The sequence below is a fragment of the Triticum aestivum genome, chromosome 1A, assembly GCF_018294505.1.
Source record: "Triticum aestivum cultivar Chinese Spring chromosome 1A, IWGSC CS RefSeq v2.1, whole genome shotgun sequence".
In the NCBI taxonomy this organism is placed as follows: domain Eukaryota; kingdom Viridiplantae; phylum Streptophyta; class Magnoliopsida; order Poales; family Poaceae; genus Triticum; species Triticum aestivum.
Window position 1 is genome coordinate 382,038,788 of NC_057794.1, and position 144,179 is coordinate 382,182,966.

Sequence of the window (144,179 nt, forward strand, 5' to 3'; positions counted from 1 at the left end):
CCGAGGACACATGGGAATATCGTCAAGCTAGTTTTCATCACGCTCATATGATTCGCGTTCGGTACTTTGATAATTTGGTATGTGGGTGGACCGGTGCTTGGGTGCTGCCCTTACTTGGACAAACATCCCACTTATGATTAACCTCTATTGCAAGCATCCGCAAATACAACAAAAGTATTAAGGTAAACCTAACCATAGCATGAAATGTATGGATCCAAATCAACCCCTTACGAAGCAACGCATAAACTAGGGTTTAAGCTTCTGTCACTCTAGCAACCCATCATCTACTTATTACTTCCCAATGCCTTCCTCTAGGAACAAACAATGGTGAAGTGTCATGTAGTCGACGTTCACATAAAACCACTAGAGGAGAGACAACATACATCTCATCAAAATATCGAACGAATGCCAAATTCACATGACTACTAATAGCAAGACTTCTCCCATGTCCCCAGGAACAAAAGTAACTACTCACAAAGCATAAACATGTTCATAATCAGAGGGGTATTCATATGCATATAGGATCTGAACATATGATCTTCCACCAATTAAACCAACTAGCATCAACTACAAGGAGTAATTAACACTACTAGCAACCTACTAGCACCAATCCCGGACTTGGAGACAAGAATTGGATACAAGAGATGAACTAGGGTTTTGAGATGAGATGGTGCTGATGAAAATGTTGATGGAGATTGCCCTCTCCCGATGAGAGGAGCGTTGGTGTTGATGATGGCGATGATTTCCCCCTCCGGGAGGGAAGTTTCCCTAGCAGAACAACCCTGCTAGAACCCTAGATTGGCTCCGCCAAGGTTCCGCCTCGTGGCGGCGGAGTTTCGTCCGAGAAGATGGCTTATGATTTTTTTCCCATCGAAAGAGTCCATATAGCAGAAGATGGTCACCGGAGGGCCACCAGGGGGCCCACGAGGTAGAGGGCGCGCCCCCCACTCTCGTGGGCAGGGTATGCCCCCACTGGTGAAGTTCTTGCGCTCAATGTTTTTTATATATTTGGGAAACATCATCCGTGAAGTTTCAAGACTTTTGGAGCTGTGCAGAATAGGTCTCTGATATTTGCTCCTTTTCCAGCCAGAATCCCAGCTGTCGGCATTCTCCCTCTTTATGTAAACCTTGTAAAATAAGAGAGAATAGGCATAACTATTGTGACATAATGTGTAATAACAGCCCATAATGCAATAAATATTTGATATAAAAGCATGATGCAAAATGGACGTATCAACTCCCCCAAGCTTATACCTCGCTTGTCCTCAAGCGAAAAGCTGAAATCGAAAAATATGTCCACAAGTTTAGAGATGAAGGTTTCGATAAAAATAAAATACGGACATGAGGGCACCATGATCATTCTTAGAACAGCAACTTATATAATTTTTATCATATGATTTCTTATGCTAGAGTAATAATTCAATCACAATATCAAGTATGAATCGTAAACTTCATTGAAAACTAACAAACTATAATCTCAGTCATTGAAGCAATTGCAATTTATCATAACATAGGAAAGAGTCAATGTATAAGAGCTTTTCAGCAAGTCCACATACTCAACTATCATATAATCTTTCACAATTGCTGACACTCACACAATACTTATGGGTATGGAGTTTTAATCGGACACAGAGAAAGATGGGGGCTTATAGTTTTTGCCTCCCAACATTTTACCTCAAGGGTAATGTCAACAGTAATAGTTCATGAAAACCCACATCCAATTAGCCATATATACCAGGATCCTTCCAACATATTGTGCTTGCCAAAGGATAAAATGTAAAAAGGAAGGGTGAAGATCACCATGACTCTTATGCAATGTAGGAGATAAAAGTAAAAGATAGGCCCTTCACAGAGGGAAGCAGAGGTTGTCATGCGCTTTTGTGGGTAAATGCACAAAATCCTAATGCGAAAGAACATCACTTTATATTGCCACTTGTGATATGGACCTTTATTATGCAGTCTGTCGCTTTTATTACTTCCATATCGCACGATTGTATAAAGCTTATTTCTACCACACCAATCAATCATACATATTTAGAGAGCAATTTTTATTGCTTGCACCGATGACAACTTACTTGATGGGTCTTACTCAATCCATAGGTAGGTATGGTGGACTCTCATGGCAAAACTGGTTTAAGGGTATTTGAAAGCACACGTAGTATCTCTACTTGGTGCAATGAATTTGGCTAGCATGAGGGAGAAAGGCAAGCTCAACATGTTGGAGGATCCAAGACAATATAATTTATCTCAGATGTAAGAAAACATAATCCATTATGTTGTCTTCCTTGTCCAATATCAACTCTTTAGCATGTCATATCTTAATGAGTGCTCACAATCATAAAAGATGTCCAAGATAGTATATTTATATGTGAATACCTCTCTTTCTTTATTACTTCCTATTAATTGCAATGATGACCAAAACTATGTTTGTCAACCCTCAACATCTTTTATTCATCATACTCTTTCTATGTGAGCTCATTACTCTCCATAAGACTCACATGATCTCTTTGTTTCTTTTTATTTCTTTCTCTTTTCTTTTATTCACTTGGGATCATGGCAAAAATAAGCAAGCCCTTGACTCAAAACTAATCTTTGTTATATAGCTCAAGGACTCGATTACATAGAAGTATCATAAAGCAAAACTCACAACTAGATCATACTAAGAACTTTTATTCTACTAGATCAAAATATTACCAAAAGGATCGAACTAAGAAAAACGGTAAAGATAAAAGTGATGGTGATACGATACCGGGGCACTCCCCCAAGCTTGGTAGTTGCCAAGTGGAGTGCCCATACCAGATACTCAATTATTCTTTGTTGGAGGAGACGGTGGTGATGTTGTTGATGGCTTAGGCTTGTCATCCTTCTTCCAAGGCATAGGCTCACCATCATAGAAGGATGACTGAGTCTCCGGGATCCTCAAATCTGTAGCCAAACTCATCCTTTTGAATCTATATTTATACTCACAGTTTTGGTTTTGCAGGTCATAGATTTGAGCTTGGAGGTGCTCAATTTTCTCGTGAAGCTTGAAGATGGTCTCCGTGATGTTGTCGGCATCCAGCTTGTGTTTGTTGGTGAACTCTGCGGTCATCATGTAGTTCGAGTTGAGTCCACGCTCCACCATCCCCTGACACTTGAAAACTTGTTGCTCCATTGCTTCGAGCCTCGTCTCCATGCTTCCGGTCCCCTTCGGTCCCTCGGCATCACGGATGTGTAGCAACCCATCACGCATATCAATGGTTTGAGGGTGTCGCCGCACCTCCGCTAGGTAAGGGTTGTAGACCTTCTCGAAGAACTTGTCCTTGGGTGCACTTGGAGACGTCATGATAATCTAGATCTGTCAGAAAAACAACTCGAAACAAAGACAAGAGATTTTTGCGTGATACGGGAGTCAAAACCCCCAGGAGGTTATATAATGAATTTTTACCGACCAAAATACGTGTTCTGTAAGAAAACGGAGTCCGGAGAGCACACGAGGTGCCCATGAGGTAGGGGGCGCGCCCAGGGGGTAGTGCGCGCCCTCCACCCTCGTGGAGCCCTCATGTCCTTTCCGGACTACTGCTTATTTTTCTATTTTTCTAAATGTTCCAAAATGGAGAAATATTGCCTTAAAATTGTTTTGGAGTCGGTTTACTTACCGTACCACATACCTATTCCTTTTCGGAGTCTGAAATGTTCCGGAAACTGTCCCTTATGTATTCCTCAGGGGTTACGGTTTCAATAACATTGGTTTCAACATTTATGGGATTACCTGAGATATAATGTTTGATTCTTTAACCATTTACCACCTTCGCATTTGTGCCTTCGAAGTTGTTGATTTTTATGGCACCGGAACGGTAGACCTCCTCGATAACGTAAGGACCTTCCCATTTAGAGAGAAGCTTTCCTGCAAAAAATCTTAAACGAGAGTTGTATAGCAATACATAATCACCTATATTAAACTCGCGCTTTTGTATCCTTTTGTCATGCCATCTTTTAACTTTTTCTTTAAACAACTTGGCATTTTCGTAGGCTTGGGTTCTCCATTCATCAAGTGAGCTAATATCAAATAACCTCTTCTCACCGGCAAGTTTAAAATCATAATTTAGTTCTTTAATAGCCCAATAAGCCTTGTGTTCTAGTTTGAGAGGTAAGTGACATGCTTTTCCGTAGACCATTTTACACGGATACATGCCCATAGGATTTTTATATGCAGTTCTATAGGCCCATAATGCATCATCAAGTTTCTTGGACCAATTCTTTCTGGACCTATTAACAGTCTTTTGCAAAATTAATTTGAGTTCTCTATTACTCAATTCTACTTGACCACTAGAATGAGGGTGATAAGGGGATGCAATTCTATGATTAACATCATATTTAGCAAGCATTTTACGGAAAGCACCATGAATAAAATGTGAACCACCATCAGTCATTAAATATCTAGGGACTCCAAACCTTGGAAAGATAACTTCTTTAAGCATTTTAATAGAAGTGTTATGATCAGCACTACTAGTTGGAATAGCTTCTACCCACTTAGTAACATAATCAACAGCAACTAAAATATGTGTATAACCATTAGAGGAAGGAAAAGGTCCCATATAGTCAAAGCCCCAAACATCAAATGGTTCAATAACAAGTGCATAATTCATAGGCATTTCTTGACGTCTACTAATATTACCAATTCTTTGACATTGATCACAAGATAAAACAAACTTACGGGCATCCTTGAAGAGAGTAGGCCAATAAAAACCAGATTGTAGTACCTTATGTGCAGTTCTATCTCCAGCATGGTGCCCTCCATAAGCTTCGGAGTGACACTTGCGTAGGATCTGTTCTTGTTCTTGCTCAGGTACACAACGTCTAATAACACCATCTAGTCCTTTATAAAGATGTGGGTCATCCCAAAAGTAATGCCTCAAATCATAGAAGAACTTTTTCTTTTGCTGGTATGTGAAACTAGGTGGTATAAACTTAGCAACAATGTAATTAGCATAATCAGCATACCATGGAGAAGTATGAGAAGCATTTATGACATTTAATTGCTCATCAGGAAAGCTATCATCAATAGGTAGTGGGTCATCAAGCACATTTTCTAACCTAGACAAGTTGTCTGCAATGGGGTTCTCGGCTCCTTTTCTATCAACAATATGTAAATCAAATTCTTGAAGCAAAAGAACCCATCTAATAAGTCTAGGTTTAGCATCTTTCTTTTCCATAAGATATTTAATAGCAACATGATCAGTGTGAATAGTTACTTTAGAATCAACAATATAAGGTCTAAACTTATCACAAGCAAATACAACTGCTAAGAATTCTTTTTCAGTAGTAGCATAATTTCTTTGAGCAATGTCTAGAGTTTACTAGCATATTGAATAACATTTAGTTTCTTATCAACTCTTTGTCCTAGAACAGCACCTACAGCATAATCACTAGCATCACACATAATTTCAAAGCGTAAATTCCAATCAGGTAGCTGGACAATAGGTGCAGAGATCAATGCTTTCTTAAGTATTTCAAATGCTTCTACACAATAATCATCAAAGACAAATGGTATATCTTTTTGTAATAAATTAGTCAGAGGCCGAGAGATTTTTGAGAAGTCCTTAATGAACCTCTTATAAAAACCGGCATGACCAAGGAAACTTCTTATACCTTTGATGTCCTTGGGACATGGCATCTTTTCAATAGCATCAACCTTGGCTTTATCAACTTCAATACCTCTTTCAGAAACTTTATGCCCCAAGACAATACCTTCATTAACCATAAAGTGGCACTTTTCCCAATTCAGGATAAGATTAGTTTCTTCACATCTCTGCAAAACTCGACCAAGGTTGCTCAAGCAATCATCAAAAGAAGATCCATAGACGGAAAAGTCATCCATGAAAACCTCACAAATCTTTTCACAAAAGTCAGAGAATATAGCCATCATGCATCTTTGAAAGTTAGCAGGTGCATTACATAAACCAAAAGGCATACATCTATAAGCAAAAGTACCAAAAGGGCATGTAAAAGTAGTCTTTGATTGATCTTTGGCTGACACGGGTATTTGAGCGAAACCAGAATAACCATCTAGAAAGCAAAAATGTGTATGTTTGGATAATCTTTCTAGCATTTGATCGATAAAAGGTAAGGGGTAATGATCCTTTTTAGTAGCGTTATTTAATTTGCGGAAATCAATTACCATCCTATGACCAGTAATAATTCTTTGAGGAATCAATTCATCTTTGTCATTAGGAACAACAGTAATACCTCCCTTCTTAGGGACACAATGGACAGGGCTTACCCACTGACTATCAGCAACGGGGTAAATTATACATGTCTCAAGGAGCTTTAGTATCTCCTTTCTTACCACCTCTTTCATTTTAGGATTCACACAGCGTTGATGATCACGAACTGGTTTAGCATCTTCTTCCAAATTAATTTTATGTTGGCATGGAGTGGGACTAATGCCCTTAAGATCATCAAGAGTATACCCAATAGCAGCACGGTGCTTCTTCAGAATTTTCAATGATCTCTCTTCTTCATGTTCTGAAAGGTTAGCACTAATAATAAGAGGATATATCTTTTGCTCATCAAGATAAGCATATTTAAGAGTATCCGGTAAAGTTTTAAGCTCAAACACGGGATCACCCTTGGGTGGAGGAGGATCTCCTAGGATTTCAATAGGTAAATTGTGTTTCAGAATAGGTTCCTGTTTAAAGAATACTTCATCTAATTCCCTTCTTTCATTCATAAACATATCATTTTCATGGTCTAGCAAATATTGTTCTAAAGGATCACTAGGAGGTACGGCAATAGAAGCAAGACCAATAATTTCATCTTTACTAGGTAATTCTTCTTCACGGTGTTGTCTACTAAATTTAGAAAAATTAAATTCATGAGTCATATCATCTAAACCGACAGTAACATCTCTTTTGCAATCTATGGTAGCATTAACAGTATTTAAGAAGGGTCTACCAAATATAATGGGAGAGAAGCTATCTTGTGGGGAACCAAGAATAAGAAAATCAGCAGGATATTTAGTTTTCCCACACAAGACTTCAACATCTCTAACAATTCCCATTGGTGAAATAGTATCTCTATTAGCAAGTTTAATTGTGACATCAATATCTTCTAACTCAACAGGTGCAATGTCATGCATAGTTTCTTTGTATAAGTCAATAGGTATTGCACTTGCACTAGCACTAGCACCCATATCACATAAGTGATGATAACAATGATCTCCTATTTTAACAGAAATAACAGGCATACCTACCACATGTCTAGGTTTATCTCTATCACGGGGTTTAGCAATTCTAGTAGTTTCATCATAGAAATAAATAACATGCCCATCTATATTATCAGACAAGATATCTTTAACAATAGCAATATTAGGTTCAAATTTAACTTGCTCAGGAGGTGTATATGTTTTAATATTGCTTTTACGAACCATAGTTGAAGCCTTAGCATGGTCCTTTATCCTAACAGGGAAAGGTGGTTTCTCAACATAAGAAGTAGGGACAATAGGATCATTATAAGTGATAGTCGTTTCTTCAACTTTAATAGGTGCAGCTATTTTTACTTCTATGGGAGGATGATATTTAAACCACTTCTCCTTGGGGAGATCAACATAAGCAGCAAAAGATTCACAGAAAGAAGCTACTATCTCTGAGTCAAGTCCATATTTAGTGCTAAATTTACGGAAAATATCGGTATCCATAAAAGATTTAACACAATCAAAACTAGGTGTCATACCTGACTCCTTACCATTGTCGAGGTCCCAATCTTCGGAGTTGCGTTTAATTCTTTCCAATAAATCCCATTTGAATTCAATAGTCCACATCATAAAAGTGCTAGCACAAGAAGTATCAAGCATGGTGCGATTGTTATCAGAAAGCCGAGCATAAAAATTTTGAATAATCATTTCTCTTGAGAGCTCATGATTGGGGCATGGATATAACATTAATTTAAGCCTCCCCCAATCTTGAGCGATGCTTTCTCCTTCGCGAGGCCAAAAATTATATATATTATTGCGATCACGATGAACAAGATGCATAGGATAAAACTTTTGATGAAATTCCAATTTCAATCGTTTGTAGTTCCAAGACTCCATATCATCACATAGCCTATGCCATGTCGATGCATCTCCCCTCAAAGATAAAGAGAAGACCTTCTTCTTAACAACATCTCCGGGTACACCTGCAAGCTTAAATAATCCACAAACTTCATCCGCATATATTAGATGCTCATCAGGATGTTTTGTTCCATCTCCCAAAAAAGGATTAGCTAGCAGTTTTTCTACCATACCCAAAGGAATTTCGAAGCAAGCATTTTCATTTTCAATAGATTCAGTAGGTTGAGGAGCAACTCTTTGCTCTACTGGTCAGGGTGAAGATACCCCGAACAAGCCCCTCAGAGGATTACTTTCCATAGTAACAAGTGACAGTAAATTTCAGCACACTATATAAATTTTTCCTTACCAAATTCCACCTACCAAAGGCGCTTCACTCCCCGGCAACGGCGCCAGAAAATAGTCTTGATGACCCATGAGTATAGGGGATCTATCGCAGTCCTTTCGATAAGTAAGAGTGTCGAACCCAACGAGGAGCAGAAGGAAATGATAAGCGGTTTCCAGCAAGGTATTCTCTGCAAGTACTGAAATAAGTGGTAACAGATAGTTTTGTGATAAGAAAATTGTAACGAGCAACAAGTAACAAAAGTAAATAAGGTGTAGCAAGGTGGCTCAATCCTTTTTGTAGCAAAGGACAAGCCTGGACAAACTCTTATATGATGTAAAGCGCTCCCGAGGACACATGGGAATATCCTCAAGCTAGTTTTCATCACGCTCATATGATTCGCGTTCGGTACTTTGATAATTTGGTATGTGGGTGGACCGGTGCTTGGGTGCTTCCATTACTTGGACAAACATCCCACTTATGATTAACCTCTATTGCAAGCATCCGCAAATACAACAAAAGTATTAAGGTAAACCTAACCATAGCATGAAACGTATGGATCCAAATTAGCCCCTTACGAAGCAACGCATAAACTAGGATTTAAGCTTATGTCACTCTAGCAACCCATCATCTACTTATTACTTCCCAGTGCCTTCCTCTAGGCCCAAACGATGGTGAAGTGTCATGTAGTCGACGTTCACATAACACCACTAGAGGAGAGACAACATACATCTCATCAAAATATCGAACGAATGCCAAATTCACATGACTACTAATAGCAAGACTTCTCCCATGTCCTCAGGAACAAAAGTAACTACTCACAAAGCATAAACATGTTCATAATCAGAGGGGTATTAATATGCATATAGGATCTGAACATATGATCTTCCACCAATTAAACCAACTAGCATCAACTACAAGGAGTAATTAACACTACTAGCAACCTACTAGCACCAATCCCGGACTTGGAGACAAGAATTGGATACAAGAGATGAACTAGGGTTTTGAGATGAGATGGTGCTGATGAAGATGTTGATGGAGATTGCCCTCTCCCGATGAGAGGAGCATTGGTGATGACGATGGCGATGATTTCCCCCTCCGGGAGGGAAGTTTACCCGGCAGAACAGCCCCGCCAGAACCCTAGATTGGCTCCGCCAAGGTTCCGCCTAGTGGCGGCGGAGTTTCGTCTGAGAAGATGGCTTATGATTTTTTTTCCCATCGAAAGAGTCCATATAGCAGAAGATGGTCACCGGAGGTCCACCAGGGGGCCCATGAGGTAGGGGCGCCCAGGGGGGTAGGGCGCGCCCCCCACCCTTGTGGGTAGGGTGTGGCCCCCTGGTGAAGTTCTTGCGCTCAATGTTTTTTATATATTTGGAAAACATCATCCGTGAAGTTTCAAGACTTTTGGAGCTGTGCAGAATAGGTCTCTAATATTTGCTCCTTTTCCAGCCAGAATTCCAGCTGCCGGCATTCTCCCTCTTTATGTAAACCTTGTAAAATAAGAGAGAATAGGCATAAGTATTGTGACATAATGTGTAATAATAGCCCATAATGCAATAAATATTGATATAAAAGCATGATGCGAAATGGATGTATCACCATGTAAGTAATTCTGCAGCCGAACACGTCGTCTTTTCATTTGTCATAACATCAGTCTGAAAAATTGATCTTGGCCAGGACTGGATAAGAAAGGCGAAGATGATCAGGTGTTCGCCCCCCCCCCCTTCCCGAAGGCTCACCGGATCCTGTACTAGCCAGGAGCTTGAGCTCGCGCCTTACCAAGTGCCATCAGGGGAAGATAAAGGTAGGGATAAGGAAGCCTAAAGCGGGCCTCACGCATTACCCATCCAAATCTTGGGAATTAGTGTCTCCGCGAAGGAGGATAACCGGGGAGAAGAATCTAAAGTTCCCTCTCCCCAAGCAAAGAAGAGGACCGCCTCTGAGGACTTGGAAACGAGGGAAGAATCTTTTGCCAGGGGCCCTGCCCTGGAGGGCATCCTTGCCGCACAGTGCCCGCAAGGGGATCATCCCTCCACCGAGTTGTATGTGAACCAGAGTACTTTTGATAAATATATCCTGCTTCATCTCCGAGGACAATAACCGAGACATATGTCTTGTAGTCCGGATCGTAGCCCTTCTCGACAGAGTTCATCTTCGGGGGATCTTCTTCTAGAGATGATGGAGAGCGAAACGCCTCCCCCTGTCTCCCAGTCTCCTGGGGCGGACGACCCCGAGGTGTCATCACGGAGGATTTCTCCTGATCCGCCAGGGCCAGAAGGTAACCCTTCGGCCACCCGAAGTCCGGAGTATTCGGCTCCTAAGGAGAGCAGCAGAAAGAGTCTGGGATTGTCCGGTGCACAACCGGACGTACTGATGGGTCTTCTGGAGCAAGCATCTATCTCGGAGGAGCATCGTACTTTAATGGGTACGGTGGTTGAGAGGATCTCATCCGCCAAAAGTGGGTTGCATCAAGCTTTTACGAGCCTGCTTAGAGGCTTTGAGGTACGCAAAGTAATATATAAAATTTTTTGACGGTACCACACACGCTAGGTGTGCTCTATACAGATAGTAGCCCTGAGACTCTGGTTGCTGCCCAGAGGCGGCAAACAGAGGATCATAGTCCCAGGTAATGTTCATGCGGCTCACATGTGCAGGCGGCTGAGTGTCCGGTGGCTGGCCGGACTGGTGAATTTGTCGAACTGAGGTGGTATCTTGATACGACAGATGCTGACATCGTGCTTGTGAACAAGCGGCTTGACGAGGCGCAGGGTATGTATTTTCCGGTGGTCAACAGATATTAAGAGGAGCATGATGCTAGTATCTATAACATATTGTGACTGCAGGTGGAGCTGCCGCCATGGAGACCCTTCGGGCAGAGCTTGCCCGAGCCAAGGAACAAGCCAGGAGAAGTGATGCGGCCGCCCTAAAGGCGGCCGAAGAGTTAAGAGCCGAACGTGCCGCTCATCGCCAGAGCGAAGATAAAATAGCCAAGATGGCCGTTGAGCTGAAGGATGCCGCCGACCGGTATGAGCTTGTTGAAAAGGAAAGCCAAGCGAAAGCGGCAGACCTGGAGAAAGCCATGGTAGCAGCCAAGGAGACCCGCTCTAAAATCAGAGCGGCGAAGGAGGCGCTTCGTCAAGCCGGAGATATCACGTCTGGGAACCCCTTCTTGTTGCGGACGAAGTTCAGAGATCCGAAGTATGCCCCTCTGGATCAATTATGGAGTGCTGCAGACGCGTATTCGGACCTGGCAATGAGTGCTACTGATGCGACTGCATTTTTCAAAGATCAAAAAGATCACAAAGTGGAGAAGTTGTTCTGGTCGCCGTTCAATGCTCCAACGCGTTCGCTGCTGTTAAAGGAGCAAATGGCCGAGTGGGCTGAGCTCCATAGGTTTTCCGGGCTTGCCATGAGGTCTGTCGTGGATCATCTTTGGCCGGAAGGACCAAGGCCGAATAGTTATTTTGGTTTAGTGCAACGATTCCTTGGTGCTGCGCCGCATATTGACGCTGTAAAGAGGTCGGCGTGCATAGAGGGTGCGCGGATGGCTCTTGCCCGTGTTAAGACATACTGGGCAGAGATGGAGGCCACCGCTATTGCAAGCCGAGGTCCGGCTGTAGGCTAGGTCTCGTCCGAGCACTATTTTGAAGAAGTCCTAGAAGGCGCTCGTCTAATAGAGGCTCAGTGCTCGAAGAGTATTATGTTCGAGTGACATGTATCCCAATTTGTAAAAACAATGCTATTTGGCTTATAAAAGGTTGTGTTTATACTTTTGCCTGAAAGTATTATGATGCCTCCTGTGCGGCCGTTTTATGTATGTATATAACTTGAAAGTTTGCAGTCGTCGGCTTCAGCCCCCACGCATATAATGGGGGGTGTTTGGAAAAGCGTGTATTCACACTTGATCCAACGTTTTGGTCCATTAAGGAGGTGATTGCGTGGCGAACAAGTCAATCGGACTATATTGCTTTAACACTTCCACTTAGCTATAGGAGTTTGACAGTGGGGCTACTATATAGCCCCTGGTACTTCCGCGCTTATCCGAATACAGTGCGCGTACATACATGACCGGGAAACCGGTCCTTCGTTAATGCGGAACAATCGCGAAGATTCCACTGAGTCCTCGAGTGGTTGACCAGTCTCGCGCTTTATCATGACAGTCAGTTTTCGGCTTTCTCTACTGAGGTGCTCATCCAGATGGACCAGGGCACAATTGCAGTAGTTCTCCCGGTGCCACCTTAGCCGATAGAGCGGAACGTAAGGTAGCAAAACACGGGAGCCTGGCAAACCCAACTATTGACCAAAGACATGATTCGGAGCTGATGCATATAAGGCCAAACTCGCGACGCTGAACACTCCCTAAGGTATTCGGTCTTTACAATGTATACTGGGCTGAGTAACGCCCTCGGTAATAAGCCCTGAATTTCCAGGTACTTGCATTAGTCTGACGTGACGAAATGTCAATAACGCCAGCATCCCTCTTGGTTATGTTGAGTATCCTGAGGGTGTGAAGCAACAAGAGACAGTAAAAAAAGGTTTACACAGGGTCTTAATCTAAAAAGAAACCTTTGGACGGGGCCCTGCTGCACGTCTGCGCTTGTGTCTCCATTGTGCCGTATCCTGGAAGGGTGTAGCACGATGATCATCTGTAAGAGAGAAATGCCCAGGTGAAAGTTTTCGTGCGAAAAATTGGTTATTCTTAATAAACCATTAAAATTCAATCAAAATAAGATCAAGCTGAATTGTAGTCCTTTTTACATGTGGGAAGCCCCTAGCACCACCTATGGGGGTATATCCATCAAACCAGTCTTAGGTTTATCTGAGCTGTTACAACTAGTGATGTGCCGGACTCATCTAGTCGTGTCCACGGTCTTGACGACCGATCATTTATTCTGGTTGGAGAGGGCATTCAGTGTTCGGCTGCTAAAGCCGCCACACGTTCTTCCACACGTAAGGAACATTCTGTGTTTCCGCTAACTGTGATGATGCCACGTGGACCGGGCATCTTAAGCTTAAGGTAAGCGTAATGTGGTATTGCATTAAAATGGGCGAAGGTTGTTCTTCCGAGTAGTGCTTGATAGCCGCTTCGGAATGGATGTTGGGTAACGTTGCAGAAAACAAAAAAATTTCCTACGGTTTCACCAAGATCCATCTAGGAGTTCGTCTAGCAACGAGTGATTGGATTGCATCTACATACCTTTGTAGATCACGCGCGGAAGCGTTCAAAGAACGGGGATGAGGAAGTCGTACTCGACGTGATCCAAATCACCGGAGATCCTAGCGCCGAACGGACGGCACCTCCGTGTTCAACACACGTACGGTGAGCGTAACGTCTCCTCCTTCTTGATCCAGCAAGGGGAAGGAGAGGTTGAGGAAGATGGCTCCAGCAGCAGCACGACGGCGTGGTGGTGATGGAGCTGCAGTACTCCGGCAGGGCTTCGCCAAGCTCTATGGAGGAGGAGGATGTGTTGGAGAGGGAGAGGGAGGCACCAAAGGCAAAGGTAAGAGGCCCTCCCTTCCCCCACTATATATAGGGTCAAGGGAGAGGGGGGGCGCAGCCTTGGCCCTTCCTCCAAGGAAGGGTGCGGCCAGGGAGGAGTCCATCCTCCCCAAGGCACCTAGGAGGTGCCTTCCCCCTTTAGGACTCTTCCTTTCCCTTATCTCTTGGCGCATGGGCCTCTTGGGGCTGGTGCCCTTGGCCCACATAGGCCAAGGCGCACACCCCTACAGCCCATGTGGCCCCCCGGGGCAGGCGGACCCCCTTGGTGGACCCCTGGACCCCTTTCGGCACTCCCGGTACAATACCGATAATGCGCGAAACTTTTCCGGCGACCAAAACAAGACTTCCCATATATAATTCTTTACCTCTGGACCATTCCGAAACTCCTCGTGACGTCCGGGATCTCATCCGGGACTCCGAACAACATTCGGGTTACTGCATATACATATCCCTACAACCCAAGCATCACCGAACCTTAAGTGTGTAGACCCTACGGGTTCGGGAGACACGTAGACATGACCGAGATCGCTCTCCGGTCAATAACCAACAGCGGGATCTGTATACCCATGTTGGCTCCCACATGCTCCTTGATGATCTCATCGGATGAACCACGATGTCGAGGATTCAAGGAACCCCGTACACAATTCCCTTCGTCAATCGGTATGTTACTTGCCCGAGATTCGATCGTCGGTATCCCAATACCTCGTTCAATCTCGTTACCGGCAAGTCACTTTACTCGTACCGTAATGCATGATCCCGTGACCAGACACTTGGTCACTTTGAGCTCATAATGATGATGCATTACCGAGTGGGCCCAGTGATACCTCTCCGTCATACGGAGTGACAAATCCCAGTCTTGATCCGTGTCAACCCAACAGACACTTTCGGAGATACTCGAAGTATACCTTTATAGTCACCCAGTTACGTTGTGACGTTTGGTATACCCAAAGCACTCCTGCGGTACCCGGGAGTTACGCGATCTCATGGTCTAAGGAAAAGATACTTGACATTGGAAAACTCTAGCAAACGAACTATACGATCTTGTGCTATGTTTAGGATTGGGTCTTGTCCATCACATCATTCTCCTAATGATGTGATCTCGTTATCAATGACATCCAATATCCATAGTCAGGAAACCATGACTATCTGTTGATCAACGAGCTAGTCAACTAGAGGCTTACTAGGGACATGTTGGTGTCTATTATTCACACATGTATTACGATTTCCGGATAACACAATTATAGCATGAATAAAGACAATTATCATGAACAAGGAAATATAATAATAATGCTTTTATTATTGCCTCTAGGGCATATTTCCAACAGTCTCCCACTTGCACTAGAGTCAATAATCTAGTTATATTGTGATGAATCGAACACCCATGGAATTCTGGTGTTGATCATGTTTTGCTCTAGGGAGAGGTTTAGTCAACGTATCTGCTACATTCAGGTCCGTATGTACTTTACAAATATCTATGTCTCCATCTTGAACATTTTCACGAATGGAGTTGAAGCGACGCTTGATGTGCCTTGGTCTTCTTGTGAAACCTGGGCTCCTTGGCAAGTGCAATAGCTCCAGTGTTGTCACAGAAGAGTTTGATTGGCCCCGACGCATTGGGTATGACTCCTAGGTCGGTGATGAACTCCTTCACCCAAATTGCTTCATGCGCTGCCTCCGAGGCTGCCATGTACTCCGCTTCACATGTAGATCCCGCCACGACGCTCTGCTTGCAACTGCACCAACTTACTGCCCCACCATTCAAAATATACACGTATCCGGTTTGTGACTTGGAGTCATCCAGATCTGTGTCGAAGCTAGCGTCGACGTAACCTTTTACGACGAGCTCTTCGTCACCTCCATAAACGAGAAACATTTCCTTAGTCCTTTTCAGGTACTTCAGGATATTCTTGACCGCTGTCCAGTGTTCCTTGCCGGGATTACTTTGGTACCTTCCTACCAAACTTACGGCAAGGGTTTACATCAGGTCTGGTACACAGCATGGCATACATAATAGAACCTATGGCTGAGGCATAGGGGATGACACTCATCTCTTCTATATCTTCTGCCGTGGTCGGACATTGAGCTGAGCTCAATTTCACACCTTGTAACACAGGCAAGAACCCCTTCTTAGACTGATCCATATTGAATTTCTTCAATATCTTATCAAGGTATGTGCTTTGTGAAAGACCTATGAGGCGTCTTGATCTATCTCTATAGATCTTGATGCCTAATATATATGCACCTTCTCCAAGGTCCTTCATTGAAAAACTCTTATTCAAGTAGGCCTTAATGCTGTCCAAGAGTTCTATATCATTTCCCATCAAAAGTATGTCATCTACATATAATATGAGAAATGCTACAGAGCTCCCACTCACTTTCTTGTAAACGCAGGCTTCTCCATAAGTCTGCGTAAACCCAAACGCTTTGATCATCTCATCAAAGCGAATGTTCCAACTCCGAGATGCTTGCACCAGCCCATAAATCGAGCGTTGGAGCTTGCACACCTTGTTAGCATTCCTAGGATCGACAAAACCTTCCGGCTGCATCATATACAATTCTTCCTTAAGGAAACCATTAAGGAATGCCGTTTTGACATCCATTTGCCATATTTCATAATCATAGAATGCAGCAATTGCTAACATGATTCGGACGGACTTCAGATTCGCTACCAGTGAGAAAGTCTCATCGTAGTCAACCCCTTGAACTTGTCGATAACCCTTAGCGACAAGCCGAGCTTTATAGATGGTCACATTACCATCCGCGTCTGTCTTCTTCGTAAAGATCCATTTATTTTCTATGGCTCGCCGCTCTACGGGCAAGTCAGTCAAAGTCCATACTTCGTTTTCATACATGGATCCTATCTCGAATTTCATGGCTTCCAGCCATTTGTCGGAATCCGGGCCCGCCATCGCTTCTTCATAGTTCGAAGGTTCACCGTTGTCTAACAACATGATTTCCAAGACAGGGTTGCCGTACCAATCTGGTGCGGAACGTGTCCTTGTGGACCTTCGAATTTCAGTAGGAGCTTGATCAGAAGTATCTTGATCATCATCATTAACTTCCTCTCTAGTCGTTGTAGGCACCTCAGGAACATTTTCTTGAGTTGCACCATTTTCCGGTTCAAGAGGTAATACTTCATCAAGTTCTACTTTCCTCCCACTTACTTCTTTCGAGAGAAACTCCTTCTCTAGAAAGGATCCATTCTTGGCAACAAAGATCTTGCCTTCGGATCTGAGGTAGAAGGTATTCCCAATAGTTTCTTTAGGGTATCCTATGAAGACGCATTTTTCTGACTTGGGTTCGAGCTTTTCAGGTTGAAGTTTCTTGACATAAGCATCGCATCCCCAAACTTTTAGAAACGATAGCTTAGGTTTCTTCCCAAACCATAATTCATACGGTGTCGTCTCAACGGATTTCGACGGAGCCCTATTTAAAGTTAATGCGGCAGTCTCTAAAGCATAGCCCCAAAAAGATAGCGGTAAATCGGTAAGAGACATCATAGATCGCACCATATCTAATAAAGTGCGATTACGACGTTCAGACACACCATTACGCTGAGGTGTTCGAGGCGGCGTAAGTTGTGAAACTATTCCACATTTTCTTAAGTGTGTGCCAAACTCGTGACTCAAGTATTCTCCTCCATGATCTGATCGCAGGAACTTGATTTTCCTGTCACGTTGATTCTCAACCTCACTCTGAAATTCCTTGAACTTTTCAAAGGTCTCAGACTTGTGTTTCATTAAGTAGACATACCCATATCTACTCAAGTCATCAGTGAGGGTGAGAACATAACGATAGCCACCGCGAGCCTCAACACTCATTGGACCGCACACATTAGTATGTATGATTTCCAATAAGTTGGTTGCTCGCTCCATTGTTCCTGAGAACGGAGTCTTGGTCATTTTACCCATGAGGCATGGTTCGCACGTGTCAAATGATTCGTAATCAAGAGACTCTAAAAGTCCATCAGCATGGAGCTTCTTCATGCGTTTGACACCTATGTGACCAAGGCGGCAGTGCCACAAGTATGTGGGACTATCATTATCAATCTTACATCTTTTGGTACTCACACTATGAACATGTGTAGCATTACGCTCGAGATTCATTAAGAATAAACCATTCACCATCGGAGCATGACCATAAAACATATCTCTCATATAAATAGAACAACCATTATTCTCGGATTTAAATGAGTAGCCATCTCGAATTAAACGAGATCCTGATACAATGTTCATGCTCAAAGCTGGCACTAAATAACAATTATTAAGGTTTAAAACTAATCCCGAAGGTAAATGTAGAGGTAGCGTGCCGACGGCGATCACATTGACCTTGGAACCATTCCCGACGCGCATCGTCACCTCGTCCTTCGCCAGTCTCCGCTTATTCCGCAGCTCCTGTTTTGAGTTACAAATGTGAGCAACCGCACCGGTATCAAATACCCAGGAGCTACTACGAGTACTGGTAAGGTACACATCAATTACATGTATATCACATATACCTTTCGTGTTGCCGGCCTTCTTGTCCGCTAAGTATTTGGGGCAGTTCCGCTTCCAGTGACCACTTCCCTTGCAATAAAAGCACTCAGTCTCGGGCTTGGGTCCATTCTTTGGCTTCTTCACGGCAGCTTGCTTGCCGGGCGCGGCAACTCCCTTGCCGTCCTTCTTGAAGCTTTCTTACCCTTGCCCTTCTTGAACTTAGTGGTTTTATTCACCATCAACACTTGATGTTCCTTTTTGACTTCTACCTCTGCTGATTTCAGCATTGCAAATACTTCAGGAATGGTCTTTTCCATCCCCTGCATATTGAAGTTCATCACAAAGCTCTTGTAGCTCGGTGGAAGTGACTGAAGGATTCTGTCAATGACCGCGTCATCCGGGAGATTAATTCCCAGCTGAGTCAAGCGGTTATGCAACCCAGACATAGTGAGTATGTGCTCACTGACAGAACTGTTTTCCTCCATCTTACAACTGAAGAACTTGTCGGAGATTTGATATCTCTCGACCCGGGCATGAGCTTGGAAAACCATTTTCAGCTCTTCGAACATCTCATATGCTTTGTGTCTCTCAAAACGCTTTTGGAGCCCCGGCTCTAAGCTGTAAAGCATGCCGCACTGAACGAGGGAGTAGTCATCGGTACGTGCCTGCCAAGCGTTCATAACGTCTTGTTCTGCAGGGAGAACAGGTGCGTCACCTAGCGGTGCTTGTAGGACATAATCTTTCTTGGCAGCTATGAGGATGATCCTCAGGTTCCGGACCCAGTCCGTGTAGTTGCTGCCATCGTCTTTCAGCTTGGTTTTCTCTAGGAACGCGTTGAAGTTGAGGACTACGTTGGCCATTTGATCTACAAGACATATTGTAAATATTTTAGACTAAGTTCATGATAATTAAGTTCATCTAATCAAATTATTCAATGAACTCCCACTTAGATAGACATCCCTCAGTAATCTAAGTATAACATGATCCGAGTTAACTAGGCCGTGTCCGATCATCACGTGAGACGGACTAGTCAACATCGGTGAACATCTTCATGTTGATCGTATCTTCTATATGACTCATGCTCGACCTTTTGGTCTTCTGTGTTCCGAGGCCATGTCTGCACATGCTAGGCTCGTCAAGTCAACCTAAGTGTTTGCATGTGTAAATCTGTCTTACACCCGTTGTATGTGAACGTTGGAATCTAACACCCGATCATCACGTGGTGCTTCGAAACAACGAACTGTCGCAACGGTGCACAGTTAGGGGGAACACTTTCTTGAAATTATTATGAGGGATCATCTTATTTACTACCGTTGTTCTAAGTAAACAAGATGCAGAAACATGATAAACATCACATGCAATCAAATAATAATAGTGACATGATATGGCCAATATCACATAGCTCCTTTGATCTCCATCTTGGGGCTCCATGATCATGTTGTCACCAGCATGACACCATGATCTCCATCATCATGATCTCCATCATCGTGTCTCCATGAAGTTGCTCGCCAACTATTACTTCTACTACTACGGCTAACGCGTTTAGCAATAAAGTAAAGTAATTTACATGGCGTTTCTCAATGACATGCAGGTCATACAAAAAATAAAGACAACTACTATGGCTCCTGCCGGTTGTCATACTCATCGACATGCAAGTTGTGATTCCTATTACAATAGCATGAACATCTCATACATCACATATATATATCATTCATCATTCATCACAACTTTGGCCATATCATATCACAGAACACTTGCTGCAAAAACAAGTTAGACGTCCTCTAATTGTTGTTGCAAGTTTTACGTGGCTGCAATAGGGTTCTAGCAAGAACGTTTTCTTACCTACGTGAAAGCCACAACGTGATTTGTCAACTTCTATTTACCCTTCATAAGGACCCTTTTCATCGAATCCGCTCCAACTAAAGTGGGAGAGACAGACACCCGCCAGCCACCTTATGCAACTTTTGCATGTTAGTCGGTGGAACCGGTCTCACATAAGCGTACGTGTAAGGTTGGTCCGGGCCGCTTCATCCCACAATACCGTTGAAGCAAGATAAGACTAGTAGCGGCAAGAAAGTTGACAACATCAATGCCCACAACAAATTGTGTTCTACTCGTGCAAGAGAACTACGCATAGACCTAGCTCATGATGCCAATGTTGGGTAACGTTGCAGAAAACAAAAATTTTCCTACGGTTTCACCAAGATCCATCTAGGAGTTCGTATAGCAACGAGTGATTGGATTGCATCTACATACCTTTGTAGATCACGCGCAGAAGCGTTCAAAGAACGGGGATGAGGAAATCGTACTCGACGTGATCCAAATCACCGGAGATCCTAGCGCCGAACGGACGGCACCTCCGCGTTCAACACACGTACGGTCAGCGTAACGTCTCCTCCTTCTTGATCCAGCAAGGGGAAGGAGAGGTTGAGGAAGATGGCTCCAGCAGCAGCACGACGGCGTGGTGGTGATGGAGCTGCAGTACTCCGGCAGGGCTTCGCCAAGCTCTATGGAGGAGGAGGATGTGTTGGAGAGGGAGAGGGAGGCACCAAAGGCAAAGGTAAGAGGCCCTCCCTTCCCCCCACTATATATAGGGTCAAGGGAGAGGGGGGCGCAGCCTTGGCCCTTCCTCCAAGGAAGGGTGCGGCCAGGGAGGAGTCCATCCTCCCCAAGGAACCTAGGAGGTGCCTTCCCCCTTTAGGACTCTTCCTTTCCCTTATCTCTTGGCGCATGGGCCTCTTGGGGCTGGTGCCCTTGGCCCACATAGGCCAAGGCGCACACCCCTACAGCCCATGTGCCCCCCAGGGCAGGTGGACCCCCGGACCCCTTTCGGCACTCCCGATACAATACCGATAATGCGCGAAACTTTTCTGGCGACCAAAACAAGACTTCCCATATATAATTCTTTACCTCCGGACCATTCCAAAACTCCTCGTGACGTCCGAGATTTCATCCGGGACTCCTAACAACATTCGGGTTACTGCATATACATATCCCTACAACCCAAGCGTCACCGAACCTTAAGTGTGTAGACCCTACGGGTTCGGGAGACACATAGACATGACTGAGATCGCTCTCCGGTCAATAACCAACAGCGGGATCTGGATACCCGTATTGGCTCCCACATGCTCCTCGATGATCTCATCGGATGAACCATGATGTTGAGGATTCAAGCAACCCCGTACACAATTCCCTTCGTCAATCGGTATGTTACTTGCCCGAGATTCGATCGTCGGTATCCCAATACCTTGTTCAATCTCGTTACCGGCAAGTCACTTTACTCGTACCGTAATGCATGATCCCGTGACCAGACACTTGGTCACTTTGAGCTCATAATGATGATGCATTACCGGGTGGGCCCAGTGATACCTCTCCGTCATACGGAGTGACAAATCCCAGTCTTGATCCGTGTCAACCCAACAGACACTTTAGGAGATACCCGTAGTATACCTTTATAGTCACCCAGTTACGTTGTGACGTTTGGTATACCCAAAGCACTCCTACGATATCCGGGAGTTACACGATCTCATGGTCTAAGGAAAAGATACTTGACATTGGAAAACTCTAGCAAACGAACTATATGATCTTGTGCTATGTTTAGGATTGGGTCTTGTCCATCACATCATTCTCCTAATGATGTGATCTCGTTATCAATGACATCCAATGTCCATAGTCAGGAAACCATGACTATCTGTTGATCAACGAGCTAGTCAACTAGAGGCTTACTAGGGACATGTTGGTGTCTATTATTCACACATGTATTACGATTTCCGGATAACACAATTATAGCATGAATAAAGACAATTATCATGAATAAGGAAATATAATAATAATGCTTTTATTATTGCCTCTAGGGCATATTTCCAACAATGGAGCGATGTTGAAGGTTAACTTTTCACTTCGGAAGTTGTCGGGAGAATCGAATACAACCTCTAGTACTAGAGAGCCCGTGCAGCGGGCCTCTGGGCCTAGTATTACTCCTTTAAAGGTAGTATTTCTTTGGATGATTCTTGTCGGGTCTATCCCCATTTTGTGGACTGTGTCCTGATATATCAGATTAAGACTACTGCCGTCGTCCATAAGGACTCGGGTGAGATGGTATCCATCAATTACTGGGTCTAGTACCAAGGCAGCCGATCCTCCGTGCCGGATACTAGTCGGGTGATCCCTGCGATCAAAAGTGATCGGGCAGGCCGACCAAGGGTTGAACTGGGGGGTGACGGGCTCCACGGCGCATACATCTCGGAGTGCGCGATTGCTCCTCCTCTTCGTTACGTGAATCATGTTCACTGTTTTGACCTCTGGTGAGAATTTTTTCTGTCCCCCAGTGTTCGGCTGGCGAGGCTCATCCTCGTCTTTGCTTGGTGTCTCCCTCCCCTTGTGTTCGGTGCTTAACTTGCCGACCTGCTTGAAGACCCAACATTCTCTGTTAGTGTGATTTGCCAGTTTGTTGGAGGTGCCATGAATCTGACATAATGTGTCTAGAATCTTGTTTAGGCTGGACGGTCCATCTCTGCTGCTTTTGAATGGCTTTTTCTGTTGATCGGGTCAAGAGCCCCTGAATCCGGCGTTTACTGCTATGTTGTCTGGGTTGTCTTCATTGTTTCGACGCTTGCTTTTATTTCGTCGTGGTTTTCCATTGCCATCCCTGACTTCGGATGTGCCTGGGTCGCTGGTGCCGCTACGGGCTAGCCAGCTGTCTTCGCCCGCGCAAAAGCGGGTCATAAGGCTTGTTAGGGCTGCCATTTTCCTCTGTTTTTCCTGGCCGAGGTGTATGGCGAGCCATTCGTCCCGGACACTGTGTTTGAAATCCGCTAAGGCCTCGGTGTCTGGGCAGTCAACAATTTGATTCTTCTTAGTGAGGACTCTGTTCCAAAGCTTTCAGGCTGACTCCCCGAGCTGTTGAATTATATGACTTAGATCGTCTGCATCTGGAGGTCGGACATAGGTCCCTTGAAAATTATCCCTAAAAGCATCTTCCAGCTCTTCCCAACTTCCAATTGAGTTTTCGGGGAGGCTCTTCAGCCAGTGCCGAGCTGGTCCTTTCAACTTGAGGGGTAAGTATTTGATGGCGTGGAGATCATCTCCGCGAGCCATGTGGATATGAAGGATAAAGTCCTCAATCAAGACCCCAGGGTCTGTCGTTCCGTCGTATGCCTCTATGTTCACGGGTTTGAATCCTTCTGGGAATTCGTGATCCAGAACCTCATCGGTGAAGCATAGGGGGTGCACGGCGCCCCTGTATTTGATGTGTCATGGCATTCTGACGGTTGTAGTGTTCGGTTTTGATTCTGTGTCAGAGCGCGCTTCCGAGATCCATAGATGGACCTGGTCATACCGGCTTTTTGGTGCAAGTCCTCATGTAAATCGTGTGCTGACTTATGTGCAACATCATTAGCCGCCCTATCGCGGCCACAGGGTGGTCAATCCGGCTGATCGGCCGTTTTATTCTTCGGCTGCGTAGGCTCTAAAGCCTCATCATCGAATTCAGGCAGCAGCTTGCGCTTCGGATAGCTCTTTGTGTGGCGGCTGCCACTGTACTTTTCTTCAGTGTCGAGCATTTTGTTCCATCTACTGTTGTGTGTATTTTGTGCGGCCTTAAGCCTTTGCTTCTGCTTCTTCAGACTCCTCGCGGTGGCAATAAGCCTTTTATGGAGGTCCTCTTGCTCCAAGTGCCTTTCCGGGATGATGTGTGCATCGTCGTCCGGACTGTTCTCCTCTCCGGAGACAGGTTGATGAGCTTTACCCTCGGTATCGCCGTGATCGGACAGTGGCTCCGTGCTATGTTTGCCGTCCGCTGGTTCATCCTGTTCTATCGCTGGGTCCATGTGGTCGTCGTTTGCTTTGGAGTCTACCGGGGTATTATTCTTTCTTGCGTTGTTATCACTGTTTTTGCCGAGGCGGGATTTGAAGCGGCGCCTACGTCGTCGCTTTGGTTGCTTCTCGAGGGAATTATCCTTCTCTGCACCCTTCCATTCCTCATCATTGTTTTCTTTGGGTGTATCCACCATGTATATATCGTGTGATGAAGTGGCTGTCCAGTGCCCTGTGGGCGGGGGTTCCTGTTCCTCTCCTACATCGTCGTCCATACCGTCGATGTCTTTGGAGTCGAAATCAAGCATGTCGGTTGAGTCGTCGACAGTGGCTATTAAGTGGGTGGTGGGTGGGGAGCGAATTTCTTCTTGTCCGCTTCCCACTCAAGCCGGACATAGTTCGGCCAAGGGTCTCCTGACAAGGAGAGAGACCTCAATGAATTTAGCGCGTTGCCCAAGGGCGAGTGCTGAAAGATATCCGTGAAGGTAAACTCCATGATCGGTGCCCAATCAGATTCGATAGGCACGGACGCAGGCAGTTCGGAGCCTGTGGTCGGGGACGAATCCAAGGGTCCGGCAACACAGGTCTCATAGGAGGTGAAGTCTGTATTCGACTCTATCGCCGCTGGGTGTGCGGCCTCCGTGGCAGGGTCCATCCACCCATCCTCGGACGGCACGGTCTGCTCCGGATTGAGGGCCGGAGTAGCCACAGGTGTGATCTCCCGAACACTGTCTGACGGCAGAGCTAAGTCATGCTCGTCGTGACTGTGCGGCGCACCTGACACGGGCTCGAATCCGTCGAAGATCAAGTCTCCGCGGATGTCAGCAGTATAGTTTAAGTTTCCAAACCTGACCTGACGGCCAAGGGCGTAGCTCTCGATCTGCTCCAGATGGCCAAGCGAGTTGGCCCGCAGTACGAAGCCGCCGAATACGAAGATCTGTCCGGGGAGAAAAACCTCACCCTGGATCGCATCGTTACCGATGATCGAAGGAGCCATCAAACCTTATGGTGACGACATAGTGGAACTCTCAATGAAAGGACCAATGTCGATGTCAAAACTGGCGGATCTTGGGTAGGGGGTCCCAAATTGTGCCTCTAAGGCGGATGGTAACAAGAGACAGGGGACACAATGTTTACCTAGGTTCGGGCCCTCTCGATGGAGGTAATACCCTACTTCCCGCTTGATTGATCTTGATGATATGAGTATTACAAGAGTTGATCTACCACGAGATCGTAGAGGCTAAACCCTAGAAGCTAGCCTATGATTATGATTGTTGTTGTCCTATGGACTAAACCCTCCGGTTTATATAGACACCGGAGGGGGCTAGGGTTACACAGAGTCGGTTACAAGGGAGGAGATCTACAAATCTGAATTGCCAAGCTTGCCTTCCACACAAAGGAGAGTCCCACCCAAACACGGGACGAAGTCTTCAATCTTGTATCTTCATAATCCTACAGTCCGGCCGGAGGATATAGTCCGGCTGTCCGAGGACCCCCTAATCCAGGACTCCCTCAGTAAGAAGTGGTGATCACATTTTTAGCCATTTGCAACAACAACGACACATGCAACCAAACAATGTGCTGACTAGTTGATTCCCTCATGAAGAAAGCCTAATGCAGGCAACCAAACTACATGCAGATGTTGGTTTCTAGCGTGCATTTTCCCAACCAGGACCAACTGGGAGAAGTATGCAAAATGCCCTAAAACAGAGATGTGAACCTAACATGCCCACTAAGAACAAGATTGAGATCTTAGTGGCATAATAGCATTGCCAGTGCTTTCTCAGCCAAGAGCGACTCATTTTTTACTTTAGATGGCGACACACAATTAAGTTAGCAAAACCAACTTGTGTACTCCCTCCATTTTTGTATACAAGGCCACAAACTCAAATTACAGGTGCCAAGGTAAAATTTAATACATGTTTTGAAACCCAACTTTTCTTTTCGTTTACTAGGATCATTAATAGACCGCATGCATGCAAGAAAACTGAGTGGAGGAAGTAGCTTAGTATCATTATGACTGGATACATGCAAGTATTAAACAGGTTGCTAGTACAAGGAAACATCATTAATTTTTGCCTCAATTACTGTTGGTGGCCCTACATTGATGCAAAATGTATATTTCATATTGGCCTTGTATAAGTAAATGGAGGGAGTACTTCAGACGGGTGGCAGAGGAGCGGGCCGACGGCGAGCGCCGGATGTAGTGGGAGCTCAAGGAGAAGGAGCAGCGTTGCGAGTAGCAGCATGAGGAGTGCGCCTGTCACACATAAATGCCGCCGCTGGAGTAGATGCCGGGGGAGGTGACGTTGGTGGCGTGGGAGAGCGCATTCCCATGGGCTGGGCCACTGCTACCATTCATGCACCTCAGGACGACCACGGCAAGGACAAGGGCAAGGCCTAGGGCAGCGTGCAGGTAGGTTTTACTTTTTTATGTTTAATTTAATGCTTAAGTGGAATTTGGCCGATGGTTGACCAATCGTTTAATGTATAATTATGTTTATTTGGTTGCATGTTTTTGAAAAGAATTGTGGATGCGAGGAAATGCACCTGTTGGGCGCACCGGCCAACCCAAATGAAAAAACAGACGCACATGTCCGCTCGGCCGACCCAAACAGACAAAAAGCAAACAAAGTACGTGTCTGTTTGGGTCGGTGCGTTGGAGTCGCTCTTATGAGACCAGTGACGCGCACAATTAGCGTTGTGTGTTTCTTGAGTAGCCTTAATAGAAACATGCTTACATATGCCACTGAAAAGTGTGTAACACATTTTTATGAGATAAAGAAGAAAAAGAATGTAACTCTATACACACATTCGAGAGAGATCGCTTGACACGCATATATATACATGTTCTAATTTCAGGCAAACACATGGTTTACTTAAGCATACACATCATCATGTTAGATGATAGGCTTCCTCTGTCACATGTCACCTATGATTAATGGCCTTGGCCAAAGGTCTTATATAGTGGAGTAATTAGCATTGTACATCCACTATACTCAATATGAGGAGGGGAATGGCTGGCACTAGCAGGTGGAGGCATGGGGCGAAGAGATGGTATGGGCGTCTCAGGCCCTATATATTTTCTTGTCGCTATGCATTCGAAGATCAAACTTAAACATGTTATTGACTCTTTTCTTACCCCTCCCCGCAGGCTCAATAGTTTTTCTTCTCTCAAATATGTACTTGATGCTCAAAATCCTAGTGCCTGCAACTCCATCATTGCAATTGGGTAGGATTAGGATGCATCTGAAATCGGTTTCAATAATCCCTCTATTTCTAAGAGTATGGAAGCCAAGCAATCACTCTAGGGATGTGGAAGGACCTATTGCAACACTTGGAGAGCACTTGTACCTCAGTGCGCAATCGTATTGGCAAGTCACGAAAGTGAACAAAATCGCAACATTGTTTCACAACTAGTAGGTCAGAAACAAGTAGGCATAGCAGTACAATATCTATATCATGCCGTCGTAGTAGAGATTGTTCTACCCCTCACATACTGTAGCCTTGAATCAAAACATTCATGTTATATCAGATAGTTGGCAGATGTTTACCGTGGCTACCAGCTTTTCCTCCCGAATTTTTATCCAAAGTACTCCAAAGACGCGTTTGGTAGGCTGCATACAACCCAACCAGGCCCGGGCGGGATGAAAATGGACCATTTGGTTGGCCTGCATGCCAGCCTGGCTCGCATCTGCAAGGAATATAAAGCACCCCATAGCCTGGCTCGCTGGGAACGCTCAAATCAGCCGTTTCTAGCCAGCCAGGCTGAGTGGGCCAGAAAATGAAGACGCGACGTAGGGTGCGGTGTTGGGGGGATGCTGAAGGAAATATGCCCTAGAGGCAACAATAAAGTTATTATTTATATTTCCTTCTATCATGATAAATGTTTATTATTCATGCTAGAATTGTGTTAACTGGAAACTTAGTACATGTGTGAATACATAGAAAAACAGAGTGTCCCTAGTATGCCTCTACTTGACTAGCTCGTTAATCAAAGATGGTTAAGTTTCCTAACCATAGACATGTGTTGTCATTTGATTGACGGGATCACATCATTAGAGAATGATGTGACAGACAAGACCCATCCGTGAGCTTAGCATAATGATCGTTTATTTTATTGCTATTGCTTTCTTCATGACTTATGCATATTCCTATGACTATGAGATTATGCAACTCCAGAATGCCAGAGGAACATTTTGTGTGCTATCAAACGTCAAAACATAACTAGGTGATTATAAATATGCTCTACAGGTGTATCCGATGGTGTTTGTTGAGTTGGCATAGATCGGTATTAGGATTTGTCACTCCCTGTATCGGAGAGGTATCACTGGGCCCACTCGGTAATGCACATCAATATAAGCCTTGCAAGAAATGTGACTAATGAGTTAGTTGCGGGATGATGCATTACGGAACGAGTAAAGAGACTTTCCAGTAACGAGATATTGAACTAGGTACGAAGATACCAAACGATCGAATCTCGGGCAAGTAACATACCGATCACAAAGGGAATGACGTATGTTGTTATGCGGTTTGACCGATAAAGATCTTCGTACAATATGTAGGAGCCCATATTAGCATCCAGGTTCTGCTATTGGTTATTGACTGGAGATGTGTCTCGGTCATTTCCACATAGTTCTCAAACCGGTAGGGTCCGCACACTTAACATTCTATGACGATTTGTATTATGAGTTATGTTTTTTGGTGACCGAAGTTTGTTCGGCGTCCTGAATGAGATCATGGACATGACGAGGAGTCTTGAAATGGTCGAGAGGTCAAGATTGATATATTGGGAGGTTATCAACGGACACCGGAATGGTACTGATAAGGTTCGGGGATTTTCCGAAGTACCGGGAGGCTACCAGAACCCCTGGGGAAAGTTAATGGGCCTATTGGGCCATAGTGGAGAGAGGGAGGCTGCCACAGGAGGTGCCCCCCCCCCCGAAGCCCAAACCGAATTGGACTAGTGGTGGGGGGCGTGGCCCCCCTTTCCTTTTCCCTCCCCCCTTTCCCCTTTCCCCTCTCCGTTGGTTGGAAGGAGGGGGCCGAATCCTACATGGACTAGGAGTCCAAGTAGGATTCCCCCCTTGGCGCGCCCCCCTTGGGCCGGACACCTCCTCCCCCCTTTATATACGGGGGCGGGGAGCACCCCAAAAGCACATCAATTGTTCCTTAGCTATCTGCGGTGCCCTCCTCCACAGTTTACCACCTCGGCATATTGTCATAGTGCTTAGGCGAATCCCTGCGCAGATCACATCGTCAACACCGTCGTGCTGACGAAACTCTGCCTCGACCCTCTACTAGATCAAGAGCTCGAGGGACATCATCATGCTAAACATGTGCTAAACACATAGGTGCCGTACGTTCGGTACTTGGATCGATTGGATCATGAAGATCTTCGACTACATCAACTGTGTTAAACCAATGCTTCCGCTTTCGGTCTACGAGGGCACGTGGACATACTCTCCCCTCTCGTTGTTATGCATCTCCTAGATAGATCTTGCGTGATCGTAGGAATTTTTTTGAAATTGCATGCTACGTTCCCCAACAATGGCATCCGAGCCAGGTCTATGCGTAGATGATATGCATGAGTAGAACACAATGAGTTGTGGGGATAATAGTCATACTGCTTACCACCGACGTCTTACTTTGATTCGGCGCTATTGTTGGATGAAGCGGCCCGGACCGACATTACATGACCGTGTTCATAAGACTGGTTCTACCGACGTGCTTTGCACACAGGTGGCTGGCGGGTGTCTGTTTCTCCAACTTTAGTTGAATCGAGTTTGACTACGGCCGATCCTTGTTGAAGGTTAAAACAGCACACTTGATAAAAAAATCATTGTGGTTTTGATGCGTAGGTAAGAACGGTTCTTGCTAGAAGCCCGTAGCAGCCACGTAAAACTTGCAACAACAAAGTAGAGGACGTCTAACTTGTTTTTGCGGGGCATGTTGTGATGTGATGAGATATAAATTGTTGTATGAGATGATCATGTTTTGTAAAAGTTATCGGCAACTGGCAGGAGTCTTATGGTATGAAATGCAATCGCCATGTAATTGCTTTACTTTATCACTAAGCGGCAGCGATAGTCATAGAGGAAATAGTTGGCGAGACGACAACGACGCTACGATGGAGATCAAAGGTGTCAAGCCGGTGACGATGGAGATCATGACGGTACTTTGGAGATGAGGATCAAAGGCACAAGATGATGATGGCCATATCATGTCACATATTTTGATTGCATGTGATGTTTATCCTTTATGCATCTTATTTTGCTTAGTATGGCGGTAGCATTATAAGATGATCCCTCACTAAATTTCAAGGTATAAGTGTTCTCCCTGAGTATGCACCGTTGCTATAGTTCTTCGTGCCGAGACACCACGTGATGATCGGGTGTCATAAGCTCTACGTTCACATAAAACGGGTGCAAGCCAGTTTTGCACATGCAGAATACTCGGGTTAAACTTGACGAGCCTAGCATATGCAGATATGGCCTCGGAACACTGAGACCGAAAGGTCGAACGTGAATCATATAGTAGATATATATGATCAACATAGTGATGTTCATCATTGAAAACTACTCCATCTCACGTGATGATCGGACATGGTTTAGTTGATATGGATCATGTTATCATTTAGATGACTAGAGGGATGTCTATCTAAGTGGTAGTTCTTAAGTAATATGATTAATTGAACTTTAATTTATCTTGAACTTATTACCTGATAGTTTTTTGCATATCTATGTTGTTGAAGATCAATGGCCCGTGCTACCGTTCCCTTGAATTTTAATGCATTCCTAGAGAAAGCTAAGTTGAAAGATGATGGTAGCAACTACATGGACTAGGTCCGTAACTTGAGGATTATCCTCATTGCTGCACAGAAGAATTACATCCTGTAAGCACCGCTAGGTGCAAGACCCGCTGCAGGAGCAACTCCGGACGTTATGAACGCCTGGCAGAGCAAAGCTGATGACTACTCGATAGTTCAGTGTGCCATGCTTTACGGCTTAGACGCGGGACTTCAAAGACGTTTTGAACGTCATGGAGCATATGAGATGTTCCAGGAGTTGAAGTTAATATTTCAAGCAAATGCCTGAGTTGATAGATATGAATTCTCTAACAAGTTCTATAGTTGCAAAATGGAGGAGAATAGTTCTGTCAGTGAACACATACTCAAAATGTCTGGGTACCATAACCACTTGACTCAGGTGGGAGTTAATCTTCCTGATGATAGTGTCATTGACAGAGTTCTTCAATCACTACCACCAAGCTATAAAGGCTTCATGATGAACTATAATATGCAAGGGATGGAAAATACAATTCCCGAGCTCTTCGTGATTCTAAAAGTTGCAGAGGTAGAAATCAAGAAGGAGCATCAAGTGTTGATGGTTAACAAGACCACTAGTTTCAAGAAAAAGGGCAAAGGGAAGAAGGGGAACTTCAAGAAGAACAACAAGCAAGTTGCTGCTCAAGGGAAGAAGCCCAAGTCTGGACCTAAGCCTGAAGCTGACTGCTTCTACTGCAAAGGGACTGGTCACTGGAAGCGGGACTACCCCAAGTATTTGGCGGATAAGAAGGATGGCAAAGTGAAAGGTATATTTGATATACATGTTATTTATGTGTACCTTACTAATGCTCTTAGTAGCGCTTGGGTATTTGATACTGGTTCTGTTGCTCATATTCGTAACTCGAAACTGGGGCTACGGATTAAACGAAGATATGCTAAAGATGAGGTGACGATGCGCGTGGGAAATGGTTCCAAAGTCGATGTGATCGCCGTCGGCACGCTACCTCTCCATGTTGCATATGACCTCGGATTGAGACAAATTTTATACGAAAAACGATCGGCTCAACGAGACAAAACTTTTTCGTGTTGAAGGTTTTTCGATTCAAGGCCGTCTTGATGGCCGAATTACTCGTGCAACCTATCAGACAAGTGTCTGGCATCTCACGCCATATTTCCGTTGAGGTTCGGTCTGCAGTGTATTGCCTCTAACTTCTGCATATGAACTCGGATTGAGATGAGTTATATATCAAAATCGATTGGCTTGACGAGACGAAGACAATTCCTTAAGAGTGCTCCTTCATCCGAGGTCATCTTGAAGACGTGATTGGCCAAAAACCACTCAAAACATTGAATTATGACACTCGGAGTATAGTTTCGGTCCGTAAGATAAGGTCGAATGAATATAACCGAAAAGTCAAAGTTGTTCCAATCGGAGACGTGAATCTTTTCATGCTGAAAACCCGTTCACTCGAGACCATCTTCATTGCAATCTATGTCTTGCCAAAATCAAGTGTCAACACATGCCCCCTATTTTCTGGCAGAGCTTGCGTGCCAGAAAATACCTTGCTTAGGGTAATGTTTAAGCACGATGTCAACACTCCATCAACTGTGCATATTGAGTATGATAATTTTAATCATCCATATGCTCATGTTTGTTGCTTCTTCGGTAGAGCCTCTTGGATAATAGTTGTCTGGAAACAACAATTGGATGTCACAAAGTTTTCCACGTAAGTTTTTTATGTCAATCCGGACCTTGCATTTGTCCAGGCATTCCCTGGGAATATTAGAACCCTTCAACGAAGACGGTTGCCGAACGATTATGACCATGCCCCTCAAAGGAATACCGTCAACTGTTCGGCGACTCAACTTGTTATCAAAGTACACCATCAAGCCTCCGCCGAACAACGTCTGTCTCCTGACTTGGATCCTGTAAATATATAACATTTGGAGTCGGGGCTCTTTTATGCACTAGACCCTTGATTGGTGGTCGACTCAATAATTAAGTCGGCCTCGCCAGTATTGGCAAACACTGAGCATCGGGTATAGGAGTAGGAAATCAACCATGGTGAACACCGTTAGCCAGATGTCGGGTTTGTCAACACAATGAATTCTGAGGGTGATATGCAAATATAGGCCATGCTTTCTTATCTCAAAAGTGCTCGAGAGTCCGTCCACCAAAGTGTGAATAGCCAAAATAAGTCAGATGTTTCGGCTGAGGATAAATTCCATAGCGTTGATTTTGATGGTACAATTGAAGAATATGGATGAGACGCCTCCTGGAGTCTCCTATATGAAAATTGTCGTCCTCGCCTATGGGCTTTACACTTCTACTCCCTTATTTCTGCTGGCTTCGCAACAGGAGATGTGATGCCGCTCTTGACTCGAGGATTTCCCTTAGGAACCCAGGCCATGTTCCTCTTCTCCAGCTCTTTGGCCCTAAGACGTTTTAGCTTCTTCTGTTGCGAATATGGTAAGCCGAGTGGGCGTCCCGGCTGGGACTTTGGTTTATGCACTGGCAAATTCTTCCTGACTTTGGGCATCTCTGGCTTGGCCTGTCCAAACTTGACTATTGGATCCTTGAATTTTACTTGCTTCACTTTCTTGTCCTTAGCAGCCAACATAGGCCCGGCTGGCTTTTTCTCATTTGGAGTCGGATCTGAAATAGCACTCTTGCGTCCATCCTTTTCTTTCTTCACCTTTTTAACACTTGTTGCAATAGAAGGTCGGACATCATTTCTATTTTGACTGCTCCTCTTGGGAACCCATGCCATGTTCTTCTTTCTCAACTCATGTGCACTAAGTCTTTGTAATTCCTTCTCTTGCCAATGTGCTAAGCCGAGTGAGCACGTCGGCTGTGATTTTGTTTCAACCAATGCCAACTCTTTTTTGGCCTTGTGCACTCTCAACTTCTTCCCTTCAGATTTGGGACTTGATTGACTTGCCTCATTGCCTTTTGTAGCCAATGTCAATACTTTAACTGGCTCTTTGTTATTTGAGAACAAATCTGAAGTAGCACACTTACAACCATCTTTCTTGACCTGGTACACTTGCTTGACCACCTCTTTCTTGTTCCTTGAGCTCCGGACCGATTCCTTATGATTGAAACGGTCTTTGACATGTGATTGTTCATCAAATGTTGATCTTTTTGGAGCTGCATAATGTTGGCGAGATGATCTAAAATAAGATGGATAATTTGCCCTTGTATCATACGTGCCCCATGATGGATATGGATTTACATGAGCGTAGGGAGGCATCCACGACATTGGCATTGGCGGCCCAAAAGCAGGATATGAAGTCTGCTTGCTCAACGTCTTCCTTTGCCAATCCAAGTCTTCAAATTTATGCCTTAGGGGTTACTTCGATGCTTTTGTTTCACTCGGCCGATAATCACCCTTTAACTCACTTATCTTCTCATATTTTTCTAATAAATGCATGAAAGTGACTTTCGGCTTTTTACCTTTGTGCTTACCATTGCCTTTGCTTTCTTTAACTGTGCGTGCATCGGTCTTTGAATTTTCTTGTTGCCCCCCAGTGCTAGATGTCACCATTGTAGCTTTGATGGAATTGCCATCTTCAAGATTGTTGTTGATGCACTTTTTAATCATATCCTTGCTCTAGGACTTGACCCCATCATCATTGGTGTGTACCTGTTGACCTTTAGGTGAATCGGCTTGAGATAGCCGAGTCAACATTTGATCGCCATCAAAACCAATCTGATCCGATAGGTCATATGATCGTGCCTCAACAAACTTCAATTGTCTCGATTGTGCGGCTTGATGAATCACGTTGTTGTCTTCGATATTCTCTTCAAACAAACATTGCATTTGTTCTTGTCCTGATGGCTCGACATCATGATCAATTATAATAGGATTAGTCGACGATGCACCAACGATGTGATCAACTATGCCTGGACTGAAGGTACACTTCTCGTCCATTAACTGATATTGTGATACTAGCTCTGAAACAAAACAACCGAGCAGTGCTGGCTTAGCGTCATCCGACTCAGCTATGCATTGATTTTCATCCTCTTTTCCTGATGCTTTTGAATCAGCTTCGAAGGACTTTGGACCTGGCTTTATGTTTCTGCAACCAAAATAATTACAGAATATACGTCTCATTTGATACCAAATGTTAACCAGGCATGAAACAAACAAAGTTGTCCATATGAATACAAAATTCAGTTGGCATGACAAGAACAACTTTGGTTTTGATAAGTTGTCACTATTAGCCTCTATGAATGATACCATGTGTTGACTATCATGATTAGTGACAAGATCATTCCTAACAAATAGATTACTCACTTAAATTGGTCTTTCAAAATTAATTAGAATCTTACTAATAGGTGCATCAACAATATGATTTTGACCGAATCGAAAATTGAGTAAACTATCTGCTAGGTGTACCTTTGTGAAGACGTTGGAAGGAGAAGATGGTTGCACCACTGGAACAATACATTGCTCCACTTCTGAATAATTCTCCAACGCCTCTTCCTCTTTTTCTAGATCTGGTGTCTCATCACTCGGATTGCCCGAGTATATTTCAGTTGGATTGCCCGAGTGGATTTCACTCGGACGCTCTTTGTCCGTTGAACTTTGCTCGGCCGCATTTTCTTGGTCTTGGTGTTCATCGTTAACTAAACTGTGTTTAGCCATATTACTTTGTTCTTGATGCTCATCAATATCTTTAGCACGAAACTCATAGGGTAGCATGTAAGCTCCCTTACATCCAGAAAAATCGAGCACAACCAATTTGTTGCGTTTGTCGTTCCTTTGCTCAACCAAGCTTGCATCTTCTATTTTGGTACATGCGGCAATAGTTGGCTTGATGCACTCGGCTTTAGCCGGTGATGCACTCGTCTGGAACAATGCAACGCACTCGGCCTTAAACATCACGTTGCTCAATCCGGTTTCAACCGAATCCACCATATTAGCCGAGTGAATCCTTTTTTGCTGGTTTGCTTGCAATGCTTCTTTTTTATCTTGCCTCAACAGTGTAGAAGGGCCAACATGGTTGCTACATGGAGGAAGGCACTTGACGTATTCTTGCAAATATCCCTCTCCATGCTTCTTCTTGAGTGCTTCGTAGGCCTGTCGATATTCTGCTGGTAATTCCTCAAGGGTAGGTGTAGTAAATTCGTTAACTCTATTCCCTGTGAGCTTTGGCTTGATCTTGTCCACTTGGGCCATATATTTTTCTTTAAACTCAGCCCTGCTTGGATCAACTTGCCCCCCAATACTTTTATGATCTTTCGGCAATGAATTGATGTTGCTGAAATTTTGCGATTGTATAGGGGATGTATAACATGCTGCAATGATAGGTGAAGACATGTGCACTGTTGTTGAATATTTTCTCATGCCAATTTGATCAATCGGTAACACTTCATCTTCTTTCAAAACCCTAGCTTTTATTGCCTCATAATCAGGAACCAAACCTTTATCATGTTGCTCAAGGCAAAGAGTGGTAATCTTCTTATTTTGCGCTAAGCTTTTTAACGCAGCCAAAGTCACCTCATCTCCTACAGTATTAGACACATTCACTCCTGTAGAATCTCCATTCACTCGGCCATAAAAGTGAGCCGAGTCATGAATACTTTTAGTTGCATATGATGCTGAATAATTAATATCATGAGGTGTATTATATGATGACTGAGGATAACCGGCCAAATAGCTAATGGAAGCATGGCCGATTGCCTCATTCATCAGCATGTTTGGGGATAAACCCTCATATTGCGAGTTGGCTACTGATGGATAAAACTGTGAGATGCCCTCCTGCACATGAGGTGTCATATATTGATCACTCGAACAAATTGTGTTGTTCTCCGGCATATTGAAAGATGTTGCCGATGCACGAAAGTTCGGATTCATAAGTTGCATGTCGCGATTATGTAAATTCCAAGTTTCTCCAACGGAATAACTAGTCGGCCTTTGCTCGTTAGGGCTAGCCGACATGACATGTCCATTGAAAGATCTAGCAACATCAACATAATGGCTATTTGCATCTACGTAAGGAGATTGATGATACGTGTTACCGTTGTAGATTGCAGGCGCTCGATGACGCTCTCCTCGCAGCAAGAACAGGCTGGAGACTGTTCAAAGCTTCTTCCCCAGCGGATTCGCCAAAAAGTGTGTTCGCACACGAACACGTCACGTGTACCCTCGACACCGGGGGTGATGCACCGCAGCTCACGTCGAAGGAGACCCGACCGACAACGCGATATGCAAGACAGTCGACGGGTGCTTTTGCAGACCCGAAACCCCACACGCCCGGGAGGGACCCCCTCAGGGCGCGCGGCAGCTATGGGTTGCTCTAGGTCGATTCGCTCGCCCCTAGAGCCTCGTGGGTCGCTGCCCTCCAACACGAAGAACGAACGAAGAACGAGAAAGAAAGATACAAGGGTAGGGGATAAAGATAGATGAACACAAAAGTGTAATAGATTGATTGGTTCGATTGGTGTTGTTCAATCGGCCATCACCCTCAACATATATAAGAGGCGGCTGGACTTCCCGTACAAGCAAAGGATTCATCTAGGCTTTCCTTACAAAAAATTACATCAATTCACGTCCTAGAGTCCTAGTTCTATTCCAACTCGGATTCAGTCTGAATCTGGCCCAACTTATGTCTTCCTCCTTGCGCGGGCCGCCAAGCTTGCATATGACCTCCGATCAAGACGCCCAAATATGAAACTTGTGCGCCTCAACGAGACGAACAATCCTTATGTTGAACACTTTTCCAAATAAGACCATCTTGAATATTCTACGAAGCCATCTTTAATATCCAGCCGGACTCGGTCATGTAACGGACTAGATTGTCCGAGTCTCGTAGTGAACTTGCAGGCCGTATACTATCTCATATGATAATGACTCCAAAACCAAATTTCACTGTTTAGACGATGCGCACAACTCCCGTGTTGATCACTTTTCCATCGGAGGTCATCTGGATTACCTTTCGGGCACATCTTCAGTTTCACTCGGATCCGAGCTTATCCACTCGGATATTAGAGTTTTTCGTCCGACTGAACCTTTTCACTCGGATGTTAGAGTCTTTCACTCGGAAGACAATCTTTCACTCAGATGACTATAATTTCACTCGGAAGAGAATCTTTTACTCGGATGACTATATTTCGCTCGGAAGGCAATATCTTACTCGAACGTCAAGTTTTCATTCCAATGGTAATCTTTTCACTCGGAATAACTTCACTCGGATAATAATTTCACTCGCATTACTATATTTTCACTCGGAAGCCAATCTTTTACTCGACCGATAAGTTTTTCACTCGACCTTTTACTCGATCGGTAGGTTTTCACTCGGATGGTAAACTTTTCACTCGGATTTCCCGACTGAAAACACAGCCTGATCTTGATTTGCCTCTCCAGGTTGCATACGACCTTGGATTGAGAGAAATTTTATATGAAAAACGATCGGCTCGACGAGACAAAACTTTTTCGTGTTGAAGGTTTTTCGATTCAAGGCCGTCTTGATGGCCGAATTACTCACGCAACCTATCAGACAAGTGTGTGGCACCTCGCACCATATTTCCGTTGAGGTTCGGTCTGCAGTGTATTGCCTCTAATTTTTGCATATGAACTCGGATTGAGATGATTTATATATCAAAATCGATTGGCTCGACAAGACGAAGACAATTCCTTAAGAGTGCTCCTTCATCCGAGGTCATCTTGAAGACGTGATTGGCAAAAAACCACTCAAAACATTGAATTATGACATTCGGAGTATAGTTTCGGTCCGTAAGATAAGGTCGAATGAATATAACTGAAACATCAAAGTTGTTCCAATCGGCGACGTGAATCTTTTCATGCTGAAAACCCGTTCACTCGAGAACATCTTCATTGTAATCTATATCTTGCCAAAATCAGGTGTCAACAGGTTCTTGCCTGTGTTACAAGGTGTGAAGTTGAGTCAGACTCAATGCTCGACCTCTGCAGAAGATAGAGAGAGAATGAAAGTCATTCCTTATGCCTCAGCCATAGGCTCTATCATGTATGCAATGCTGAGTACCAGACCTGATGTGTGCCTTGCTATAATTTTAGCAAGGAGGTACCAAAGTAATACAGGAGTGGATCACTAGACAGCGGTCAAGAACATCCTGAAATACCTGAAAAGGACTAAGGATATGTTTCTCGTTTATGGAGGTGACAAAGATCTTTTCATAAATGGTTACGTCGATGCAAGCTTTAACACTGATCCGGATGACTCCAAGTCACAAAACGAATACGTATTTATATTGAATGGTGGAGCTGTCAGTTGATGCAGTTCCAAGCAGAGCGTCATGGCAGGATCTACGTGTGAAGTGGAGTACATAGCTGCTTCGGAAGCAGCAAATGAAGGAGTCTGGATGAAGGAGTTCATATCTGATCTAGGTGTAATACCTAGTGCATCGGGTCCAATGAAATCTTTCCTGACAATACTGGAGCAATTGCCTTGGCGAAGGAATCCAGATTTTACAAGAGAACCAAACACATCAAGTGACCCTTCAATTCCATCCACGATCAAGTCAAGGATGGATACATTAGAGATTTGGAAGATACATACGGATCTGAATGTTGTAGACCCGTTAACTAAGCCTCTCTCGCGAGCAAAACATGATCAACACCAAGACTCCATGGGTGTTAGAATCATTACTATGTAATCTAAATTATTGACTCTAGTGTAAGTGGGAGACTGAAGGAAATATGCCCTAGAGGCAATAATAAAGTTGTTATTTATATTTCCTTATATCATGATAAATGCTTTTTTTTCATGCAAGAATTGTACTAACCGGAAACTTAGTACATGTGTGAATACATAGACAAACAGAGTGTCCCTAGTATGCCTCTACTTGACTAGCTCGTTAATCAAAGATGGTTAAGTTTCCTGACCATAGACATGCGTTGTCATTTGATCGACGGGATCACATCATTAGAGAATGATGTGATGGACAAGAGCCATCCGTCAGCTTAGCACAATGATCGTTTAGTTTATTGCTATTGCTTTCTTCATGACTTATACATATTCCTCTGACTATGAAATTATGCAACTCCCGAATACCAGAGGAACACTTTGTGTGCTATCAAATGTCACAACGTAACTGGGTGATTATAAAGATGCCCTAAAGGTGTCTCCGTTGGTGTTTGTTGAGTTGGCATAGATCGAGATTAGGATTTGTCACTCTGTGTATCGGAGAGGTATCTCTGGGCCCTCTCGGTAATGACATCACTATAAGCCTTGCAAGCAATGTGACTAGTGAGTTAGTTGTAGGATGATGCATTATGGGACGAGTAAAGAGACTTGCCAGTAACGAGATTGAACAAGATATGAAGATACCGACGATCGAATCTCGGGCAAGTAACATACCGATGAGAAAGGGAATGACTTATGTTGTTATGCGGTTTAACTGCTAAATATCTTTGTAGAATATGTAGGAGCCAATATGAGCATCCATGTTTTGCTATTGGTTATTGACCGGAGATGTGTCTCGGTTATGTCTACATAGTTCTTGAACTCGGAGGGTCTGCACACTTAACGTTCGATGACGATTTGTATTATGAGTTATGTGTTTTGGTGACCAAAGTTTGTTTGGAGTCCCGAATGAGATCACGGACATGACGAGGAGTATTGAAATGGTCTAGAGGTAAAGATTGATATATTGGATGGTTATAAATGGACACCGGAATGGTTCCGATAAGGTTCGGGGATTTTTCGGAGTACCAGGAGGCTACCGGAACCCTTCAGGAAAGCTAATGGGCCTATTGGGCCATAGTGGAGAGAGGGAGGCTGCCATAGGAGGTAGCGCCCCCCCCCCCAAGCCCAAACTGAATTGGACTAGGGTGGGGGGCGCGGCCCCCCTTTCTTTCTCCCTCTCCACCTTTCCCCTTTCCCCTCTCTGTTGGTTGGAAGGAAGGGGCCGAATCCTACTTGGACTAGGAGTCCAAGTAGGACTCCCCCCTTGGCGCGCCCCCTTGGGCCGGCCACCTCCTCCTCCCCCCTTTATATACGGGGACGGGGGCACCCTAAAGGCACATCAATTGTTCCTTAGCCATGTGCAGTGCCCCCTCCATAGTTTACCAGCTCGGTCATGTTGTCGTAGTGCTTAGGAGAAGCCCTGCACGGATCACATCGTCAACACCATCACCATGCAGTCATGCTGACGAAACTCTCCCTCGACCCTCTACTAGATCAAGAGCCCGAGGGACATCATCGTGCTGAACATGTGCTGAACACGGAGGTGCTGTACATTTGGTACTTGGATCGGTTGGATCGTGAAGACGTTTGACTACATCAACCGCGTTAAACTAACACTTCTGCTTTTGGTCTACGAGGGTACATGGACACACTATCCCCTCTCGTTGCTATGCATCTCCTAGATAGATCTTGCATGCTCATAGGAATTTTTTGAAATTGCATGCTACGTTCCCCAATAGATGCGGGCGGATATGGCAGGAGGGGGAAATTGGCAGAGGCGGGGTGGCGCCAAATATACCCTCACCACCCCCATTTACTCGCTCACCTTTAGCTGTAGGACAAAGCCTCGTCCGTTGTTGGCACCGATGGCGGCGACGACTTAGATTTGCAGCTGCAACGGCGGTGGCGACTCGGATCTGTGGTTCCGACACTCCCCTGCAGCGGTAACTGCTTCTCCCTTTCTTCTTTGTCTTCGTACAACCATCCTCGTCTCCACCATGTCTCCCCTGACCTAGAGGCTGGTATGCTACCCCTCCCCCTCCTTTGTTATGTGTTAGGTCATTCGATAGGACCGTCTAGGGTCGATAGCGCCATCGTTGACCGCATCATGGATGTCGCTTATGTTGTGGATGAACGGACGAAGCTTCTAGTTCAGGAAGCATCGCTGATAGCTGTGGTTCTGGCCTGGATCATGTTGGTCCATAAGAGAGTTGTTCGTCGAAATGAGAAATCTCGCATCCAGTATGGTCCGTTGTTAATCCAGAATCAAGAGAGGATAGTGAATCTGAACTACATCTACAACTGCAACGACACAAAGGCACTGTGGATGCTTGAATAAAAAGAGTACCTTTCGCCAGGGTTGTGCAGACGTTTAGGAGCAGGGGCTGCTAGAAGATAGCATCCACACCACTGTGGAAGAGCAAGTGACCATGTTCCTCCATGTTGTTGGTCATAACCAGAGGTTCATGGTTGTACACAACACCATCAGGAGATCAATGGAGACCATCTCCAGGTACTTCAAGCAAGTGTTATATGCTGTTGGGGAGCTTGGAGGAGATATGATCAGGTCACCAACCGGCCAGACTCCTACCAAGATTCGCACTAACCCAAGATGGTATCCATACTTCAAGGTGAGCGCTTACAGTATGTAGTTCATGCCTTCATATGTTGTTATTGTTCTAGAGTAGACTACTACATATTGTAATGTCATTCCAGGATTTGATTGGAGCAATAGATGGTACTCATGTCACTGCCAGAGTGCCGATGTCACAAGCTGCAACATACAGAGGGAGGAAGCACAACACAAGCAAGAATGTGCTAGTTGTTGTTGACTTCAATCTAAAGTTCACAAATGTGCTGGCTAGCTGGGAAGGATCAGCACATGATGCTAACATTCTTAGTGACAAGATGAGTCGTCATGATGGCATCTACATCCGTGATGGCAAGTTCTACCTTGGAGATCCTGGCTATGCATGTCATCCATGCGTTCTTCCACCCTTCAGAAAAACTAGGTACCGTCTGGACGAGTTTGCTGGTAAGAACTATCCTAGGACTCCTCGGGAACTATTCAATCTCAGACAGTTCAACCTTAGAGTGACTATTGAGTGGGCCTTTGGAGCTCTGAAGAGCTTGTTTAAGATCCTGGATCAGAAGCCATTCCACCCTTACCCTACCCAGGTGAAGCTTGTTCTTGCATGTTGCATCATTCCCAATTGGATCCTGCGATGGGGAGTTGATGAATTTGTGGCGGGGGAGGAAGATATGACTCCTGGTGAGGTGATTAGCTCCCACCATGGTGTGGAGGCGTTCGACAACAAAGCGTGGAAGAACAAAAGGTTGGAGTGGGCTCAAGCAATGTCAGATAACAAAGGTCGGACAAGGACATGAAGTAGAAGAACAAGAGGAAGAGGAAGAAAGAGGCAGCAATAGAAGCGAGGAAGAGGAAGCAACACATCGGCAGTAGAGGAAGAGGAAGAGTAAGAGGATGAACTGGCACCTACTTAGCATCATTGAATTTTCCTTATTCAGCAATGTTGGCTCTTAATAATTTGTACTGTCATTTGCTAGTAGCTAGGATAAAGTGCCATTAGTTTCCTAGCTAGAATAAGACAATGTTCGGTGTGTGTGTGGTAAGGTCACCACTAATGAGAAGTGGTGATCACATTTTTTAGCCATTTGCAACCAAAGAACCTGTTGTTTGTTTAACAACAGCGACGCAGGCAACCAAACATCATGCTAACTAGTTGATTCCCGTATGCAGAAAGCCTAATGCAAGCAACCAAACTACATGCAGATGTTGGTTTTTAGCTTGCATTTGCCCAACGAGGCCCTACTGAATCAAGTATGCAAAATGCCCTAAAACAAAGTTGTGAACCAAACGCGCCCACGAAGAACGAGATTGAGATCCTTAGTGGCATAATAACATTGCAGTGCTTTCTCAGCCCAGAGCAACTCATTTTTTACTTCAAGCAGCGACACACAATTAAGAGAGCAAAACAAACTTGTGTACTTCAGACGGGTGGCGGAGCAGGCCTACGGCGAGCGCCAGATGTAGTGGGAGCGCGAGGAGGAGGAGGAGCGCCGCGAGCAGGAGGAGGAGTGCGTCTGCCGCGCAGCAATGCCGCTGTCAAAGCAGATGCCGGAGGAGGCGGCCTTCGCTGCGTGGGAGAGCGCATTCCCCTGGGCTGGGCCACCGCCACCATTCATGGACCTCATGACGACCACGGCAAGGGCAAGGGTAAGGCCTAGGGCAGCGTGCACACGGGTTTTTACTATTTATGTTTTATTTAATGCTTAAGTGGACTTTGGCCGACGGTTGCCCGATCATTTAATGTATAATTATGCTTATTTCAGTCGTATGTTTTCGGAAAAAAATGTGGACGCGGGGAAAATGCATCGGCCACCTGTTGGGCGCACCTGCCGATCGAAATGAAAAAAGGGACCCACATGTCCGCTTGGCTGACCCAAATAGACAAAAAAAAGAACAAAGTATGCGTCCATTTGGGTCGGCGTGTTGGAGTTGCTCTTATGAGACCAGTGACGCGCACAATTAACTTTGTGTGTTGCTTGAGTATCCTTAATAGGAAGATGCCTACATATGCCACTGAAAAGAGTGTAACACATTTTCGCCAGATATAAACAAGAAAAAGAATGTAACTCTACACCTTCGAGAGAGATCGCTTGACACGCATGTCCTATTTCAAGCATACACATGGCGTACAAATCATCATGCTAGATGATAGGCTTCCTCTCTCACATGTCACCTATGATTAATGGCCTTGGCAAAAGGTCTTATATAGTGGAGCAATTAGCATTGTACACCTACTGTACTCGATATGAGGAGGTGAATGGCTGGCACTGGCAGGTGGAGGCGTGGGGCGAAGAGATGGTATGATCGTCTCAGGCCCTATATATTTTCTTCTCAATATGCATTCTGAGATCAAACTTAAACATGTTATGGACTCTTTTCTGAGTCCCCTCTCCGCAAGCTCTATGATTTTTCTTCTCTCAAATCTCTAAATCCTAGTGCCTGCTACTCCATCCTTCTAATCGGGTAGGATTAAAATGCGTCGGGAATCACTTTAGGTAATCCCTTTATTTGAGAGAGTGAGGGAGCCGAGCGATCACTCTAGGGATGTGGAAGGACCTGTTGCGACACTTGGAGAGCACCTGGAGCTCAGTGCGCGGGCGTACTGGCAAGTCACGAAAGTGAACAGAATCAGAACGCTGCTTCACAGATATTAGATCAGAAACAGATAGCCATGGCACTAAAGTATCGACCACATGATGCGGCTGTAGAGAATGATATACTACTGGTGTAGTATAGCCACGAATCTAAACAATCCATTTTACATTCGGCGGTTGGCAGATGTTTACCGTGGCTACCAGCTTTTCCTCCCTGATTTTTTCTAAACTACTCCAAATGTAGGAATTTGCATGATCAAAGACGTGCACTCGCCTCGACTCTGCTGACACCAAAAACATGCATACATGTGTAAATGCGCCCCAACAGTGACGTTCCATAAAAAAAATGCGGAACAGATCGATTGGGTAGGTTTTACTTACTACCACCACATGTCACGTTGTACCGGATGGATCTCACTTGTTCCTTTCCTTTCACATATACCGAATCCTGATGACTAGACAGGCACCGATCCACTGTCACCCGCCATATCCGCCCGCCCGTCGAACGAATTGAATCCACGCATCATCCGAATCCAGATCTGGACCCCTTTCCCCCGTCGCCTTCCTTTGCTTGTGCATCGCAGGGGGCGCCTTTGCCGTCCTCATGCGTTCGCCACCGTCGAATTATTGGCGCCCAGTCCGGCCGGCCATTAAAGCTTTGCATGCGTGCTGCATGATGCGCCTGCCGCGCGCACGGCGATCTCGTCAGATGCCATTCATTCATTCAGATTTACGCAAGCATGATCGATGCATGGCAAGTCAGGGGCGCCTGCATCGATCGGTCACGCTGCCGTCCTAGCTAAGCTGATGGTAACAGTTGCTGGAGTTTCTAGAGATGGGTTAACCCGTAGACCAGGGATTCCTGCAAGAACTCAAGAGTAAAATCCTCGTGAAATCCGTGTTTCCAAGCTGACATACATGGCCTGTTCAGCACGCAGCAGCAAAGGCAAAAGCGTCGTGAATCTCGATGCCAGCTCCCACCTTTAATCGCATCAACTATGTACGTATCTATCTTCCTAGTTTGCCTGCACCAGCGACTAATTAGCTGATGCGTGGGCACTATTATAGGCAACCGGTCAATTTTGTTAGGCTACCTGTAATATTGTATCGATGCACTAACAACTGGGTCGACCTCACACAACTTGCTACCGGTACAACATATCACGCTATCATTTTCTTTTGTCAACGAATCGTTAGCTAGCATGATCGTCGCTGTTTTTTTTTATGGTAAGCATGATCGTCACACATGATCATAGTAGCAGAAAAATTTGATGAGATGCCACACATTTGTTTAGATTTACTAAAACACACACACGACACCTTTGTCTCACCGATAGGTGGCCCCCCACCCATATGTCACAATGTGTGGCATTTTGTCAAAAAGAAAGAAAGATGCAGGGTCGCTTTGACCCAAAAGATTTTTATAGGAATTTTCAAAGAATTAAAACCTTAAGTTTTTTCTTACGTCGTTTGTTTCATTTATACGATTGAATCTTATAGCATATTTTTCTAAAGATTTCTTTGTACCATATTTAAAAGAAATCAACATCCACTAAAACCTCTTGAAAAGAATTCTCAGATTCTATATGATGCAATCAAGCAAAAATAAAATCATGTAGGATTCAAAAAGGCAAGACATTGCGAATCAACCTGTGGTTGAGTTGGTTAGGTGGATAGTGGTATCCCCAACCCACCAGGGTTCAAATCTTGGTGCTCGCATTATTCCTGGATTTATTTCAGGATTTTCGGCGATGCACTTTCAGTGGGAGGAGACGTTCCCGTCGACGACGAGGCGCCTACGGTGACTTCGTAAATCTCAAGATGATATGCCGGCTCAGTCTTTCGGAGGTGCTCATAGGGGTAGGGTGTGCGTGTGTGCGTTCATAGGGGTGAGTGTATGTGCGTGTATATGAGCGCTTGTGTCTGTACTGATGCTCAAAAAAAAGGCAAGACATTGCAATCCTTATTTTCTATACTTTCCTATTACTAGGTTTTCGGAATCCTAACAAAGAGGCCTACACTATTTTCTAAATTTCGCTACAATCATATGACAAATTCTTTTTTTCAAGAGTACGCCAATGGCCTATCATATTTTTATAGAAGACAGAAAGTTGTAATTACAAGATACCAAGCCGAGATGCGAACATCTGACTGGTAGGAACCCCACACCCACACCAACTACAACACACTAGATCACTCTCTCATAAAAGGGTCTAAACCTCCAACACCAAAGCCACCTATCCTCCAATGCTTCACCTCAAGCAACACTTGGTCCGCCAGTTGCGGTGGAGACCTATGCTCGTGGAATCTATGGAACACCCTGGCATTCCACTGCCTCCACAACGACCAAGCGGTCGCGACCACGAAAGAAACGAAACCACACTTAGTTCTGCCTGTGAAGTTTCTTCTCTCGACGAGCCACCAATCTGTGAATGAGTCTGTCTGAATGGGTGGCTAGATGTTAATTTGCAAGGCCTCGAAGCACCTATGCCATACTTCTCTGGCGTACGGGCATTGAGTGAGTATGTGATCCACGTTATCCTCTTCCTGTAAGCAGGTGTAGCAAGGCGAAGGATCATCCTGTAGCCTGTGCCTTGCCCTCCGATCCGAAGTCCACAATCGATATTGCACAGTAAGCCAAGCAAAGATTTTGCAGCGCAACGGTGCCCAACTCCTCCAGATGCCGTCCGCCGTTGGGGATCTTGTTAATCCCATGCACAATCTTGAGTAAGTCGATTTAGCCGTGTAGATACCTTTAACATCCGCAGGCCAGTGAAACACGTCAATTTGCTCCTCATTTCTGTCCACGGTGGTGATCGCGTGGCAAAAATTAGCCACTTGAATGTGGGTCATAAAAGAGATGTCACCATGCACGTCCTGAGACCAAGCGTAGTTGATGAGAGCCTGTTGCACCGTCCTGGTGTTGCGAGCGCGGGTGCTGACCAGCTCAAGGATAGATGGAGCGATCTCCCCATCCTGAAACCATGTATCCATTTATCCTTCCAGAATAAGATCCTCTCTCCATTGCCCACCTCAATTTTCACCATGCTGTTGAATACCATCTTGGCTTCCGTGTCTTCAATCATCGGGATACCTTGCCAGGGCCTACTGTGGTCCACTCTTCACAGCCATTCCCACCTTACACGTAAAGCCAACGCTTGCAAATGGAGGTTTTTCACTCCAAGCCCTCCGAGGCAAGTGGGACGGGCTATGGTATCCCAGGCTACAAGGCATTGTCCGCCATTAACTCTTTCCTTCCCGGTCGAGAAGAAAGAGGGCATCCACTTCTCGATCTCGTCGAGAACCCAATTAGGCGCATCGAGAACCATGAGCTGGTGGATTGGCCAAGCGGCAATCACAGTTTTGGCTAAGATGAGCCTACCCGACTTCTGAATAAGTCCTCTCTTCCAAGCTAGCACCGATTTTCTAGCTTGGTCCAAGAGAGGCTGCCAATCCACATGACGCAACTTATTTATGGCTAGCGGGATGCCAAGATAACGACAAGGGAACTCCTTCAACGGGCAGTGTAAGATGTCCATGGTCCTCTGCCTATCTTCCTCCTCACCCTTAATGAGTATGGAAGTTGATTTCCCATAGTTATAGCCCAGACGCAACTCCAAAGAGGTGAAGCACCTCTCTAACGCAGCACTAGTCTTACTCCGGGGGGTGGATGAACATTGCGACATCATCCGCAAAGATGGATAAACGCTGCATCGAAGAGATGCCGCGGAAGGAACTTAGGACCCCCACCTTAGTAGCTCTGCTAATAAGCTCAGTCAAGCGTCCATGGCAATGACAAACAACAAGGGGGATGTCGGGTCCCCTTGCCTTAGCCCTTTGGCATGAAATATTGGTCGTCCGGGCACTCCGTTGACAATAATTTTGGTGCTAGCAGTGCCCAAGATTGAGACAATCCACTTTAACCATCTCGGCCCGAATCCCTTCGCCCTCAGAACTTAGATAAGGAACTGCCATGAAAGCGAGTCGAAGGCTCGGGAGATGTCGAGCTTAAGAAAGAGGCTTGGTTGTTTAGTGGCGTGGATCTTGCGAGCTACTTGTTGAACAAGGAGGTAGTTATCGTGTATGCATCTCTCTTTGATGAACGCAGACTGGTTAATGGAGACAATCTTGTTGGGGAACGCGGTATTTCAAAAAAATTCCTACGATCACGCAAGATCTATCTCAAAGATGCATAGCAATGAGAGGGGAGAGTGTGTATACGTACCCTCGTAGACCGAAAGCGGAAGCGTTTATCAACGCGGTTGATGTAGTCGTACACCTTCACGATCCGTCCCGATCAAGTACCGAACGTACGACACTTCTGCGTTCAGCACATGTTCAACTCGATGACGTCATCGCCTTCTTGATGCAGCAAGAGGGGCGAAGTAGTAGGTGAGTTCCGGCAGCACGACGGCGTGGTGACGGTGTTGGTGAAGAACAATCTCCGCAGGGCTTCGCCTAAGAACTACGAAAACTATGATGGAGATAAACTAGAGGGGACGGGGTTGCTGGCACATGGCTTGGTGTTTCTTGATGTGTCTTTGGTGCAAGTCCTACCCCTCTATTTATATGTTGAGCCCTGGGGTCGAAACTTGGAGCAAAAGCCTCCTCAAAGTCGGTTTTTCCTGTAAGGCAAGAGTCCCACTCGGACTCCAGGACCAAACGCCACAACACTTGGCGTCTGGCCCAGACGCCACGGGCCTCGGCGTCTGGCCCAGGTCCAGACGCCAGGGTCTCCGGCGTTTGGCCTCTGACCTCCGCAAAACTTTATTTTGCACCGACTTATAGCCCCGTGTGCCTGACCCCTTGGCCTAACCATATCATCCAATATATGAATCTTTACCTCCGAACCATTCTGGAGCTCCTTGTCATGTTCGTGATCTCATCCGGGACTCCGAACAACATTTGGTCACCAACATACATAACTCATATAGTACTATATCATCAACGAACGTTTAAATGTGCGGACCCTACGGGTTCGAGAACTATGTAGACATGACCAAGACACCTCTTTGGTCAATATCCAATAGAGGAACATGGATGCCCATATTGGCTCCTATATATTCTACGAAGATCTTTATCGGTCGAACCTTATGACAACATACGTTATTCCTTTTGTGATCGGTATGTTACTTGCCCGAGATTCGATCGTCGGTATCATCATACCTAGTTCAATCTCGTTACCGGCAAGTCTCTTTACTCGTTCCGTAATGCATCATCCCGTAACTAACTCATTAGTCACATTGCTTGCAAGGCTTATAGTGATGTGCATTACCAAGAGGGCCCAGAGATATCTCTCCGATACACAGAGTGACAAATCCTAATCTCGATCTATGCCAACCCAACAAACACCTTCAGAGACACTTGTAGAGCATCTTTATAATCACTCAGTTATGTAGTGACGTTTAATAGCACACAAGGTGTTCCTCCGATATTCGGGAGTTGCATAATCCCATAGTCAGAGGAACATGTATAAGTCATGAAGAAAGCAATAGCAATAAACTAAACGATCATAGTGCTAAGCTAACGGATGGGTCTTGTCCATCACATCATTCTCTAATGATGTGATCCCGTTCATCAAATGACAAGACAAGTCTATGGTTAGGAAACTTAACCATCTTTGATAAACGAGTTAGTCAAGTAGAGGCATACTAGGGACACTCTCTTTGTCTCTGTATTCACACATGTACTAAGTTTCCGGTTAATACAATTCTAGCATGAATAATAAACATTTATCATGATATAAGGAAATATAAATAACAACTTTATTATTGCCTTTAGGGCATATTTCCTTCAGCCTCCCACTTGCACTAGAGTCAATAATCTAGTTCACATCGCCATGTGATTTAACACCAATAGTTCACATCACCATGTGACCAACACCCAAAGGGTTTACTAGAGTCAATAATCTAGTTCACATCGCCATGTGATTAACACCCAAAGAGTACTAAGGTGTGATGATGTTTTGCTTGTGAGAGAATTTTAGTCAATGGGTCTACCACATTCAGATTCATATGTATTTTGAAAATTTCTATGTCTACAATGCTCTGCACGGAGCTACTCTAGCTAATTGCTCCCACTTTCAATATGTTTCCAGATTAAGACTCAGAGTCATCCAGATCGGTGTTAAAGCTTGCATCAACGTAACTCTTTACGATGAACTCTTTATCACCTCCATAACCGAGAAATATTTTCTTAGTCCTCTAAGGATAATTTTGACCGTTGTCCAGTGATCTACTCCTAGATCACTATTGTACCCCTTTGCCAAACTCATGGCAAGGTATACAATAGGTCTAGTATACAGCATGGCATAATTTATAGAACCTATGTCTGAGTCATAGGGAATGACTTTCATTCTCTCTCTATCTTCTCTCGTGGTCGGGTTTTGAGTCTTACTCAACTTCATACCTTACAACTCAGGCAAGAACTCCTTCTTTGACTGATCCATTTTGAATCCTTCAAAATCTTATCAATGTATGTACTAATCGAAAGTCTTATCAAGCATATTGATCTATCTTCATAGATCTTGATGCCCAATATGTAAGTAGCTTCACTGAGGTCTTTCTTTGAAAAATACTTTCAAAACACGCCTTTAAGATTTCCAGAAAATTCTACATCATTTCCGATCAACAATGTGTCATTCACGTATACTTCTCAGAAAGGTTGTAGTGCTCCCACTCAATTTCTTGTAAATATAGGCTTCACCGCAAGTCTGTATGAAACTATATGCTTTGATCAATTTATCAAAGCGTATATTCCAACTCCGAGATGCATGCACCAGTCCATAGATGGATCCCTGGAGCTTGCACATTTTGTTAGCACCTTTAGGATTGACAAAACCTTCTGGTTGTATCATATACAACTCTTATTTAATAAATCCATTAAGGAGTGCACTTTTGATATCCATTTGTCAGATTTCATAAAATGTGGCAACTTCTAACATGATTCAGACGGACTTTTAAGCATCGATATGAGTGAGAAAATCTCATCGTAGTCAACACCTTGAACTTATCGAAAACCTTTTTCGACAATTCGAGCTTTGTAGATAGTAACACTACTATCAACGTTCGTCTTCCTCTTGAAGATCCATTTATTCTAAATGGCTCACCGATCATCGGGCAAGTCAATCAAAGTCCATACTTTGTTCTCATACATGGATCCCATCTCAGATTTCATGGCCTTGAGGCATTTCACGGAATTTGTGCTCATCATCACTTCCTCATAGTTCGTAGGTTCGTCATGGTCTAGTAACATGACTTCCAGAACAGGATTACTATACCACTCTGGTGCGGAACGTACTCTGGTTGACCTACGAGGTTCGGTAGTAACTTGATGTGAAGTTTCATGATTATCATCATTAACTTCCTCACTAATTGGTGTAGGCATCACTAGAGCTGATTTCAGTGATGAGCTACTTTCCAATTCGGGAGAAGGTACAATTACCTCATCAAGTTCTACTTTCCTCCCACTCACTTGTTTTGAGAGAAACTCCTTCTCTAGAAAGGATCCACTCTTAGCAACAAAGATCTTGCCTTCGGATCTGTGATAGAAGGTGTACCCAATAGTTTCTTTTTGGGTATCCTATGAGGACGCACATCTCCGATTTGGGTTTGAGCTTATCAGGCTGAAATTTTTTCACATAAGCATCGCAACCCCAAACTTTAAGAAACGATAGCTTAGGTTTCTTGCTAAACAACAGTTCTTATGCTGTCGTCTTAACGGATTTAGATGGTGCCCTATTTAACGTGAATGCAGCTATCTCTAATGCATAACCCCAAAACGATAGTGGTAAATCAGTAAGAGACAACATAGATCGCACTGATACGTCCATTTTGCATCATGCTTTTATATCGATATTTATTGCATTATGGGTTGTTATTACACACTATGTCACAATACTTATGCCTATTCTCTCTTATTTTACAAGGTTTACATAAAGAGGCAGAACGCTGGCAGCTGGGAATCTGGGCTGGAAAAGGAGCAAATATTAGAGACCTATTCTGCATAGCTCAGAAAGTCCTGAAACTTCATGTCACATCCCTAGTTATGGTATGACCTAGGCTAGCCTTCATGTGTGCATCATGTTTAAATTCCATTTAAATTTGAAATGGGGATTGGTGAAACCCTCACAATCATTTCTGGAAATAACCCAGATAAAAATTGCTCCAAAAGGGTCCAAGAAAATGTTCATGTTGCTCTCTGAAAATATTGGTCAGAGTTAAAATTCAAACCAATATTTTTAGGAGCTCATAAATATTTATTTTGGCCATTTGGAATTAATCCAGTAATTATTTGCGTTGGATAAATATTTTATTATATATAAAATATTGTCCAATAATTCTGAATTTTGGTGAGGGGCTTTGGAGTGGTCCAACTAGTCCCTACTAAAATTTACAGAATAAAATAAAATGATTTGGTATTTTTATCAAATCAAAACAAATGTCAAAATAGAAAACAAAAACAAAATAGGAAAAAAAAGAGGAACTACCTGGACTTACCTGGGCCACTTGCTGGCCTGGCACTATGCAGCCAACCGGCCCAGCTGTGCGGCCCAGCTGGCCCAGCTCGCCTCCTCCTCTGTCTTCTTCCTCGCGCCTACTAGCAGAGGCGTGTGGCCGCCGTGCGTGCGCGCATGCGCTCGCCAGCTCCTACTTGTCGCTGCTGCTGGAGACGGCCACGAGCGCCACGACACCCCCCTGACCGCCCCTCTCTCTCTGGACCCCTCCTTCTCCTCTGCCCTCTCTCTCCCGCGACCGACCACGAGCACCTGAGAGCGCCGACGATCACCACCGCGGCCCTCGTCCACCCCTCGCCTCTTCGATGCTTCCAGAAGAACCACCGCGCCTTCCTCTTCGTCTCCACCAACCCACGTGACGCCGGAAGCCCCATAGCACCGTCCCCGCCGTCGTCTTCTTCCTCCGGACGCCGGAGATCGGCTTCGCCGTTCCGCCCGCACCGGACCTCCCCCGAGCCGCTGACCTCTTCAACGTGATCGCTGTGAGATTCCGCGTCGAACCCATCTCTTCTCCCTCGCGTTCGCAAGCTCCAGGACACATCTCCGCCATGGCCGAGAGCTCGGCTCCGCTGCGCATGTCACCGCCGTCATTCTAGCCACCGCCGCTCGCGTCCGAACCTATAAATGCACTCAGCGCGTTCCCAGGAACCCGTAGCACTCGCGGGTTCGCCCTACCATGCCCTGCAGCCCGTTTTCGCCCGGAGCCGAACTCCGGCCACTGCCTCGAGCCCCACTCCAGCGAGCTCCGGTGCCCCCGGAGCCTCCCACCAGCTCCCCTGGATGCGGACGACGATGGGCTACGCCCCGGTGGTCTTCGCGCGTCCAGACGCCGCTCGTAGCGCAATTCCGGCGAGTCGCCGCCGCGCTATTGGTCGCCGCCGGCCAGAACTCCGGCGGGCTGACGTGGCATCGTAGTTAGGCACTAACTACCCCCCTAGAGACATTGACAGTGGGCCCCAGAGCCACTAATCTAAATTAGATTAGGAATAACTCCTCTGTTAACTAACTGAGTCACTGACGTGTGGACCCCACACGTCAGGTTTGACCCGGTCAGCCACGTTGACTCGCTGACGTAGTGATGACATCATGCTGACGTAGTTATTCTTTTTCTGGAATTATTTTTAAACAGGAAATTCCAAAAAATGTTCAAAACTTCAAAAATTCATAGAAATTCAACCGTAGCTCAGATTGAAATAATTTATATATGAAAAATTATCAGAAAAATTCAATCTATCCATCTGTGCCATTTTCATGCATGAAAAACCATCTATACATGCTGTATATATGAAAACACACTTATGGCATATTTAAGAACTTAATTTGGAGTTGTATTTGAACCCTTGGTTCAAATGGACTTCAACCAAATAAATGCTAGATGCATTAACTCAAACAACATCACATACTCATGCCATGTTCATGCATCATAATGTTGCATATGCTTGTGTTTGATTTCCGACACCGTTCCTTCCTGATAGGTCCTGCTTCGGAGAGTGTTCGAGAGTACCTGTCTGAGGAGTAGTGCCCCCCTGTTGATCTACCAGGCAAGCAACCCCCCCTTGTTCATTCCGATAAAATCCTACTCTCTCGCTCCTGCTCTCATTTATTGCATTAGGACAACAACGATTCAACTGCTACTTTATGCTGCGGTAGCTGAACCCATTCCTCTGCATGACCTGTCATTGCCACAGTAAATAGTTAAAACCCACTAGCATGTGTAGGAGTTGTTTGAGCCTTGTTGTGTTCCTACCATGCCATGCCTGCTATTGCTTAGAGTTGTGTCAGGTCTGATTCATTGGGAATGAATTGGAATGTTATGATATGTTCTGGTAATGAGAGTTAAGCGTGTGAACACGATTTGGTAAAGGTAGCCGTGAGAGGCCATGTAGGAGTACATGGTGGGTTGTCTCATTGGGACCGTCCTTAAGAACTGAGTTCTGTGTAAGTTGTCCAATTACTAGCTACTACCACACAGTGGGCTCCGGGCGCTCCAAGCTCTCTTGACTTATTAACCGCCTTGAACTCTGTCCAGGAGTTGCAAATAGTTTCTGGTGTTTGTAGGTAGTGCATTTTTCTACCGAGTGGCACCCGGCAGGGTGGACTTGGGACAGACTAGGCACACGTGGCCCGGTGTACCGAGTGGCACCCGGATGGTGGGCTCGGGAACCCTGTACACATCGTTTGGGGCCGTGAGCGAAACCTCGGCCGGATCTCCTTGCGGATGGAACCCGAATAGGCGATAAACCTGGACTAGAGTCTTGTGTGGTTAGTCAGGTCGTGGCCGACACCCTCGCCAGGCTTCCGCTTGAAGGTTGCCGAGATACATGACGGGTATACGGTGATAAGTGGTGAGAGCGTGTGTGATGAAGTACACCCCTGCAGGGTTATCATGATCTATTCGAATAGCCGTGTCCTCGGTTATGGACTTCTTGGATGCTTACGTGGTACATAGACAACCTGAAGTGGATACTCTAAAATGCTCAAGATAAGTGTGAGTGCTATGGATGGCCTTCTCGTAGGAGAGACGGGGATGAATCCATAGTAGTGTATTGATGTGGTGATTAGTGGACTCGTGTGCGCTGCCTCACCTCAAAGAAGTTTCTCATTGTCGTAGAACAGGATAGCCACTGAGTCAAAGCTGGCTTGCTGCAACTAAACCCCACATTACCTTCTTGATACAAATGCATGTATGATAGGATCTGATGTAAGTCTTGCTGAGTACCTTTGTATTCACGTTTGCTTTATTTATGTTTTGCAGGTGAGACATCTGTCTCACTAGTAGTACCGCTTGGACTTCGACGAGTAGCTTGTTACCTCAGCTACGATCTTGTACCTTGGAGGGACTTGTAGATAGTCAGGCTTCTCGGCCTTTTTCTTTTGTAGTTGTCTGTACTCAGACATGTAATGCTTCCGTTGCTTGTATGCTCTAAATGATGGGTCATGTGACCCCTGTTTGTATTTATGCTATGTGGCTCTTCTGAGCCTTTATCTATATGGGTTGCGTTATGTTGTGATGCCATGTTGTACATCACATACTTGCATGTTATGCGTACGTGTGACGTGTATTGCTATGTGTGGGATCCGACAATCTAGTTGTTTGTCCTTGGCAGCCTCTCTTATGGGGAAATGTAGTCTAGTGCTTCCTTGAGCCATAGTAGTCCGCTACAGCCCGGTTCACCGGAGTCCTGCTAGCCCAGCACTACTGCTCAGAACACTTGACTCGCCGGCATGTGTTCCATTTCGTTCCTATGTCTGTCCCTTCGGGGAAATGTCACGCGGTGACTTCCAGAGTCCTGTTAGCCCAGTGCTACAGCCCGGATTCATACGCTGTTGACCAACATGCTCGATGTGATTCATGTATGCCTGTCTCCATAGGTCTGTGCCGCTTTGGGTTCACGACTAGCCATGTCGGCCTGGGTTCTCTGTCATATGGATGCTAGCGACACTATCATATACGTGAGCCAAAAGGCGCAAACGGTTCCGGGCCATGGTAAGGCGACACCCGTGGGGATACCGTGCGTGAGGCCGCAAAGTGATATGAGGTGTTACATGCTAGACCGGTGTGACTTAGAATCGGGGTCCCGACAGTTTTGGTATCAGAGCCTGACTGCCTGTAGGATTTCCAAGCCAACCTGGTCGAAGTTGAGTCTAGAAATTCTTTAGCTATATAGGGGAATTGATTGTGGAAGGGAACGTAAGGCTCTTTTTACTCCTTATGCCTCATGCCTTCTGATCTGAGTCATCCTATCTTTCCTACGGGGTTAAGGAACTAGGCTTCCTCTTCTGTCTATCAGGATCACGTGTTACTACTCCATAGTCCCTTAGGATTGGTTGATCAGAGTCTTATCCCAGTTTGAGTACCTCCGGTGTAACGTATTTAGCAATATGTCAGAACCTTGAGTGATGATGTTGAGTATGGTGCTACTCCATTTTTTGCAGAATGTCTCATTTCGAGCATTTTACTGCCGTTATGCTGCCGGAATTGTCCTAGGAGTTCAAGAGATAGTATTTTTCCTCGTACTATATTCTACATCCTTATCATGATGCTGAATCCATCCTTGTTTCCTTGGTTGGTTCTTTAGGATGTCGTCAGTTAACCGAAGTTCTGTTGCTCATAGCCGGAACCACGGAGATGGTAGGGATGATGATCCTCCCGACCAGTCTTCGTTGACAGAGTTCATGTTAGAGATGGAGAGGAACAAGCATGAGTCTAACCGCTTGTTAGCACGTATCGAGGAGAACACCGCACCCCGTTGCAAAGAGTCAGCGACCATCTATGATTTCATTGGTCTGAAACCACCTACCTTCCATCATTCCATTGAACCACTCGATGCAGATGACTGGCTCCGTAGTATCACACACAAGCTGCGTTCGGTGAACGTAGCTGAAAGTAACAAGGTCACCTACGCTGCATATCACCTGGAAGGTCCTGCTAGTCTTTGGTGGCAGAACTATGAGGCTATGCTTCCAGCTGGCCAGATACCTACCTGGAAGGATTTCACTGAGGCTTTTCGCAAGCATCACATTCCTCAAGCCCTCATTGACCGCAAGAGAGAAGAGTTCTGTAGCTTCACACATGGTAAGATGGCTGTTGATGCTTACAGTAGAGAATTTGAGAACCTTGCCCGCTATGCTACAGAAGAAGTGTCCACAGACGCCAAGAAGCAGGCTAGATTCCGGAAGGGTCTCAACCCCAAGTTGCGTCGTGATCTCCACTTGCATCATTGCAATACATTCCAGGCTCTTGTGAACAAGGCCATTAATGCGGAGACAGCTCAGCTCACTTACGAGGAGTCTCGTAAGCACACCCGTGATTTGGGTTTCTTCTCCGGTTCTAGTTCGCAGAAGCGCCGGATTTGGGTTCCGAACTCCGCTCTTCCACCCAGTTATACACCAAGGCCATCTTGTGTGGCACCTCACCCAGTTCAGTTACATGCTCCACCCAGGCCTATTGGTAGACCGCTTGTCAATGCGGGTCCACGTCCTACTTCAGGGACTTGTTTCACATGCGGAGAGCCAGGACACTATGCACGTGACTGCTCTCAAACCAACTATGCTCCACCCCAGCCTGAGAAGTCTGTTGGTCGTGGTAAGCCATCACGCAAGATGATTAGTGTCAAGTCAGCTCCCACTGAATGTGTATGTGTGCATCACGTCTCAGCTAAAGACACTCATGATGATCCGGATGTCGTTCTTGGTACCCTCCTTGTTAATTGCCATCCAGCTTCGGTTCTGTTCGATACCGGAGCATCTCACTCCTTCATTTCTGAAGGCTATGCTTGTTTGCACGACATGTCATTTTGCGATATGCAAACTCCACTTGAAATCCAAACTCCAGGGTCTAGATGGAAAACTACCAGAATAAGCCATGGTAATGAAATCCTTGTTGACAGACTTGTATTCCTTGGATCACTTATAGCCCTTAAGTCTACAGATATTAACATCATTTTGGGTATGGACTGGATGAAAGCTCATTATGCCAAGATTGATTGTTACACTAGGTCTGTTCCGCTTACACACCCATCTGGCAAGATAGTCACCGTCTCCACTAGAGTTGCAAAGCGTCAGCTCTATTCTCTTAATGCCAACCCTCTTCCTGACCTTGAAGATATCCCGGTAGTCCATGACTTTCCGGATGTTTTTCCAGAGGAACTGCCAGGTATTCCACCTGACAGAGATGTAGAATTTGTCATAGATCTTATCCCAGGAACCGCTCCAATCTCTAGGAGACCTTACAAGATGGCACCCTTAGAACTAGCTGAGCTTAAGAAACAACTCGATGAATCCTTGCAAAAGGGTTTCATCCGTCCTAGTTCTTCTCCCTGGGCTTGCCCCGTTCTCTTCGTCAAGAAGAAGGATGGTACGGACCGGATGGTTGTAGATTATCGTCCCGTTAATTTGGTCACGATAAAGAACAAGTATCCGCTCCCCAGGATCAACGACCTGTATGATCAGCTCGCTGGATCCTCAGTCTTTTCCAAGATGGATTTGAGGTTAGGCTACCACCAAATCAAGATCAGAAATGGGGACATTCCTAAGACGGCTTTTGTCACTCGTTATGGTCAGTACGAGTACACCGTCATGTCCTTTGGTCTAACCAACGCTCCAGCTACTTTCTCTCGCTTGATGAACTCGATCTTCATGGAGTACTTAGATAAGTTCGTCGTGGTTTACCTCGATGATATCCTTATTTACTCGAAGAACGAGGAAGAGCATGCCGAACATCTTAGACTTGTGCTAGGAAAACTCAGAGAGCACCGCCTTTATGCCAAGTTCTCCAAGTGCGAATTTTGGTTGCCAGAAGTGACCTATCTCGGCCACGTAATCTCTGGTAAGGGCATTGCTGTCAATCCCGAAAGAGTTCAGGCCGTTCTTGATTGGACTCCGCCTGAAACAGTTAAGCAAGTTAGGAGTTTCCTTGGTCTAGCCAGTTATTGTCGCCGATTCGTTGAGAACTTCTCCAAAGTGGCCAAACCTCTCACGGAACTTCTCAAGAAAGATAAAAAGTTTGAGTGGTCCCCACAGTGTGAGCACAGTTTTCAGGAACTGAAAAGACGCCTGACTTCTGCTCCCATACTTGTGCCACCGGATTTCACTAAGGACTTTGTTATCTATTGTGATGCCTCACGACAGGGACTAGGTTGCATTCTTATGCAAGATCGCCATGTGATTGCCTATGCATCTCGACAGTTGCATCCACATGAGGAGAATTATCCTACACATGATCTAGAGCTTGCAGCCGTAGTCTATGCACTTAAGACCTGGCGACATTACCTTCTTGGTAAATGTTGCGAGATTTACACCGATCACCAGAGTCTCAAGTATATCTTCACCCAACCAGATTTGAACCTTAGGCAAAGACGTTGGTTGGAGTTGATCTCAGATTACGACTTAGGGATTACCTACACCCCAGGCAAGGGGAATGTCATGGCTGATGCGCTAAGTCGTAAGTCCTATTGCAACAATCTCATGTTGCAGCAGGGCCAACCACTTCTCCATGAGGAATTATGTAAACTTAACCTTCACATTGCTCCTCATGGATTCCTTTCTACCTTGGTGGCGAAACCTACTCTTTTGGATCAGATCATCTCTGCTCAGAAGAAGGATACGGGAATTTCCCGGATCAAGAGAAACATTAACAAAGGAGTTGGTGGTAGTTTCTCTATAGATGATCGTGGTGTTGTTTTCTTTGAGAGTCGCTTGGTGGTTCCCAAGAATCAACATCTTCGACAATTAATCCTTAAGGAGGCGCATGAATCTCCTCTCACGATTCATCCCGGTAGTACTAAGATGTATCAGGACCTACGCCAGAGGTTCTGGTGGACTAGAATGAAGAGAGAAATTGCTCAATTTATTGCTAACTGTGACGTTTGTCGTCGCGTGAAGGCAGAGCATCAGAGACCTGCTGGCACCCTTCAACCTTTAGCTATTCCTGAGTGGAAATGGGATAAAGTTGGTATGGACTTCATCACCGGCTTTCCCAGGACCAAGAGAGGGAATAATGCTATCTTCGTAGTCATTGATCGTCTTTCCAAAGTGGCTCACTTCCTACCTGTTCGAGAGAGTATCACTGCTAGTCAGCTCGCTGACTTATATATTTCTCGAATAGTGTCACTTCATGGTGTTCCACTAGAGATCAATTCAGACCGTGGTAGTCTTTTCACTTCTCATTTCTGGGAGAGTTTCCAAACTGCCATGGGCACCCATCTTTCCTTCAGTACCGCTTTCCACCCTCAATCAAGTGGTCAGGTGGAAAGGGTCAACCAGATTCTTGAAGACATGCTTAGAGCTTGTGTTATCTCATTCGGTATGGATTGGGAGAAGTGTCTTCCCTTCGCCGAGTTTGCTTATAACAACAGCTACCAATCCAGCCTCAAGAAAGCTCCTTTTGAGGTTCTGTATGGACGAAGATGTCGAACACCTTTGAACTGGTCAGAAACCGGTGAAAGACAATTCTTTGGACCGGATATGATCCAGGAGGCAGAAGAACAAGTTCGCATCATTCGTGAGAATTTGAAAACAGCCCAATCTCGTCAAAAGAGCCAGTATGACCGTAGTCATAAGGAAGTGGCTTATGAAATTGGCGACAAAGCTTACCTTCGGGTTACCCCTTTGAAGGGTACCCATCGATTCGGTATCAAGGGCAAGTTGGCTCCTCGTTACATTGGTCCCTTTCTCATTCTCGCTAAACGAGGAGAGGTTGCCTACCAGTTGGAACTACCACCACATCTTTCTCGAGTTCATGATGTCTTCCACGTCTCTCAACTCAGGCGTTGCTTCTCGGATCCCATCCGCGGAGTGGACCACGAAACGCTTGATCTCCAAGATAACCTCACATATCGAGAGTACCCTGTTCGCATTCTTGATCAAGCAGAGCGTGTCACTCGACGTCATAACATCAAGTTTCTCAAGGTTCAGTGGTCTCATCATTCCGAGAGAGAAGCTACTTGGGAGCGTGAAGATCGTCTTCGACTTGAGTACCCCACTTTCTTTCCGCCGACTCCTGAATCTCGGGACGAGATTTCTTCGAGTGGGGGCGAGTTGTCACATCCCTAGTTCTGGTATGACCTAGGCTAGCCTTCATGTGTGCATCATGTTTAAATTCCATTTAAATTTGAAATGGGGATTGGTGAAACCCTCAGAATCATTTCTGGAAATAACCCAGATAAAAATTTCTCCAAAAGGTCCAAGAAAATGTTCATGTTGCTCTCTGAAAATATTGGTCAGAGTTAAAAATCAAACCAATATTTTAGGAGCTCATAAATATTTATTTTGGCATTTGGAATTAATCCAGTAATTATTTGCGTTGGATAAATATTTTATTATATATAAAATATTGTCCAATAATTCTGAATTTTGGTGAGGGGCTTTGGAGTGGTCCAACTAGTCCCTACTAAAATTTACAGAATAAAATAAAATGATTTAGTATTTTTATTAAATCAAAACAAATGTCAGAAAATAGAAAACAAAACAAAATAGGAAAAAGAGGAACTACCTGACTTACCTGGGCCACTTGCTGGCCTGGCACTATGCAGCCAACCGGCCCAGCTGTGCGGCCCAGCTGGCCCAGCTCGCCTCCTCCTCTATCTTCTTCCTCACGCCTACTGGCAGAGGCGTGTGGCCGCCGTGCGTGCGCGCACGCGCTCGCCAGCTCCTGCTTGTCGCTGCTGCTGGAGACGGCCACGAGCGCCACGACACCCCCCTGACCGCCCCTCTCTCTCTCTGGACCCCTCCTTCTCCTCTGCCCTCTCTCTCCCGCGACCGACCACGAGCACCTGAGAGCGCCGACGATCACCACCGCGGCCCTCGTCCACCCCTCGCCTCTTCGATGCTTCCAGAAGAACCGCCGCGCCTTCCTCTTCATCTCCACCAACCCACATGACGCCGGAAGCCCCATAGCACCGTCCCCGCCGTCGTCTTCTTCCTCCGAACGCCGGAGATCGGCTTCGCCGTTCCGCCCGCACCGGACCTCCCCCGAGCCGCTGACCTCTTCAACGCGATCGCTGTGAGCTTCCGCACCGAACCCATCTCTTCTCCCTCGCGTTCGCGAGCTCCAGGACGCATCTCCGCCATGGCCGAGAGCTCGGCTCCGCCGCACATGTCACCGCCATCGTTCTAGCCACCGCCGCTCACGTCCAAACCTATAAACGCACTCAGCGCGTTCCCAGGAACCCGTAGCACTCGCGGGTTCGCCCTACCGTGCCCCGCAGCCCGTTTTTGCCCGGAGCCGAACTCTGGCCGCCGCCTCGAGCCCCGATCCAGCGAGCTTCGGTGCCCCCGCAGCCTCCCACCAGCTCCCCTGGATGCGGACGACGATGGGCTACGCCCCGGTGGTCTTCGCGCGTCCAGACGCCGCTCGTAGCGCAATTCCGGCGAGTCGCCGCCGCGCTATTGGTCGCCGCCGGCCAGAACTCCGGCGGGCTGACGTGGCATCGTAGTTAGGCACTAACTACCCCCCTAGAGACACTGACAGTGGGCCCCAGAGCCACTAATCTAAATTAGATTAGGAATAACTCCTCTGTTAACTAACTGAGTCACTGACGTGTGGACCCCACACATCAGGTTTGACCCGGTCAGCCACGTTGACTCGCTGACATAGTGATGACGTCATGCTGACGCAGTTATTCTTTTTCTGGAATTATTTTTAAACAGGAAATTCCAGAAAATGTTCAAAACTTCAAAAATTCATAGAAATTCAACCGTAGCTCAGATTGAAATAATTTATATATGAAAAATTATCAGAAAAATTCAATCTATCCATCTGTACCATTTTCATGCATGACAAACCAACCTATACATGCTGTATATATGAAACACACTTATGGCATATTTAAGAGCTTAATTTGGAGTTGCATTTGAACCCTTGGTTCAAATGGACTTCAACCAAATAAATGCTAGATGCATTAACTCAAACAACATCACATACTCATGCCATGTTCATGCATCATATTGTTGCATATGCTTGTGTTTGATTTCCGACACCGTTCCTTCTCGATAGGTCCTGCTCCGGAGAGTGTTCGAGAGTACCTGTCTGAGGAGCAGTGCCCCCCTGTTGATCTACCAGGCAAGCAACCCCCCTTGTTCATTCCGATAAAATCCTACTCTCTCGCTCCTGCTCTCATTTATTGCATTAGGACAACAACGATTCAACTGCTACTTTATGCTGCGGTAGTTGAACCCATTCCTCTGCATGACCTGTCATTGCCACAGTAAATAGTTAAAACCCACTAGCATGTGTAGGAGTTGTTTGAGCCATGTTGTGTTCCTACCATGCCATGCCTGCTATTGCTTAGAGTTGTGTCAGGTCTGATTCATCGGGAATGAATTGGAGTGTTATGATATGTTCTGGTACTGAGAGTTAAGCGTGTGAACACGATTTGGTAAAGGTAGCGGTGAGAGGCCATGTAGGAGTACATGGTGGGTTGTCTCATTGGGACCGTCCTTAAGAACTGAGTTCTGTGTAAGTTGTCCAATGACTAGCTACTACCACACATTGGGCTCCGGGCGCTCCAAGCTCTCTCGACTTATTAACCGCCTTGAACTCTGTCCAGGAGTTGCAAATAGTTTCTGGTGTTTGTAGGTAGTGCTATTTTTCTACCGAGTGGCACCCGACAGGGTGGACTTGGGACAGACTAGGCACACGTGGCCCGGTGTACCGAGTGGCACCCGGATGGTGGGCTCGGGAACCCTGTACACATCGTTTGGGGCCGTGAGCGAAACCCCGGCCGGATCTCCTTGCGGATGGAACCCGAATAGGCGATAAACCTGGACTAGAGTCTTGTGTGGTTAGTCAGGTCGTGGCCGACACCCTCGCCAGGCTTCCGCTTGAAGGTTGCCGAGATACATGACGGGTATATGGTGATAAGTGGTGAGAGCGTGTGTGATGAAGTACACCCCTGCAGGGTTATCATGATCTATTCGAATAGCCGTGTCCTCGGTTATGGACTTCTTGGATGCTTACGTGGTACATAGACAACTTGAAGTGGATACTCTAAAATGCTCAAGACAAGTGTGAGTGCTATGGATGGCCTTCTCGTAGGAGAGACGGGGATGAATCCATAGTAGTGTATTGATGTGGTGATTAGTGGACTCGTGTGCGCTGCCTCACCTCAAAGAAGTTTCTCATTGTCGTAGAACAGGATAGCCACTGAGTCAAAGCTGGCTTGCTGCAACTAAACCCCACATTACCTTCTTGATACAAATGCATGTATGATAGGATCTGATGTAAGTCTTGCTGAGTACCTTTGTACTCACGTTTGCTTTATTTATGTTTTGCAGGTGAGACATCTGTCTCACTAGTAGTACCGCTTGGACTTCGACGAGTAGCTTGTTACCTCAGCTACGATCTTGTACCTTGGAGGGACTTGTAGATAGTCAGGCTTCTCGGCCTTTTTCTTTTGTAGTTGTCTGTACTCAGACATGTAATGCTTCCGTTGCTTGTATGCTCTGAATGATGGGTCATGTGACCCCTGTTTGTATTTATGCTATGTGGCTCTTCTGAGCCTTTATCTATATGAGTTGCGTTATGTTGTGATGCCATGTTGTACATCACATACTTGCATGTTATGCGTACGTGTGACGTGTATTGCTATGTGTGGGATCCGACAATCTAGTTGTTTGTCCTTGGCAGCCTCTCTTATGGGGAAATGTAGTCTAGTGCTTCCTTGAGCCATAGTAGTCCGCTACAGCCTGGTTCACCGGAGTCCTGCTAGCCCAGCACTACTACTCAGAACACTTGACTGGCCGGCATGTGTTCCACTTCGTTCCTATGTCTGTCCCTTCGGGGAAATGTCACGCGGTGACTTCCAGAGTCCTGTTAGCCCAGTGCTACAGCCCGGATTCATACGCTGTTGACCGACATGCTCGATGTGATTCATGTATGCCTGTCTCCATAGGTCTGTGCAGCTTTGGGTTCACGACTAGCCATGTCGGCCTGGGTTCTCTGTCATATGGATGCTAGCGACACTATCATATACATGAGCCAAAAGGCGCAAACGGTTCCGGGCCATGGTAAGGCGACACCCGTGGGGATACCGTGCGTGAGGCCGCAAAGTGATATGAGGTGTTACATGCTAGACCGGTGTGACTTAGAATCGGGGTCCCGACACTTCAGGGAGGATGTTTTCAGAATATATAAAAATACTGAGCGCAACAAGTTCACCAGGGGGGCCACACCCTGCCCACGAGGGTGGGGGCGTGCCCTACCCCCCAAGCACGCCCCTTACCTCGTGGGCCCCCTGGTGGCCCTCCGATGGCCATCTTCTTCTATATGGAGTCTTTCGATGAGGAAAAAATCAGAAGCCATCTCCTCGGACGAAACTCCGCCGCCACGAGGCAGAACCTTGGCGGATCCAATCTAGGGCTCCGGCAAAGCTGTTCTGCGGGGGAAACTTCCCTTCGGGAGGGGGAAATCATCGCCATCGTCATCACCAACGCTCCTCTCATCGGGAGAGGGCAATCTCCATCAACATATTCATCAGCACCATCTCCTCTCAAAACCCTAGTTCATCTCTTGTATCCAATTCTTGTCTCCAAGTCCGGGATTGGTACTAGTAGGTTGCTAGTAGTGTTAATTACTCCTTGTAGTTGATGCTAGTTGGTTTATTTGGTGGAAGATCATATGTTCAGATCCTATATGCATATTAATACCCCTCTGATTATGAACATGAATATGCTTTGTGAGTAGTTACGTTTGTTCCTGAGGACATGGGAGAAGTCTTGCTATTAGTAGTCATGTGAATTTGGTATCCGTTCGATATTTTGATGAGATGTATGTTGTCTCTCCTCTAGTGGTGTTATGTGAACGTCGACTACATGACACTTCACCATTATTTGGGCCTAGAGGAAGGCATTTGGAAGTAATAAGTAGATGATGGGTTGCTAGAGTGACAGAAGCTTAAACCCTACTTTATGCATTGCTTTGTAAGGGGATGATTTGGATCCATATGTTTCATGCTATGGTTAGGTTTACCTTAATACTTTTGTTGTAGTTGCGAATGCTTGCAATAGAGGTTAATCATAAGTGGGATGCGTGTCCAAGTAAAGACAGTACCCAAGCACTGGTCCACCCACATACCAAATTATCAAAGTACCGAACGCGAATCATATGAACGTGATGAAAACTAGCTTGACGATATTCCCATGTGTCCTCAGGAGTGTTTTTCGCTATATAAGAGTTTGTCCAGGCTTGTCCTTTGCTACAAAAAGTATTGGGCCACCTTGCTGCACTTTATTTACTTGTGTTACTTGTTGCTCACTACAAATTATCCTATCACAAAACTATCTGTTACCACTTATTCCAGTACTTGCACAGAATACCTTGCTGGAAACCGCTTATCATTTCCTTCTGCTCCTCGTTGGGTTCGACACTCTTACTTATCGAAAGGACTACGATAGATCACCTATACTTGTGGGTCATCAAGACTCTTTTCTGGCGCCGTTTCCGGGGAGTGAAGCACCTTTGGTAGGTGGAGTTTGGTAAGGAAAAATTTATATAGTGTGCTGAAATTTACTGTCACTTGTTACTATGGAAAGTAATCCTCTGAGGGGCTTGTTCGGGGTATCTTCACCCCGACCAGTAGAGCAAAGAGTTGCTCCTCAACCTCCTGAACCTACTGAAAATGAAAATGTTTGCTTTGAAATTCCTTCGGGTATGATAGAAAAACTGCTAGCTAATCCTTTTGTAGGAGATGGAACAAAGCATCCTGATGAGTACCTAATATATGTGGATGAAGTTTGTGGATTATTTAAGCTTGCAGGTGTACCCGGAGATGTTGTTAAGAAGAAGGTCTTCCCTTTATCTTTGAAGGGATATGCATCGACATGGTATAGGCTATGTGATGATAAGGGGTCATGGAACTACAAACGATTGAAATTGGAATTTCATCAAAAGTTTTATCCTATGCATCTTGTTCATTGTGATCGCAATTATATATATATAATTTTTGTCCTCGCGAAGGAGAAAGCATCACTCAAGCTTGGAGGAGGCTTAACTCAATGTTATATTCATGCCCCAGTCATGGGATCTCAAGAGAAATGATTATTAAAAAATTTATGCTCGGCTTTCTGATAGCAATCGCACCATGCTCGATACTTCTTGCGCTGGCTCTTTTATGATGAAGACTATTGAATTCAAATGGGATTTATTGGAAAGAATTAAACGCAACTCTGAAGATTGGGACCTCGACGAAGGTAAGGAGTCAGGTATGACACCTAAGTTTCATTGTGTTAAATCTTTTATGGATACCGATGTTTTCCGTAAATTTAGCACTAAATATGGACTTGACTCTGAAATAGTAGCTTCTTTCTGTGAATCTTTTGCTACTCATGTTGATCTCCCTAGGGAGAAGTGGTTTAAATACCATCCTCCCATAGAAGTAAAAGTAGCTGCACCAATTAAATTTGAAGAAAAGACTATCACTTATAATGATCCTATTGTTCCTACCGCTTATGTTGAGAAACCACCTTTTCCTGTTAGGATAAAGGATCATGCTAAAGCTTCAACTATGGTTCGTAAAAGCAATATTAAAACATATACACCTCCTGAGAAAATTAAAGTTGAACATCATATTGCTATTGTTAAAGATCTCTTGTCTGATAATATTGACGGGCATGTTATTCATTTCCTTGATGAGACTGCTAGAATTGTTGAACCCTGTGCAAAAGATAAAAACAGACTTGTGGTAGGCATGCCTGTTATTTCTGTTAAAATAGGAGATCATTGTTATCATGGCTTATGTGATATGGGTGCTAGTGCTAGTGCAATACCTTACGACTTGTACAAAGAAATTATGCATGATATTGCACCTGCTGAGATAAAAGATATTGATGTCACAATTAAACTTGCCAATAGAGATACTATTTCACCAATGGGAATTGTTAGAGATGTTGAAGTCTTGTGTGGGAAAACTAAATATCCTGCTGATTTTCTTGTTCTTGGTTCCCCACAAGATATCTTTTGTCCCATTATATTTGGTAGACCCTTCTTAAACACTGTTAATGCTAAGATAGATTGCAAAAAGGATGTTGATACTATCGGTTTAGATGATATGTCTCATGAATTTAATTTCTCTAAATTTAGTAGACAACACCATGAAGAAGAATTACCTAGTAAGGAGTCTTGCTTCTGTTGCCGTACCTCCTAGTGATCCTTTAGAACAATATTTGCTAGACCATAAAAAATGATATGTTTATGAATGAAAGAAGGGAAATAGATGAAGTATTCTTTAAACAGGAACCTATTCTGAAACACAATTTGCCTGTTGAAATCCTAGGGGATCCTCCTCCACCCAAGGGTGATCCCGTGTTTGAGCTTAAACCGTTGCCTGATACTCAAAATATGCTTATCTTGATGAGAAAAAGATATATCTTGTTATTATTAGTGCTAACCTTTCAGAGCATGAGGAAGAGAGATTATTGAAAACTCTGAAGAAGCACCGTGCTGCTATTGGGTATACTCTTGATGATCTTAAGGGCATTAGTCCCACTCTATGTCAACATAAAATAACTTTGGAAGAAGATGCTAAACCAGTTCGTGATCATCAACGACGGCTGAAACCTAAAATGAAAGAAGTGGTAAGAAAGGAAATACTAAAGCTCCTTGAGGCAGGTATAATCTATCCCGTTGCTGATAGTCAGTGGGTAAGTCCTGTCCATTGTGTCCCTAAGAAGGGAGGTATTACTGTCGTTCCTAATGATAAAGATGAATTGATTACTCAAAGAATTATTACAGGTTATAGGATGGTAATTGATTTCCGCAAATTAAATAAGGCCACTAAAAAGGATCATTACCCCTTACCTTTTATCGATCAAATGCTAGAAAGATTATCCAAACATACACATTTTTGCTTTCTAGATGGTTATTCTGGTTTCTCTCAAATACCTGTGTCAGCCAAGGATCAATCAAAGACTACTTTTACTTGCCCTTTTGGTACTTTTGCTTATAGACGTATGCCTTTTGGTTTATGTAATGCACCTGCTACCTTTCAAAGATGCATGATGGCTATATTCTCTGACTTTTGTGAAAAGATTTGTGAGGTTTTCATGGACGATTTCTCCGTCTATGGATCTTCTTTTGATGATTGCTTGAGCAACCTTGATCGAGTTTTGCAGAGATGTGAAGAAACTAATCTTGTCTTGAATTGGGAAAAGTGCCACTTTATGGTTAATGAAGGTATTGTCTTGGGGCATAAAGTTTCTGAAAGAGGTATTGAAGTTGATAAAGCCAAGGTTGATGCTATTGAAAAGATGCCATGTCCCAAGGACATCAAAGGTATAAGAAGTTTCCTTGGTCACGCCGGATTTTATAGGAGGTTCATTAAGGACTTCTCAAAAATTTCTCGGCCTCTGACTAATTTATTACAAAAAGATATACCATTTGTCTTTGATGATGATTGTGTAGAAGCATTTGAAATACTTAAGAAAGCATTGATCTCTGCACCTATTGTTCAGCCACCTGATTGGAATTTACCCTTTGAAATTATGTGTGATGCTAGTGATTATGTTGTAGGTGTTGTTCTAGGGCAAAGAGTTGATAAGAAATTAAACGTTATTCAATATGCTAGTAAAACCCTAGACAATGCTCAAAGAAATTATGCTACTACTGAAAAAGAATTCTTAGCAGTTGTATTTGCTTGTGATAAGTTCAGACCTTATATTGTTGATTCTAAAGTAACTATTCACACTGATCATGCTGCTATTAAATATCTTATGGAAAAGAAAGATGCTAAACCTAGACTTATTAGATGGGTTCTCTTGCTACAAGAATTTGACTTACATATTGTTGATAGAAAGGGAGCTGAGAACCCCGTTGCAGACAACTTGTCTAGGTTAGAAAATGTGCTTGATGACCCACTACCTATTGATGATAGCTTTCCTGATGAGCAATTAAATGTCATAAATGCTTCTCATACTGCTCCATGGTATGCTGATTATGCTAATTACATTGTTGCCAAATTCATACCACCTAGTTTCACATACCAGCAAAAGAAAAAGTTCTTCTATGATTTGAGGCATTACTTTTGGGATGACCCACATCTTTATAAAGAAGGAGTAGATGGTGTTATTAGACGTTGTGTACCTGAGCATGAACAGGAACAGATCCTACGCAAGTGTCACTCCGAAGCTTATGGAGGACACCATGCTGGAGATAGAACTGCACATAAGGTATTGCAATCTGGTTTTTATTGGCCTACTCTCTTCAAGGATGCCCGTAAGTTTGTCTTATCTTGTGATGAATGTCAAAGAATTGGTAATATTAGTAGACGTCAAGAAATGCCTATGAACTATTCACTCGTTATTGAACCATTTGATGTTTGGGGCTTTGACTATATGGGACCTTTTCCTGCCTCTAATGGATATACACATATTTTAGTTGCTGTTGATTACGTTACTAAGTGGGTAGAAGCTATTCCAACTAGTAGTGCTGATCATAACACTTCTATTAAAATGCTTAAAGAAGTTATTTTTCCAAGATTTGGAGTCCCTAGATATTTAATGACTGATGGTGGTTCACATTTTATTCATGGTGCTTTCCGTAAAATGCTTGCTAAGTATGATGTTAATCATAGAATTGCATCTCCTTATCACCCTCAGTCTAGTGGTCAAGTAGAATTGAGTAATAGAGAGCTCAAATTAATTTTGCAAAAGACTGTCAATAGGTCTAGAAAGAATTGGTCCAAGAAACTTGATGATGCATTATGGGCCTATAGAACTGCATATAAAAATCCTATGGGTATGTCTCCGTATAAAATGGTTTATGGAAAAGCATGTCACTTACCTCTCGAACTAGAACACAAGGCATATTGGGCTATTAAAGAGCTCAATTATGATTTTAAACTTGCCGGTGAGAAGAGGTTATTTGATATTAGCTCACTCGATGAATGGAGAACCCAAGCCTACGAAAATGCCAAGTTGTTTAAAGAAAAAGTTAAAAGATGGCATGATAAAAGGATACAAAAGCGTGAGTTTAATGTAGGTGATTATGTATTGCTATACAACTCTCGTTTAAGATTTTTTGCAGGAAAACTTCTCTCTAAATGGGAAGGTCCTTACGTTATCGAGGAGGTCTATCGTTCCGGTGCCATAAAAATCAACAACTTCGAAGGCACAAATCCGAAGGTGGTGAACGGTCAAAGAATCAAACATTATATCTCAGGTAATCCCATAAATGTTGAAACCAATGTTATTGAAACCGTAACCCTGGAGGAATACATAAGGGACACTTTCGGGAACGTTTCAGACTCCGAAAAGGAATAGGTATGTGGTACGGTAAGTAAACCGACTCCAAAACAGTTTTTAAGGCAATATTTCTCTGTTTTGGAATATTTAGAAAAATAGAAAAATAAGAAGCAGTCCGGGAAGGACACGAGGCCTCCACGAGGGTGGAGGGCGCCCTACCCTACTGGGCGCCCCCTACCTCGTGGGCACCTCGTGCGCTCTCCGGACTCCGTTTTCTTACACAACACATATTTTGGTCGGTAAAAATTCATTATATAATCTCACGGGGTTTTGACTCCCGTATCACGCAATTATCCTCTGTTTGTGTTTCGAGCTGTTGCTGCTGCAGATTAGAGCAAGATGTCTTCGCAAGAGTCAGTCGGGGAGAGCCGGGTGTCTCATCCGGCACCGAGATCAATGACAAACAACAATGTTGACCTCTTTGGGCCAGCAACGGAGGAAGAGATGGAGGCTGATTTGAAGAGGATAGATGCCATGGAAGAGGATCAAGAAGTCACTTCCCGCTTCCGAGCTGGATTCACAATGGGAGAACTGCAGAGCTCGGCTATTCCAAACTCGGTTATCCCTTCCAATGTTAGATTTCTTTCTTATGAGAATATGAAAAAGAGTGTCACTGGTTCTCCCGCAGCTATGCAGCACCCTTGGGTGCAGGGAGCTTTGGCTGTTACAGGAAAACTCCGAAAGGAAATAATGGACCTCAAGCAGCAAGTCAATAAGCTCGAGGAGGAGAATCGTATCCTGAGGGGCATCATCGCCAAGAATATCACATCACCATCCCCGAAAAGAGAGACATAATCACATGGGTATGGGCACTCCCCTTGGCAACTGCCAAGCTTGGGGGAGTGCCCCGGTATCGTATCACCATCACTTTTATCTTTACCATTTTTCTTAGTTCGATCCTTTTGGTAATATCTTGATCTAGTAGAATAAAGTTTTAGTATGATCTAGTTGTGAGTTTTGCTTTATGATCCTTCTATGTAATCGAGTCCGTGAGCTATATATAATAAAGATTAGTGTTGAGTCAAGGGCTTGATTATTTTGCCATGATCCTAAGTGAATAAAAGAAAAGAGAAAGAATAAAAAGGACACAAAGAGATCATATGGATCTTATGGAGAGTAATGAGCTCACATAGAAAAAGTATGATGAATAAAAGTTGTTGAGAGTTGACAAACATAGTTTTGGTCATCGTTGCAATTAATAGGAAGTAATAAAGAAAGAGAGGTCTTCACATATAAATATACTATCTTGGACATCTTTTATGATTGTGAGCACTCATTAAAATATGACATGCTAAAGAGTTGACGTTGGACAAGGAAGACAACGTAATGGGTTATGTTTTCTTACATCTGAGATAAATTATATTGTCATGGATCATCCAACATGGTTGAGCTTGCCTTTCCCCCTCATGCTAGCCAAATTCATCGCACCAAGTAGAGATACTACTTGTGCTTCCAAATACCCTTAAACCAGTTTTGCCATGAGAGTCCACCATACCTACCTATGGATTGAGTAAGATCCTCCAAGTAAGTTGTCATCGGTGCAAGCAATAAAAATTGCTCTCTAAATATGTATGACTTATTAGTGTGGGAGAAAATAAGCTTTATACGATCGTGTGATATGGAAGAAATAAAAGCGACAGACTGCATAATAAAGGTCCATATCACAAGTGGCAATATAAAGTGACGTTCTTTCGCATTAAGATTTTGTGCATCCAACCATAAAAGCGCATGACAACCTCTGCTTCCCTCTGCGAAGGGCCTATCTTTTACTTTTATCTCCTACCTTGCATAAGAGTCATGGTGATCTTCACCCTTCCTTTTTACATTTTATCCTTTGGCAAGCACAGTATGTTGGAAAGATCCTGGTATATATGGCTAATTGGATGTGAGTTTTCATGAACTATTATTGTTGACATTACCCTTGAGGTAAAACGTTGGGAGGCAAAACTATAAGCCCCTATCTTTCTCTGTGTCCGATTAAAACTCCATACCCATAAGTATTGCGTGAGTGTCAGCAATTGTGAAAGACTATATGATAGTTGAGTATGTGGACTTGCTGAAAAGCTCTTATATATTGACTCTTTCCTATGTTATGATAAATTGCAATTGCTCCAATGACTGAGATTATAGTTTGTTAGTTTTCAATGAAGTTTACGATTCATACTTGAAATTGTGATTGAATTATTACTCTAGCATAAGAAATCATATGACAAGAATTATATAAGTTGTTGTTCTAAGAATGATCATGATGCCCTCATGTCCGTATTTTATTTTTATCGACACCTCTATCTCTAAACATGTGGACATATTTTTCGATTTCGGCTTTCGCTTGAGGACAAGCGAGGTCTAAGCTTGGGGGAGTTGATACGTCCATTTTGCATCATGCTTTTATATCGATATTTATTGCATTATGGGCTGTTATTACACATTATGTCACAATACTTATGCCTATTCTCTCTTATTTTACAAGGTTTACATAAAGAGGGAGAATGCCGGCAGCTGGGATTCTGGGCTGGAAAAGGAGCAAATATTAGTAACCTATTCTGCACAGCTCCAAAAGTCCTGAAACTTCAGGGAAGACGTTTTCAGAATATATAAAAAATACTGAGCGGAAGAAGTTCACCACGGGGGCCACACCCTGCCGACGAGGGTGGGGGGCGCGCCCCCCTACCTCGTGCCCCCTGGTGGCCCTCCGATGGCCATCTTCTTCTATATGGAGTCTTTCGATGAGGAAAAAATCAGAAGCCATCTCCTCGGACGAAACTCTGCCGCCACGAGGCGGAACCTTGGCGGATCCAATCTAGGGCTCCGGCAGAGCTGTTCTGCCGGGGAAACTTCCCTCTGGGAGGGGGAAATCATCGCCATCATCATCACCGACGCTCCTCTCATCGGGAGAGGGCAATCTCCATCAGCACCATCTCCTCTCAAAACCCTAGTTCATCTCTTGTATCCAATTCTTGTCTCCAAGTCCGGGATTGGTACTAGTAGGTTGCTAGTAGTGTTAATTACTCATAGTTGATGCTAGTTGGTTTATTTGGTGGAAGATCATATGTTCGGATCCTATATGCATATTAATACCCCTCTGATTATGAACATGAATATGCTTTGTGAGTAGTTATATTTGTTCCTGAGGACATGGGAGAAGTCTTGCTATTAGTAGTCATGTGAATTTGGTATTCGTTCGATATTTTGATGAGATGTATGTTGTCTCTCCTCTAGTGGTGTTATGTGAACGTCGACTACATGACACTTCACCATTATTTGGGCCTAGAGGAAGGCATTGGGAAGTAATAAGTAGATGATGGGTTGCTAGAGTGACAGAAGCTTAAACCCTAGTTTATGCGTTGCTTCGTAAGGGGCTGATTTGGATCCATATGTTTCATGCTATGGTTAGGTTTACCTTAATACTTTTGTTGTAGTTGCGGATGCTTGCAATAGAGGTTAATCATAAGTGGGATGCTTGTCCAAGTAAGGACAGTACCCAAGCACCGGTCCACCCACATACCAAATTATCAAAGTACCGAACGCGAATCATATGAACGTGATGAAAAGTAGCTTCACAATATTCCCATGTGTCCTTGCGAGCTCTTTTCTCTATATAAGAGTTTGTCCAGGCTTGTCCTTTGCTACAAAAAGGATTGGGTCACCTTGCTGCACTTTATTTACTTTTGTTACTTGTTGCTCGTTACAAATTATCCTATCACAAAACTATCTGTTACCACTTATTTCAGTACTTGCAGAGAATACCTTGCTGGAAACCGCTTATCATTTCCTTCTGCTCCTCGTTGGGTTCGACACTCTTACTTATCGAAAGGACTACGATAGATCCCCTATACTTGTGGGTCATCACGCACCATATCTAATAAAGAACGGCTACGACATTCGGACACACCATTATGCAATGGTGATGTTATCAACCTTGGAATTATTTCCAACACACATCATCACCTTGTCCTTAACTAGTCTGTGTTCATTTTGCAGCTCTTGTTTTGTCGGAGAATGGACCCCGGCAGGCAACGGAATCCGGATCCTTTGAAAAAACAACGGGGCCGACATCGCCCCTCAAGACGCCTCACGCTCGGCCGAGTCGCTCGACTCGGCCAAGCCCCCTCAAGCCGGCCTAATCTGCGAGACATCTCCAACAAGCTAGCCCAGAGCGCCCGAACCCAGCGCATCAAGACTTACCCAACAAGCCAACACACCTTGGCGTGTACTCCAACCCGGCCAAGGGTCAACGGCCGTCCCATCCCAGCCGTATGATGGGATGAGTCGCCACCAACTGATGACCGAAGCCACAGTGTCCTGCCCATGCCGTTGGTCAGCCGGACGAGGCAACAGTGCCCCCCACCTACCCACTGACCAAACTCGGCATGGAAATAGTGCACCCATCGTCACCCATGGCGCTGGCAAGCGGCGACCTGACGGAGCGCCACTGTAGCCAACTCGACTCGGCCAGGCCCCGACGATCGACAAGACGGCCAACAGTGCCACTGTACCCAGCGGGCCCCACGCCCAGGGAACCCGGCAAGACCTGGTACCCGATGAGCCCCAGCACCGGGTCCCCAGACACTGACAATCCGGCCCCGCGACCTTGTAACATTACCATTGTACCCCTGGGGGTTGACCTATAAAATCCCCAGGAGGCCTTCATGCACGAGAGAACAAGAGAGAAGATGCAGTAATAGAACACCCACATACAGGGAGAGAGCACCCCAAGCCTCGGCCTTTCTTTCTTTCTCCCCAACACAGCTCAAGGAGCAACTTTGTACTGTAACACATAAACCACACTCGGCAGGACTAGGGGTGTTATCTCTCCGGAGAGCCCAGCACCTGGGTATGTCTTGCGTCCCGCGCTCGCTCATGCCGACCTCACCTCAGGAGCCCACCAGTGCCCTCGAGCCTCCTCCTCTCTTTACCCATCCCATGGCATCTGCCGTGCGCCCACCACGACAGTTGGCGCCCACCGTGGGGCAGCTCGAGGCACTGGCTAGGAGCATTCTTCGGACGGGGCTCTACTCCAAATCTGACGAGCCCGTCACACTGGCGGATGATGTCATCGACGTGCTCGCCGTCTCCTTCGCCGCGTTGCGCATCTCCGACGCGCCTGCGGTCGACGAGTACCCCAGGGAGGTGCTCGACTTCTCCGACTCCCCTGTTTCCCTCGGCGATGGCGTTCCTGTCAGGGCAACGGACCTCTGCGTAGAGGTTTTCATCACCGACATCGATGCCGCTTCTTCGTCTAGCGCGGCAAGGAAGGCTGCCGAAGCTAGGGCCGCAGCAGGTCAGGCCAGCCCGCCTGACCCCTTGCAGGCCATGATGCAGAGCCTGCGCGTCCCCATCGGCACCGACATCGACACCTCCGACATCGCCGAGGCCTAGACCCGCCTCGACGAGGATCACCAGTGTCTGCTGGACCTCACCGAGACGCTCGCTGCCACGCAGCGCCTTCTTGACCTCGCTCAGCTGGAGCGCAATGCAGCCTACGACTTCACTCCGGACACGCCTGAGCCAAGCCGGGTTGCCGACGTGCAGGCCCAGGGCAGCGCGATCAGGAGCGCCTTCGGCGCCATCCCTCCCGTCTATGAGACCCCCGTGAAGAATATGTGCGCTTCCCAGGCGGCCGCGGTCGGCCTGGACCAGCTCGCGGGCGAAGAGCTGCAGGACCGCCTCAAGAGGGTGAACGACCTCCTCGATGCGGCTAACGCGCAGCAGGACCGCCTCAACCAACTCGCCAAGCTGGCCGGATCCGGCTCCGCCCGTGTCGCTGGACCCGGCGATTTCCAGCACACGGCGTCCTCCCCGCCCGGTGCAGCACACTCCGGCTGCACCCGGACCCGGCGGAACCCCGCCCGGACGACCGTCGGCGGTTTGGGCGACGATCCGACCTCGGAGACCCGACACCGGCTCGACCCCCTGCTCCAACCCGTCCGTCGTCCGACGGGAGGAGACCCGGCTCCCCGTGGCATGGTGACCGACCGGCTGGGTCCGCGCGCCATTGATACGTCTCCAACGTATCTATATTTTTTGATTGTTCCATGCTATATTATATGCTGTTTTGGACATCATTGGGCTTTATTATGCACTTTTATATTATTTTTGGGACTCACCTATTAACCGAAGGCCCAACCCAGAATTGCTGTTTTTGCCTATTTTAGGGTTTCGCAGAAAAAGAATATCAAACAGAGTCCAAACGGAATGAAACCTTCGGGAACATGATTTTTGGAACGAACATGATCCAGAGGACTTGGACCCAACGTCAAGCAATCAACGAGGAAGGCACGAGGTAGGGGCGCGCCTACCCCCCCAGGCGCGCCCTCCACCCTCGTGGGGCCCATGTTGCTCCACCGACGTACTCCTTCCTCCTATATATACCTACGTACCCCCAAACTACCAGATACGGAGCGAAAACCCTAATTCCACAGCCGTAACTTTCTGTATCCACGAGATCCCATCTTGGGGCCTTTTCCGGAGCTCCGCCGGAGGGGGTATCGATCACGGAGGGCTTCTACATCAACACCATAGCCTCTCCGATGAAGTGTGAGTAGTTTACTTCAGACCTACGGGTCCATAGTTATTAGCTAGATGGCTTCTTCTCTCTTTTTGGATCTCAATACAAAGTTCTCCCCTCTCTTGTGGAGATCTATTCGATGTAATCTTCTTTTGCGGTGTGTTTGTTGAGATCGATGAATTGTGGGTTTATGATCAAGTTTATCTATGAACAATATTTGAATCTTCTCTGAATTCTTTTATGTATGATTGGTTATCTTTGCAAGTCTCTTCGAATTATCAGTTTGGTTTGGCCTACTAGATTGATCTTTCTTGCAATGGGAGAAGTGCTTAGCTTTGGGTTCAATCTTGCGGTGTCCTTTCCCAGTGACAGTAGGGGCAGCAAGGCACGTATTGTATTGTTTCCATCGAGGATAACAAGATGGGGTTTATATCATATTGCATGAGTTTATCCCTCTACATCATGTCATCTTGCTTAAAGCGTTACTCTGTTCTCTTGAACTTAATACTCTAGATGCATGCTGGATAGCGGTCGATGTGTGGAGTAATAGTAGTAGATGCAGGCAGGAGTCGGTCTACTTGTCTCGGACGTGATGCCTATATACATGATCATACCTAGATATTCTCATAACTATGCTCAATTCTGTCAATTGCTCAACAGTAATTTGTTCACCCACCATAATACTTATGCTCTCGAGAGAAGCCTCTAGTGAAACCTATGGCCCCCGGGTCTATTTTCCATCATATTAATCTTCCAATACTTAGTTATTTCCTTTGCCATTTATTTTACTTGCATCTTTATTTCTCTTTATCATAAAAATACCAAAAATATTATCTTATCATATCTATCAGATCTCACTCTCGTAGGTGACCGTGAAGGGATTGACAACCCCTTTATCGCGTTGGTTGCGAGGAGTTTATTTGTTTGTGTAGGTGCGAGGGACTCGTGCGTGGCCTCCTACTAGATTGATACGTTGGTTCTCAAAAACTGAGGGAAATACTTACGCTGCTCTGCTGCATCACCCTTTCCTCTTCAAGGGAAAACCAACGCAGTGCTCAAGAGGCAGCAAGAAGGATTTCTGGCGTCGTTGCCGGGGAGTCTACGCAAAAGTCAACATACCAATTACCCATCACAAACTCTTATCTCCCGCATTACATTATTTGCCATTTGCCTCTCGTTTTCCTCTCCCCCACTTCACCCTTGCCGTTTTATTCGCCCTCTCTCTCTCCATCCTCCCTCTCTTTCTCTATTTGCCTCTTTTTGCCCCTTGCACTTTCCGCTGTTATGTCTGAAATTGGGGAAATTATTGTCGATATGGACAATAATAATATCATGAAAAATTCTGATGCTCCTGCCGAAGAACCCCCTATCTTACATACAAAAAAAATTCCAAATTGGTAGTGGTAATATTATTGGAAAAGGAGTTATCCAAGATTTATTTACTTGTGCCGGTGCTTTGCCTTCTATGGGTAGCTCTAGCCTTCATAGAACTAGTACTCTTGCAGACGCTATCGCCATACTTGTAGTTGAACTTGAAAGACAATTTATGCACATGCATCCTTGCATACAAAGGATTTTCTTAGAATTTTCTAATATTGAGCATTCTTCTGTTAAGCGTGCCGCTACTATCTTTTTGGCTCATGAGTTTAGATGCATAATAAAAGAGGCCAAAGAAATCTTTGCGCATTATAGGGTGGACGCTTGCCGTACTCCCATAGAGGCTATCCTTTTTGATCAAGAAGAAATAATACGTTTTCAATCTCTAGACTATGTTGCTTTCAATGAAAATCTTAGAAAAAAGGGTTCCTACCAATGTTCTAGTTGATAGAATTTCTGAACTTAATAATGATTTGGCTATTAGAAATAATGAACTAGGATATTCTCTCAAGTATAGGCTCATAAAGTTCTATCAAAAGAATGCTTATAATGATGAATTCGTTGTGCAATACGAAGGGCCAAAGGAGGAACCTATACCTCCCAAAGTTGATCTTGGGGACTTTTGTCCCATTAAATTTAGCCCTTTGATTACTTTTGCTTGACTCAAAGAAAACTTGTTGTCGAACGTAGGGAATATGAAATGAGTTTTAATGATCTATCTTATTATTATGGCAATACCTAGATCTATCTTCGCTTTTATGCCTAGCTAGGGGCGTTAAACGATAGCGCTTGTTGGGAGGCAACCCAATTTTATTTTTATTCCTTGCTTTTTGCTCCTGTTTAGTAATAAATAATTTATCTATCCTCTGTTTTGGTTGTGTTTTTTGTGTTTAATTAGTGTTTGTGCCAAGTAGAACCGTTGGGAAGACTTGGGGAAAGTCTTTTTAATCTTGCTGTAAAAACAGGAACTTTAGCGCTCACGAGAACTGCTTCCATTTTTATTTGGAAAGTGATATTTAGTTAATTCTTCTCTAATATGATTAATAGATAAATTCCTCATGTCCAGCAATTTATTTTAGAATTTTTGGGGTTCCAGATCTTGTGTTAGCTACAAATTACTACAGACTGTTCTGTTTTTGACAGATTCTGTTTTCCGTGTGTTGTTTGCCTATTTTGATGAATCTATGGCTAGTAAAATAGTTTATAAACCATAGAGAAGTTGGAATACAGTAGGTTTAACACCAATATAAATAAATAATGAGTTAATTACAGTACCTTGAAGTGGTGTTTTGTTTTCTTTCGCTAACGGAGCTCACGAGATTTTCTACTTTAAGTTTTGTGTTGTGAAGTTTTCAAGTTTTGGGTAAAGATTTGATGGATTATGGAACAAGGAGTGGAAAGAGCCTAATATTGGGGATGCCCATGGCACCCCCAAGATAATCTAAGGACACCTAAAAGCCAAAGCTTGGGGATGCCCCGGAAGGCATCCCCTCTTTCATCTACTTCTATCGGTAACTTTACTTGGAGCTATATTTTTATTTACCACATGATATGTGTTTTGCTTGGAGCGTCTTGTATTATTTGAGTATTTATTTGTTAGTTTTCCACAATCATACTTGCTGCACACACCTTTTTGAGAGAGACACTCAAGATTCGGAAATTGTTAGAATACTCTATGTGCTTCACTTATATCTTTTGAGTTATATAGTTTTTGCTCTAGTGCTTCACTTATATCTTTTAGAGCACGTTGGTAGATTTGTTTTATAGAAACCATTGTTCTCTCATGCTTCACTTAGATTATTTTGAGAGTCCTACAAAACAGCATGGTAATTTGCTTTAATTATGTTAGGCATTCAAGATTAATAATAAAATTTTCTTATGAGTGTGTTGAATACTATGAGAAGTTTGAAACTTGATAATTGTTTTGAGATATGGAGATGGTGATATTAGAGTCGTGCTAGTTGAGTAGTTGGGAATTTGAGAAATTCTTGTGTTGAAGTTTGTGATTCCCGTAGCATGCACGTATGGTGAACCGTTATGTTAAGAAGTCAGAGCATGATGTACTTATTGATTGTCTTCCTTATGAGTGGCGGTCGGGGATGAGCGATGGTCTTTTCCTACCAATCTATCCCCCTAGGAGCATGCACGTAGTACTTTGCTTCGATAACTAATAGATTTTTGCAATAAGTATGTGAGTTCTTTATGACTAATGTTGAGTCCATGCATTATAAGCACTCTCACCCTTCCACCATTGTTAGCCTCTCTAATACCGCGCACCTTTCGCCGGTATCATAAACCCACCATATACCTTCCTCAAAACAGCCACCATACCTACCTATCATGGCATTTCCATAGCTATTCCCAGATATATTGTCATGCAACTTTCCACCATTCCGTTTACTATGACACGCTCCATCATTGTCATATTGCTTCGCATGATCATGTAGTTGACATTTTAGTTGTGGCAAAGCCACCATTCATAATTCTTTCATATAAGTCACTCATGCATCATTGCTATCCTGGTACACCGCCGGAGGCATTCATATAGAGTCATACTTTGTTCTAGGATCGAGTTGCAAATAAATAGAAGTGTGATGTTCATCATTCATAGAGTATTGTCCCAATAAAAAAAGAAAGGCCAAAAAAAGAAGGCCCAAAAAAATAAAAAAATAAAAAGGGGCAATACTACTATCCTTTTTTCCACAATTGTGCTTCAAAGTAGCACCATGATCTTCATGATAGAGAGTCTCCTATGCTATCATTTTCATATACTAGTGGGAATTTTTCATTATATAACTTGGCTTGTATATTCCAACGATGGGCTTCCTCAAATGCCCTAGGTCTTCGTGAGCAAGCAAGTTGGATGCACACCCACTTAGTTTCTTTTTGTTGAGCTTTCATATACTTATAGCTCTAGTGCATCTGTTGCATGGCAATCCCTACTCACTCACATTGATATCTATTGATGGGCATCTCCATAGCACGTTGATACGCCTAGTTGATGTGAGACTATCTTCTCCCTTTTTGTCTTCTCCACAACCACCATTCTATTCCACCTATAGTGCTATGTCCATGGCTCACGCTCATGTATTGTGTGAAGATTGAAAAAGTTTGAGAACACCAAAAGTATGAAACAATTGCTTGGCTTGTCATCGGGGTTGTGCATGATTTGAATACTTTGTGTGGTGACGATGGAGCATAGCCAGACTATATGATTTTGTAGGGATAACTTTCTTTGGCCATGTTATTTTGAAGAGACATAATTGCTTAGTTAGTATGCTTGAAGTATTATTATTTCTATGTCAATATTAAACTTTTGTCTTGAATCTTTCGGATCTGAATATTCATACCACAATTAAGAGAATTACATTGAAATTATGCCAAGTAGCATTCCACATCAAAAATTCTGTTTTTATCATTTACCTACTTGAGGATGAGCAGGAATTAAGCTTGGGGATGCTTGATACGTCTCCAACGTATCTATAATTTTTGTTTGTTCCATGCTATATTATATCCTGTTTTGGACATTATTGGGCTTTATTATACACTTCTATATTATTTTTGGGACTAACCTATTAACCGGAGGCCCAACCCAGAATTGCTGTTTTTTTGCCTATTTTAGGGTTTTGCAGAAAAATAATATCAAACGGAGTCCAAACGGAATGAAACCTTCGGGAACGTGATTTTTGGAACGAACATGATCCAGAGGACTTGGACCCTACGTCAAGCAATCAACGAGGAAGGCACGAGGTAGGGGGGCATGCCTACCCCCCCATGCGCGCCCCCACCCTCGTGGGGCCCACGTTGCTCCACCGACGTACTCCTTCCTCCTATATATACCTACGTACCCCCAAACTACCAGATACAGATCCAAAACCCTAATTCCACCGCCGTAACTTTCTGTATCCACGAGATCCCATCTTGGGGCCTTTTCTAGAGCTCCGCCGGAGGGGGTATCGATCACGGAGGGCTTCCACATCAACACCATAGCCTCTCCGATGAAGTATGAGTAGTTTACTTCAGACCTACGGTCCATAGTTATTAGCTAGATGGCTTCTTCTCTCTTTTTGGATCTGAATACAAAGTTCTCCCCCTCTCTTGTGGAGATCTATTCGATGAAATCTTCTTTTGCAGTGTGTTCGTTGAGATCGATGAATTGTGGGTTATGATCAAGTTTATCTATGAACAATATTTGAATCTTCTCTGAATTCTTTTATGTATGATTGGTTATCTTTGCAAGTCTCTTCGAATTATCAGTTTGGTTTGGCCTACTAGATTGATCTTTCTTGCAATGGGAGAAGTGCTTAGCTTTGGGTTCAATCTTGCGGTGTCCTTTCCCAGTGATAGTAGGGGCAGCAAGGCACATATTGTATTGTTGCCATCGAGGATAACAAGATGGGGTTTATATCATATTGCATGAGTTTATCCCTCTACATCGTGTCATCTTGCTTAAAGCGTTACTCTGTTCTCTTGAACTTAATACTCTAGATGCCTGTTGGATAGCCGTCGATGTGTGGAGTAATAGTAGTAGATGCAGGCAGGAGACGGTCTACTTGTCTCGGATGTGATGCCTACATACATTATCATACCTAGATATTCTCATAACTATGCTCAGTTCTGTCAATTACTCAACAGTAATTTGTTCTCCCACCGTAATACTTATGCTCTCGAGAGAAGCCTCTAGTGAAACCTATGGCCCCCGGGTCTATTTCCCATCATATTAATCTTCCAATACTTAGTTATTTCCTTTGCCATTTATTTTACTTGCATCTTTATTTCTCTTTATCATAAAAATACCAAAAATATTATCTTATCATATCTATCAGATCTCACTCTCTTAGGTGACCGTGAAGGGATTGACAACCCCTTAATCGCGTTGGTTACAAGGAGTTTATTTGTTTGTGTAGGTGTGAGGGACTCGTGCATGGCCTCCTACTGGAAGATACCTTGCTTCTCAAAAACTGAGGGAAATACTAACGTTGCTCTGCTGCATCACCCTTTCCTCTTCAAGGGAAAACCAACGCAGTGCTCAAGAGGTGGAAGCCATCGACGACACCGATGCCCGTCATCGCCTCGACTGGCTCACCCTCTCCCAGGAGCTGGAGGAAACCGGCCCCGTCAGGCCGACATGCTTCGGACCACGCATCCGAGGTGAGCCCTTTACCAAAGAGTTCATGCTCCCCCATGACACCCCCAAGTACAATGGCACCGTGAAGCCGTAGGACTGGCTCACCGACTACACCACCGCCATCGGCATCGCCGGCGGCAACCGCCGCCTCGCCGTACGCTACGCGCCCCTCATGCTCCAAGGGTCGGCTCGCACCTGGTCGAAAAGCTTGCCGGAGGGCAGCATCAATGTGTGGGTCGACTTCGAGCAAGCCTTCATGCGCAACTTCACCGGCACGTACAAGCGACCCGGCCGGCCCAGTCAGCTCGCCATGTGCGTGCAGGGACCGACGGAGACCGGCCGCGAGTACCTCGCATGCTGGACCGAGCTCCGGAACAGCCGCGAGGGCGTCCATGAAGTCCAAGCAATCCAATACTTCGTCAATGGGTGTCAGGACGACACCCTTCTCAAGCACAAGCTCTTCCACTTCGAGCCGGCCACCATGGCCGCACTCATGGTGACGGTGGACAAGTACGCCACCATCGACTCCACCATGAAGATCCAGGTGGCGCTGGATGAGGCCGGCAAAGCGAAGTCGGACCCCCCTCCGAAGCCGGTCGGTGAAGGAAGCCGGCAGCAGCACAACCAGCAGAACAACAAGCGCAAGGCTGATCAGCCGGCTCAGCGCTACGACAACCGGCTTGTCGCGGCCGCCGAACAGGTGCCCATGACCGACTCGGACGCCAAGCACCTGCAGGCCGGCAAGACGACATGGCAACCCGCCATGAGTTTCGAGGAGATGCTCGACGCTCCCTGCAAGCACCACATGCTTCGGCAGTGCGCCATCACCAAGCACATCATGAGGGGCGACGTCCCGCCTCCTCTGGCCCCGGCTCCGGGAGCGGGGCAGCCGCCTCTGCCTCCACCATCGCCCCTGGCCGGCGGTGCAATGAGCGACGATGCCTACCCGGCCCAGAATGCAACCTACATCATCTTCACTAACCTCGGTGACGACAAGCGCAGTGAGCGCCTACTTTGGCAGGGGTGAACACCGTCATCCCGGCCAAGACGGAGTACATGCATTGGTCGGAGCGCCCAGTCACCTATACTCGGCAGGACCACCCCACCGTCATGCCGAACCCGGCTGGTTACACCCTCGTCCTCGACCCCACGATCGTCGTGCCTCGGTGCACGTGCAAGTTCTCCCGGGTGCTCATCGACGGCGGCAGCAGCATCAACATCCTCTACCGTGACACGATGACCAAGCTGGGCCTCGAGGCCAAGGACTTGGAGCCGACCCGGACGGTTTTCCACGACATTGTTCCCGGCCTCTCCTACTCCCCGATCGACCGGGTCTGGCTCGACGTCCTGTTCAGCGACAGCAGCCACTTTCGACGCGAGCCAATCTGGTTTGAGGTGGTGGACTTGTCCAGCGCGTATCATGCGTTGATGGCCGGCCCGCGCTCGCGAAATTCATGGCGGTCCCCCACTACGCCTATCTGAAGATAAAGATGCCGGGTCCGAAGGGCCTCATCACCATCACTAGCGACTACTGAAAGTCCGTGGAGTGCGCCTGAGATGGCGCCAAGCTGGCCAAGTCGCTGGTCGTAGCCGAGGAGCGGTGCCAGCTCGACCGAATCGTCGCCCTGGCCCAAGAAACGACGGCTGCACCTGTCCCGGCCGAGGACCCGGCCGACGAGGCCTCGTTCAAGCCCTCTAAGGAGACCAAGAAGGTGAAGCTAAACCCGGAAGGCCCCAGCTGCAGCAAGTACGTTGTCGTAAGCACCCGCCTCGACAGCAAATAGGAAGGCGAGCTCGTCGACTTCCTCCGTGAGAATCGGGATATCTTTGCATGGACCCCAAAGGACATGCGGGGTATCCTGAGGGAGAACGCCGAGCACAAACTAAACATCCGCAAGGACGCCAAGCCCGTCCGCCAACCCCTGTGATGTTTTACCGAAGAGAAGAGATGGACCATCGGTGAACAGGTCGCCAAGCTTTTGGCAGCCGCTTCATCATGAAAGTGTTTCACCCCGAGTGGCTGGGCAACCCAGTCCTCGTTTTGAAGAAGAAAAACACCTGGCGCACGTGTATCAACTACACTAGCCTGAACAAGGCCTGCCCCAAAGACCCGTTCGCTCTCCCGTGGATCGACCAAGTCATCGACTCCACCGCCGAGTGTGAGCTCCTATCCTTTCTGGACACTTACTCCGGGTATCACCAGATCAAGCTAGACTCGGTCGACGCCCTGAAGACTTCCTTCATCACGCCCTTTGGGGCGTATTGCTACATCGCCATGTCATTGGGCTTGAATAATGCCGGCGCCACTTTCCAGCGCTGCATGCAGAAGTGCCTGCTGACGCAACTCAGCCGCAATATCCATGTCTACGTGGACGACATCGTGGTGAAGACCAAGCAGCACCTCACACTCCTCGATGATCTGAAAGAAACCTTCGCTAGCCTGCGCGAGTACAAGGTCAAGCTCAACCCAGAGAAATGCGTTTTTGGCATCCCGGCCGGAAAGCTACTCGGCTTCCTCGTATCGGAGCGCGGCATTGAGGCGAACCCAGGGAAAATCAAGGCCATCGAGCGCATGCGCACGCCGGTCCGGCTGCGCGATGTCCAGAAGTTCACCGGCTGCTTGGCCTCGGTCAGCCGGTTTCTCAGCCGGCTGGGTGAGAGGGCCCTGCACCTGTATCAGCTGATGAGGAAGATGACGCCGTTCGAATGGAACGACCATGCGGATGAAACTTTCCGGGATCTCAAGCGCATGCTCTCCACCGCACTAGTCCTGGCCACACCGGCCGAGAAGGAGCCGCTGTTGCTCTAAATCGCAGCGACCTCGCGGTCGGTCAGCACGCTGATGGTGGTCGAGCGACCAGAGAAGGACAGGGTCCAAGCCGTCCAGCGTCCCGTCTACTACCTGAGCGAGGTGCTATCCGCCTCAAAGCAGAACTACCCACACTACCAGAATATGTGTTAGGGTGTGTACTTCACCACCAAGAAACTGAAGCAGTACTTCCAAGAGCATGTCATCACCGTGGTCAGAACGGCCCCTATCGGCAACATCATCGGGTGCCAGGATGCCTCTGGCCGGGTCGCCAAGTGGGCGCTCGAGCTAGCCGGCCATACCATCCTCTACAAGCCCCGCACCACAATCAAGTCCCAAGCTTTGGCCAATTTCCTCATCGACTGGACTGAGACCCAGTACCTGCCACCGCCTCCAGACTCGACGCACTGGTGCATGCACTTCGACGGCTTGAAGATGTGACTCGGCCTGGGAGCCGGCATAGTGCTGTCCTCCCCCAAGGGTGACCGGCACAAGTACGCACTACAGATCCACTTTGCCGCCTCCAACAACGTCGCCGAGTACGAAGCCCTTGTGCATGGCCTCCGGCTAGCCAAGGAACTCGGCATCCGGCACATCCTGTGCTTCGGCGACTCGGACCTGGTGGTGCAGCAGTGCTCAGGTGAGTGGGACGTGCACGACTCCAACATGGCGAGCTACCGCTTCCTCGTCCAGAAGCTATCTGGGTTCTTCGAGGGCTGCGAGTTCCTCCACGTCCCGCGCGCGGAGAACGTGGCGACCAACACGCTCGCCAAGATAGCCTCGTCTCGACAGTCCATCCCATCCGGCGTCTCCCTCGAGCATCTGCACAAGTCGTCCGTCAAGCCGTTTCCTGACTCTGAGTCCATCCATGTGCCAACCGACCAGGCCGCGCCTCAACCTGGCCCGGGGACTGCTCCAACCGCCCCGGCCGCGCCTCAGCCTGGCCCGGGGACTGCTCCAACCAACTCGGCCACGCCTCAACCCGGCCCGAGGGCTGCCGAACTCGGCTCGGGGGCAGCCGACCCGGAGCCCGAAATAGTGTCCGTCTTTGCCGTGGTGACGGCGCCATCCTGGGCTCTGCCCATCTCGGAGTTCTTGGAGAACGGGGTCCTCCCCATGGACGAGACAGAAGCTCGGCAAGTACAGCGTCGAGCGTCCGCCTACAGCATCATCAACAACGAGCTCGTCAAGCGCAGCTCCACCGGCGTGTTCCAACGCTGCGTCGAGTAGGGCGAGGGTATTGAGATCCTCCTCGACATACACCAGGGCGAGTGTGGGCACCACGCCGCGTCGCGGTCCCTGGTGGCCAAGGCCTTCCGCCATGGTTTCTACTGGCCCACGGACCTCGAAGACGCGGAGTCACTCGTCAACAAGTGCGAGGGGTGCTAGCGCTTCAGCAAGCACAGCCACTAGCCGGCGTCAGCACTCCGGACCATCTCGCTCGCCTGGCCCTTCGCGGTCCGGGGACTCGACAAGGTGGGGCCCTTCCAGACCGCCCGAGGCGGCATGACGCATTTGCAGGTGGCGGTGGACAAGTTCATCAAATGGATCGAAGCAAGGCCAATCAAGAAACTGGACGGCCCGACATCCATTCGGTTCATCAAGGACATCGCGGTGCGCTACGGCATGCGGAACAGCATCATCGTGAACAACGGCACCAACTTCGCCAAGGGCGCGCTCACGCAGTACTGCTCCATCTCTGGCATCCGCCTCGACCTAGCTTCCGTTGCACATCCACAGTCCAACGGCCAGGTCGAGCGGGCCAACGGCCTCATCCTATCCAGCATCAAGCAGCGGCTCGTCGAGCCACTCGTCAGTTCCCCCGGCAGCTGGCTCGACGAGTTGTCGGTCGTCCTCTGGAGTCTCCGCACCATGCCAAACCGGTCGACCGGATTCACCCCGTTCTTCCTCGTCTATAGAGCAGAAGCCGTCATTCTGACCGACATCGAGTTTGACTCGTCGCGTGACACGATGTACACGGAAGCCGAACCTAAAGAAGCTCGCGAAGACGGTGTCGACCTGCTCGAGGAAGCACGCCTCCTAGCGCTCAGTCGCTTGGCCATTTACCAGCAAGGCCTGAGGCACTACCATAGCAAGAAAATCAATCCCCTCACCTTTCGGGAGGGAGACCTCGTCCTCCGCCTCGTCCAACAGCAGGCCGGTCAGCACAAGCTATCCTCCCCGTGGGAGGGTCCCTTCATCGTCAGCAAGGCCTTGTGCGATCGCAACGCATACTACCTCATCGCCGCCCGCAAGTCAAACAAGCGCAAGAGGGACACCGTCGGCGAAGAAACAACCCGGCCATGGAATGCGGAGCTCCTCCGCCCATTTTACAGTTAGCCGTATGCACGTATGTATCACTGCCTTTTGTAACCATCTGGAGAGTATGGGACGCCCGAACAACGCTCGGGGGCTGCCCTTCTTCGCGACTAAGCTATTGTGTCCCCTACATTTTGTGCATTACTTTCCTTGTAAGCCAACCCGGCCGCCGGATCGACTCGCTCAACCCGGGGGCTCGGGGGCTGACCGGCTTGGCCACCCGCCGCTTCCCTTAGCAACTCCTGATGCATCAGACTGTCACGGCCTCCCACTTCGCCCTAAGCCATAGAACCGGCTTTGGCTGCTGGCTGGCAAGCACATGAGACCAAAGCACCGGCGCGCCTCGAGCACTAAGTCAAGAATCGCCGGGTCATCCAACCCGGCCCTGCCACTTTAAAAGTCGCTGCACGACCGGCTGCTCGCCAACCCAGCCCCGCCGGATTGCCGCCAGCCGGCGCAGTGGGTGTTTCTCTTACGCTCAACGTTCTGAAAGTCTAAATATCGCGTTTTTGTCCCAAAGGCCGAACCCCTTGTCACGGACCAGAGCCTCGGCCGTCAGACTCGCAGGGGGGGACTCAAAGGAGGATAAGTCGCGAGAAAAAAAGCTTCGAAGACAAAGAGGAGGAGCACTGGCATCCACGAGTTTCTTCGCACACTGTCGGGTCGCTCGACACGGCCCCCGTCAAGCCAAGCCGCCAAGAAACCAGCCGCCCGCCAACCCGGCCTTGCCGGGTTGCCACCGGCCGGCCCAGTGGGTCTTTTCGCTCGCGCTCAATGTTATGAAAGCCTAAGTACTAGACGCTCCCCTCAAAAGGCCGAACCCCTTGTCACGGACCGGAGCCTTGGCCGTCAGACTCGCGGGGGAGAAGCCTAAGAGGGAAGAATGCAGGAAAACGACTCGAAAAAATGAAAAAGCAAACACGCAAACATTCACAAGGCTCATACACTGTAATTGAGAAAAAGGCCCAAGGCCAGAGTTCATTACACCCAAATCAAAACCCAGTGGGTGGGTGGACCTGCTACCTAACAGAAATTTTTACAAGGTTGAAATCAGGCATCTCCGCCGCCGGATCGCGCAGCCTCCGGATCCACCGAGGTGCCAACTTCATCCTCTCCGGCGTCTGCGTCGCGATAGATGCCCGTCTCCTCAGAGCGGCCCTCCGGGTCGTCTAGAAGAAGGCCGTAGTCCTCAGCGGGCACGACTATGCCATCCTCCGCCCGCTCCGGATGGAACTCATCATGGAAGGCGAACCCGGCGATGTAGCTGGCCCGGGCGGCAATCCGTCCGGCCTCCACCTGCAGCTGGCTCTTCGAGCCGGTCTGCTGGCCCATTAGCGCATCCGGCGCTAGGTCCGGGTGCCAGGACTGCGCGAACCGAAGCACCATCTCGGCACCAGCTCGGGCGGCAGAGACCCGCCACTCATGAAGACGGTCTGGGCCCACCTCCAACCACCTCGCCAGCCGCGTGAAGCTGCTCGGCGCGACGGCGCCCGGCCAGAGGGACGCCTTCATTGCCGCACCGGCCTTAGAAAGCCGCCCCATCTGCTCGCCCAGGACTCACAAACGGGCCTCGGTGGCGGCCACGATCTCCGGGAAGGTCCAGGCCACCTGCGGGTTAGTCCCGGAGCCGACGACCCCTTGCGAGTCACGCTGAAACCGGACTCCCTCCTCCGCCAGCCGGCGCATCTCCGGGAAGGCCTCTGTCGAAGAAAAAAGCAAGTCAGAAGAAAGCCAATAAGGAAGAAAAGACGGAGTCCGAACCCGGTAACGAAAAAACCAAAGGAAAGCACTTACTGGAGAAGGACTCTTCCAGGTGCTGTGCTTCGAGCAACGTACCGCGTCGCTCTCGGGCGATGGTGCGGTCGCGCTCCTGGAGTGCCTTCTCCAGCTCGGTGACCTTGGCAAAGGCCGCCTTCAGCTCAGCATCCTTGTCCTCGGCCGCCTTCCCGACCTCCTCGCGGTGCCGGGCCTCCGCCTGCCGAACCTCCTCCGCCGCGGCCACCAGCGCCTTCAGGCGCTCCACTTCGACCTGAAGTTGCCCCTTGTCGTCAGCCAACTGGGCGTGTTGCTGGTCCGCCTCGGCAAGGGCCTGCTACGCCTTCACGACCTTGGCGGCCTTCGCCTTGAGGCGCTCCACCTCGGCCTCGAGACGGCCCTTGTCGCCCTCCAACCGCTCCTGCAGCTGGCTGGCTTCGTCGAGTGCCCCCGGGCTCCCGTCGCCTCCGCCCTCGCCCACTCCACCTCGGCTCCAAGCCGACCGGCGTCAGCAATGAGCCGGTCATAGTGGAAGCCGGCCCGGACCAGCCGCGTCCACCAGGACAGCACCTCGGCTGCAAAAAGAAGCTCAGAAACAAAGTATTACTTAAGATTCGACCCAACTGCTACGCAGTTGGCCCGAATCTCAGGGGCTGCACCCAGTGGGTGCGCTAGCGCACCCCCACTAGAAAAGAGCGTGCAAAAAAAGGTACCTGCCGTCGCGCGGAGCTCCTCCTCCTTGGCAGCAAGCCGCTCCTTGAGACTACGGTGCGTCTCAAGGAGCCGGTTGAAGACGCTAACCTGGTAGGCGTCCAGTTGCTGCAAAAAGAAGTGATTAATACAAGACATCAAGATAAGATTCGACCCAACAGCTGCGCAGTTGGCACGAATCTCGGGGGCTACACCCAATGGGTGCACAGGCGCGCCCCCACAAAGTAAAGACAATAAAAGGGAAAGAAGAGCGCAAACGTAACTTACAAGCACGGCGCGCTCCAGCTCCTGCATCGCCTCGACCTCGGCCTAGGCAAAGGCCTGGATCCGGTCCGCCCGCCCTCGCAGGCGCCAGGTCACGGCGTTCATCGCCGCCGCCTCCTCGGTCAGGGGCCTGAAGAAGATCTCGCCGGCCCCTCTCTGCGCCGGTTGTGGCCTGGCAACCCAGCGACCCCCGGGCTTGAGCACCAGGGCGTGTTCTGACGCCGGCTGGCCCGTGGCTCCACCACCAGCGGCGTCCCGCTCACCGGCGCCCGGGCCATTCCCGCCGACGCCGTCCGCGACGCCACCCCCAAGACGGTGCCTCCGCCGGCTCCCGCCCGCTCGACCACGTCGGTCCGCGGCGGGACGCCGTCCCTAACAACCACGACCTCCCGGTCGAGGTCCATCGCGTCGACGCGACCACCGTGGCCGAGCTCCCCTCCGACGACGGCACAAAGGCCGTCTCCACCGCCACCGTTCCCGCCGGCATCTCCGGCCATGCCGGATCCTCGCCAGCTCCCACCCACGCTGTCGCGGCGCTAACCCAGGCCTAGGTCGACGCCGCCTCCAACTCCGCCTCGGCCCGGTTCTGGTCATGCCAGGCCAGGCCTTCGGCATCGGACGGATCCAGACGAAGGTCTGGATCCGCCCGCCCCTCATCCTCCTCGTCCCGGTCGACGGTGCCGGACCGGCTCCTCCGGAATGCGGAGCCCTCGGCAGACGCCGCGTTCGCCGCCGCCACCGCCAGCGAGATCGGCGACCTGAAATACGAGATGAAGTAAATACAAGACGAGCAAAGTTGCTCGACGACTCGGTCTGAGCTCGAAGAAAAGCTTACCCCGGCACCACCGGGATGGCGGGTCTCGCTGCCCTCTCCTGCGGCACGGCGCGCCTCCTCTTGGCGGCCGGCTTCGCCACCCCGGCCGGGTCAGCTATGCGCTTCGTGGTCGGGGCTCGCGGCGCGACATTGTCCTTCCCATGAGGCCGCCTCGCTGCCGGCACTCCCCGAGGCAACCCGACCCCAACCATGCCGCCACCTCCTCCACTCGGCGCCGCTGCATTAACGGCTCATGTCGGCACCTCGACTCGGCAACCCGGTAATTTGAAAAGAAAACACAAGAATGCTCAAGGCTTACCAGCTTGGCGCCCCGTGCCCACGTCGGGTGCTGCCTCCTCCTCTCCGTCGTGGGCCTCGGGCTCCTCCGAGGCAGCGCGCACCACCTGCGCCCATGCCTAGTCATAAGGATGCCGGATGGCATTCATAAGGACTTCCCGCGTTGCATCGGGACGGACAAGAAGATAAGCGCCAGCAAAGTATGAAGACCAAGGACTCACCGCGGGTGTCGGGTTCGTGTGACTGTACGGAGCTTTCCCGAACTCCCAGTCGCCTTGGAGATTGGCCTTGGAGATGTCGTTAACCCGGCGCGCGACCAGGTCCGCGCCTTGCCGCGTGTTTGCCATGCGGTTGGGATCCTGGAGGCCGGTCATCTCCCTGATGAGATGGCTGCGCTGCTGCAGCGGTGACACCCGGCGAACGATGAAGGCAGTGACGAGGTCGGTGCCGGTGAGTCCCTCCCGCTCCTTCATCACCGATACCCGCTCACACAGGTTGAGCACCTCCTGCGATGGGCGATTGGGGTTGTACCCCCAGTTCTGCTTCTCCTTCGGTGGCAAGTTGATGAAGGGAGGCAGGTTGATGCGGTCTACACCGAGGTTGCAGACGTAGCAGAAAGAGTTCTGCCATTTCTTAGCAGAGTCCTCCAGCGGCATCTTTGGGCAGTCAGCGCCCGACCGTTTCGAGATGACGGCGGCCCCGCACTCCGACATCTCCCCGGCCCTCGGCCCCTGCTGCTTCAAGGAGAAGAAGCATACCCAGAGGTCGATCAAAGGTTCGACCCCAGGTACCCCTCGCAGAGGGTCATGAAGCCGGACAACTTCACAATGGCGCCAACACCCGGATGATGAGGCTGGAGCCCGAAGAACTCCAGGAAGTCACGGAAGAAGCCGCTCACAGGAAGACCGAACCCGCGCTCGAAGTGCGGGAGGAAGACGACCCGCTCCATGCCCTCGGGCTGCGGCTCTCGCTCGCCTCGTGGCGACCTCCATCTCCGACGGCCGGCGCCTGGTGGTGCGGAGCTGGGAGATGTCCTCGAGGGTGACGGTCGAGCCCATCCACGAGCCCGACGGCAGCGCCATCGACGAAGAAGCAAGAAGAGAAGAAGAAGAAGAAGGCGACCGCGAGGCTCTGCTCGGGGCAGCGGGTGTCGCAGCACGCGGCGTTCGCAAGAAGAAGAAGGAAGACGATGGCTGGAGGCGCATGTGCGAATGGTTTCCACCATCCCCTCCTCGCCCCAATTTATAAGCCACGGTTCAAAACATGGGGAAGTGGGATCGTTTGCGCTCGCCTCCCCCACTTCCCCTCAATAACTGCGCACATACACGCGTAGTAACTACCTTGAGAATGGCAACCAACTCGTGGACGCTGCAATAAATCCACACGCGTGGGCCATGGGCGCGCGGCCTCGGGCCACTGTGTGTCGCCCTGTCTTATCGTGCGCGTGGCCTGTCAGGCCCCTCCGGCTCCCGGACGCCGCGTGGCGCCCGCGCGAGGCCCGAAAGATTGCCTCCAAGATTCGGCGGACTCCTCGGTCTCCCGCCACTATCAACATGACGCGATCCGGCTTCCGGAAGCGGGCACACAGTGGGTGTTGCCGGACCCGGTGGCCTTAAGATTCTCCTCCATCAAGGGGGAAACTGCAAAGGCCCTTCGACCCGGAGACGGCGGACCTTCATAGCTTTGGGGACTACTGTCGGGGGGATGGACCCCGGGCAGGCAATGGAACCCGGATCCTTTGAAAAAACAACGGGGCCGGCATCGCCCCTCAAGATGGCTTGCGCTCAGCCGAGTCCCTCAACTCGGCCAAGCCCCTCAACCCGGCCTAATTCGCGAGACTTCTCCAACAAGCTAGCCAAGAGCGGCCGAACCCGGCTCATCAAGACTTACCCAACAAGACAACACCCCTTGGCGTGTACTCCAACCAAGCCAAGGGTCAGTGGCCGTCCCAGCCCTATCGTACGATGGGATGAGTCGCCACCAACTGATGACCGAAGCCACAGTGTCCTGCCCATGCCTTTGGTCAGCTAGACGAGGCAAAAATGCCCCTATCTACCCACTGACCAAACTCGGCATAGCAATAGTGCACCCATCGTCACCCATGACGCCAGCAAGCGGCGACCTGACGGAGCGCCACTGTAGCTGACTCGACTCGGCCATGCCCTGACGATCGACAAGACGGCCAACAGTGCCACCATACCCAGCGGGCCCCATGCCCGGGGAAACCAGCGAGACCTGGTACCCGGCAGGCCCTAGCACCAGGTCCCCAGACACTGACAATCCGGCCCCGTGGCCTTGTAACATTACCATTTTACCCTTGGGGGGTTGACCTATAAACCCCCCCAGGAGGCATCCATGCACGAGAGAACAAGAGAGAAGATGCAGTAATAGAACACCCACATACACGGAGAGAGCAGCCCAAGCCTCAGCATGCCTTTCTTTCTCCCCGACACAACTCAAGGAGCAACTCTGTACTGTAACACATAGTCCACACTCAGCAGGACTAGGCGTGTTATCTCTCCGGAGAGCCCCGAACCTGGGTATGTCTTGCGTCCCGCGGTCGCTCATGCCGACCTCACCTCCGGAGCCCACCAATGCCCTCAAGCCTCATCCTCTCTTTAGCAATCCCATGGCATCTCTCGTGCGCCCACCACGACATGTTTCGAGTTACTAATCATAGCAACTAAACTAGTATCAAATACCCAAGGGTTACTATGAACACTAGTAAAGTACTCATCAATAACATGTATATCGTATATACTTTTGTTCACTTTGCCATCCTACTTATCCGCCAAGTATTTGGGGCAGTTCCGCTTCCTAGTGACTATTTCCTTTGTAGTAGAAGCACTCAGTTTTAGGCTTGGATCTAGCTTTGGGCTTCTTCATGGGAGTGGCAACTTGCTTGTCATTCTTCTTGAAGTTCCCTTTCTTCCCCTTGCCCTTTTACTTGAAACTAGTGGTCTTGTCAACCATCAACAATTGATGCTTTTCTTGATTTCTACCTTCGCCGACTTCAGCATCGCGAAGAGCTCGAGGAATCATTTTCATCATCCCTTGCATATTATAGTTCATCATGAAGTTCCAGTAACTTGGTGATAGTGACTAGAGAACTCTGTCAATCACTATTTTATCTATAATATTACCTCCCACTTGATTCAAGTGATTGTAGTACTCAGATATTCTGAGCACATGCTCACTGGTTGAGCTATTGTCCTCCATCTTGTAGGCAAAATACTTGTCAGTGGTCTCATACCTCTCGACTCGGGCATGAGTCTGAAATACCAATTTCAGTTCGTGGAACATCTTATATGCTCTGTGGCGTTCAAAACATTTTTGAAGTCCCGGTTCTAAGCCGTAAAGCATTGTGCACTAAACTATCAATTAGTCATCATACCGAGCTTGCCAAACGTTCATAACGTCCGCATATGCTCCTGCAATAGGTCCGTCACCTAGCGGTGCATCAAGGACATAATTCGTCTATGCAGCAATGAGGATAATCCTCAGATCACAGAGCTAGTCTGCATCATTGCTACTAACATAGTTCAACATAGTTTTCTCTAGGAACATATCATAAATTAAAAGGGGAAGCTATACACGAGCAATTGATCTACAACATAGATATGCAAATACTATCAGGACTAAGTTCATGATAAATTTAAGTTCAATTAATCATATTACTTAAGAACTCCCACTTAGATAGACATCCCTCTAATCATCTAAGTGATCACATGATCCATATCAACTAAACCATGTCCGATCATCACGTGCGATGGAGTAGTTTTCAATGGTGAACATCACTATGTTGATCATATCTACTATATGATTCACGTTCGACCTTTCGGTCTCAGTGTTCCGAGGCCATATCTGCATATGCTAGGCTCGTCAAGTTTAACCCGAGTATTCTGCATGTGAAAAATTGACTTGCACCCATTGTATGTGAACGTAGAGCTTATCACACCCAATCATCACGTGGTGTCTCGGCACGACGAACTGTCGCAATGGTGCATACTCAGGGAGAACACTGATACCTTGAAATTTTAGTGATGGATCATCTTATAATGCTACCGCCGTACTAAGAAAAATAAGATGCATAAAGGATAAACATCACAAGCAATCAAAATATTTGACATGATATGGCCGTCATCATCTTGTGCCTTGGATCTTCATCTCCGAAGCACCGTCATGATCTCCATCATCACCGGCTTGACACCTTGATCTCCATCGTAGCGTCATTGTTGTCTCGCCAACTATTGCTTCCACGACTATCGCTACAGCTTAGTGATAAATTAAAGCAATTACTTGGCGATTGCATTTCATACAATAACGCGACAACCATAAGGCTCCTGCCAGTTGTCGATAACGGTTACAAAACATGATCATCTCATACAACAATTTATATCTCATCACGTCTTGACCATATCACATCACAACATGTCCTGCAAAAACAAGTTAGATGTCCTCTACTTTGTTGTTGCAAGTTTTACGTGGCTGCTACGGGCTTCTAGCAAGAACCGTTCTTACCTACGCATGAAAACCACAACGATTTTTCGTCAAGTGTGATGTTTTAACCTTCAACAAGGACCGGGCGTAGTCAAACTCGATTCAATAAAGTTGGAGAAACTGACACCCACCAACCACCTATGTGCGAAGCACGTCGGTAGAACCAGTCTCATGAATGCGGTCATGTAATATTGGTCCGGGCCGCTTCATCCAACAATACCGTCAAATCAAAGTAAAACGTTGCTGGTAAGCAGTATGACTATTATCGCCCACAACTCTTTGTGTTCTTCTCGTCCATATAAAATCCGCATAGACCTGGCTCGGATGCCACTGTTGGGGAACACAGTATTTCAAAAAATTCCCTACGATCACGCAAGATCTATCTAGGAGTTGCATAGCAACAAGAGGGGAGAGTGTGTCTACGTACCCTCGTAGACCAAAAGAGGAAGCGTTTATCAATGCGGTTGATGTAGTCGTACACCTTCACGATCCATTCCGATCAAGTACCGAACGTACGGCACCTCCGCTTTCAGCACACGTTCAACTCGATGACGTCCTCGCCTTCTTGATTCAGTAAGAGGGGCGAAGTAGTAGATGAGTTCCGGCAGCAGGACAGCGTGGTGACAGTGTTGGTGAAGAACAATCCCCGCAGGGCTTCGCCTAAGCACTACGAAAAATATGATGGAGGATAACCTAGAGGGGACGGGGTTGTTGGCACACAGCTTGGTGTTTCTTGATGTGTCTTTGGTGCAAGCCCTGCCCTCTATTTATATGTTGAGCCCTAGGGTCGAAACTTGGAGCAAAAGCCTCCTCAAAGTCAGTTTTGCCCGTAAGGCAAGAGTCCCACTCGTACTCCAGGACGCCACAATCCTTAGTGTCTAGCCTAGGCGCCATGGGCCTCGGTGTCTGGCCCAGGGCCAGACGCCAGGGTCTCCGGCGTTTGGCCTCTGACCTTCGCAAAACTTTCTTTTGCACCGACTTATAGCCCTATGGGCCTGACCCTTGGCCTAACCATATCATCCAATATATGAATCTTTACCTCCGGACCAATCCGGAGCTCCTCGTAATGTCTGTGATCTCATCTGGGACTCCGAACAACATTCGGTCACCAACATACATAACTCATATAGTACTATATTGTCAACGAACGTTTAAGCGTGCGGACCCTACGGGTTCGAGAACTATGTAGACATGACCGAGACACCTCTCTTGTCAATAACCAATAGTGGAACCTGGATGCCCATATTGGCTCCAACATATTCTACAAAGATCTTATCAGTTGAACCTTATGACAACATATGTTATTCCCTTTTCATCGGTATGTTACTTGCCCGAGATTCAATCGTCGGTATCATCATACCTAGTTCAATCTCGTTACCGGCAAGTCTCTTTACTCGTTCCGTAATGCATCACCCCGTAACTAACTCATTAGTCACATAGCTTGCAAGGCTTATAGTGATGTGCATTACCGAGAGGGCCCAGAGATACCTCTCCGATACATGGAGTGACAAATCCTAATCTCGATCTATGACAACCGAACAAACACCTATGGAGACACATGTAGAGCATATTTATAATCACGCAGTTACGTTGTGACGTTTGATAGCACACAAGGTATTCCTCCGGTATTCGGGAGTTGCATAATCTCATAGTTAGAGGAACATGTATAAGTCATGAAGAAAGCAATAGCAATAAACTAAATGATCATAGTGCTAAGCTAACAGATGGGTCTTGTCCATCACATCATTCTCTAATGATGTGATCGCGTTCATCAAATGAAAACACATGTCTATGGTTAGGAAACTTAACCATCTTTGATAAACGAGCTAGTCAAGTAGAGGCATAGTAGGGACACTCTGTTTGTCTATGTATTCACGCATGTACTAAGTTTTCGGTTAATACAATTCTAGCATGAATAATAAACATTTATCATGATATAAGGAAATATAAATAAAAAATTTATTATTGCCTCTAGGGCATATTTCCTTCAGATCTCCGCATCCTCCTTCGCGCACGGTTTTGCCAAAATCTTTGAGAACAACTTGGAGAAACTGTGGGGTAAGTTGATAGGCCGGAAGTCTCCCACCTCCACCACGTCAACCTTCTTGGGGATCAAGACAATGCGAGCTCTGTTCAGCTTGCTGAAGCCACAATCATCTCCAACGTATAGCTTGAACAGAGCCGCCATGATGTCATGCTTGATAACAGGCCAAGCTTTGTGGTAGAAAATGTCGATGAATCCGTTGGGAACTAGAGCACGATCGGGTGGGATTTCCTTAATTACATCCCAGACCTCCTCCTCTGAAAACATGTTCTCCATCTCCGTTAGATCAAACTGACCTCCTGTAGGTCCAGTTAGAATTCTCTGGCATGTGCCGTACCCAGCAATTCGTTGTACGATTGATAGACCACATCCTCTTTTCGCTGTTGGTCCATAGTGGTCTCCGAGTTATGGATGAGACGTGGGATGAAGTTCGTGGATCTCCTCCCATTTGCCATGGCTTGGAACAGCTTTGTGTTGGCATCCCCTTCTCTCAACCATATGATGCGGGATCGTTGTCGATCAATCGTCCTTTCCAGAGAAGCCAACCCCAAGAGCGCTAATTTCAGGATTCTTCTGAGACACAACTCTAACTCCGAGAGCCTTCTCCTTTCTTGCACTTGATCGAACCTGAAGATGACCCAGTCCGCCAATGTCGTGAGCACCTTGATGTTGCCCATTTTGTGCTGTCCCTGGGATTGAAAGAAAGTCGTTGTGTTCCTGAATAAGGCATCCAATATCTTGAATGGATCCACAATGGAGTCTTCGCACACCCATGCCTCCCGTAGCGCCTCCTCAAACCCGGCCAATTTCGTCCACTACATCTCGAAGCGGAAGTGTTTTTTCTGGTAAAAATGTGTGCTCATTGATAGGTGCAGGGGAGCGTGATCCTAGATGCTTGTTGACAGGTGAGGGAGTCCTGGATTAATGGGTCCTCGGGTGTCCGGGCTATTTGGTATAGGCTGGACTGATGGGCCATGAAGATACAAGTAGAAGGCTTTCCCTTGTGTCCGGGTAGGACTCCTGTATGCGTGGACGGCAAGATTGGTGTCCAGATATGTTGTTTCCTTCCCCCACAAACCAACTTTGTACAAACCTAGCCCCCCGGTGTGTATATAAACCGGAGGGTTTAGTCCGTAGAGGCTATCAGAATTCTCATAGGCTAGAATGCTAGGGTTTAGTCATTACAATCTCGAGGTAGATCAACTCTTGTAACCCCCATACTCATCAAATACAACCAAGCAGGGCGTAGGGTTTTACCTCCATTAAGAGGGCCCGAACCTGGGTAAACATTGTGTCCCCCTTGTCCTTTGTTACCCTCGATCCTCAGACGCATAGTTCGGAACTCCCTACCCGAGATCGGCCGGTTTTGACACCGACATTGGTGCTTTCATTGAGAGTTCCGTTGTGTTGTCGATAGAAGGATCAATGGCTCGCCTTGTTTTCAACGATAGTATCACTTCTGGAGGGAACCTAACTTCATGACAGATCCTCCAACCTGGCGGTTTTACCATGGGCGCGCGCACGGCCATTAAGCCAATGTTGGCCACGACCATCGCAAAACATCACCTCCGCATTGACCTCAAACACTCCAAAAAGATGGACCCGGTGGATATCTCGTCCTTGAACGAGCTGCTAGATCGCATCGCCGCCCTGGGGCTTGCAACAGACTATGATCGGATCGGGCTCAAACCCGATCACAGAGAAATCAAGTCCCCGCTGATCACCCATCTGTTACACTACAAGAAATATGTCAACTTGTGACCCTCACTATTGGCCGCTGAAAGGTAATTGTTTTTCATTTGTGACCTTTTTTGACCAAAAATCTCTATTGGAAAAGGCAGTGCCTAGGAGGCGCTTAGGCACGCCTAGGCGCTAGGCGATGGCCAAATGCCTCGCCTAGGGCATAAATGGAAGTCTAGGCAGGGCAAGCAAGGAATTATCTACCCAAGTGAGGAGTCATGCCACATTGCACTAATATGCCAAACGGGTCATTTTCCAATGGTAGTAGCTGGCAATTAACTTATTTATATGCCCTAAATTAATATCGACACACATATAATACTCACAAATACACCCCGATAGTAAAACTAAATTACTACCTAGGCCACACCTAGGGCGCCTAAGCTCCGCCTAAGCACTAGGCGAAGGCCAACCGCCTCGCTTACGCCTACCACTTTTCCCAACCTTGCCAAAAAATAGAAGGTCAAAAGATGGCGATCGTAAACTGAAATTAACGACCTTGTGTAAAAGGTCGTTGGTTCCACGACCAAAATTTTGGTCACTAGCAAACTCTTCAGGCCACGTAGGCATCCAGCGTGGCAAGATGATGTGCCACAAGAATCAGCCCGGTCTGATTCATCGTTTTACATGGGCCGAGCCCAACAATTCAGCCTATTTGTGTTTTTTCTGTCAATTTTTGGTTGGGTTCATGGGCCAAGCCCAATATTGTAGCCTTTTTATTGTTGGGCCGTGGCCTTCTTACCATCAATTGATTTTTTATTTTTCAATCATTTTATTTTTAGAGCTAGTCCCACTAGTCAAAAATTTCAAAATATCTCAGATTATATTCATAAGTGGGACATAAATTGGTCCCGCTGGTCATGTTTCCATTTCACATCTTTTTAACATACATAATCACTATTTCAAATAGGATAGGACAAATATAATTCATCAAATAACACTACATTAGTCTTTTACAATCTGTTACAATATTACAATTTACAGTCTACTACAGAACCAAAAAACTCTTTGCTAAGTAGGGCTTCACTGATTCGCACTTGGCTTCATGGCTTCACACTCCAAAACAATTAGGCCCGAAGCTCCTGTAAAAGAGTGAACAACTTCAATATTAGTGTACTAGTGCTGAGGCTAGAACCAAACAACTTCGATATTACAATAGTGTGATGGCCTGGCTTATTAGGGATGATAGACTACTCATATCAATAAGGAATTCCTTCTTTTCCGGGAGCCCATTCGGACAGAACTCCAAAGTTAAGCGTGCTCAACTTGGAGTAGTGTCAGGATGGGTGACCAACCGGGAAGTTGCTCCCGGGTGCGCACGAGTGAGGACAAAGTGAGCAGAAAAGACTAGTATTGATCTGTGGGGCCAATCTAGATCCTGCCAGGAGTAACGACCACTAGCGGGTGTGTCCGGGGCGTTACAAGTTGGTATCAAAGCTGACCCTCGCGGTTACACGGATGTTTGCGGACAGGTGCGCGGTCATGTTGTTCATGACGTTTGTGACCCGTCGTGGCACACGACATGGTACATGTACCGGACTGGATGCACATATGTATGTGCCAAGAGGGAACGTTCCTGTGGCTCGACGAGGACGTCGGTTCCTCTGAGTGGGGGTGTATGTGATGGCCTGGCTTATTAGGGATGATAGACTACTCATATCAATAAGGAATTCCTTCTTTTCCCGGAGCCCATTCGGACAGAACTCAAAGTTAAGCATGCTCAGCTTGGAGTAGTGTCAGGATGGGTGACTACCGGTGTCAAAACCGGCGGATCTCGGGTAGGGGGTCCCGAACTGTGCGTCTAGGCCGGATGGTAACAGGAGGCAGGGGACACAATGTTTTACCCAGGTTCGGGCCCTCTTGATGGAGGTAAAACCCTATGTCCTGCTTGATTGATATTGATGATATGGGTAGTACAAGAGTAGATCTACCACGAGATCAGAGAGGCTAAACCCTAGAAGCTAGCCTATGGTATGATTGTATGTTATGGTTGTTGTCCTACGGACGAAAACCCTCTGGTTTATATAGACACCAGAGAGGGTTAGGGTTACACAAGGTCGGTTACAAAGGAGGAAATATCCATATCTGTATCGCCTAGCTTGCCTTCCACGCCAAGTAGAGTCCCATCCGGACACGAGACAAAGTCTTCAATCTTGTATCTTCATAGTCTAACAGTCCGGCCAATGGAGATAGTCCGGCTGTCCGGAGACCCCCTAATCCAGGACTCCCTCAGTAGCCCCTGAACCAGGCTTCAATCACGATGAGTCCGGCGTGCAGTATTGTCTTCGGCATTGCAAGGCGGGTTCCTTCTCCGAATACATCACAGAAGAAATTGAAAACGAGGATAGTGTCTGACCCTGCAAAATAAGTTCCACATACCACCATAGAGAGAATAATATTTTCGCAGTATTGTCATGGCTCGGTGATTATTCGAACCGTTTCCTTTAAGCAGCCCCGCACATAACGCGAGGCAGTTTTTCGACACGTCTTGTCAAAGCAGAGATCATGTCCCCTTATTACGGGATTCTCATCAATACGGGCGTGGGTAACCCAACCGCGCCATCGATTACGGCGCTTGGGGGATGAGCGAGTTTTACCAGGCAAGTGGGGACGCTTAGCTTTGTCCGCCCATATAAAGGGATAAGGATTGACCTTTCTATCCACGCCTTCTTCCTCCTTTGCTCATCCGTTTTCGCACACTCGAGCTCTAGCGCCCAAGTCCACACTTCACACCTCAACCTTCTCCAACCATGTCCGGAGCGGGAGGCAGGTGGATGGTATCCTTTGTCACGGATGGAGACATCAAGAAACTGAGGAGAGCCGGATACCTGCCCGACGACATCGCGCACCGGCTCCTAAATGAGGGGCAGCTCATCCCCACCCCCAGGCCCCATGAGAGGGTAGTATTCCTCACCCATTTCCTCCGCGGACTGGGATTCCCTCTCCATCCATTCGTCCGGGGGCTCATGTTCTATTACGGCATGGATTTCCATGATCTGGCCCCGAACTTCATCCTCAACATCTTGGCGTTTATCGTCGTGTGTGAGGCCTTCCTCCGCATCAAGCCCCACTTCGGCTTATGGTTGAACACCTTCAATGTCAAGCCGAAGGTGGTGGGCGGCCGCCAGGTGGAGTGCGGAGGCGCCACGGTGGGCAAGATGCCCAACGTAACATGGCTCGAGGGCTCCTTTGTGGAAACCATAAAGGGGCGGCAATCGGGGTGGTTCTACATCACCGAGCCGCGCGACCCTGTATGGGCAGCGACCCCCAAGTTCCGATCTGGCATCCCCACGCGGCTCACCTCCTGGAAAGAGAAGGGCCTGTCCTGGGGTAGTTCGGAAGAGCTGACCGGACTCCAAACATGTATTCAAAACATGGTGAACAAGAAGCTCAAACTTGTCAACGTGGTCCAGGTCATGATCCACCGCCGGATTCTCCCGTGCCAACAACGGTAGTTCAACTTGTGGGAGTTCGACCCAACGCGGCACCGAACTCTGAACAGGCTCTTTGACACGACTCACGAAGATGCCTGGAGGGTGCTGTTCAAAAGCGCCAAGGTCCCCCCTCCCATTACTGAGGATCGTGGATTCAGCGCGAAACGCCAAGCCAAAGCGGTAAGCTTCTTTACCTCTCGCAGGATACTTATTTTTTATAGGTTGACTCCATGCGGGATCTAAACTCATGTACCTTTGACAAGACTGGCAGGAGACGGCCGGACAGATCGACTCTCCGGCTCCTTTGCCCGAAGACCCAGCAGACGCTCTTCTGGCGAAGATGCTGACTCCGGCTCCTTATACGGTGCCGGAGAAGACCAAGAAGGCCAAGTGAACCCGAAAGTGTTCCCGATGCCAGGCGTCGTCAGACTCACCATCCGATGACTCTGCGGCGCACTCCTCCCCCGAAGACAAGGAAGAAGAAGAACATGCTCCCCCTCCTGCAGGGGGAGATAAGAAAAGGAAGGCCACCCTAACTGGGGGGGCCGAAGGGTCCAAGAAGGGAAGGACTCTCCTTCCGGACAGCTCCACCGCCGCCGACGAAGACGAAGATGAGTGGTTGCCCAGGGCCAAGCCCCTGGGGAGATCGTAAGTATTCGGATACCAGAGTAGCTCGCAGCATTCCTTTGTTGCACTGCTTTCCCTAACGCCGAACATGATTATGCAGGCCGCCGCGAACCAGCATCGATGTATCATCGGACGGCTCCCTGGGCTCGTCGGACATGGATAGCGATCCAGTCCCAACCGCCACCTCCCCTCCTCCTGCAGACGACGCCGAGGTGTTGTCTCAAGAGGCACCGGATCAAGGGGAGACAGTCCCGTAGGCGCCTCAAGGCGACCTTCCGGACTCCGGGAGCCGAGGGAACGGGGCCCCTGAGAGCTCCGAGTTCGGCCCTCAGCCAAAGATCGCGCCGGAACCTCCAGCGGTTCTAGGCTCGGGCAGGCGGCCTCCTTCTAAGAGGGGCAAGACACTTGTGCCGGTGACCTCTGTCCATCCAGAGGCGCCGGGCAATCTGCTGGATGCGCTTCGACGAGGAGCATCGTACTGTTATGAGTGCGGTGGTCCAGAAGGTTCAGTCCGCCAAGAGCGGGTTGACAGAAGCCTGTTCCAGCCTTCTAACAGGCTTGGAGGTAAGTGTTTTAAAATGTAGTAGAAATATTACCGCATAGACAGTAGCCCCTGATGCTTTGTTCGGTGTTCACAAAGAAAAGCCGAACAGAGGATCAAATAATATCGCAGGAGTCTAATATAAGTATGTCAATATGCATATGCAGGCTTCACTGCTGGCGTCCGCCACACTGACTGCGGAGGTCGCCGTACTGAAGCAGGACCTCGAGGGGTCCAGGAAAGAGCTCGGCCTTGCCAAGAGGCAGCTCGAGGAGAACAAGGGTAAGTAATACCCTGTCTATAGATATGTATATATAAAAGAAGACGCGATTACAAAATGACAGGATCAACGTATATTTGCCAGGGGCCACGAGCAAGGTGGCAACCCTGAAGCAAGCGCTAACCAAGGCCGAAGATAACGCGGCCAAGGAGCGCACCGAGCGAGAGAAGCACGAGGCTCGGGTGGGCGAGGTGCAGGAAGAGCTCCAGGTTCTCGTGGCGAAGCACGAGGCGTTGGAGCTTGACTCAAAGACGCAGGAGTCTGAGCTTGCCGCGGCCCTCGAGAGCGCAAGAAGTGCCAAGGCCGAAGCCCAAAAGGACCTCCAGGAGATCGACACAATGAAGAAGATAGCGGCGGGTAAGGCTTTCTATATGCAAAGAAAGCATGTAAAAGTAAATTACCGATTACTTACCTGAATCCGGAGCTCTCCAGGAGCATTTGTAGATTTGCCCCGCAGCGTGTCCGATGCCGCACAATTTTACCAGGCCGACGATGGAAGCTCAACGGAGAAGCTGTTCTGGTCTCAGTATGCTGAGGCCGAACACCCGGTGCCAATGAGTGACCAGCTGAAGCAGATGGTCGAGCTACATAAGGCGGCCGATCGGGCCATGAAGAGCTTTATAGTCCTGTTGTGGCCTGGCGATGCCCTTCCGAACAGCTTCTTCGGCCTGGTGAGGCAGCTTATGGATGCCTGCCCGCGGCTGGAGGTTGTCAAGCGATCTGTCTGCATTGAAGGTGCATGCCGGGCTTTTGCCCGTATGAAATTGTAGTGGGTCAAGCTAGACGCCGTGAAGCTGATCAAGGAGGGGCCTCCGGAGGGCAAGGAGCACCGCCACCCCAAGATGTACTACGAGGGTGTTCTGCCGGGTGCCCGTCTCATAGCGGACGAGTGTTCAAAAGATGTAATATTTGAATGAGACTTGCTCGTTTTATCGTGTATTTATGAAAACTTGTTTCATAGGAGCTATGCAACGCTTGTTTAAATTTAAAATATTACCTTCTGTTTGGCTGTTTATCCAATCTGAGAAATGGCTAGTCCTCAGCTTCTGCCCCCATGCCACGAGTGCTAGGGTGTTCGGGATAAACCTGAGCACTCTTGTTCCCATGTTTGGGTCCTTCGAGGGAGGTGCTCAGCACAACGAACAAGGCAACCGGACTAATAATATTTTATCACTCTCACTTAGCCATAGAATTCTATAATTTTAAATTTTGGCGAAGCCCCTGGTATTCGGAAGGCCGAATTTGCGGCGCGATACACGCCTTTAAGCCAGACAGGGCCGGCCCCTTGCTCTAAGCGGCATAAGTCTTTAGGGACTCGAAAACCTTGCCGAATAGCGACCCGTCTCTCGCCTTATAATGACAGTCAGTTTTAGCTTTCTCTACTGAGGTGATGAACCCAGCAGAACTGGGGCACAATCGCAGTAGTTCTCCTTGCGCTACCTTAGCCGATAGAGCCGAACGTAAGGTACCAAAACATAGGAGCCGGGCAAACCCAACATTTGACCAAAGACATGATTCGGAGCTGATGCATATAATGCTATAAGTTCGGGGTGCCGCACTTGTGAAAGTGTTCGGACTTTCACACCGTATTGTGAGGTACATAAGCCCCTGGTGTATTAGCCGTACCAAGGTGTATGGTTGCAAGGCTTCATTAAAGAACACACACACACACACACACACATATATATATATATAACAAGAATGCAATAATAGTCGTAATGTCATGCATTGTTTATTAAAAAATTGCGTTTAAAGCAGAGTGATACATATAGTGCGATAAGCAAAGAGTAGGACTATGTCCCTTCCAAGGGCAAGCTGAGGAATGATATTAAATCGAATATTTCGCTCGTTACTGTAATCCACCTGGGAATTCCGTGGTATGACGTAGCTGTCTGCCTCCTTGGTTGCTGCATCATGTGTTCGGCAATAGTGCTGCCGGATAGTGTTTCCAGAAATTAAGCTCCTGAAAAAAAGAAAAATAACCAAACAGGAAGCCCCTAGTGCGGTTTAAGACGCGTCTTGGGGCGTGCCATAGTTGTGCCCCCCTCCCCACTTGTGCCCATGGTATTTTTAATGCGTAATTATGTATGCGCAGCACGAGTTTCGCCGTTGGGCTGGGATTGGGGTGGCCGCCGTATTGCTATGCGAGCTCAGATCGCGCCAGGTGGTCTATTTGCCGATTGCTTCGAGCGCACTTGAAGGTGTCCGGGCTTTGAACCATCGAACTGGTTGATTGCCTTGAGAGGCTGCTTTGCGCTTCTGTTGCGAGGGCCGTGGTGTGCTCCTCTATTCGGAGAGAGCGCTCTGTGTTTCCATTGATTGTAATAACTCCGCGAGGTCCTGGCATCTTGAGCTTGAGGTATGCATAATGCGGTACCGCATTGAATCTAACAAATGCGGTTCGCCCGAGCAGCGCGTGATAACCACTGCGGAACGGGACTATATCAAAGATTAACTCTTTGCTTCGGAAATTATCCGGGGATCCGAAGACCACTTCCATTGTAATTGAGCCTGTGCAATGGGCCTCCACACCTGGAATGACGCCTTTAAAGGTCGTTTTTGTGGGTTTGATCCTTGAGGGGTCTATACCCATTTTGCACACTGTGTCCTGATAAAGCAGGCTCAGGCTGTCGCCACCATCCATAAGGACTCGAGTGAGGTGGAATCCGTCAATGATTGGGTCTAGGACCAGTGCGACAAATCCGCCATGACGGATACTAGTGGGATGGTCCATGCGATCGAAGGTGATCGGACAGGAGGACCAAGGGTTGAACTTTGGGGCGACTGGCTCCAACGCATATACGTCCCTGAGCGCACGCTTCCGCTCCCTCTTGGGGATGTGCGTTGCGTATATGATGTTCACCGTCCGCACTTGTGGGGGGAACCTCTTCTCTCCTCCGGTGTGCGGCTGCCGGGGCTACTCCTCGTCATCGCTATGCGGCCCCTTGTCCTTGTTTTCGGCAATTAACTTGCCGGCCTGCTTGAACACCCAACAATCCCTGTTGGTGTGATTGGCTGGCTTGTCTGGCGTTCCGTGTATTTGACACGAGCGATCGAGTATATGGTCCAAGCTGGACGGACCCGACGTACTTTGTTTGAATGGCTTTTTCCACTGACCGGGTTTAGAGCCTTTGAATCCGGCATTGACTCCCGTATCCTCGGTATTTTCGCTGTTAATGCGGCGCTTATGTTTGTTGCGACGTGACCTGCTATTGCCGTCCTTGGTATCCGGGGTACCATGGTTCTTTGATATGTTACTACTGCGAGCCAGCCAACTGTCTTCTCCCGCACAAAAGCGGGTCATGAGCGTCGTGAGAGCTGCCATATATTTCGGCTTTTCCTGACCAAGGTGCCGGGCTAGCCACTCGTCTCGGATGTTGTTTTTGAAAGCCGCTAAGGTCTCTGCATCCAGACAATCGATGATCTGATTTTTCTTTGTAAGGAACCGAGTCCAAAATTGTCTGGCCGACTCTTCTGGTTGCTGAATTATGTGGCTCAAGTCATCGGCAGCTGGTGGTCGCACATAAGTGCCCTAAAAGTTGTTGAGGAATGCGGCTTCCAGATCTTCCCAACAGCTAATGGAGTCCGCTGGCAAGCTGTTAAGCCAATGCCGCGCTGGTCCTTTGAGCTTTAGTGGGAGGTATTTGATGGTGTGTAAGTCATCACCGCTGGCCATGTGGATGTGGAGGAGGAAATCCTCGATCCATACTGCGGGATCTGTTGTGCCGTCGTATGATTGAATACTTACAGGTTTGAAACCTTCTGGGAATTGGTGTTCCATTACTTCGTCAGTGAAGCATAAGGGGTGTGCGGCGCCTCTGTATTGGGCTATATCGCGACGCAACTCGAATGGGTCTTGCCCGTTGTGTTCGGCTCGGCCGTATTTGCTTTTACTGTATCTGGCGTGACGTTTATCGTCTCGCAGAGTTGTGCACCCTCGTGATCCATAGATCGATCTTGCACGCTTTGCTTTGTCCTCCAATATGTCTCGCAGGTCTGGCGTATCTCCCCATGCCTTTTTATTTGAATGGCGTCGGGGTAGAGGCTGAGTTTTTGGCTGGAATGCCTCTCTATCGCGGCCACGAGGTGGCCGATCAGCCGTATCATACGCTTCTTCCTCCAGTCGGGGTAGTAACCTGCACTTTGGGTAATTCTTGGAGGGGCGCTCGAGGTTATATTCCTCGGCCGCAAGGACTTCGGTCCATCTGTCAGCTACCAGATCTTGATCAGCTTGAAGCTGCTGCTGCTTTTTCTTCAGGCTATTTGCCGTGGCCATAAGCCGGCGCTTGAAGCGCTCTTGTTCGATGGGATCCTCTAGTACGGCGAATTCATCGTCGTCGAGGCTTGCCTCATCTTCGGAGGGGGCATGTAATTGTCATCCTCCTCCTCTCCGCCTGCCGCTCTCTCAGGAGGGCTGGCTCCTCCATCCACCTGCTCTGAATCTTGCTGGAGGGGAATGTTGCTGTCTTCGGCACTATCCGGAGTGTTATTATCTCCTGTGCCAGTATCACCACTTTTGCTTTGGCGGGACCTGGAGCGGCACCGCTGACGTCGGCGCTTGGGTTGCTTCTTGGAGGGGTCATCCTTCGCTATTTCGTCGCCATTGCCTTCTTTGGGTGTATCCACCATGTATATGTCATATGACGAGGTGGATTTCCAATGCCTTATAGGCGCTGGTTCATGTTCGTCTCCTACAACGTCGTCCATACTGTCGATGTCTTCGTAGTCGAAGTTGAGCATGTCGATTAAATCATCGACAGTGGCTAAGAAGTGGGTGGTGGGTGGGCATCGAATTTCTTCGTCGTCCGCATCCCAATCATGTTGGCCATAGTCCGGCCAGGGCTCTCCTGACAAAGAGAGAGACCTTAGTGAATTCAGAATGTCATCGAAGGGTGAGTGCTGAAAGATATCCGCGATGGTGAATTCCATGATCGGCGCCCAATCGGATTCGATTAGCAGGGGCGCAGGCGGTTCAGAGTCCGGAAAAGAGTCCGGCACCTTGGAGTCACGGGCTTCGTGGAGGATTAGGCTGGTGTTCGGCTCGATCACCGTTGAGACTGCAGCCCCTGAGGCGGTGTCTAGCCACCTGTCCTCGATTGGCGCAGTTGGCTCCGAGCTAAGGGTCGGAGCTGATGCGGGCGCGGCCTTTGGGGTACTGTTCGGCGGCAGAGCTAGGTCATACCCATCGTGACAGTGCGGTGCGCCCGCCTGTGGCTTGAATCCGTCGAAGATCAAGTCTCCACAGATGTTGGCCATGTAGTTCAAACTTCCAAATCTGACCTGATGGCCAGGGGCGTAGCTTTCAATCTGATCTAGATGGCCAAGTGAATTAGCCCGCAGTACAAAGCCGCCGAATACGAAGATCTATCCGGGGAGAAAAGTCTCGCCCTGGAGCACATCACTATCGATGATAGTAGGAGCCATCAAGCCTAACGGCGACGACACAGAGGAACTCTCAATCAAAGCACCAATGTCAGTGTCAAAACCAACGGATCTCAGGTAGGGGGTCCGGAACTGCGCGTCTAGGCCGGATGGTAACAGGAGGCAGGGGACACAATGTTTTACCCAGGTTCAAGCCCTCTTGATGGAGGTAAAACCCTACGTCCTGCTTGATTGATATTGATGATATGGGTAGTACAAGAGTAGATCTACCACGAGAGGAGAGAGGCTAAACCCTAGAAGCTAGCCTATGGTATGATTGTATGTTATGGTTGTTGTCCTACGGACGGAAACCCTCCGATTTATATAGACACCGGAGAGGGTTAGGGTTACACAAGGTCGGTTACAAAGGAGGAAATATCCATATCCATATCGCCTAGCTTGCCTTCCACGCCAAGTAGAGTCCCATCCAGACACGAGACGAAGTCTTCAATCTTGTATCTTCATAGTCTAACAGTCCGGCCAATGGAGATAGTCCGGCTGTCCGGAGAGCCCCTAATCTAGGACTCCCTCAGTGACCGACTGGGAAGTTGCTCCCAGGTGCGCACGAGTGAGGACAAAGTGCACAGAAAAGACTAGTATTGATCTGTGGGCCAATCTAGATCCTACCAGGAGTAACGACCACCGGCGGGTGTGTCCGGGGCGTTACAAATAGAAAGAAGTCTCAGGTTTATCAAGCACAGCAAAATAGCAGTGTGACTGAAAGCAAAAAAGGTCTTAGGTTTAGACTGAAAAGGAAGAGCTAGATATGCATGATGTCCTAGGTTTGAAGAAAAGATCAAGAGCACAATTTTAACAAGAGATATATAGTCAGTCCAATTGAACGAAGGCTGGACAGTAGCACTATGAGTATTTAAGTGGAGATGTAGCAGACAATCAAATGAATATATTGTGGAGACCATGAATAAAATTAGGCAATCATCTATGGAGAGCGTCTAATGCTCCTAATTAAACAAACGAATATGTTTAGCCAACCAAGAAGGAAACACTAACCAAACAGTGGCAATTTGAGGTGGTGAGCTAGATGAGGTACAAACTGAGATGACATTCAATCATCTGGTAGCAAAACAAGCTTACTAGCTAGCTAGTACACACTAGAATGTGACCATCCAACATGCACACATGCATCATGCAGGAACATATATGAACATTTTCTGTAAGGGGGACATCAAGACCTTGTTTTGGAAGGACTAAAGAGCACTTGAATGAGTTCTGGTCATCAGGTGCTTCTTCACCATCAGGATCATTTGTTGCTGCTGCTCATCCTCCTACTCCATCTTCATGCACAAGAGCAAGTTAGTTGTTTGCATGGCATTCACTTAATAAAACTGCATGTATATTCATCTACATTACTTCTTCAGTATAGTACAGTACAAAGGATGGATGGGTTTGAGTTCAAATGTTTGCTTGCACATGTACTACTCATATACTTAGGCACATGGAAAATCAACTACAAGCAGGAACACGATGAGCCAGAATAAGCTATTAAGACACTAGCAGTAGAGCAACCATAATATGAAGCAAACAGAGGAATCACAAGGTAATTCTACTAATTTCATTGAAACAATAGTGACAATTTTAGGCAGTGTGCTAGATGAGGTACAAACTGAGATGCCATTCAGTGAGATATAGTAAGAATGATTGTGGCAGCAGTAGATATAGTAAGAATGAAAAAGTACATTCAGTGAGAATTGTATTCTTCTAAGCTACCGGCAGAGAAGCAGAAAAAAGACAAACAGCCTGGCTCTAACATATATAGCGCTGAGGCACTGGCTGCAGTACAAAAAGCACTCCAAATTCATATCTGCTGGACCAATTCAGAACTATACAAGAGCTAGGTACAGAAGCAAGCATGGTACAGAAGCAAGCAAATAGTTTCATCAGTGCATAGCTGTAGCAGATCACCAGGTATGGTGATCGTAATTTACTGTTGTTTTTGCCTAGACATCACTTCCAAGTTAGAGAACCGGCCATGAACTTTGGTCATTTAACACATGTGGTAAACTTTAAAATGATGAAAGCACTACTGATGACAAATGTACTAGTAACATTCTTTTCATGCAAGCAGTCACAAACACCCCATATATATATTCTAGTCTGCGAGTTCAAAGACCTATATATGATTGCAGAACACTAGCATCTGTGTTGATTCAAACTTCATGTTGGCTGAGTTTGTTACTGATTCATCTACTAAATTTCACACTACACAAGAGCAACAAAATCTCAAGGGCCTGAATTTTCTGCTAATCTAATTAAACAGGTACTGCCCACTTGGAGTAGTTTAGCTTATAGGCCACATCAAACCACCGAATCTTGGTGCAAGTAGTGCTAGACTATTAGTGTAGTAGTTGCCACTCTTTGTTTACAGAAAAGAGCACAAAGCACCCAGGCTCTGAACTTGAAGCGATGAAACAACTACTATCTGGTTAATTACATGGGCAGACACACGGATACTGGAAAGATCACACAGGTAAAAGGCTAGCTAGAGTTTTTCTTAGTGAAAACCATGCATCACGTTTATGTCAACAGCCAAAAGTTAGCACTAAACCAGTGCAAGGCCAATTGCATGGCACCAACGAACCAAAGATAGATGCAATGAACCAAAGAAAATCTAACTAAAACAAGCATATGCTAGTTGGGCCATGGTCAAGTGCGAGCAGAGGAAGATGAGAGGGGGAGGGAGATGCTACCTGACGTGGTGGGTCGTCGTGGACGAGCTTGAGCTCGGCAGGACCTCTTGGTCACCCTATGAGTAGAGGAGCAAACCCCAGATCAGTGTTCATCCACGGCTGCCAGATCGGATCGAATCGAAGAGAGAAAGGGAAGGGAAGGGATACCTTGAGCATCGACTCGAATCGGCGCCGCCGCCTTCCTGGTAGCCAGAAACCCGCGGAAGGCGTGTAGCACCGCCACCGCAAACCCTATGCAGGCCACGCGCACGCCGTGGTCTGGCCAGCTCGACGAAGCGCCGCGCATCGAAGCACGCACACGCGCGCCGGTGAGCAAGCCAGTCGCGACGCCGTGGTTGCTAGGCGGCATCTCCTCTCTCTCTGGTGAGACTGACGCGGGCCATGGTCGATAGGGGTCGGTGGGAGGGAGGAAGTGCCTGGGGGTGACAGAAAGGAGGAAGTTCCTGGGCAGCGGAAGGGAGGAGGTGCCTGGGAGGCGGCGGCGCGCTCTGAATGAGGGGATCGATGGGAGAGGGAGTTAGGGTTTGGGGTGATGGGAGGAAGGAGCAGAGGCAGGGGGCACCGTGGTCTGGGATGGATGGATGTGGATAGATAGATGGATGGATGTGTGCCATGTCATCGATCTATGGCACACACCTTTCCACCAATGAGAATTAAGTTTATTTCCTGAGTGTAAAAATGGTTTTTCTAAGAGCATATGAAATCTTTGATGGAAAATTAGACCATATTTTGTGAAAAATGATCCAATATTGTGCACATGTGTGTATATTGGGAAGGGGGTTTCATTTCTTTGCACGAAAATTTCATTTTTCATTATTCTAGTGTGTCAAAAATGAGTTTTTTGTGAAGGACGTAGCAAACATTTGTTGCAAAATTGTCCCAATTTAATTTTCTATGATTAAGTTTTCATTTTCTTTGGACGAAAAAATTATTTTCCATTTTCCATTTTCTAAGATTAAGTTTTCCAAGATTAAACCACTAGCTAGGAATGGTCAAGCCCGCCGTTTTGACCGCATTTTGAAACAGGCATAAAAAATTCAAAAAAATCAAAAAAAATGGAAAACCTTCGCATTGTGTCATTATATGTGACCAAGTTACCAGGAAAAATAATAAACTTGTAATACGACAATTCTTTTAAAAAAGTGTTCTCAGAAATGAGCTATCATGTGTGAAGACTCATGGCTTTCAACCCAAATACTGAATCTTATGGCCACATTCATGGCATAGTTTGTTCAAATGATCTAATATTGTGCACAAGGGTGCATATTGGAATGACAAATGATGTTGCCTAAGGAAGTTTTCATTTTCTTTGGACGAAAAATTCATTTTCCATTTTTCGAGTGCTCAAAACGGTTTTTTGTGAAGGGCCTACCAAATATTTGTAGCAAAATTGGACCAAATCTTTTTTTAAAAATACTAAGCCATATTTAATGCACAATTGACCAAATGGTTGGGTGTAAAAAGTTTTGATCCACCTCTGGTGAAAAAGACAAATTTCCACCGATTCGGTTGGAAACGAGTCAAATTTGAACTGCGGCTGCCTCATAGTTTGCTATTTATTTTTTACAAAAATCATTTCTAGGTACAAAAGTATCTATTTAATCACAGAAATACCAAAAAAATTCCAAGATTCAACCACTAGCTAGGAACGTTCATTCCCGCCGTTTTGACCGCATTTTGAAGCGGGCATAAAAAATTCAAAAAAATCAAAAAAATGGAAAACCTTCGCATTGTGTCATTATATGTGACCAAGTTACCAGAAAAAATAATAAACTTGTAATAAGGGAATTCTTTTAAAAAAGTGTTCTCAGAAATGAGCTATCATGTGTGAAGACTCATGGCTTTCAACCCAAATGGTGAATCTTATGGCCACATTCATGGCATGGTTTGTTCAAATGATCTCGTATTGTGCACAAGGGTGCATATTGGAATGGCAAACAATGTTGCGTAATGAGTTTTTTTGTGAAGGACCTACCATATATTTGTTGCAAATTTGCACCAAATAAATTTTGTAAAATACTAGGACATATTTAATGCAAAATTGACAAAATGGTTGGGTTTAAAAAGTTTTGATCCACCTCTCGTGAAAAAGATAAATTCCCGCCGATTCAGTAGGAATCGTGTCAAATTTGAACTGCAGCTGCCTTATAGTTTGCTCTTTATTTTTTCCAAACATCATTTCTAGTTACATAAGTATCTATTTAATCAGAAATACATTGTTTGGTGGTGATACGTCGATGTTTGGATGGTGACCTAGGGCCCCAACTCCAAAGCGCGTAGACTCGCATGCCTGCCGCGTGGTCACCGCGTGACCGTGGCGTTGCCATGCGTTATGGGCAGCCTAGGCATGTCTAGTAGGTTGGGCACTTCCCAGGTAGATGATGGAAAGAAAATAACAATAGAAGAATATCACAAGGAGACCAAACTATGCTCAAACATGAATTAGTAGCCAAGTGTTTGATTAGCGGTAAGTGATATTCACAAGGCCAATGGGCCTGAGTTTTGGCTGAGTATGATCATCTACTAGGGAGACTATCTTGGCAAATTTTCAGCTCAAATGGAGGAGTTTGTATGGCACTTGCTTTGCAAAGTACCACATCGGGCAGAAATATGGATGTTGAAGCTGGGCTCAAACTAATGAATGGATTGAGCTGAAATTTGGTGGAAGATGGTTATTTGGGCATAGGAAAACATTGTAGAAAATTGATACCATTTGGACATGCCAAAGTGGTACTTCCTTCACAATGCTCTTCTCTGGATAGAAACTTGGGAAAATTAGCGAGAGAAATTGGATAAATGAAATGAGCTCAAATTTGGTGTAGGTAGGTTACATAGGTATGGTCATGCCCTGGTAAATTTTCAGATCATTTGGGTAAGCCTAGCTAGTACTTACTTCACAAAGCTTCTCTCGAGATTGAAACTTTGGAAATTTTCTAAGAAAAAATTACCAGGAAAATGGAGCTGAATATTATCATGTGGCAATGATTTGGGTATGGAAGAGTGGCCAAAAAGTTTGAGGGTAATAGGAGGGGTCTAGATAACACTTGTTTTGCAACGTGCCAATCTGGCCATAAAATATAAATTGAACCTGGGCTCACATAGATGATTTGCCTGAGCTGCACTTTGGAGGAGGATGATAATTTTGGCATATGAAGGAATTGTATAAATTTCATGTCATTTGGATATAAAAATGGTACTTCCTTCACAAAGCTTCTAGCTGAACAAAAACTTTGGAAATTTGTCAAGGAACATTTACTAGGCAAATGGAGCTAAATTTTGTCATGAGGCAATGATTTGGATGGGAAAGAGTGCCCAAAAAGTTTGAGGTCAATCAAATATATATATATAAATAGCACTTCCTTCACAAAGTGATGTTCTGAACAGAATAGGAAAATGAATATTGTTGAATTATATTTGAACTAGGTGAGGAAGGTTTTTTACACATTTGACGAAGATATGATCCAAAGAATTTATGAGAATTTTTTGGAAATTTTGGGAATAACAGAAATATAGGTTGCTTCACAACCTAGGGCAAAAATTGACACATGGACATGACACATAGGCAAAACTGATGAGGTGGCGCCTAGTCATAGCAATAAGTACCAATGCATCCACGTTCACAACCTCATGACCATTTATATTGGTCGTAATCAGGTAGAAATAAGGTCATAGACCACCCTTTTCTGCTTTATGACCATTTGGTGTAAGGCAATTTCAGGGTTGAGCCCTTCCAAGCGAAATGGCCGTGGATTTACGACCAATTCAGCTGGGGTCACTAAGAGAAGGTCACTAGTTCACATATTTCTTATAGTGTTAGCGGTCGTCGAGGAACGGGCCGAAAACACTTCTTCCCCTAAGCTAAAAACTAGCTATGTACGGATCTCCGAGCCCCTCGAGCCAGACACCCTCTGTTCGGATGAGATTTCATGTCCTCCGGGCTTAGGGTCGGATATAGAGCCCGAAAAGCACCTAGATCTTCCCGGGCCCGAACTGGCAGCCTCAGAGATTTTTCAAGCTCCAGATTCAATCTTGGGCCAAGGTTCGAGTATTAACCCACCCACCCACCACAATCAGTACTCTCCAAGTAGTCCAGGCCCTCCAGATATATGTGACCTAATGTATGTTCGCAGCAACCTCAGGAAACGGTCCAACACATTTGGGCCAGATTTCTCCTTGTTAAAAACAAGATCAAAGATTGTTGTGACGATGAAGCAGTTTCGGTTTTCTATCGTAATTGTACAGACGAGGGAATTCTTTATGCCCTCAACCGACGCTGCATACAGACCTTCACAGAATTATCACACTTAGTACAGAAGTATTGTGTGATGGAAAGCATATGGAAGGCTCAGAAAGCCCGATTGGGACCTGCTGCCTTTAAGCGGTCCACCACACGGGCAAAACGGGTACACCCTTACGAGGCATCCGACCATAAGCCCGTTCGCAAGAAAAACAAACCCCTCATGGGGCACAGAATAGTTCTTGATGAACTCCTCAACAAACCCTGTCGGAAACATGCGACGCTGAGTACCGAATCAACTCACAGCCTACGAGCAAGCTGGGTACTCCGGCAAGTGGCTAAAAGCGGTGAGCTTATCCTCACCAACGCTACTCCAGAGAAGCATTCTTTGGACGATGACGGTCTTAACGTCTTCATGGTCTTCGAGACCTTCTCCTCAAACAATTGACGCAAAAGAGTGCTTCACGACCTTGCTGAAATCAACCAAGTAACCGCAATGAACCCTTGGAACGACGCGGCCATAACTTTCACTGCCGATGACGAACCAAGGGCCCGATCAGTCCGAGCACCAGCCGCCTTGGTCTTAAACCCGATCTTGGATGGCTTTCGACTCACAAAAGTGCTCATGGACGGTGGTAGCGTACTTAACCTCATCTATGAGGACACGCACGGCAAAATGCAAATTGACAAGAACCGCATCGAGCAAAGCAGTACCACCTTTCGAGGCATCATCCCCAATCGAGCAGCACGATGTTCGGGGAAAATTAAACTTGATGTAGTATTCAGCACACCTGAGAATTACAGGTCCGAAGAGTTGCTCTTTCACGTGGCCCCCTTCAATAGCGGATATCATGTCCTTTTGGGGCGGGACGCCTTCTCACGCTTCCAAGCGATACCCCATTACGGGAACATGAAGCTTAAAATGATGGGGCCCAATGGAGTAATCACTATCACCAGTGATCCGGATATAGCACTCCGCACCGAAAACAAAACCGCATCCTTAGCCCTGGAGGCACTATCCAGAGCCCTTGCGGCCGAAGGACTAACCACCTTGAGATCCATGATGGATAAAGACGATGTGATCCTCGATAAGAGGCCCAAATCTACCTCTTTCAAACCAGTAGATGAAATAGTTAAATTTCAAGTGCACCCAACGGATCCCAACAAAATAGCGTCCATTGTAGCACAGCTGGATCCAATGGTCGATGCTACTTTACACATGTTGTTGCGTGAAAATTGGGACATCTCTGCCTGGCACCCTTCGGACATGCCCGGAATCCCACGCAGACTAGCGGAACATAGCCTCAATATTATCAAGTGGTTCAAACCAGTCAAGCAAACGCTACGGCTATTTTGCAAACCCAAATGACAAGCTATGGGGGAGGAGCTAGCTAAACTACTCGAGGCTGGGTTCATCTGAGAAATCAAGCACCCCGTCTGGCTAGCCAACCTGGTCATGGTGCCGAAGAAGGATAAATCCTAGCGCCTTTGTGTCGATTTCAAAGACCTTAATAAGGCTTGCCCTAAGGACCATTTCCTGCTGTCCCGCATTGACCAAATTATTGACGCAACCGTGGGACACGACTCATTGTGTTTCCTCGATGCTTACTCCGATACCATCAAATTAAGATGAAGGAGTCCGATCAGGCCGCAATGGCATTGATTACCCTGTACGGGCCTTTTTGTTTCAAAACTATGCCCTTCGGGCTTAAAATTGCTGGTGCCACTTACCAACGCATGATTCTAACATGCTTGGAAAAAAATTTGGCAAAACAGTGGAAGCATATGTGGACGATGTGGTCATCAAGACTAAACACGTCGAATCATTGGTGGACGATCTCCACCTCACATTCGACAACCTCCAAACATATGACATACGGCTTAATCCGGAAAAATGTGTTTTCGGCGTTCTAGCCGGGAAACTACTCAGATTCATTTTTTTCAGTAGAGGAATTGAAGCGAACCCAGCCAAAATCTGCGCCCTGTCACAATTGTCCATGCCAACAGACCTAAAGCAGGTCCAAAAACTAGCTGGGTGCGTGGCAGCCTTAAGCCGCTTCATCTACAGACTGAGAGAAAAGGCATTACCACTTTATCGACTGCTCCGACGCACCAGTCACTTCGAATGGACGGATGCGGCCACAGCCGGATTGGAAGAAATAAAAACCTTGTTAGTAGACAACCCAATCCTAGCCGCCCCGGGCGTTGGCGAGCCTATGTTACTCTATATATCTGCGACTCACCAGGTAGTGAGCGCCGTACTCGTCGAGCGAGAGGAAGAGGGATACAAATTCCCCATCCAGAAACCAGTATACCATGTATCGGCGGTTCTTACACATTGTAAATCCCGATACCCTCACTATCAGAAGATAGCTTATGCGGTCTTTATGGCATCCCAAAAGCTGTGGCACTATTTTCAAGAGTGTTCGATCACAATGGCATCCGAAGTACCACTCGATGACATCATAAATAATTGGGACTCCACCCGCCGCATAGCCAAATGGGCCATCGAGCTCTTACCATTTGAAATAACATACAAGCCGTACCGAGCTATTAAATCTTAGGTGTTGGCTGACTCCATCGCCGAGTGGACGGAAGCTGAGCTCCCTAAAGAGTATAACACATACTCCAACTAGATCATGTACTTTGATGGCTCTAAAATGCTAGTCGGACTGGGGGCTGGTGTCATTTTGACATCTCCTACGAGGGACACTGTCCGCTATGCGCTACAAATCATGTATACGAACTTACTAATGCAGCCGAATACGAGGCAGTTCTACACGGCCTCCGAATGGCTGCCTCCATGGGCATACAATGTCTAGAGGGGTGCGGTGATTCAAACCTCGTGATATCCCAAATAAATGGAGAGTTCGACGCAAAAGATCCAAAAATGGCGGCATATCGAAATTTCGTACTAAAAATACCGGCTCGATTCGAGGGGCTCGAGTTCCATCATGTTGCTCGAGACTGTAACCAGGCAGCAGACATCCTTGCTCGAATGGGCGCCAAATGTTCCCGTCCCGCCTGACACCTTTGTGAAAAGGCTCTTTAAGCCATCCGTGGTATGGCAGGATGAGAGTGGAAGTACTAGTCCGGACCCGGCCATACTCCGAGCAGCCGAACACAATACAGATATCATTGGGGGTTCGGCCACTGAAATAACACCTTCTGCCCATGTAATCATGGCTGTTATTGCTCCATGGACCGAACCCTTCCTGGCCTACCTTAATAGGCAGGAACTTCCTGATGATCAAGAAATGAGGCTCATCGCATAGTTCGATGTTCTAAAGCCTATAAAGTTCACGAAGGTGACCTATACAAGAAAAGTACCACCGAAGTCCTCCAAAGGTGCATATCCGAAGAGGAGGGATGGAAACTCTTGGCTGAAATACATGCTGGTCTAGGCGGCCATCACGCCGCAGCTCGGGCCCTTGTAAGCAAGGCCTTCCGGAAAGGTTTCTTCTGGCTAACGGCCCGAGTAGACGCACAAGCCCTTGTGCAATGCTGCGTAGGATACCAACTCTTCGCCAATCAAAGTCACATGCCTCCCACTGCCCTACGAACAATCCCTATCACATGGCCTTTTGCAGTCTGGGGGCTAGACATGGTCGGACCCCTTAAAGGGGGGAGCCACAAAAAGAAATATTTACTGGTCATGGTGGACAAATTCACTAAGTGGATAGAGGCCAAACCAGTGAAAACGGCTGAAGTAGGGCCAGTGATCAACTTTATATCCGGCGTGGTACACCATTATGGTGTCCCGCACAGCATCATCACTGATAATGGCTCCAATTTCACAGCCGATGAGGTAAAAAACTGTTGTGCTAACTTGGGCATTAAGCTCAATTATGCAAACTAACGGTCAGGTTGAATGGGCCAACGGTCTAATAATGAGCGGCATTAAACCCAGACTGGTGCGCTCCCTGCAGGAGTCAGATAAGCATTGGCTTGAGGGACTACGCCTAAACGCACGACCGGATACACACCTTTTTTCATGGTGTACGGCGCAGAAGCTGTCTTGCCGTGTGACATTATTCATTACTCACCTCGAGTGCACATGTATGAAGAGAGAGAAGCCGAGCTTGATCGGCAGGAGGACCTGGACGTCCTTGAAGAGGAGAGCGATATTGCACGAGCCCGTTCTGTATTTTATCAATAGTTGGCTAGGAGATACCAAAGCAGAGAAGTGCGGACCAAGACTTATAATGTCGGCGAACTTGTTTTGGGCCTTCCTGAGAAGAAGAAGGATAAGCTCCAACCAAGATGGGAGGGCCCCTTCATCATCGACGAAGTTCTCATGGGAGGAGCCTATTGCCTTTGTAATGCATCAGACAATTGCCTCGAGCCGAATCCTTGGAGTGCTGCTCGGCTACGAAGATACTATGCATAGTTCGGCCACATCCTTATCTTCGTGCTTTTTCATTTTCCTTCTCTTTTTCTCCTCTTCCTTACTTTTTCCCTATATCCTTCCCAGTGTATGTTCGGATATGCCGAATTATTAGGGGTACACATCTTTAAATGTATACACCCCACTATGACTGGGGGCTTCTTTGACGAAGCTTATTACTAAAGGCTTGGAGCTTACATTAAATATGTCGTTTGTTATATGCACCTTTTGCCATTATATGCACCTCTATGACTTACGTTTTTGCCAAGCTGGGCTGCCTCGCTCCTGTGTTTATACCCTACATTCCCGATTGTTCGGCTAGGGCCTAAAGGGAGAACCTCTGCGATTGTTACAACCAGGTAATTCTGACCTGTACCTCAGACGGGTGAAGCCGAAAGCTAGTGTTCTTAAGGGAATAACTGATCGGCAAGCAACGACAGAATGTATACGTTTCTGTAACTCTTCTCAGAAGGGAAAATATACGGGGTTGGCTCCCCGTAATTCGGATCACAGCCTAGGCACGCATAATTAAGCATGCCAAACCCAAGGAAAGGAACCCCTAACGGAACTATTTTTCTTGGAAGATGTTTCTTACAATAAATAAGTAATATAATATAACTCCCCGAACAAAAATTGACCTGTTTGAGCGATATGGCCGAATTGCCTGGTTTCCGGACATAGTGCATGTTTTTTGCATTCCTACATAATATCCGGTAACAATCCACCTTCCTGGTTCTGAGGTTAAAGCAGAAGGCCTGCGATGACTATTTTTTGACATGTTCGGCTAGAGATAAGGTTGATCGTAAAGTACATTGCTACATTGAATCAAATGCCTACTCCTTATCTATACCATCTATAAGACTGTCTAAACTACAGTCTTCTTGCGAATACTTCACAACTATCATTACATGGTCGTAAACCAAGTCCACTGGAATCTCTTTCCCATCTAGTCCCTGCGGTCCAACTTGGACCATATGATTTGGATCTAGCTTGTTGTAGCGTGTTTTCACCATCGCCCAGGCTTCTCGTGTACCTTCGTGTAACGCCCACGATGCGGCTATATCTCCCATGTGTCGAAGCACGACTTAGAGGCATAACCACACTGTAAGCAATGTCGCAAGTGGGGTAATCTTCACACAACCCATGTACTGAATAAGAAAAGAGGTACATAGTTGGCTTACAATCGCCACGTCACACAATAGCATAAATATAACATTACAATCATCCAGATACAATCAAGGTCCGACTACGGAACCAAAATAAAGACAACCCCAAATGCATAATGACCCCGATCGCCCCAACTGGGCTCCACTACTGATCGTCTGGAAAGGAAACATAGTATCGTCCAGAGTCCTCATCGAACTCCCACTTGAGCTCAGTCGTATCTCTTGGAGCGGTATCATCGGTCCCTGCATCTGTTTTGGAAGTAATCTATGAGTCACGGGGACTCAGCAATCTCACACCCTCGCGATCAAGACTATTTAAGCTTATGGGTAGGGTAAAAGGTATGAGGTGGAGCTGCAGCAAGCACTAGCATATATGGTGGCTAACATACGCAAATGAGAGCGAGAAGAGAAGGCAAGGCATGATCGAGAAACTATGATCTAGAAGTGATCCTAGCACAACCTATGTTCAAGCATAACACGAGATCGTGTTCTCTTCCCGGACTCCGCCAAAAAGATACCATCACGGCCACACACTCTGTTGATTCATTTTAATCAAGTTAAGTTTCAGGTTTTCTACAAGCCGACATTAACAAATTCCCATCTGCCCATAACCGCGGGCACGACTTTCGAAAGTTCAAATCCCTGTAGGGGTGTCCCAACTTAGCCCATCACAAGCTCTCACGGTCAACGAAGGATATTCCTTCTCCCAAGACAACCCGATCAGACTCGGAATCCTGGTTACAAGACATCTCGACAATGGTAAAACTAAACCAGCAAAGCCAGCCGAATGTGCCGACAAATCCCGATAGGAGCTGCACATATCTCGTTCTCAGGGCACACCGGATGGGCAAGACGTCGGGTTGGCATAGACCCTGGTTGCCCAGGGGGCGCCGGACATCGCCCAGTTTGGACCAACACTAAGAGAAGCACTGGCCCAGGGGGGGGGGTCAAAATAAAGATGACCCTTGAGTCTGCGAAATCCAAGGGAAAAATGCTAGGTGGCAAATGGTAAAACCAAGGCTGGGCCTTGCTGGAGGAGTTTTATTCAAGGTGAACTGTCAAGGGGTTCCCATTATAACCCAACCGTGTAAGGAATGCAAAATCAAGGAACATAACACCGGTATGACGGAAACTAGGGCGGCAAGAGTGGAACAAAACACCAGGCATAAGGCCGAGCCTTCCACCCTTTACCAAGTGTATAGATGCATTAAAATAGACAAGATATAATAGTGACATCCCACCAATAAACATGTTCCAACAAGGAACAAACTCCAATCTTCACCTGCAACTAGCAACGCTATAAGAGGGGCTGAGCAAATCGGTAACATAGCCAAACAACGGTTTGCTAGGACAAGGTGGGTTAGAGGTTTGACATGGCAATATTGGAGGCATGATAAGCAAGTGGTAGGTATCGTAGCATAGGCATAGCGATAGAGCGAGCATCTAGCAAGGAAAGATAGAAGTGATTTCGAGGGTATGGTCATCTTGCCTGCAAAGTTCTCCGAGTTGACATTAGCTTGATCCTTGTAAGCGTACTCAACGGGTTCCTCGAGCACGTACTCGTCTCCCGGCTCTACCCAAAGTAAGAACAACAAGCAAAGGGAACCACGATCAACCACGGTGCAATGCGCAAGCAACATGATGCAAAACATGTCATGATATGCGGGATGTGATATGCGATGCATATGCATGTTCCGGAAAGGAAAGATTGAACCTGGCCTCAACTTGTAAAACCAAGAGTGCCACTGGAAATATGAGTTGATTTTGGCCGAAAACGATATAAAGATCACCGGAATCGGATGCACGGTTTGCAAATGGCAACAAAACACTAATGGCACAAAGCTGCGATTAACAGCACGAGGCCATCTAAATGCATCAAGAACAACAAGCTACTGCACTCTAACATAACAACAAAGCACATGGAAGGGATCCACTCAAGATGCTTGACAAAATATGAACACTGAGCTACGGCTAATTCACTCAATAGCAGGTTCAAACAAGCATGGCAAAAGTGCAAAAGATAACAGGTTTCAGACTTAGTGAAAATAACATGGCAGGATTTAACATCAGGAAGCAATGTTTAGAGCAAGATATCAACATGCTACAGGAACATATCATGGTAAAGCAAGGCATGGCATGAAGCTACTCAAAGCAGAAAACAAAAGTCCCTTACTGACCATAAGCCAAAAGGGATCATAAAATACAATGGCAACCATGTGAACATAGCAAGTTTCCTTAACAGATTCAGACTTAGCAGAAAACTAGAACATGGCAAAACAGATTCACGTAGGCATGTTTGCAAGCTCGATGCACTCACCAAAAAGCATGGCATGACAAACTAAGCATACACCCAACAAGTAGACATGATATATAAGCTAACCATGGCAAGAACACTCTCATAGCATGCATGGACAAACTATAATAACCTCGGCAAAATTGCTTAACATGTAAACAATCTGCCAGGAACATTTTATAGCAAAAGTAGAGCAAGATTGAGTCATGCTAGGGTGCTCCATAATTGCAAACAAAGACATGGATGGATAGAGCATAACAATATCTCCAAAACATCCTTACTGAACATGCTCAAAAGAGACATGGATCACTCTGTAGCAACAAGAATACATGGCGTAAAAATATTATCAGGGAAACGACTTAGAAGATTGCTAAGTCCCTGAAATCAGCAACATTATGAGAGCTACTTTGCATGCTTGTGCTAGTCACCACAAAGATCACAAAAATACATGGCATACACCCCTGTAAAGATGGCATGGCATACTTCAAAACACATGTAGGGCTCAAGTTCACAGGAGGCACACATTAATCATGGCAAAAATGACAAATGTCCAATATCTGATAAGATCCTGAAACTAACATTACATAGCACTCTTGCAACCGCATTTAGGGCATTAAGATGAGCTCAAATGAACATGGTGCAATGGAATGAAATGAAGTACTCATCGAGACGAACAATTTGACATGCTACACGCCCAAAACGGAGCCACGGGTGTAAAGTTATGGCATGATGAAATATGCTAAAAATACTGAAAACTGGGGCAAAAGTCAACCCTAGGGTTCCTCAGATCAGGATCGGGCACACGGATCGAGGACAACCGGAGCTTCTCGCCGGAGTCGGCGCCGGAGCGGTTGGAGATGGCCGGAACAGGCGGGGCCGACCGGAGTGGAACTTGGCGCGGCGCTGGAGTGGACGAGGCGGCGCGGGCGACGAGGCGGCGAGGGACGGCGTGTGGCGGCCGACCGGGCGGCGAGGTGGTGGTCGGGCGGAGGCGCCGACCTGGCGCGAGGGGGCGGCGAGGCTCGCGGGTGGCGGCATGAAGAGACGGGCCGCGGGGGCCTGCCCTGGGCCCGACCGGGCCGGCGGTGATGTGGGCGCTGCGGTGCCACGTGGCGCACGGGGAGTGGCGGCGGCGATTGTGTTCGACGCGGCCCAGACGTGTCCGGCGCGTGGAAGGACGAGGGAGCTAGGGTTAGGGGTGGATTGACCCGGGATTTTCGGGGGAGATGCCTTTTTATAGGTAGAGGGACACTACTAGGGAAAACCTTATACACAAAATCTTAGCAGCAGCGCGGCTTAAAAACAAATGCTACTGCAAATTAGTAGTATCGAGCTTCAGAAAAGAGCGCTACTAATGACTAAGTAGCAGTAGCGCTCTAGGTGAAAGAGCGCTACTACTATAATTGCCAGGGTGTTGCCCCCAGGCTAGATATAGTAGTAGCGCCCTTCCCATGGACGCGCTACTGCTAAAGAACTTAGTAGCAGCGGTTTTCTTCAAAACACGCTACTGCTAAGTATCACTACAACTAATTAAGTTTAGTCCCATACTGCTAAGCGAACAAGGTGTTTACCACCTTAAATATGCTACTTCTCAACCTATCTCGAGCACTTGGTCTTCATTGAACTATATGTGTATGATTTGTGGTTGCAATATGAATCCTCGCCTGTACCTATACAGGTACAGTGAGGATTCATGTTGACTATTTAGATTATACACAAAAAGATCAATGATGACCAATGTATATTTTTGATATAACTGCTTCCATTAGCAGTAGCGGTTTTCACTAAAGCGCGCTATAGATAAGTTAGCTATAGCGTGTTTTCCATATGAGCGCTACTGCTAGTTCGAGTTAACCACCCCCCGGCTTAAAATTTCGCTAAGTCCTCCTCCCCTACTCCTATCGCCGCCGCCCGAGCCCGAGCGCGCCTGCCCTCACCGCCGCCGCCCGAGCCCGCCCTCAACCTCAGCGCCGCCGCCCGCCGCCGCTCTCGACCACACTCTCGTCGCCCTCGACCTCACCGCCACCGCCCTCGACCGAGCCCGCCGCCCAGGACCGCCGCCTCCCGATCCCAAGCCCGCCCTCGCCGCCCCTCCGTCGCCGAGCACCTCCCGCCATCGTCTCTCCCTCTGTAAGCCCCCCACCCCCTCTCTCTTTGCTTAGTTAGTAGATGATTTTAGTAGTAGTAGATGTTAATTTAGGGTTCATAGATAATGATTTTTAGAAGTAGTGGATATTAATTACTAGTAGTGATGGTAAACTAGTTGTATAATTAGCAGTAGTAGATGTTAATTAGTAGTAGATGTAGTAGTTAGATGTTAATTAGTAGTAGATGTACTATTTTCTTTCTATTTATAGTAAGTTTATATTTAGTAAGAACGAGTTGAATTAATAGAACTAGTTTAGTTTTAGTTGAACTAGTTAAGTTTTAGTTGAACTAGTATAGTAAGTAAATTAATAACTAGTTGAACTACTTTATTTTTAGAAAGAACTAGTTTTTTTTTCTTTTTATACTAAGTTTATATTTAGTAAGAACTAGTTGAATAATAGAACTAGTTGAACATGTCATATTTGTTGTTATTTTTTAGTTTAAGCAATTATTTCATGTTTTGGTTACACCTCCGAGTGGCCTATGTTTTGCCGGAGTGTTGATTAATTTCCGTTCCCGCAAATTTTAGGCGCTCGATATGTCCTTTTTTTAGCAAAGGTCATGCCGGATTTTTCCGTGAATTCTGGCATGACTTGTGCTAGAATATGTACAAGTTTAATCTTTGATTTATGAATGTAGGAAATGTCGTACACGGACGACGACAGTCTCCCGGGGGAGTGCAACTGGTGCCACGATGATCGAGGTATGTGCGACAGGTTCGTTGATCTGGATGAAGATCGGCGCTTCAGCATTAAGCTCGAGGAGACCTTCGATGTTGAAACGGTACGCAACAACGACAAGTGTTTTTTTGTAATTAAGCATGACTTCAACTATTTCAACATCTAATTTTCATCTTTTACAATTCGACTAGCTTATCCCATGCCATGCAAGACGCTATGTCTTGGAGAGGTTGGGTTTTGAAGACCATGAAAATTATGAAACAAAGAAAATACACCTAAGGACCCATCATGATATCGATTTTGAAGTAAATCTGTACAATTCTCAGAGCATAACCCATTTTGGTTGCCAAAATTGGGAAGCACTTTGCAAAATGTATGGTTTTTATGAGGGTATGATTGTCACCATGGATCTTGGTAATCCTGACATCGAGCAAGACAATATGGACATTTGGGTCCTTGTTGATACGCTTCTGATTCTACCGCGGTGTGAGTTTCTCAAACATAGTTATTAACTAATTTGTATTGTTTATTTCAAAATAGTTGATAGCTTATTTCCATTGATAGCTTATTTTGAATCTTCAAAGAATGTGCAGAAGATGGTAGACAAAACCCACTACACTGATGGCTCAGAATTAACTTATAAGGAGAAAAGCCATCTGATTGCTTATTGTACTTCTCTTGAGAATTACAATACCTATTATCGAACTCCTCCAAATTATGGTGAATACGTGCCACTAGTGCACGTGTTGAATCACGTTAACTTCTATGGAGATACCCTAGTAAGATTTTTTACTATTACGACATCCGTGCATCTTTTGCATGCTTCTAAAACTAGTACATCATTGCTAACTACGAAGTTATTACTATGTTTTTCAACAGGAAATCCTGATGGATTGTGTGCCTCATCTGATGTATCAGAATGGTCGCCTTGCTGTTATGAACATACAGCCAGGTGAATCTAAGGAGCTCACCTGTGCATATCAGATTTCTAAAAGCGGTGAACACATGCTAATCAAAGAATGGAAAAAATGTTTGGACATTCGCAAGGAGGTTCTTGGAAGTAACATTAAGCGAAAGGCAAGAATTGGAGATAGGATAATCTCCATTCTCCATAATGGAGAGTCAGGGGCTATCTTGTTTTTTGCTATTTTACCTTAGAGAATATAGTAGGTCCTAAGAGAATGTAGTAGATCCTATGAGGTACAATATGTTTTTTATGTGATACAATGTGTTGGAGTTGATGATGTGAGGAGTACTTGTGATTACGACTAGTGACCAATGATATGATGATGATGATGATAAGTTGTTAATGATGATGATGATGATGATATTTATTATATCATTGGGTGAAAGAACCGCGGATTAGTTTCAAGTGGATGTCCATCCACTTGAAACTGGTCCACACGGTTCTTTCACCCCGTGATGTAATAACTCATTATGATGTAAAAACAATTTCTAAATTCCTGTTGTATGAAAACTTGTGTAAAGGTGTACGAATACAACATGAAATTAAAAAGAAATAAAATACGAAATAATAGTAGCAGCGCGGGCAGGGAGAAGCGCTACTACTAATTACCAGTAGCGCTCCTCCGGGAACTCGCTACTACTAAGTCGATTTAGCAGTAGCGTGGGAGGAGGCATGCTACTGCTACACGTTAGCTGTAGCGCCTTATCAGTAGCGCATAACCCTGCGCTACTGATAGGTCTAAAACCCGCGCTGCTGCTAGGCTTTTCCCAAGTAGTGGGAGCTAGGAAGCTCCAAATTGAGCACGGTTTGCGGCCATGCGATCGTGTTCGAACGACCGAGATGATGGAGGGGGTTTAGGTGGGTTTTGGGCCACTTTGGAGAGGTGTTGGGCTGGAACACACATGAGGCCTTTACGGTTCCTCGGTTAACCGCTGGAGTATCAAACGAGGTCCAAATGGCACGAAACTTGACAGGCGGTCTACCGGTAGTAAACCAAGGCCGCATGAAAAGTCTTGGTCCAATCCGAAAACGTTTAACACCCGCACATGAAAAGAGGTAAAAGGGGACAGTGGACATAGGAGCACCGGAATGCAAAACGGACAACGGGGAAAATGCTCGGATGCATGAAACGAACACGTATGCAAATGCGATGCACATGATGAAATGATATGAGATGCATGACAAAGACAAAAGCAACACGGAGACAAACCCAACAACAAGGAAAATATCATAACTTAGTGCCGAAAATTGCAAGAGTTGGAATACAAATATGGCAGGTTACATATGGGGCGTTACAACACTCCACCACTACAAAAGGATCTAGTCCTGAGATCTAGGACTGGAAAAACTCCGGATACTCAGAACGGAGGTGATCCTCGCATTCCCAGGTGGCTTCACGGTTGGAATGATGTGACCACTTCATTTTGAGGAATTTGATAGACTTGTTGCGAGTCTTGTGCTCAATTTCTTCAAGAATAGCAACGGGATGCTCACGATAAGACAAGTCTTCTTGGAGGTCAATCTCTTCGAAGTTGATGGTGCGGTCAGGAGTCTTGAAACACTTGCGAAGCTGAGACACGTGAAACACGTCGTGCACGTTTGCAAAGTTGGATGGAAGCTCAAGTTGATAGGCGAGATCGCCTCTTTTGCCAATGATCTTGAAAGGACCCACGTATCTAGGGGCAAGCTTCCCTTTGATACGGAAGCGATGGGTACCTTTCAATGGAGAGACGCGGAGGTAGACATGGTCTCCGATCTCAAAAGCCAAGTCACGATGCTTGCTATCATAGTAACTCTTCTGGTGCGATTGCGCGGCTTTGAGATTTTCACGAATGACTTTGCACATTTCTTCAGCCTCTGTGATCAAGTCATTGCCAAGAAGTTGGCGTTCACCAGTCTCTGACCAGTTAAGAGGAGTATGGCACTTCCTGCCATAGAGAATCTCGAATGGGGCCTTGCCCGAACTCGCTTGGAAGCTGTTGTTGTAGGAGAACTCAGCATATGGAAGACAATCTTCCCACTTCATACCGAAAGAAATGACACATGCCCTGAGCATATCTTCAAGAATTTGATTGACTCGCTCGACTTGGCCACTGGTTTGAGGATGAAAGGCCGTGCTGAAGCGAATGTTGGTGCCCATGGCCTTCTGAAAGGAATCCCAGAACTTAGAGGTGAAGATGCTCCCAGGATCTGAATATATCAACTGCGGAATGCCGTGCAGGGAGACAATCCTGGAGGTATATAGCTCTGCCAACTAAGCTGCTGTGATAGATTCTTTGATAGGAAGAAAATGAGCCACTTTGGTGAGCTTGTCGATGACAACGAAGATAGAATCATTGCCAGGATTGGACTTTGGAAATCCAGTCATGAAGTCCATCTCAATATGGTCAAACTTCCATTCTGGAGTGGCAAGAGGTTGGAGGAGACCAGCTGGTCGTTGGTGTCCTGCTTTCACTCTTCTACGGGCATCACATTCATTCACGAACTCAGCAATCTCGCGCTTCATTCGAGTCCACCAATACGACTGCTTGAGGTCATGGTACATCTTTGTGCTACCAGGGTGAATAGAGAGGAGTGAATTGTGAGCCTCGTTCATAATGACTTTACGAAGGTCACCCTTAGGAACAACAATGCGTTCCTCGAGGAATAGAGTATCCTTGTCATCAAGGCGATAGCACTTGTACTTGGGTTGACTCTTGGCAATTCCAATCTTCACCTTCTCCACCATAGGATCAAGAAGTCGAGCCTCACGAATCTGATCTTCCAAAGTAGGAGAGACTTGGAGGTTGGCAAGGAATCCTTGAGGAACAACTTGGAGATTAAGTTTGCGGAAAGCTTCACAAAGCTCTGGTTGGTAGGGCTTGATAATCAAACTGTTGCAGTAAGCCTTCCTGCTCAATGCGTCAGCAATTACATTGGCCTTGCCTGGAGTATATTCGATACTCGGATAATACTCTTGAATCATTTCGACCCAACGAGTCTGCCTGAGGTTGAGGTTGGGCTGAGTGAAGATGTACTTGAGACTCTTGTGATCAGTGAAGATGTCCACTTTTCTTCCCAACAAGAGATGTCTCCATGTTAAAAGAGCATGGAAAAATGCCTCCAACTCGAGGTCATGAGTGGGGTAGTTCTTTTCGTTTGGCTTCAACTGGCGAGAGGTATAGGCCACAACTTTCTTCTCTTGCATCAACACTACACCGAGACCTTGAAGGGAAGCATCACAGAAGACTTCGAACGGTTTGGATTCATCAGGAGGAGTCGGAACTGGAGCAGTGACTAACTTCTCTTTGAGGGTGTTGAAAGCGATGTCACATTCAGGCGACCATACATACTTCACATGCTTCTGGAGGAGGTTGGAAAGAGGCTTCGTGATCTTAGAGAAGTTCTCAATGAACCTTCGAAAATAGCTTGCGAGACCAAGGAAGCTGCAAAGTTGCTTCACATTCTGAGGCGGTTCCGAATTCACAATTGTAGACACCTTCTCAGGATTAACAGCTATGCCCTTGGAGGAGATGATATGCCCAAGGTAGAGAACCTCATCGAGCCAAAACTCGCACTTTGAAAACTTCGCATAGAACTTATGTTCTCTGAGTTTATCCAGCACCAATCTCAAGTGCTTGGCATGATCGTCCTTGTTCTTGGAAAAGACCAAAATGTCATCGTGGTAGACCAAGACGAAGTCATTTGTGTCGGCGTTGAAGATGAAGTTCATCATGCAGTAGAATGTTGGAGGAGCGTTGACAAGGCCGAAAGACATGACAGTGTATTCATATGAACCATATCTTGTTCTGAATGCTGTCTTGGGGATATCTTCTTCACGAATGTGAATCTGATGATAGCCCATACAGAGGTCAAGCTTGGAGAAAACTTGAGCATCTTTGAGTTGTTCAAAAAGCTCATTGATGTTGGGAAGTGGGTACTTGTTCTTTATGGTCTTCTTGTTCAATGGCCGGTAGTCTACACAAAGTCGGTCTGTTCCATCCTTCTTCTTGACAAAAAGAACACCACAACCCCATGGAGAAGAACTTGGTCGGATGAGACACATACGTTCTTGAATATCAAGTTGTTTCTTCAGCTCCTTCAACTCTTCCGGTCCATGCTTGTAAGGACGTTTGCAAACAGGTTCCATGCCAGGCTCAAGATCGATGACGAATTCAACTGGCCGGTGAGGAGGCATTCCTGGAAGCTCTTCTGGAAAGACGTCTTGATATTCATAAACGACTGGAATCTGAGAGATGGCATCTAACTCACCCTTCTCATTGAGAGAAAACAGTCGAATGGTATCATCACGAGCGGCAAAGACGATTACATCCTCAGACGAATGTGTCAATTGAATCTGCATGGCAGCACAATCAAGCTGAGCCTTGTGCTTAGAAAGCCAATTCATTCCGAGAATAAGATCAATATCCGAGTTACCAAGGACCATTGGAGAAGACAAAAACTTATAGTCACCCAATGTGATAGAAACATCCAGAGCCATCATTTTGGTGTTCATGAACAAACCCGGAGAGGAAACCGCTATCGGCTTAGGCAAATCTACAGTATGCAAATCGTGCATGGATGCAAAAGGCCTCGATATGAATGACAAAGATGCACCAGTATCAAAAAGAACTCTTGCAGGAATATCATTAACAGGAAGGTTACCCATGATCACATCTGACGAGTCCTCTGCCCGAGCTGCGTTCATCATGTTGATCTTAGCAGACTTGGGATCATGCTTGACCACTGCAGTGCTAGGAGATCTCACAGGAGGAGGAGGAGGAAGACGCCTCTGATTGAAGCATTTGTTGGCATAGTGACCCTTCTGCTGACACTTGTTGCACGTGACCTTTGAAAGCGGATGGTGATACGGAGCACTTGATCTTGGAGCATGAGACGAAGTCTTGTTCTGAAAGCCTGGGTTGGGTGGGTGGGAAGATCCATTGCCACCTTTGCTCTTCTGCTGATAAGGCTGACGGAACGGAGGAGGAGGAGGCAACCAATACTTTTGCTGCTTAGTTGCCACTTGAGTTGAGGAAGAAGGAGTTGCATCCCTGACTCGTTTCATGGAAGCATCGCACTTGAGCTGAGCAGTCTCTTGTTTCAGTGCCATGTTGTAGAACTCATCGTACTTCTTCGGCTCGAACAACACGAGAGCTAGTTGGAGATCTTCTCTGAGGCCACCTCTGAACTGATAAATCATGATCTTCTCATCAGGGACGTCTTGCTTAGTGAAACCAGCGAGCTTCTAGAACATGATGTTATACTGGTAAACAGACAAGCTGCCTTGCTTCAGATTGCGAAACTCGTCATGCTATCTCTCAACAACACTCTGAGGAATGTGGTGAGCTTTGAACTCTTGACGAAATTCATCCCAGGTAATCACGAGACCTCCTCTGGAATCTTTGTAGTGCTAATACCACTCCGCAGCTTGGTCTTTGAGTTGGAACGAGGAAAACTTGACAAAGTCCTCAGGCCTGGAGTTGCTACACTCGAAATGCTTGCAGATATCCATGAGCCAATCATCAGCGTTTGTTGCCTCGACACAGTTACTGAAAGTCTTTGGCTGGTTTGCGAGGAACTGGTTGAGTGTAGCAAACTGATTCTGATTGTTGCCATGGCCTTGATTTCCTTGGTTGCGCTCTTGCAAGAGTTGCATAAGCATATGCGTGTTGGCATTGGTAGCGGCCATCACAACTTGCCATGCCCCCGGAGGTGGAGGTGGTGGTGGTGGTTCAGGATTCTGACGCGTTGGAGGAGCCATCCTGAAGACGATGACATCCGTTAGCATCATGACAGACATATATTCAAGTTGAATCAAATGGATCGAAATTGCAACATATAGTCTTAACATTCGAACAAAATGAACGAAAGAATTCCAATTGAAATGGTCACACTTCCATAAATTGAGAAGCCACTTAGAGAGAGGTAGAGGAATAAAACAACAAGGTCTGAACATGAACAAATACTTGGTAAGGATTACCCAATCACAAACCAAATATTCGTGGAAGAAATACTAGAGCTACATGAATTCCCACCTATGAAACTCCCAAAAGTTTCCCGGTTATGCAATCAGGTGTTCGGGATATAGGGGAAGCATAATATCTCACCCAAAGCTAGCAAATCCTACATCCAGCTGTATCCATCCTTCAACGCATAACCAAGAAACCTTCGGAAATCATTTACCTCAACCTTCGAAAAGCATCTGTTGTACGAGTTATGGCAATACTCCCGAACTCCCGCCCAGTACTGGGTGGCGTCGAGGTTATCTCACCAACAACTGCATAAAAGAGATTTTCGATGTCGGCGAAACTAAGGTATTCCAGAACTGCAACGATAAAATTGTGACGACAACACCTCGGAGCTCAACTCCCCGGGACACTGCCACAACCCCTAAATGTCAGGAGGCACCAAGAACAATGTTCTCATCACAAATCCATCGGAACAATTCCAAGATACCCGCGTGATCCTAAAAAAATTGAGTGAAATTTGAGAAGAGAAGAGTCAAAACTCTATGTCAGGATGCCTCACCAGAGCGGCGAAGGGACTGAGGAGTAAAAAGAATCGTACTCTCCAATATATATAATCCTAAATGACTCAAAACATTTTTCTAGACTCAACAACGCCAGCGATTCGATCAAGCAGGGGGCTCCTAAGTCGGGGAAGGCTCTGATTACCAACTTGTAACGCCCACGATGCGGCTATATCTCCCACGTGTCGAAGCACGACTTAGAGGCATAACCACATTGTAAGCAATGTCGCAAGTGGGGTAATCTTCACACAACTCATGTACTGAATAAGAAAAGAGGTACGTAGTTGGCTTACAATCGCCACGTCACACAATAGCATAAATATAACATTACAATCATCAAGATACAATCAAGGTCCGACTACGGAACCAAAATAAAGACAACCCCAAATGCATAATGACCCCGATCACCCCAACTAGGCTCCACTATTGATCGTCTAGAAAGGAAACGTAGTATCGTCCTAAGTCCTCATTGAACTCCCACTTGAGCTCAGTCGTATCTCCTGGAGCGGTATCATCGGTCCCTGCATCTGGTTTTGGAAGTAATCTGTGAGTCACGGGGACTCAGCAATCTCACACCCTCGTGATCAACACTATTTAAGCTTATGGGTAGGGTAAAAGGTATGAGGTGGAGCTGCAGCAAGGACTAGCATATATGGTGGCTAACATACGCAAATGAGAGCGAGAAGAGAAGGCAAGGCACGGTCGAGAAACTATGATCAAGAAGTGATCCTAGAACAACCTACGTTCAAGCATAACACGAGACCGTGTTCTCTTCCCGGACTCCACCGAAAAGAGACCATCGCGTCCACACACTCTGTTGATTCATTTTAATTAAGTTAAGTTTCAGGTTTTCTACAATCGGACATTAACAAATTCCCATCTGCCCATAATCGCGGGCACGGCTTTCGAAAGTTCAAATCCCTGCAGGGGTGTCCCAACTTAGCCCATCACAAGCTCTCACGGTCAACGAAGGATATTCCTTCTCCCAAGACAACCCGATCAGACTCGGAATCCTGGTTACAAGACATCTCGACAATGGTAAAACTAAACCAGCAAAGCCACCCGAATGTGCTGACAAATCCCGATAGGAGCTGCACATATCTCATTCTCAAGGCACACTGGATGGGTAAGACGTTGGGTTCGCATACACCCTGGTTGCCCAGGGGGCGCCGGACATCGCCTAGTTTGGACCAACACTTAGAGAAGCAATGGCCTGGGGGGTTAAAATAAAGATGACCCTTGAGTCTGCGAAACCCAAGGGAAAAGGCTAGGTGGCAAATGGTAAAACCAAGGTTGGGCCTTGCTGGAGGAGTTTTATTCAAGGCGAACAGTCAAGGGGTTCCCATTATAACCCAACCGTGTAAGGAACACAAAATCAATGAACATACCACCGGTATGACGGAAACTAGGGCGGCAAGAGTGGAACAAAACACCAGGCATAAGACCGAGCCTTCCACCCTTTACCAAGTGTATAGATGCATTAAAATAGACAAGATATAATAGTGATATCCCAACAATAAACATGTTCCAATAAGGAACGAACTCCAATCTTCACCTGCAACTAGCAACGCTATAAGAGGGGCTAAGCAAAGCGGTAACATAGCCAAACAACGGTTTGCTAGGACAAGGTGGGTTAGAAGTTTCACATGGAAATATGGGAGGCATGATAAGCAAGTGGTAGGTATGGTAGCATAGGCATAGCGATAGAGCGAGCATCTAGCAAGCAAAGATAGAAGTGATTTCGAGGGTATGGTCATCTTGCCTGCAAAGTTCTCCGAGTTGACGTTAGCTTGATCCTCGTAAGCGTACTCAGTGGGTTCCTCGATCACGTACTTGTCTCCCGGCTCTACCCAAAGCAAGAACAACAAGCAAAGGGAACCACGATCAACCACGGTGCAATGCGCAGGCAACATGATGCAAAACATGTCATGATATGCGGGATGTGATATGCGATGCATATGCATGTTCCGGAAAGGAAAGATTGAACGTGGCCTCAACTTGTAAAACCAAGAGTGCCACTGGAAAGATGAGTTGATTTCGTTTGAAAACGATCTAAAGATCACTGGAATCGGATGCACGGTTTGCAAATGGCAAGCAAAACAATAATGGCACAAAGGTGCAATTAACAGCACGAGGCCATCTAAATGCATCAAGAACAACAAGCTACTGCACTCTAACATAACAACAAAGCACATGGAAGGGATCCACTCAAGATGCTTGACAAAAGATGAACACTGAGCTACGGCTAATTCACTCAATAGCAGGTTCAAACAAGCATGGCAAAAGTGCAAAAGATAACAGGTTTCAGACTTAGTGAATATAACAACATGGTAGGATTTAACATCAGGAAGCAATGTTTAGAGCAATATATCAACATGCTACAGGAACATATCATGGCAAAGCAAGGCATGGCATGAAGCTACTCAAAGCATAAAACAAAAGTCCCTTACTGACCATAAGCCAAAAGGGATCATAAAATACAATGGCAACCATGTGAACATAGCAAGTTTCGTTAACAGATTCAGACTTAGCAGAAAACTAGAACATGGCAAAACAGATTCACGTAGGCATGTTTGCGAGCTCGATGCACTCACCAAAAAGCATGGCATGACAAACTAAGCATACACCCAGCAAGTAGACATGATATATAAGCTAACCATGGCAAGAACACTCTCATAGCATGCATGGACAAACTATAATAACCTCGGCAAAATTGCTTAACATGTAAACAATCTACCAGGAACATTTTATAGCAAAAGTAGAGAAAGATTGAGTCATGCTAGGGTGCTCCATAATTGCAAACAAAGACATGATGGATAGAGCATAACAATATCTCCAAAACATCCTTACTGAACATGCTCAAAAGAGGCATGGATCACTCTGTGGCAACAAGAATACATGGCGTAAAAATATTATCAGGGAAACGACTTAGAAGATTTCTAGGTCCCTGAAATCAGCAACATTACGAGAGCTACTTTGCATGCTTGTGCTAGTCACCACAAAGATCACAAAAATACATGGCATACACCCCTGTAAAGATGGCATGGCATACTTCAAAACACATGTAGGGCTCAAGTTCATAGGAGGCACACATTAATCATGGCAAAAATGACAAATGTCCAATATCTAATAAGATCCTGAAACTAACATTACATAGCACTCTTGCAACAGCACTTAGGGCATCAAGATGAGCTCAAATGAACATGGTGCAATGGAATGAAATGAAGTACTCATCGAGACGAATAATTTGACATGCTACACGCCAAAAACGGAGCCACGGGTGCAAAGTTATGGCATGATGAAATATGCTAAAAATACTGAAAATGGGGGCAAAAGTCCACCCTTGGGTTCCTCAGATCTGGATCGGGCACGCGGATTGAGGACGACCGGAGCTTATCGCCGGAGTCGGCGCCGGAGCGGTTGGAGATGGCCGGAATGGGCGGGGCCGGCCGGAGTGGAACTTGGCGCAGCGCCGGAGTGGACAAGGCGGCGTGGGCGACGACGCGGCGAGGGGCGGCGCACGGTGGCCGACCGGGCGGCGAGGTGCCGGTCGGGCGGAGGCGGCGACCTAGCGCGAGGGGGCGGCGAGGCTCGCGGGGGGCGGCATGAAGAGACGGGCCGCGAGGGCCTGCCCTGGGCCCGAGCGGGCCGGCGGCGATGTGGGCGCTGCGGTGCCATGTGGCGCATGGGGAGTGGCGGTGGCGATTGTGTCCGGCGCGGCCCGGACATGTCCGGCGTGCGGAAGGACGAGAGAGCTAGGGTTAGGAGTGGATTGACCCGGGATTTTCGAGGGAGATGCCTTTTTATAGGTAGAGGGAGCTAGGAGGCTCCAAATTGAGCACGGTTTGTGGCCACGCGATCGTGATCGAATGACTGAGATGATGGAGGGGGTTTTGGTGGGTTTTGGGCCACTTTGGAGAGGTGTTGGGCTGCAACACACACGAGGCCTTTACGGTTCCTCGGTTAACCATTGGAGTATCAAACAAGGTCCAAATGGCACGAAACTTGACAGGCGGTCTACCGATAGTAAACCAAGGCCGCATGACAAGTCTCAGTCCAATCCGAAAATGTTTAACACCCGCACACGAAAAGAGGTAAAAGGGGACACCGGAGGACATAGGCGCGCCGGAATGCAAAACGGACAATGGGGAAAATGCTCGGATGCATGAGATGAACACGTATGCAAATGCGATGCACATGATGACATGATATGAGATGCATGACAAAGACAAAAGCAACACGGAGACAAACCCAACAATAAGGAAAATATCATAACTTAGTGCCGAAAATGGCAAGAGTTGGAATACAAATATGACAGGTTACATATGGGGCGTTACAGTTCGCAACATGCAGACACCTTCCATAGCTCAAAGCGACACCGGGCACCTTTGTACAGGCTTGCCAAACCATCCTTACTTTTTGGAGAGTTATCGGATGGCCATAAAGCCTTGGCCATACTTCGCATGGCTTTCCGAGCCCGCTCATGCACCACAGACAGCTCCTTAAGCACGTCGCCTCGAAAACCAGATACTTCTTCTTCAGGCCGACCAATTAATAGACCTGCAGCAACAGAGTTATGACATTCCGAATTATGGAATAATATGAGCCTCTCTAATCTTTACCTATAATAAAGGACGGATGCTTTCATAATTCTCCATAAGTCATCACTTTATATCCGTTATTTTATGTTATAATCATAAAAATTGATGGCTAAGATTTAAAATAGATGTACACACGTGTAAGGAAAAAAATGCTGCGGAACAAAGTCTGCATGTCCGGTTGGATGCATAGAAAGAAAAAACGAACGCTTCACGTTGATGAGAAAAAGAAAATCAATTCTTTACGACTCAGATTGGAATCCTTGGCTAGGTAAAATCCTTTCCTTAATCTAATCGTCTCTCTATCTATTTGAAATGAAAAGGTCATGGTGGGTTAGGTCATTACTGGAGGCTACTTCATGCCTGTTGCAGCAGCTACCTCTGTGAGAGGGATGTGGCCAGGCATAGGTAGCGTTGGGCCCGATCTCTGGAGTTGATCGTCGAGATTGTGTGGAACCTCCTTCCTACTCGCACTAATCTTCTCTTTGATGCATCCGACGAAATTCCTCTCTCGCCCACTCAAGGTTCCGTCAATGAGGTCTATTGGCTCGACTGCCGACAATAGCCCCCGCGGCTCAACCTAAGGCCACCAAGATCCCAGTCCTGCGTGAAGGAACCACGGAACACCTTGGCGTAGTGTTGCGTTGGCGTAAAGCCACGGATTAGCGGTGGAAGCAAACCAGGAGCGCTTGGTGGATTCATTGCGTCTTGCCGATGTGATGGTTGCACTGGACGTGGAGAAAAAACACTCAGCCAGGATGGACATCTAACATGACTACATGATGACAAGGATGATATGCAGTCGGGAGAGAACAATGACGGGCATGAGGCCATTAGAATCAGCATCACTGATTTACTGATGACCGCGAGCGGATCATTGCCACCTCCAAGGCCAACTAGCTCATCTTCTCTAATTGAGCAGCTCCTCTACAAGTTCAACATAGATATTGTCAGGGAAATACGTCTTACAGGTATAGTACAACCATGGTATTGAACCTTGATTCCGATCGATCCACGCCGAGACGCACTTCTTGTTTCCATGTACTGTTCTTACTCTGTTGCCCATGGTCTTCATCGACAGTCATGAATAATGATCAGTGCTGGTCGGAGGATTACTTCGGCCATTGAGACGCCCGAAGGTGAGGCGAGGAAGCTATGTTCCTATGGCAAGCCAGTGTCGACCTGGCCGGCGCGGAGCCAGGGTGGACATGTTCACCAACGCCATGGATGAGGACGTAGATAACAGCCACCACCGGCGCACCTACACCCACCCCCTCTGGCCATCAAGCCTGAACTCTCACTGACAGCCCCAATCATCAGGTACTCGCAGAAGATAGGCATAGGGCACTTCCTGATCAAGTCATGGTGTTGATGAATGTCTCTTTGGCACTTAATTACCAAACGAAAGGTGAAGCAATCGTGAGGCGCTTGCATGCGAGTAGTCGACCACAAGTAATTGCTGGCGGCGGCTTTAGCACCTCATCCTTTTTGGTTTGTTCTTTACATGTACGTATGCAAGGAGTTGAGAAAGTACTCACCGGGGGATGTTTGCTTTGGCCTCTGCATGCACACATATGTATCTCCTGTTGCATGCCAGATAATTGTGACAGCCTGGTTTTTGCCCTCTTTATTTGCCTGATTTTCAGTTGGATTGACTTTGAAATTTGGAGTTTTTGAATCTTTTCATATGGACTTAAACACTTGGGTACCCCTTGGCTTTCACCCAAGTGTCCCATTTCCCTCTCTAACCATCATTCCCACTCTGGTTCATCTCAAAATAATTATTGGAATATTTTTCTTAAATGAAAAATGTTC